Source organism: Oncorhynchus clarkii, chromosome 13 (genome assembly GCF_045791955.1).
Source record: "Oncorhynchus clarkii lewisi isolate Uvic-CL-2024 chromosome 13, UVic_Ocla_1.0, whole genome shotgun sequence".
In the NCBI taxonomy this organism is placed as follows: domain Eukaryota; kingdom Metazoa; phylum Chordata; class Actinopteri; order Salmoniformes; family Salmonidae; genus Oncorhynchus; species Oncorhynchus clarkii.
This window is the reverse complement of record NC_092159.1, coordinates 26,703,499-26,830,066: the sequence shown is the minus strand read 5'-3', so window position 1 is coordinate 26,830,066 and position 126,568 is coordinate 26,703,499. Positions and strand designations below refer to the sequence as shown.

The window sequence follows — 126,568 nt, the reverse complement described above, 5'->3', positions numbered from 1 at the left end:
GTCTGCTATTTTAATGTAAACAAGGATTAAAGTAGGTTAGGTTTTAGCATTTTTTCGACTTATCTAGGAAGTTTAGTATTTAGTATTTCATTGGGATCCCCATTAGCGGTTACTGAAGCAGCAGCTACTCTGCATGGGGTCCACAGACTGTTCCATCCAAATAGTTTGTTATAGTAAGTTTGTTGGCTGGTTATTTAGCATCCAGCATCTATTCAAAAGCATTTGAACTGCCATGAATCGACACGATAGTGCCACCGACGAAGAAGAACCACCTTAGCGTAACATTATTTTCCTCACAATGATGGGATCCATGAACTTGCGAGTTCTTGGGTAAAACAGATGCCTGTCATTAAGAAGTTGACAAAAAAATAACAAACCCTATCTCCACATTTGGCAATGGGCCCACCAGCTGATCTCCTAGTATACAACAATGCGACAGTTTTTCCTGTTACGACTAATTCAACGAGCTAACTGTTGGTTTCTTAGCCTCGTTGTCATTGACGCCCCCTGCGCTTTTAGGACAAAAATTAAAGGCAGGAAAGTGGCCATGTGATTCATTTTCCCAGCATATTGGGCAACAACTTTGACTTGAATTTAAATCATGTATTGTTGACATCAATAAGGATTTGGCAAAACAAAGTGAGGTTACTCAGAAAGAGTGACAGATGTTAAATGGAATGTTTTAGTGATTGCATGACATGCAGTATAAGAGTCCCTAGTCGACCTGGTTAAATATTTTAAACAACTTCCAATATTTGTGTATAAGGTGGATTTGATTTAGCTTGAAGCTTGCAATTTTGGGGCTATTCTATTTATTCCATACTAGGTAGATTAAATAAAGTATTGTAAAGTATTTCCATCATCAGGTTGCGGTCTTTTTTACCACTCCCATTGAACACAGATAATTTCAGATAAGGCCCTATTGGTCTTTGAACTTCAGCGGTTGAGACATCGCTTGCCGTAGAACATAGTTCTGACAGACAATTGCAAGTAAGTATTGACTCTTTTCCTTAAGTTTATTTACTTTTAAGAAAATAATTTGTCTCACTTAGAGTCATAATCTTTCCTCAGTTTGTCATTTTTAGAAAGACTGCACACTCCAACACCCATCTTAGAAAAAAAGGACAAAGTAAAGCACAACTAGACCGTTTAGCTTTTCTCACACCATGTGAACACATTTGTCAGACCAGCAATGATCAATAATATTGACAATTAGCTCCATTCTGCATGTTTCAGCAACTTTTCCTTCACTGCCATTGTTTGTTTATGTGGTGGAACATCTCTCTGATCTCAAAATGTGTCATTATTGTCACCTGTTATTGTGACTGATAGTAGACAGAAGTAAATATGCACAGCATACATTGTTGAATATCGTTTAATTGCAGCTGATATCTAGATGGATTTTTAAAAATTAATGATTGCACATTAATAGACTTTGACAGACAGCTAAAAGCAAGAATAAAAAATATGGCAACATGTTGTATACAACAAGATAAAGCTTTTCGTCCGCCATAAATTACATTTTTGCCAACAATACTTAAAACTTCTTGATGCACCCATTCCGTTAGCGGGATAATTTTCGTCAACCACCGCTGAATTGCAGAGCGCCAAATTCAATTTAAATCACAAAAAATATTTAATTTTCTTGAAATCACAAGTGCAATATAGCAAAACACAGCTTGGCTTGTTGTTAATCCACCTAGCGTGTCAGATTTCAATAAAGCTTTTCAGCGAAAGCATTCCAAGTGTTTATGTAAGGACATCTCTCTCAGTAGGCAAAATATTACAAACAGCTAGCAGCCTAGTAGATTGGTCACGAAAGTCAGAAAAGCAATAAATTAAATCGCTCACCTTTGATGATCTTTGGATGTTTGCACTCACGAGACTCCCAGTTACACAATAAATGTTCCTTTTGTTCCATAAAGATTATTTTTATATCCAAAATACCTCCATTTGGTTGGCGCGTTATGTTCAGAAATCAACAGGCTCGAGCGGTCACGACATCGCAGATGAAAATTCCATATAGTACCCGTAATGTTCGTAGAAACATTTCAAATGTTTTTTATAATCAATCCTCAGGTTGTTTTTACAATATATAATTGATAATATATCAACCTGGAATGTAGCTTCTTCAATAGGAGCGCTGTTGCGCATACAAAATGCTGCTGACACCCAGCCATACAATGACGCGATGTGATCTTTCTCGCTCATTTTTCAAAATAAAGGCCTGAAACTATGTCTAAAGACTGTTCACACCATGGGGAAGCCATTTGAAAAGGAATCTGGTTGATATCCCTTTAAATGGACCGAAGGCAGGCTATGGAACATGGAGCTTTCAAAATAGAGGCCACTTCCTGGTTTGATTTTCCTCAGGTTTTCACCTGCAATACAAGTTCTGTTATACTCACAGACAATATTTTGACAGTTTTGGAAACTTTAGAGTGTTTTCTATCCTAATCTCTATCCTAATGATATGCATATTCTAGATTCTGGGACTGAGATATAGGCAGTTTAATATGGGTACGTTTTTAATCCAAACATCAAAATACTGGAGGTTTTTAAGACTTGTCTGATCACCCTATAATGACACATATTGTTTTGTGACACAATATTGATATAGCTGATGTTTGAAAAGTCTACACTGTATTTCAGATCAATTTGATGTTATTTTAATGGACAAACAATGTGCTTTTCTTTCAAAAACAAGGACATTTCTAAGTAACCCCAAACTTTTGAACACTAGTGTATAAACAGCCATTGGAGTTCAAACAGTAAAAGAGAACAAGTGAGGAATGCCAGAGTTGGTGCCAGAGTTGGGCTCAATAATTTTTAGACTGAGGCAGGGATTCAATCTGTGGTGGAGGAGCACTATAACTGCCATCAGAGGTTGTTCAGGCAAAAATAAAGTTTAGCTTCAAAAACGGATTAAAAAAAAATACATTATATCACAGCGCCTCTCCTCTTTCTAAAGATCTCATTTAACTGTATTGTATATAAGAATATGAATAGTGTGCAAGTAGCATTTTTGTCTTTCCAATATTGAACTCTTTATTTATGAATTTTGTATTTAAGGTAATATCTTATGTTGTTCTTGTCTATAACTGTTCTGGACTTTATCATGTATTTGTATTTTTTGGGGGGTGTACCCCAGGAAGAGTAGTTGCTACTTGTGCAGTACCAGAGATGGTGGAACAATTTTTTTCACAGGGGGTAATTTAGATGTTTTTTCTGCTTATAATTTGGTAGACTATTTCTTAGTCAATTTGTCAATAATAAAATACTGTACATGCAGCATCTCTTCTGTCATATATTGTTGAGCTAGAAGACTAAATAAAGAGGTTCTCACCTAAATAATGTCAAAAATGATGTGCATCAGTAGGATCTAATTGACATTGGTAAAGTTTTCTCTTTCGTTTCTGCTTCTCTCACGGAGCGAGGAAGTTTAGGGAACGGGGAGAAAACGCAATAGAGGAAACAGAGGAAATATTTTTCCCATGCAACATTTCCAAATTACTTATTGGTTTCCTTACCCTGTAAGCCGTCAATGGACAAGGTATGGCAGCAATCCATGCTTTGGTTGAGTTTACCTGGCACTATTTCCATATGCTAGTCTTTTAGTGTTTGTGGCACAAATCCCATTCAACTTATGGGACCGATATTAGCATTTTTTTGCACAGCATGTTCAAATCATCTATAAGTGACTTTGCTGGGTTTCACAATCAATTTCATAAATATTTTAGGAGAGTTATAATATGTTCAATGTTTCTTTTGATTTTTCTTTTTTAAAGCTTAAGTTTCACAATATTACAACGAGAGTTCAGTTTATTTAACTGGGTTGACCTTAAAATGAGAGAGAGGTTGGTTTTTTTTAAACCTTAAAAGGAATCACATGAAAAAAAATATCTTCAGAAATGACTTTGTTGAAGCAACAAAATAACTAGGGCTTTACAATCATGGTGAAAACTTGGAAAGATCTTGGTGTTTAAGTAGGTTAAAATCTTCCTCGAAGTAACAGAGGGTCCACAGAGCAATATTTCAAAACTCCGAATTTTGGCACTTTAGCAAGTCTCTCTTCACATAAAGAATCTGATTTATTGACTTCTCCATGTGGTCTACAGTGCATTCGGAAAGTATTCAGACCCCTTGACTTTTTCTACATTTTGTTACGTTACAGCCTTATTCTAAAACGGATTAAATATTTTTTTGTCCCTCATCAATCTACACACAATACCCCATAATGACAAAACAAAAACAGGTTTTTATTCATTTTGCAAATGTATAAAAAAAAACTTGAATTATCACATTTACGTAAGTTTTCAGACCCTTTACTCAGTACTTTGTTGAAGCACCTTTGGTAGCGATTACAACCTTGAGCCTTCTTGGGTATGACACTACAAGCTTGGCACATCTGTATTTGGAGAGTTCCTCCCATTCTTCTCTACAGATCCTCTCAAGCTCTGTCAGGTTTGATGGGGCATGTCACTGTACAGCTATTTTCAGGTCTCTCCAGAGATGTTCGATTGGGTTCAAGTCCAGACTCTAGCAGGTCCACTCAAGGACATTCAGAGACTTGTTCCGAAGCCACTACTGCATTGTCTTGGCTGTGTGCTTAGGGTCAATGTCCTGTTGGAAGGTGAGCCTTTGCCCCAGTCTGAGGTCCTGACTACTCTGGAGCAGGGATTCATTAAGGATCTCTCTGTACTTTCCACTCTTCATCTTTCCCTCGATCCTGACAAGTCTCCCAGTCCCTGCCGCTGAAAACATCCCCACAGCATGATGCTGCCACCACCATGCTTCACCGTAGGGATGGTGCCAGGTTTCCTCCAAACGTGACACTTGGCATTCAGGCCAAAGAGTTCAAGCCTTTTTGCAAACTCCAAGTGGGAGGTCATGTGCCTTTTACTGAGGACTGGATTCCTCTGGCCACTCTACCAGAAAGGCCCGATTGGTGGAGTGCTGCAGAAATGGTTCTCCTTCTGGAATGTTCTCCCATCTCCACAGAGGAACTCTGGAGCTCTTTCAGAGTGACCATCGGGTTCTTGGTTGTTGACCAAGGCCCTTCTCCCCCGATTGCTCAGTTTGGCCAGGCAGCCAGCTCTAGGAAGAGTCTTGGTGGTTCCAAACGTCTTCTGTTCAAGAATGATGGAGGCTACTGTTTTCTTGGGGACCTTCAATGCTGCAGAATTATTTTGGCACTCTTTCCCAGATCTGTGCCTCGACACAATCCTGTCTTGGAGCTGTACGGACAATTCCTTCAACCTCATGGCTTATTTTTTGCTCTGGCATGCACTGTCAACTGTGGGACCTTATATAGACAGGCGTGTGCCTTTCCAAATCATGTCTAATCAATCGAAAAGTAGATACCTAAACCAAAGATCACCTTCAGTCACACTGTTGATATTCTACAGGAGGGATCATCAACTAGATTCAGCCGTGACACATTGTTTTTTTCTTGAGCAGATAGTCGGGGGTTGGAACATGCTTATAAATAATTTGTAGACTGCAAATTGACTGCAAGAAGCCCAAACAGATACGTTTGACTAAAGCGTAATAATTTCAAACCTTGCTGACATTTGTACAGTTGTGTCTCTTTATTATGCACGGGAATACTTGGGAACAGATTTCTTATTTTAAAATCACTTGGAGCTGATTTCCTGGTGTTCTTTTTCAGTTTTTTTATGTCTAAAAAAGACAATTCCACACAAAATTATAATTTATTTATATATGTTTTGCTCAGAAAACTTGGGGGGGGGGGCAAATTGGGGGAATCTTGTTCTACAGCTTACCCACATACTGCTCTCTATCTTTCTTCTGGGTTGAATTAACCGAGGAATGCGAGTACAATAGTGCTTGACAAGGGTATGTCTGCAGGAGAAAAGGCATCTGTGGTGGGCTCAGCTGGTCTAATGTGCTTTCTTCTGGATTTACTTTACATTTACTGTAGATCTGGGTCCTGGCTCTCTCTGTGTGTTTTGCCTCCACCATCGGCACCTTCCCGGCAGTGAATGAGAATGTCAAGTCTACCATCGCTGATGGAGGCACCTGGTGTGTGTGTGTGTGTGTGTGTGTGGTACATGTATATGTGTATGAATATCTATGATAAGAGCATGGTTTATGAGTCCATATTAGAGTATGTGACTTGTCATCTTGCAAGCCTTTACAAAAGTATCATGTTCAATAATTCACAATCAATGAAACACAAATTAACAGATGTGTTGTCTTATTATACATTTGCACTCTCCTCTCGAGCTGTACTTCCTGTCGGTGTGTTGTTTCTTGCTCTTCAACCTCCTCGGCGAATGGGTTGGGAGAAGCCTTAGTGTGTATGTGGGTAAGTTGTCAACAAAGCACTTGTAAATAGAGTGAAAGAAATTGGTCAATTTGAACTGATTCGTATTCAAACTTAGCATATTAACAGATGTGTTGTCTTATTATAATTGTCTTATTACAGGTCTGATGATGCCCTTAGAAGCCTTGGTTTGGAGAACAGTTTATATGTGACCCAACACCTTCATGTGAGATGAAGTAAAACATTGCAATTAGGTGTTATTTTTCTTCTTCTTTGTAAGTACAGAATCAGAGCTTCAAAATTGTATATCATATACACTGTAGATGGAGGAAACAAGGGCAAGTTATGCTGCTTTGAAAGTTGATAAACCTGTAAACCTACATAAGAGAAAATGCCCTTGAAAGGTTTTTGTCTCAGATTTTCACACCTGCTATGGAGCTGTCTTTGTTTGCACCCATTCAGCGTCATTCACACTCTCTCATCTTTTTAAATCCGAATGGCATTTTCCTCCAGAAAGTTGTCACTTTTTTTACTTAAGCTTTTGCCCACTTAGCTTTGTCTATAGCACCTGCTAAATTCAGGGCTGCAATGTTTTTGAGATCTGTAGAAAGAACACTTTTGCAGTTGTCCATAGCTCTATCTTTCCAAAAAAATCGGAGGTAGCAAAGATAATCTACAGTTGAAGTCGGAAGTTTACATACACTTAGGTTGGAGTCATTAAAACTCGTTTTTCAACCACTCCACAAATTTCTTGTTAACAGATTAATTAACTTGTTAATTTCTTGTTATAGTTTTCGCAAGTCGGTTGGGACATCTACTTTGTGCATGACACAAGTAAGTTTTCCAACAATTGTTTACAGACAGATTATTTCACTTATAATTCACTGTATCATAATTCCAGTGGGTCAGAAGTTTACATACACTAAGTTGAGTGTGCCTTTAAACAGCTGGGAAAATTCCAGAAAATGATGTCATGGCTTTAGAAGCTTTTGATAGGCTAATTGACATCATTTGAGTCAATTGGAGGTGTATCTGTGGATGTAATTCGAGGCCTAGCTTCAAACTCAGTGTCTCTTTGCTTGACATCATGCAAAAATCTAAAGAAATCAGCCAAGACCTCAGAAAAACAATTGTAGACCTCCACAAGTCTGGTTCATCCTTGGGAGCAATTTCCAAAAGCCTGAAGGTACCACGTTCATCTGTACAAACAATAGCACGCAAGTATAAACACCAATGGACCACACAGGCGTCATACCGCTCAGGAAGGAGATGCGTTCTGTCTCCTAGAGATGAACGTACTTTGGTGCGAAAAGTGCAAATCAATCCCAGAACAAAAGCAAAGGACCTTGTGAAGATGCTGGAGGGAACAGATACAAAAGTATCTACATCCACAGTAAAACGAGTCCTATATCGACATAACCTGAAAGGACACTCAGCAAGGAAGAAGCCACTGCTCCAAAACCGCCATAAAAAAGCCAAACTACGGTTTGCAACTGCACATGGGGACAAAGATCGTACTTTTTGGAGAAATGTCCTCGTCTGATGAAACAAAAATACACTGCTCAAAAAAATAAAGGGAACACTAAAATAACACATCCTAGATCTGAATGAATTAAATATTCTTATTAAATACTTTTTTCTTTACATAGTTGAATGTGCTGACAACAAAATCACACAAATGATCAATGGAAATCAAATGTATCAACCCATGGAGGTCGGATTTGGAGTCACACTCAAAATTAAAGTGGAAAACCACACTACAGGTTGATCCAACTTTGATGTAATGTCCTTAAAACAAGTCAAAATGAGGCTCAGTAGAGTGTGTGGCCTCCACGTGCCTGTATGACCTCCCTACAACGCCTGGGCATGCTCCTGATGAGGTGGCGGATGGTCTCCTGAGGGATCTCCTCCCAGACCTGGACTAAAGCATCCGCCAACTCCTGGACAGTCTGTGGTGCAACGTGGTGTTGGTGGATGGAGCGAGACATGATGTCCCAGATGTGCTCAATTGGATTCAGGTCTGGGGAACGGGCGGGCCAGTCCATATTATCAATGCCTTCCTCTTGCAGGAACTGCTGACACACTCCAGCCACATGAGGTCTAGCATTATCTTGCATTAGGAGGAACCCAGGGCCAACCGCACCAGCATATGGTCTTACAAGGGGTCTGAGGATCTCATCTTGGTACCTAATGGCAGTCAGGCTACCTCTGGCGAGCACATGGAGGGCTGTGCGGCCCCCCAAAGAAATGCCACCCCACATCATGACTGACCCACCGCCAAACCGGTCATGCTGGAGGATGTTGCAGGCAGCAGAACGTTCTCCACGGCGTCTCCAGACTCTGTCACGTCTGTCACATGTGCTCAGTGTGAACCTGCTTTCATCTGTGAAGAGCACAGGGCGCCAGTGGCGAATTTGCCAAGTAGTTTAAGTTTTTACTAACATAGTTTTGCACACTGAGTTGTATGCTGAACACTTGGCAACATTGCTCAAGACAGCAGTGAACACTAGTAGGATGGATGTGTCCATGATGTGGTATCTGCACATCCTAACTACAATCCTAAATCAAACCCTGCTCACTGTACCTGACACTTCGGAAGATTTGAAAAAGTTGTTGGTGTATGTGAAATGCAGCCTCCACCGCTTTTTCTAATGCACCATTGCCTAGGAGTTGATATAGAATTGGGCATCACATTTCTGACAATTTGGACATTTTGAATCTTAATTCGACCCGTATTGTCATTGGAGGAAAATAATCCTGCAGCAGGAGGATTTTGATAACTGAAGAAATATTTAGAAATGCCGCCAGGGGGCAGCTGGAAGCAGTGTTTGTGTACAATAGAGTACCATACCTACATTGTACATTAGACTGCAAGTCCACTGGGCGCCAGTTCAGGTAGCCTATGTAGGCTATGTGCAAGCCACAGAGAGTCTTGTGTGAATTCTTATGTGGATTATAATAAATTGACATTTTTGTAGGGGTTAGGTGTACTTTTCCTTAGGGAAAATCATTTTTTAAAAGCAATTGTTTTATTTTGGTTCAAGTCAAGCAATAAGCAGAATAAATTGTTGGTGGCCTCGGTGCCAGCAGTTCCAGCTGCTGATCCCAGAACACACATGCCAGAGTTGGCATGGGTTCACATCCGGTCCACTGACCTTTTTACCCTCCCCTGTCTTCCCAACACTGTTCTATCACTTCAATAAAAAAAAGTGTCCTTAGTTTTCAGGAACTCAGTCTTTGTTTTGCCAGGGTTGTCAATCTTTCTATTTCTTAGAATGCAGGCAGTGCTTCATGCCTATGGGGTCCCATGGGGTACAAGTTTGGGAAGGCACCCGATGACAGAGTTGATTTTTACATTCCCGTCCAGAGGTTTTATGTCTGCTATTTACTCTCATCTTCAATTCTAAAGCAGAAACACCTTTCAATGGTTAAAGCATGGGTAAAGGATTTGGCTGGCAATGATGAGGCTATTGATTGGGAGAATGTCTGGGAGAATATATTTCACTCATCAGATAACCCAAACCATCAGTTTATTCATTTTAAAACTTTGTCAATAGATCCTAATTGGACATCCGTTTCATGCAAAACAGGCTCCTAGCCCATACTGTGACCGATGTAACCTCGATACACTTGACACATACAAACATCTATGGGGTTGTCCGGAGAAAACTGTACCCCTTGAACCAATGCCGCTTTTGCTTAACGATGATACAGGTATGTAGCTGAATGGGAAACAGCAAACGGTTTGGCTGGTTGGGTTGACTGCTGCCCAAAACACGTTGTCCTCGCTGGGTGCCACCACGTGACCTTCATATGAGGAATTGGCTGGCATACTGTCAGGGTGTAGTTATGTAGGAGTTATTCACTGCCCGTATGAATGAAGCCAGACTTAACACTTTGGAAACGTGGGAAGTAGCTGCCTCAGAAATCTCTGAATTGCTGGAGATTATGTGGGTGTGTGATAAATGCTTTCTTGATGGTGTTGTATTGGCAAATTACTTTTCTGTGTATCATTTGTATATTATGGGTTGTCTGAGGTTGGGGATAGTAGGGTGGGGCCGCCAGGGGAATGTTTGGGATGGGTGTGTTAGTTAAAAAAAAATGTTAGATAGCCTATATTAGCCCCACAAGTTATTTGCATTTATTTAAATGTTTTCAAGAAGTAAAACGAGTAGCCTGATCATTTACGCGTCAAAGTGTCTCAGCTAAACAAAATAATTTTTGGATAGGCTGAAATGCATAAACATCTTGACAGCTTTAAGAAATTAAATATTAAAGCCACACAATAAAGGCTTTCAAGCCACAACAAGGATGTCTTCAAATGCCGGCATCAAACTGAAGGTACAGTAGGCCTGTGCATAACAGCTTAGCAGACCATAACTATACTGAACAAAAATAAACGCAACATGCAACATTTTCAACGATTTTACTAAGTTACAGTCCATAGAAGGAAATCAGTCACTTGAAATAAATACATTTGGCCCTAATCTATGGATTTAACATGGGTGGTCCTGGGAGGGCATAGGCAGGGGCGCAGACATGGGTGGACCTGGGAGGGCATAGGCCCACCCACTTGGGAGCCAGGCCCAGACAATCAGGATGAGTTTTTCCCCACAAAAGGGATTTATTACAGACAGAAATACTCCTCAGACGATCCCGCAGGTGAAGAAGCCGGACGTGGAGGTCCTGGGCTGGCATGGTTATACGTGGTCAGCGGTTGTGAGGCCGATTGGACGTTCTGCCAAATTATCTTAAACGACGTTGGAAGCGGCTTACGGTAGAAAAATAACATAGAATTCTCTGGCAACAGCTTTGTTGGACATTCCTGCAGTCAGTATGGCAATTGTATGCTCCTTCAAAACTTGAGACATCTGGCATTGTGTTATGAGACAAAATTTGAGATGTTAGTGTGTCATTTTATTGTCCCCAGCACAATGTGCACCTGTGTAATGGTCCTTGTTTACCATGGCAAATATACTGTGGCAATTTACCAGACACTATGTATGAATAGAAACAAATATTGGTGTAGTAGTCTTATTTTATTTGTTTCCTATTTATGTTATTGATTAAATACAACTGTCTTTAAAATAAGTGTCTGGTATAGGCATTTATCATCAAGATCGGGGCAAAAATATCCCTGGACTGTGCATATTTGAAATGCGTAACTAAATCAAGTCAATCAGGGGCATTGAGTTATTTGCCAGAGGGGGGTGGGCCGGAATCGAACACACACCAACAGTGGCCAATCTGTGAGCACTGAAGGCAACGGCCCTAACTGCTGGACCACCCCAGGTCACAATTTAACTACATTTTGACAGTTTTTTCGTAGGTTCACTAAAAACCTTAAGATTACCTCTTTTTCGATAAACTATAGATCAAAACAATCATGGGCTGCGTTTTTGGGGTTTTAAAAATCAGTCGCTCACTTTCATGAGCCATTGTGCTACATTACGTAGGGTACCTCGGTTTTTCTTTATTTTTACTATTTTCTACATTGTAGAACAATAGTGAAGACATCAAAACAATGAAATAACACATGGAATCATGTAGTAACCAAAAAATGTTAAACAAATCAAAATATATTTCATATTTGAGATTCCTCAAAGTAGCCACCCTTTGCCTTGACAACAGCTTTGCACACTCTTGGCATTCTCTCAACCAGCATCATGAGGTAGTCACCAAGAATGCATGTCAATTAACATGTGTGCCTTGTTAAAAGTTAATTTGTGGAATTGATTTATTTATTCATGCGTTTGAGCCAATCAGTTGTTGTGACAAGGTAGGGGTGGTATACAGAAGATAGCTCTATCTGGCAAAAGACCAGTCCACATTATGGCAAGAACAGCTCAAAAAAGCAAATTGAAATGACAGTCGATCATTACTTTAAGACATGAAGGTCAGTCAATATGGAAAATGTCAAGAACTTTGAAAGTATCTTCAAGTGCAATCGCAAAAACCATCATGAAACTGTCTCTCATGAGGATCCCCACAGGAAAGGAAGACCCAGAGTTACCTCTGCTGCAGAGGATACGTTCATTAGAGTTACCAGCCAAAGAGTTTAAGAAACAGACATCTCAACATCAACTATTCAGAGGAGACTTTGTGAATCAGGCATTCATGGTCAAATTGCTGCAAAAAAAACACTACTAAAGGACACCAATGAGAAGAAGAGACTTGCTTGGGCCAAGAAACACAAGCAATGGACATTAGACAGGTGGAAATGTGAGATTTTTTGTTCCAACCACTGTGTCTTTGTGAAATGCAGAGTAGGTGAACGGATGATCTTCGCATTTGTGGTTCCCACTGAACTATGGAGGTCTATAAAATAGCCTCTAACACTCTACTCAACAAATTGGATGTATTCTGTCACCAAAGCCCCATACACTACCCACCACTGCGACCTGTACGCTCTCGTTGGTTGGCCCTCGCTTCATACTCGTCGCCAAACCCACTGGCTACAGGTTATCTACAAGTCTCTGCTAGGTAAAGCCCCGCCTTATCTCAGCTCACTGGTCACCATAACAGCACCCACTCGTAGCACATGCTCCAGCAGGTATATCTCACTGGTCATCCCCCAAAGCCAATTCCTCCTTTGGTCGCCTTTCCTTCCAGTTCTTTGCTGCCAATAACCGGAACGAACTGCAAAAATCACTGGATCTGGAAACTCATATCTCCTTCACTAGCTTTAAGCACCAGCTGTCAGACCAGCTCACAGATCACTGCACCTGTAAACAGCCCATCTATCTACCTACCTCATCCCCATACTGTATTTATTTATCTTGCTCCATTCATCTTCTGCACATCTACCATTCAAGTGTTTAATTGCTATATTGTAATTACTTCGCCACCATGGCCAATTTTTTGCCTTACCTCCCTTATCTTACCTAATTTGCACTAACTGTATATAGACTTTTCGTTTTCTTTTGTTCTACTGTATTACTGACTATGTTTTGTTTATTCCATATGTAACTCTGTTGTTGTATGTGTCGAATTGCTATGCTTTATCTTAACTAAGTCGCAGTTGCAAATGAGAACTTGTTCTCAACTAGCCTACCTGGTTAAAATAAAGGTGAAATAAAAAAGAAATAAAAAAGGTGTGGTGGTGCTTTGCTGGTGACACTCTCAGGGATTTATTTAGAATTCAAGGCACACTTAACCAGCATGGCTACCTCAGCATTCTGAAAATGGTAAAAATTAAAGAAAAAACCTTGAATGAGTAGGTGTCCAAACTTTTGGCTGGTACTGTATATACAGTGCCTTGTGAAAGTATTCGGCCCCCTTGAACTTTGCGACCTCTTGCCACATTTCAGGCTTCAAACAAAGATATAAAACTGTATTTTTTTGTGAAGAATCAACAACAAGTGGGACACAATCATGAAGTGGAACGACATTTATTGGATATTTCAAACTTTTTTAACAAATCAAAAACTGAAAAATTGGGCGTGCAAAATTATTCAGCCCCTTTACTTTCAGTGCAGCAAACTCTCTCCAGAAGTTCAGTGACGATCTCTGAATGATCCAATGTTGACCTAAATGACTAATGATGATAAATACAATCCACCTGTGTGTAATCAAGTCTCCGTATAAATGCACCTGCACTGTGATAGTCTCAGAGGTCCGTTAAAAGCGCAGAGAGCATCATGAAGAACAAGGAACACACCAGGCAGGTCCGAGATACTGTTGTGAAGAAGTTTAAAGCCGGATTTGGATACAAAAGATTTACCAAGCTTTAAACATCCCAAGGAGCACTGTGCAAGTGATAATATTGAAATGGAAGGAGTATCAGACCACTGCAAATCTACCAAGACCTGGCCGTCCCTCTAAACTTTCAGCTCATACAAGGAGAAGACTGATCAGAGATGCAGCCAAGAGGCCCATGATCACTCTGGATGAACTGCAGAGATCTACAGCTGAGGTGGGAGACTCTGTCCATAGGACAACAATCAGTCGTATATTGCACAAATCTGGCCTTTATGGAAGAGTGGCAAGAAGAAAGCCATTTCTTAAAGATATCCATAAAAAGTGTCGTTTAAAGTTTGCCACAAGCCACCTGGGAGACACACCAAAGGTGCTCTGGTCAGATGAAACCAAAATTGAACTTTTTGGCAACAATGCAAAACGTTATGTTTGGCGTAAAAGCAACACAGCTCATCACCCTGAACACACCATCTCCACTGTCAAACATGGTGGTGGCAGCATCATGGTTTGGGCCTGCTTTTCTTCAGCAGGGACAGGGAAGATGGTTAAAATTGATGGGAAGATGGATGGAGCCAAATACAGGACCATTCTGGAAGAAAACCTGAGTCTGCAAAAGACCTGAGACTGGGACGGAGATTTGTCTTCCAACAAGACAACGATCCAAAACATAAAGCAAAATCTACAATGGAATGGTTCAAAAATAAACATATCCAGGTGTTAGAATGGCCAAGTCAAAGTCCAGACCTGAATCCAATCGAGAATCTGTGGAAAGAACTGAAAACTGCTGTTCACAAATGCTCTCCATCCAACCTCACTGAGCTCGAGCTGTTTTGCAAGGAGGAATGGGAAAAAATGTCAGTTTCTCGATGTGCAAAACTGATAGAGACATACCCCAAGCGACTTACAGCTGTAATCGCAGCAAAAGGTGTCGCTACAAAGTATTAACTTAAGGGGGCTGAATAATTTTGCACGCCCAATTTTTCAGTTTTTGATTTGTTAAAAAAAGTTTGAAATATCCAATAAATGTCGTTCCACTTCATGATTGTGTCCCACTTGTTGTTGATTCTTCACAAAAAAATACAGTTTTATATCTTTATGTTTGAAGCCTGAAATGTGGCAAAAGGTCGCAAAGTTCAAGTGGGCCGAATACTTTCGCAAGGCACTGTATTTCCTGGGCTTTCTTGTATCTCCTAGATATAGGACACCTTAAAACTTTATTCCTTATGATGCATTTTTAAATGTGTTTTTCAATGCTTTTCTACAGGCTATAGTAGTAAAGGCCAAATTAAATATTTGATCAAACATTTAAGAAATAACCAACAAATGTAATGGTTATCAGAACGTTCCCGTTGGCATTCATAAACAAGTGTCGGATCACGTCCAACTAAGTCAACGATTTTAATTTGCTGATACGGAATTTGAACCGGATATAATCACGGCCAGCTGTGTGTAGGTTAGCTCAGGACTGTCTGCAGTAGTGGTGGATGGTTAAAATCACAGGGGAAGCCATTAAAAAAAGCCATATTACAACCTGTGTGTTGTGATAATTGGGTTCTCTATAACCTGTTAGTTCATATAACTTGCACCCGAGATATGTAGGCCTAAAGGCCGAATAAATTCAACCACACCTTTGTTTCATCACAAAACCGGAGAGCAACCTCTGTCCAGTGATGTCCACAAAGCATGTTGCATGTAACAAACAGTTACATGGTCAAGCAAGTTAATGTTTCCAACATTTTCAGACCACTAGACAGCTATTGATTTAGAATCACGTAGAGTTACCGCAATTCCATAGAAAACAGGAGCTGCCTCCACTATTCCAGCACCATTTAAACATCATCAAATCACTTACGCTTAGTCAAATACAGTGACATCTAAAAGATTCCAAAAATGATTTATTCCAATCAAAATAAGATTAATATAACGTTGCTGTCCATGGTTCTGATTTCTGTGTGCATGTAGAAAAAAACATGTTGAGTCACCTAATTGTAGGGAAACGCCAATGCCATCCAGCAATATGAAAGAGACATTATTTTATAAGGATTTTTCCTGATACATTTTTTGGGGAAGCCTGGCTTCCCTTGGCATCCATGAATGCACGCCACTGTCTGCCAAGTTATCTGATGGGAACAGCTAACATATTGCGCTTGATCATGTGCAACTACTTTAAACATTTGAATTGGCAGATGCACATTTTGAGACAGAGGTCCAGGTTAAAGTACAGTGCATTCTGAAAATATTCAGATCCCTTGACGTTTTCCACATTTTCTTACGTTACAGCCTTTTTCTAAAAATGTATTAAATAAAGTTTTTCCCCTCATCAATCTACACACAATACCCCATAAAGACAAAGCAAAAACAAGGTTTTTAGACTTTTGCAAATGTATATATTTTTTAAATAGATACCTTATTGGCATACGTATTCAGACCCTTTGCTATGAGACTGGAACCTTATATAGACAGGTGTGTGCCGTTCCAAATCATGTCGAATCAATCGAATTTACCACAGGTGGACTCCAATCAAGTTGTAGAAACATCTCAAGGATGGTCAATGGAAACAGGATGCCCTTGAGGGCATGACCTTAAAATGACCTTTAAAAGGTGTCTACAAAGTGTGATCGGATTGTAAATTAGTGCCAGAGTCTGGTGTAGCGGTACCGCTCCTGACCAAACAAACGTCTCGGCCACTTTACCTTAGGTGCCCTTCCATCTCTCTCACGCTCTCCCCTACTGTTCTATCACAAAAACAAAAACATTTGTAAGGGGTTTGGAAAACCAAATCTCCTACAAAACCACTGTAACTGGAATAGCATTATGTCAAACGAGATGAAATCTCTGCTTACCACAGGGATCGCTCCTCAACGTGAGGGATGAATGACGATGTTATTGCTCGAGGAACAGATAATGACAAATGCCTCACCACACAGACCTTTGGACAAAAGTCTAAATAAATAGTACACACAACCTGGCAAATCTACCGCATCAAATGAAATTAGTTGTCTTAGTGAAGGGAACCAGCATGAATGTTAGCAGAGACTGAAAAACAAACAAACGTGGGACCATTCGCTGTATTTACGTAGCCCTACCCATATTCATGCTTTATTAGAAACTGTAGATGTACTTTATAACACTACCATAACTTAATAGTGAATTTTGATGGCTATTTACAAAAATATATATATTGAAATCTAAACAAACTTTTAGCAAACCATTCCCAATCCTTCTGAGCATTTGACATGTTTATTTTGTAGATCACATTCTTCTTTTCACAACTTCAATCCTAAGCAACAAATATACAATTAAATAAAAACTCAGATCATGATAAATAAAAAAATTACCAATAAATGTAACTGCATTGTCACAGCTATCAATATAATACATACATCGGTATCACATCTGGAATAGGCTGTGTCACTGAACACAGTTCCTTTTGCGATTTACCTGAATCTCAAAGCCTTTTTTGTCACCATAGAATAGTGTTGCTGTAAAATAACTTCATTTCCATTGAGAAATAGACTGTCTATTAGCAAGCAAGTCTCTTAAAATATGTCTTATTGTGTCAGGAAAATGTACTTTCACTGGGTAGTTGTTAGTCTTGTGTTAGAGTGCATACAATCATGAATAGAGTGTTAGTGCACACTCACTTAAAGGGAAACAGAAGTTACAGACCAGAGTAGACACAGAAAAGCGATAATATATCCAGCATGTAGCTATGGTTTTCAAACAGGTGACAAACCACCATACAATGGTCATTTCAGTGTGTCTACAGAGGAACATGTGCTGCTAATAACAAGACAACCATGGTACATGTTTTCATTTTTCCTCTGATGGAATGTTACCAATAGCCGTAGCTTTCATAGATTAGCTTCGTCAACAGATCGAAACGCTCAAAGTTGAAAACAACTAATACAATGTAAAAAAACAAACAGATGTAAACATTAAAAAAAACAAGTACACCTGAGACTGCTCTAGTTCTATTTATTTGCTGATTGTCGCACTTGTATGTTCCTGAAGCAAATTGGTAAAACATCCTTTTTTTCGTTACAAATAATTTTGCACAGAGATGAAATACAAAAACTAATGACGAATTATAGTAATACAAAAACACAGCTATACAGTGACCTCTAGCAGACCTTCACGATCACTGCACCTCATCGGTTGGACTAGTCAGTGCAGCCACACTTGGTCAATTTTTGGTCCCTAGTCTCTTCCATTTGGCCCTATCCCTATGGTGTTCGCATATCTGAAAGGACTGGCTAGGTTTATAAAGCAATACTTAGAAGAATGCTCCACTTAACAGTATTAGGGAGCTATTAGGGCGAATGAGCCATCACTACTGTATATTGATTATACTTAGCCAGTGATTTATTACTCTTGGAAAGTGACATTTATTTACGCTTTTGTTCTGTTATCCACTTTTTTTCTGTTTTGGATTATATAAATCAAATTCATGAAATTGTGGTAATTTAAGACATATATGAAATTATATACATAGTTGTGCATTAATTTATTTCTACCTAATGCCCTTTATGGAAGTATTTGATTGTATCTTCATGTGTTTTGCGCTTGATGTTCATTTAGAAAAGAAAGTGCACACTGGCTTTGAAATGTCATCACAATTTCCCAGAGTATAACTGAACACCAAATGGGGTAGTTGCTATGCAGGCTGAGAAAAGAGGCTGAGGGCCAAAATAGACTCTGGCCTTAATTCCACAGTTGTGTTCCAGAAAGTGCAAAACAAAGATGGCCGACATCTAAGCCAAAAGGGCCAGCCCATGATGTCATGTTGTTCTCAACCGGGCATCTGACTGATTGCACTTCAATCAGAGGCAACTTCATGATACTTTGCATCTAAGTGTATGAAAACACACTGCACCCAAACTGATGTGACAAAAATAAATGGAAGCATCGCTATTCATTGGTGCTGTATATCTGAAAAATGATCTTACATAAGTATGACTCCTGAGGAGCAAAATACTTTACTAAGGCTACATTTTGTTAATCTACACTTCATTACTATTCCCTCTGAGAGGAAGCATAGAAAAACAGCTAATTCATTGGGACTTGGCTCCTCCAGAGATGCATTAGCTCACCTCAGCGTACTTCTGATTGTAGGATTTTAAGGGTAGAGTGTACAACTTGAGGCAAGACCAGTTTCTTCATGTCTCCCAGTGCCCCCCCCCCCCCAGATCTAGTTTCTCTTTGAACACTTCTTGACTCAAAAGAACAGGCACCAGTAGATGACCATAGTCCACAAACACAAAGTGGGTACTCACAATTTAAACCTTGTTTTTTGTTCCCTGTGGGACAAAAGACAAGGCTTGACTACAAAAAATAAACAAACACTTTAATGCTCACGCGCATGAAAGTCATTGTAAAACAATTGTTTTCCTACTTATAGATTAAAATCTGTAGTTGACCCATCTCCAAATTTCAACTGTAAGTAAATATAAACATTGCAAGAATCAGGAATAATAAAGAATATGGGGGGGGGGGGGGGTCTGTTAATGTTTAAATCCTTAGCAACTTTGTTTGGCGTTCTCATGTTTTGATCTACTGTTAGTGCACACTTAAACACAGACAGGACCCATATAGATACCTTCTCACAGGCCTGCTGAAAACTCCAGGCTTAAAAGGTAGATCATCAAGTGCAAAAGCACTGCTTTTCCATGGATCTACAACTCAAGCTAAACTATTGAAAGATTGTGCAAATGTTCAAGATCAAGGTGAACAGAACTCACAGTAGAAGTTGACAACTGAACTATGCGCTGACAAGAACATTTGCTTCCTATTTCAGGTGTAGATGTCCATATGTTTAAGGTAGTAGAGGTAAAATAAAAAACAAAAAGACAAAATAAAATAAAAAAAACTGTACAATGTCAGTGGCTGCAAGAGTCCCCAAGCTATCCATGACTGACCCTTTGGAAACTGAGAAGGGCAGGATGGAGGGGAGCAGAGAGACTGACAAGGCATCACTGTAGACAAATGTCATGACAACAAATCACACCAGAAATACCACAATCCAACTGAGCGGAGCCTGGCAGGTTGGCTGTTTGGCATGCCATGCTCAAAGCCGTCTTTGGAATGTCTTATGACACGATAGAGGGCCGATGTCATGGCCCTGATATCCTCCAACACTGCCCATTCAGTGACGTGAGACACATGAAGTAAAAACACTTAAAAAAAAAAAAACTTGAGCGACTGCATCATCTTTTTATACGTCATGTTAAAGATGGTGTCTCCAACCACTGACTAGGATTTTCAGTGGCAGAGTGAATATCTTATGACAAACAGAAGACATCAATGAAAAAAGGGGCAAGCAAGTCATTTTGTTCATAAACTAATGAGAAAGAAGACCTAATGCAGGGTGCTTTGCACGTTGACAAGAATGAACCAAGTTTAGTTTGGGTATGAGTCTGTAGACCCATAAAAGTTAAATGGGCCCTGTGCTTGGAGCAAGATTTCATTGGAGACCTTGTAGCCTAACTTTCCTGACCTCTCCACCAGTCCTGAGCCACCCTGATGGGGATTTAGTAGTTAGACACACAAGTAAGGAAACATTGATGAAAATAAACTCAAACCAGGCACAATTTTTACCCCCCCCCTCTTCCCAATAAGAGAGACAAAAATGGGTTGGTATATTTTGGGATATGTACAAAGTCTAGGCTATTGTATGTTTTTTTCTTCCTGGGACTACATCTTTTTGGGTTTGATGAAAACCAGTGTTGGACTTGTGCTCCATAGTAGCTCCATAAAAGTGTAGGACTCCAGTAGATAAAACAAGGGGCGTCAACGCCCAGATTCATATCGCGCAGATAGGTGTTCAAAATACACCGAGGGTGACTTTGAAGAATCCGTACAGACAAGCTCCAAATTAGACAATTACACCGTGTGTGTATGTGGCATTTACTGGTAATGCCAATGTGCAGAGGCACAACCCCCAAAAAAGTGACAGAGTGGGTGAGCATGGGGGAGGAATGACTGCAGATTGTTTTAGAATACAAAGTGAAGTTGGTGGTTTGTTTGTGTCTGGCATTCATCCTCTCCAAAATCCCTCTCTCACCATCTTTCTCTCTTTCCACTTCTCAGCTGGTAGTGTTACTGGTGGACCTCGTTGGCTATGAGGCTGTCTTCACCAGACTGGAAATCGGCTTCATTGAGACTATTTCCAGTGTTGATCATCTCCTCATCCTGTGAGGACCCTCGATCTTTCTCCCCACTGCCTGTGCAAGCGTCATCCGTGATTGGGTCCCGTAAGACCTGGGCAATGTACGTTGGTTGCTAAGGAGAAAACAAACATTCAATGTTATGAAGGATCCTGCACCTCACCATTCATATGCTTATAAATGGCATCTTGAGAAGTTAAAAGGTGTTTGACATGCTACTTGCTTTGTATTGCGTCATACTTCATCATAACCCAAACACACAATGGTTGAGTTGCTGCCCGACTACATTGCAGACCATAGCCAGCTCTTACAAAGCCCTGGATAGGTATTTAATATATCAGTTAACCGCATCATATGATATAGCAAAATTATGTCTGACTGCACAGTCGGCGCAACCATTGATTGATGGAATACAACGCCTGCGCATCTAGTCGGGCAGGAACTCACCCATTCTATGCGATAAAATAAAATATATTTTTCACATGTTCAAATACCAAAAATGTGAACCAATAGTAAGTCAGCAAGACACTGCTGTTTGTTTACATTGAAGATGATCAGAATGGCCAGTGAACAAGCAACTTATGTTTTATTTGTCTCTTAAGGAATTGAATTCCTTTACTATAACAGATATTATAATTGACATTAAGCCCTATTTAAAAGTGCTGCTGACTCCAAACAACCACTGGGACAGGGAATACCCAGGGAGCAAATTATCTAAAGTTTATAATAATGGATTGGATTTGTATAGAGCCTTTCAAACAACTTTGGTACTCAAAGCGCTTTACATAATAAAGGGGGAAACTCACCTCATCCACTAGCAATGTGTGGCACTCACCTGGGTAATGTATTTCTTGCCAGAACGCTCACCACACATCAGCTAGCATGGCGGAGAGGTGAGGAATGATATATGCCAATTAGGGGATGATTAGGTGGCCATGATGGAAATAGGGCCAGGTTGGGAATTTAGCCATGACACCCCTACTCTTGTGATAAGTGCCATGGGATTTTTAAACACAGATTTAGGACACCCATTTAATGTCACATCTGGAATATGTGAGCCTAAGCAGGGCAATGTCCCCTTCACTGCCCTGGGGTACTGACATTCAATCTTAAGACCAGAGGTGAAGAGTGTCCCATACTGGCTCTCCAACACCTCTTCCAGCAGCATCTGGTCTCCCATCCAGGGACTGACCAGGGCCGACCCTGCTTAGCTTCAGAAGCAAGACGGCAGTGGAATGCTGCTGGTGAAAAGTTGACAGGGAGATGGTACATAGTTGCATTGACGGGGAGACAAACATTTATATACAGCCAAGTCGGGCATCAGAACCCGAGTCGTCAGAATTTCCACTATAACACTAGCAATTAAGCGCTTGGAGGTAGAGCTGGAAATATAACTAAATTCAACAATTTTTATATCATTTAAAATTAAATGAACATTTCATATTCATCATCTTGAGCACCACCCCAACATCAGCATATATAATAATTAAGCAATAAGGCCTGAGAAGGAGTGGTATATGGCCAATAAGGGCTGTTCTTATGTACAACACAACGCGGAGTGCCTGGACACAGCCCTTAGCCGTGGTATATTGGCCATATACCACAAACCCCCGAGGTGCCTTACTGCTATTATTAACTGGTTACCAACGTAATTAGAGCAGTAAAGATAAATGTTTTGTCATGCATGTTTTGTGGTATACGGTCTAATACACCACGGCGGTCAGCCAATCAGCATTCAGGGCTCGATCCACACAGTATATAATATATAAATATATTCCATTTAGCAGACGCTATTATCCAAAGCGACTTAGTCATTTGTGCATACATTTTACGTATGGGTGCTCTTGGGAAACAAACCCATTGTCCATGCAAACACCATGCTTTACCAACTGAGCCACAGAGAACCACATGAAAATGGTGCGCTTCTATGTTTTGTACTCAAAAAAAAAAGTATTTCCGATGACATGATCCGAAAACACTTGACATTGGCCGTGTTCGGGAGCATCAAAACCCATGATGCATCATGGGTAATTCATCATTGTGTAACTGATCTACAAATAATATTGAGTAGTTATTTATGACGCAAGGTGATTTGTAGATCAGTCATTCTCGACTTGCTTTCAAAGTCGGGCTGCAATGTCGAAGTACTGTATAGCTTAAAAAAATATTAAAGCTATCATTTTGATCTCACAGTTCTTGCACCGATAGGTCGGTCTATGAATTTGAGAGTGGTTACATTTCTCCAGCCTCATCTTTTTTCATTTTCGAAAATGGCGGGGTGACCGCTTTGTTGTTTTTTTGAATCACAGATTTGGGCCAAAGTCAGTTTGTTTGTCAAGGGAGCAAACAAACACATATTGTTGGAACACTGGACAATATTATGCATATTGTGCATTGCAATAACGTTGGGCCAATCTCAGTGTGCTATCTGGGGCAGCAGGTTACTGGGCCAGTAACCGAAAGGTTTCTGGATCTAATCCCCGAGCTGACAAGGCAAAAATCTGTCGTTCTGCTATTCCCTGGTAGGCCGTACTTGTAAATAATAACTAGTTCTTAACTGACTTGCCTAGTTAAATAAAGGTTAAATAGATATATATGTTTAATCTGGACAGTTCCATTCTAGTCCCCCACAATTCAACAGCTTGGAATACTCCAAAACCAAAAGGAATTGGCTTCTCTGCTTACCTGAGACTTAGTAGAAGGAGCGGAGAAGGTGCGGAGTGGTGGGCGGCCATTTTCAACCACGACAACATCTGTTTCCTTGGTGTCAATCTGTTTGAGACCAGAGGGGGGTAGAAAGGGTGGAAAGAAGGGGAAAAGAGCTGTCAGAGATTATCCTCTATGGGACTACTTGGCCTAAGTCTGCTACCTGAATTTAAGGACTGGACACTTGGCGTGTTGGTGAGCCGTGCCTTGAGCACAGTGACCCGTACCTTGTAGTTGTGAGCGCTGAGGTACTTGAAGTGGCCGAAGCAGACGTGCGACAGGCATACCACAATGGTGATGATTAGGACCACCAAAGTGAACATGGACGTGGGGGTCACAAAGCCTGGGTTACAACAGTGCAAAGAGACAGTAAGTTACAATGTTTGACTTCAGGGCTCACCCTCCGAATAAGGTGGTGAGTGTTAGGTACTAACACATCTTAACAATCCAATTTACCACTTTGTTTCTGGGAAGAAAAAGATCCCCCAGTGCCTTACCTGTGCGCATGGTGGAAAAGAATAGCAGCCAAAAGAGACAGAGGATGGGAGCTGCCACCACCTGATTGACAGCCCCGGAGTGGATTTTCTTGTCCAGTTTCGAGGGAAGGTAAGCGTAATACATGTTGTATCTATCCACCAGGTGCTTCAGCAGCATGTACATCAGACCTGGAAAGAGGGAGAACATGTTTTGTTTGAGAACGGTTGTTTAACCGATATAACTACTGAACATACACCTCCCATGACCTGCTCCCACCCGTTTTAAATCTTTGCTAGAGAAAACTGACATTCTGATAATAGTCTGTGCTTAATCTTTGGGGGATATTACACCTGGATTTTGTTAGTGTTCAAATACTGGAGAGTTGAGACCAAATCACGGACGCTGGACAGAGTGGATTTCAGTTGTAACAAAAGACAGTTTTAATGAGTCAGAGATATCTTGTCCCGCAGTTTTACGTGCACGGACCTAGTTCACATAACTCGGCAAGGAGCCAGGTGAAAAAGAGACCTATATAATGGTTACATACATTTTTATACATAGAATAAAGTAGGTGGAGTCTTGTCGTTTCGGTCTTCTTGACTGGTCGGAGGGTTGGAGGCGGGCCTTATTGGTGCACAGCAAAAGTTCTTTGCTCTTGGGACCGGCCAGTTAGAGGGAGATGAGATGTGTGTTTATATAAGGAAGAGGGGGTCAGTCTTATGGCTGGGTGTATGTGTTCTTACGACGGAATGTCTTTGTTTATATGAGCTATGTGTATGAATATTTATATAACAGTTGCTACAGTGGAAATTCCTGAGTTGGGGGGTTACAAGTATTTAATCAATTAACAAATGTGTGCTCACTTCTGCCCAAAAGATAAATGTTCCCATCCTTACTAAAGTAGACAAGTGTAAATTACCCATATCAAAAAACACATTTATTATAAAATACAGTACGTACATATACGTGGGGGAATTCATCTAATATTTATATACACACAGTACCAGGCAAAAGTTACAGAGTGAAGGAAAAGCAGCCAACAAGTTATCAGCATATGTGGGAACTCCTTCAAGACTGTTGGAAAAACATTCCAGGTGAGAGAATACCAAGAGTGTGCAAAGGTGTCTTCAAGACAAAGGGTGGCTACTTTGAAGAATTTCATATATAAAAGATGTACTATTTCATGTTTTTGAAGTCTCCACTATTATTCTACAATGTAGAAAATATAAAAAATAAAGAAAAACCCTTGAATGAGTAGGTGTCCCCAAACTTTTGACTCTGTACTGTATGTCCAGAAAATATTTCTGAAACATAACACATCATAGAATATGTATGTAAATATATTTTATAACATTTCTTTGTGCCACCAAAAGTATGTGGAGGGCTGCTCGTCGAACATCTCATTCAGAAATCACGGGCATTAATATGGCTGCTTTGCTACCAAAGCAGCCTCCACTCATCTGGGAAGGCTTTCCACTAGATGTTGGAACATTGCTGTAGGGACTTGCTTCCATTCACCCACAAGATCATTTGTGAGGTTGGGCACTGATGTTGGGCGATTAGACCTGGCTCGCAGTCAGCGTTCCAATTCATCCCAAAGGTGTTCGATGGGGTTGAGGTCAGGGTTCTGTGCAGGCCAGTCAAGTTCTTCCAAACCGATCTCGACAAACCCTTTTTGTATGGACCTCGCTTTGTGCACAGGGCATTGTCATGCTGAAACAGGAAAGGGCCTTCCCCAATCTGTTGCCAAAGTTGGAAGCACAGAATCGTCTAGAATGTCATTGTATGCTGTAGTGTTAAAATTTCCCTTCACTGGAATTAAGGGGCCTAGCCTGAACCATGAAAAACAGCCCGGACCATTATTCCTCCTCCACTAAACTTTACAGTTGGCACTATTCTTTGGGGCAGCGCTCTCCTGGCATCTCCCTAACTAGATTCATCCGTTGAACTACCAGATGGTGAAGTGTAATTCATCACTCCAGAGAAAGTGTTTCCACTGCTCCAGAGTCCAATGGCGGCGAGCTTTACACCACTCCTGCTGACGCTTGGCATTACGCATGGTGATCTTGTGTGGCTGCTTGGCCATGGAAACCCATTTCATGAAGCTTCTGACGAACAGTTCTTGTGCTGACGTTGCTTCCAGAGACAATTTAGAACTCGGTAATAAGTGTTGCAACCAAGGACAAACTATTTTTACGCGCTACACTCTTCAGCACTCAACAGACCCGTTCTGTGAGCTTGTGTGGCCTACCACTTCACATCTGAGCCGTTGTTGCTCCTAGACGTTTCCATTTCACAATAACAGCATTTAGAGTTGACCAGGGCAGCTCTAGCAGGGCAGGAATTTGACAAACTGACTTGTTGGAAAGGTGGCATCCCATGACGGTGCCACGTTGAAAGTCACCAAGCTCTTCAGTAAGGCCATTCTACTGCCAATGTTTGTCTATGGAGATTGCATGGCTGTAGGCTCGATTTTATACACCTGTCGGCAACGGGTGTGGCTGAAATAGCCAAATCCACTAATTTGAAGTGGTGTCCAAATACTTAAATAGATATAGTGTATGTAAATATATTTTAAACTATATGTCAATGAAATATATTTTGTGCCACATGTAGGGTTGCAAAGGGTCGGAAACTTTCTGGGAGATTTACCGGAATTTTATGGGATACACCTAAGGCAATTCTAGGTGGCATACTTGTGGCATATTTTGGTTAAACTATCCCCAATTCAATGGAATTGCAACCCTCTGCATGCACAGTGCATTATTCCATCACATGTGCAGTGCACTCTTCCATCACATGTACAGCTGATTCTTAAGATCTTGCACACCAATAAGATGCTATTGAGCCTACACTACTACACTGTCTGAGCTAAGGACCACATGCTTTCTGGTACGTTTTGATTACAATACTGGGTGGGGGGAATATATTTAACAACATATATTATTTTTTTGTTAACTAGTAAATAGTAGCCTACAGCACAGTGTGTTTAAATCATTTCTAAATGGTTAACAATTTCTGCTAGTTAGTTTTTGCTACCAGGTGGGTTTTGGCTTGCTTGAGCTTGTTAAATGAGGAGTGTTAATTGACCTGTTTCCATACATGTTTAATTTTAAAACATGTATCTTACAAAGGAGTTGTTTAATCTAACTGTATCTGTACATGGAATTGTATTTGTTGATTTTTCAAAACTCTTTTTTTTCCTAATCTTTACAGGAAAATGCCACAGGCACTATCTGATGTGTGGAGACATTTCACTGCAGCTAATGTAGAAGGAAAAGCTGTTTACATTTGCATATACTGTGCCAAGTCATATGTGAAGAATGCAACAAAGATTGCAGCTAGCTTGCAGCTATCTAGCAGCTAGCTAGCTCACAGCTTGCACTCACCGTGGCACCCAGTACCGAAGCTATCCCTGAGGCCCACCTCCTGGCCTACTCAGCTGTTCACCCAAACCCCACTCATACATGGCTAGAGCCCAATACTCCACCGGATCCTTGCTGTAAACTCTGGACCTTGGCACCGGATCACCACTGCTACCGATTGGCTATAGTGGCTAACACCACTGCCACGAAGCTAGCACCAGTTAGCCGTGAGCCAAGCGCATCTCCCGACTAGCAAACTAAATTCTACAATACCTCTTTCGCCATCTGGCTTGGATTCTCTGTCGAAACGGCGCCCCGCCGCACCACCACGACTGGCCTGCCGACAAATACTTCATCCTCTGTGCCTTCAACCCGGCCTCCGTCGGAGCAGACGCTCCTACTAGCCCCGGGCTACTAACTTTAAATGCCGTGGTAGCGTAGTGGCGGCTTCCCTGTTCCATCTACTGCTGCCCCCTGGACACTATGATCACTTGGCTACATAGATGATACCTGCTGGACTGTCCATTAATCACGGTACTTATTTATTTATTTTATCTGTCGGCCCCAGCCGCGAACTCAGCCTCTGTGTGTAGTTAATCCGACCCTCTCTGCCTAGCCATCGCCATTTTACCTGCTGTTGTTGTGTTAGCTGATTAGCTGTTGTTGTCTCACCTGTTGTTTTAGCTAGCTCTCCCAATCAACACCTGCGATTACTTTATGCCTCGCTGTATGTCTCTCTCAAATGTCAATATGCCTTGGATACTGTTGTTCAGGTTAGTTATTGTTTTAGTTTACAAATGGAGCCCCTAGTTCCACTCTTCATACCTCTGATACCTCCTTTGTCCCACCTCCCACACATGCGGTGACCTCACCCATTACAACCAGCATGTCCAGAGATACAACCTCTCTTATCATCACCCAGTGCCTGGCTTACCTCCGCTGTACCCGCACCCCACCATAGTCCTGTCTGCACATTATGCCCTGAATATATTCTACCTTGCCCAGAAATCTGCTCCTTTTATTCTTTGTCCCCAACGCTCTAGGCAACCAGTTTTGATAGCCTTTAGCCACACCCTCATCCTACTCCTCCTCTGTTCCGCGGGTGATGTGGAGGTAAACCCAGGCCCTGCACGTCCCCAAGCAACCTCATTGGTTGACTTCTGTGATCGAAAAAGCCTTGGTTTCATGCATGTCAACATCAGAAGCCTCCTCCCTAAGTTTGTTTTACTCACTGCTTTAGCACACTCTGCCAACCCTGATGTCCTTGCCGTGTCTGAATCCTGGCTTAGGAATGCCACCAAAAATTCTGAGATTTCCATACCCAACTATAACATTTTCTGTCAAGATAGAATTGCCAAAGGGGGGGGGGGGGTTGCAGTCTACTGCAGAGATAGCCTGCAAAGTAATGTCATACTTTCCAGGTCCATACCCAAACTGTTCGAACTTCTAATTTTAAAAATGAATCTCTCCAGAAATAAGTCTCTCACTGTTGCCGCCTGCTACCAACCCCCCTCAGCTCCCAGCTGTGCCCTGGACACCATTTGTGAATTGATCGCCCCCCATCTAGCTTCAGAGTTTGTTCTGTTAGGTGACCTAAACTGGGATATGCTTAACACCCCGGCAGTCCTACAATCTAAGCTAGATGTCCTCAATCTCACACAAATCATCAAGGAACCTACCAGGTACAACTCTAAATCTGTAAACATGGGCACCCTCATAGACATTATCCTGACCAACTGGCCCTCCAAATACACCTCCGCTGTCTTCAATCAGGATCTCAGCGATCACTGCCTCATTGCCTGTATCCGCTACAGGTCCGCGGTCAAACGACCACCCCTCATCAATTTCACACGCTCCCTAAAACACTTCTGCAAGCAGGCCTTTCTAATCGACCTGGCCCAGGTATCCTGGAAGGATATTGACCATCTTAGATAAGCATGTTCCGTTCAAAAAATGCAGAACTAAGAACAGATATAGCCCTTGGTTCACTCCAGAACTGACTGCCCTCGACCAGCACAAAAACATCCTGTGGCGGACTGCAATAGCATAGAATAATCCCCGCGATATGCAACTGTTCAGGGAAGTCAGGAACCAATGCACGCAGTCAGTCAGGAAAGCAAAGGCCAGCTTTTTCAAGCAGAAATTTGCATCCTGTAGCTCTAACTCCAAAAAGTTCTGGGACACTGTAAAGTCAGCTGCCCAGCTGCCCACTGCACTGAGGCTAGGCAACACGGTCACCACCGATAAATCCATGATAACAAGCATTTCTCAACGGCTGGCCATGCCTTCCTCCTGGCTACTCCAACCTCGGCCAACAGCCCCCCCCCCCCCCCCTTGACAATATGGACCCTCTATTTCTGAAATTATCTGCCGCCATTGTCGCAACCCGTATTACCAGCCTGCTCAACCGCTCTTTCGTATCGTCTGAGATCCCCAAGGATTGGAAAGCTGCAGCGGTCATCCCCCTCTTCAAAGGGGGAGACACCCTGGACTCAAACTGTTACAGACCTATATCCATCCTGCCCTGCCTATTTAAGGTCTTCGAAAGTCAACAAACAGATCACTGACCATCTCGAATCCCACCGTACCTTCTCCGCTGTGCAATCTGGTTTCAGCCACGCTCAAGGTACTAAACGATATCATAACCGCCATCGATATAAGACAGTACTGTGCAGCCGTCTTCATCGACCTGGCCAAAGCTTTCGACTCTGTCAATCATCATATTCTTATCGGCAGACTCAGTAGCCTTGGTTTTTCTAATGACTGCCTTGCCTGGTTCACCAACTACTTTGCAGACAGAGTTCAGTGTGTCAAATCGGAGGGCATGTTGTCCGGTCCTCTGGCAGTCTCTGGGGGTGCCACAGGGTTCAATTCTCGGGCCGACTCTTTTCTCTGTATATATCAACGATGTTGCTCTTGCTGTGGGCGATTCCCTGATCCACCTCTACGCAGACGACACCATTCTGTATACTTCAAATCAAATCAAATCTGTATACTTCTGGCCCTTCCTTGGACACTGTGCTATCTAACCTCCAAACGAGCTTCAATGCCATACAACACTCCTTCCGTGGCCCCCAACTGCTCTTAAACGCTAGTAAAACCAAATGCATGCTTTTCAACCGTTCCCCGCCTGCACCCGCACGCCCGAGTAGCATCACCACCCTGGCTGGTTTCGACCTAGAATACGTGGACATCTATAAGTACATAGGTGTCTGGCTAGACTGTAAACTCTCCTTCCAGACTCATATCAAACATCTACAATCTAAAATCAAATCAAGAGTCGGCTTTCTATTTCACAACAAAGCCTCCTTCACTCACGCCGCCAAACTTACCCTAATAAGCTCTGCCTTATATCAGTTCACTGAGATGGCAACACCCACCCGTAGCACGCGCTCCAGCAGGTGTATCTCACTGATCATCCCTAAAGCCAACACCTAATTTGGCCGCCTTTCCTTCCAGTTATTTGCTGCCTGTGACTGGAACAAATTGCAAAAATTGCTGAAGTTGGAGACTTATCTCCCTCACCAACTTTAAACATCTGCTATCTGAGCAGCTAACCGATCGCTGCAGCTGTACATAGTCCATCGGTAAATAGTCCACCCAATTCACCTACCTCATCCCCATACTGTTTTTATTTATTTACTTTTCTGCTCTTTTGCACACCAGTATCTCTACCTGCACATGACCATCTTTCTTTTTTTTCTACTGTGTTATTGACTTGTTTATTGTTTACTCCATGTGTAACTCTGTGTTGTCATCTGTTCACACTGCTATGCTTTATCTTGGCCAGGTTGCAGTTGTAAATGAAAACTTGTTCTCAACTAGCCTACCTGGTTAAATAAAGGTGAAAAAAAATAAAATAAAAAAGATGCTAAATCATCTGGCCAAATGCATAAAGTTCCCTCAGTGCTCAAAACAAGCAACCTCTGACAAAAATCCCTCTACTTCTATTTGAGGTGAAAATGATGAAGCAGACACCTTATCGACAGCAACAGCTCATGGTCCTCCTGGAATCAGAAGTTTTTTTGACTCAATAGAGGAACGTAGTCAGAGAAAGGCTAATGAATGTCTTGCTCAAGCTGAGTATGCAACTGAATGTTCTTCGCCCAGCATACACCCCTCCAACCAGATATGCTTTATCTACTAATTTGCTGGATGCAGAGTTCAACAGAGTTCAAGGGAAGGTCAAGCAAATCATAGAGAAAGCAGACTGCATTGCAATCATCTCTGATGGGTGGTCGAATGTTTGTGGTCAAGGAATAATTAACTATATCATCTCCAACCTTCAACCAGTATTCTACAAGAGCACAGACACAAGGGACAACAGACACACCGGTTCACCATTAAAGATGAGCTGAAGGCAGTCAATGACCTTGGACCACAGAAAGTATTTGCACTGGTGACAGACAATGCTGAGAACATGAAGGCAACTGGTGACCCTCACATCACACCCATTGGCTGTGCTGCTCATACATTGAATCTGCTCCTCAAGGACATAATGGCACTGAAAACAATGGATACACTCTACAAGAGACCCAAGTAAATGGTTAGGTTTGTGAAGGGTCATCAAGCTATAGCAGCAATCTACCTCACCAAGTAAAGTGAGAAGAATAAGAGCACCACCAGTTGGGGTGGTGTTGTCATCATTTTTGACAGTTTCCTGGAAGGGAAGAAGTCTCTCCAAGAAATGGCCACAGTCTGCTGATATGGACAGCCCCATCAAGAGGATCCTCCTGGATGATGCATTTTGGGAGAGAGTGGTAAGCAGCCCGAAACTCCTGAAACCTATAGCAGTAGGCATTGCACGGATTAAGGGAGACAATGCCATCCTGTCTGATGTTCAGACTGCTTGCATCCTGCCCACTTCACTGTTGCTCCATGCAGAGGAAACTGAAGTTCTGAAATACAGTGCCTTGCGAAAGTATTCGGCCCCCTTGAACTTTGCCACATTTCAGGCTTCAAACAAAGATATAAAACTGTATTTTTTTGTGAAGAATCAACAACAAGTGGGACACAATCATGAAGTGGAACGACATTTATTGGATATTTCAAACCTTTTTAACAAATCAAAAACTGAAAAATTGGGCGTGCAAAATTATTCAGCCCCCTTAAGTTAATACTTTGTAGCGTCACCTTTTGCTGCGATTACAGCTGTAAGTCGCTTGGGGTATGTCTCTATCAGTTTTGCACATCGAGAGACTGACATTTTTTCCCATTCCTCCTTGCAAAACAGCTCGAGCTCAGTGAGGTTGGATGGAGAGCATTTGTGAACAGCAGTTTTCAGTTCTTTCCACAGATTCTCGATTGGATTCAGGTCTGGACTTTGACTTGGCCATTCTAACACCTGGATATGTTTATTTTTGAACCATTCCATTGTAGATTTTGCTTTATGTTTTGGATCATTGTCTTATTGGAAGACAAATCTCTGTCCCAGTCTCAGGTCTTTTGCAGACTCCATCAGGTTTTCTTCCAGAATGGTCCTGTATTTGGCTCCATCCATCTTCCCATCAATTTTAACCATCTTCCCTGTCCCTGCTGAAGAAAAGCAGGCCCAAACCATGATGCTGCCACCACCATGTTTGACAGTGGGGATGGTGTGTTCAGCTGTGTTGCTTTTACGCCAAACATAACGTTTTGCATTGTTGCCAAAAAGTTCAATTTTGGTTTCATCTGACCAGAGCACCTTCTTCCACATGTTTGGTGTGTCTCCCAGGTGGCTTGTGGCAAACTTTAAACAACACTTTTTATGGATATCTTTAAGAAATGGCTTTCTTCTTGCCACTCTTCCATAAAGGCCAGATTTGTACAATATACTGATTGTTGTCCTATGGACAGAGTCTCCCACCTCAGCTGTAGATCTCTGCAGTTCATCCAGAGTGATCATGGGCCTCTTGGCTGCATCTCTGATCAGTCTTCTCCTTGTATGAGCTGAAAGTTTAGAGGGACGGCCAGGTCTTGGTAGATTTGCAGTGGTCTGATACTCCTTCCATTTCAATATTATCGCTTGCACAGTGCTCCTTGGGATGTTTAAAGCTTGGGAAATCTTTTTGTATCCAAATCCGGCTTTAAACTTCTTCACAACAGTATCTCGGACCTGCCTGGTGTGTTCCTTGTTCTTCATGATGCTCTCTGCGCTTTTAACAGACCTCTGAGACTATCACAGTGCAGGTGCATTTATACGGAGACTTGATTAAACACAGGTGGATTGTATTTATCATCATTAGTCATTTAGGTCAACATTGGATCATTCAGAGATCCTCACTGAACTTCTGGAGAGTTTGCTGCACTGAAAGTAAAGGGGCTGAATAATTTTGCACGCCCAATTTTTCAGTTTTTGATTTGTTAAAAAAGTTTGAAATATCCAATAAATGTCATTCCACTTCATGATTGTGTCCCACTTGTTGTTGATTCTTCACAAAAAAAATACAGTTTTATATCTTTATGTTTGAAGCCTGAAATGTGGCAAAAGGTCACAAAGTTCAAGGGGGCTGAATACTTTTGCAAGGCACCGTACATCAAAAAGCGTGAAGACTTCTGCCTGAAGCCCATACACACCGCAGCGTACATGTTGGACCCCAAGTATGCTGGCAAGAGCATCCTGTCTGGTGCAGAGATCAACAAGGCCTATGGTGTCATTACTACCATGTCTCGCCACTTTGGCCTGGATGAGGGCAAGGTTCTTGGCAGTCTGGTGAAGTACACTTCCAAGTAAGGGCTTTGGGATAGAGACACAATATGGCAGTTGTTCCAACATATCTCATCAGCCACCTGGTGGAAGAGCCACCTGGTCCTCAAGCGAGCCAGTTTCATCATAGTGCTTGATGTGTTTTGCGACTGCACTTGAAGAAACGTTCAAAGTTCTTGAAATGTTCCAGATTAACTGACCTTCATGTCTTAAAGTAATGATGGACTGTCATTTCTCTTTGCTTATTTGAGCTGTTCTGGCCATAATATGGACTTGGCCTTTTACCAAATAGGGCTCTTCTGTATACCACAATCTATTTTGATTTGTTTAACACTTTTTTGGTTACTACTTGATTTCATGTGTTATTTCATAGTTTGTCTTCACTATTATTCTAGAATGTAGTACAAATAAAGAAAAACCTTCAATGAATAGGTGTTCAAACATTTGACTGGTACTGTATGTAAAAACTATTTAAATGTTGAAAAACAGCCAGAATATGTAAACATATTTATGAGTGCTTTCATCCTGCTTTCATCTGTGAAGAGCACAGGGCGCCAGTGGCAAATTTGCCAATCTTGGTGTTCTCTGGCAAATGCCAAACGTCCTGCACGGTGTTGGGCTGTAACCACAACCCCCACCCGTGGAAGTTGGGCCCTCATACCACCCTCATGGAGTCTGTTTCTGACCGTTTGAGCAGACATATGCACATTTGTGGCCTGCTGGAGGTCATTTTGCAGGGCTCTGGCAGTGCTCCTCCTGCTCCTCTTTGCACAAAGGCGGAGGTAGCGGTCCTGCTGCTGGGTTGTTGCCCTCCTACTTCCTCCTCCACGTCTCCTGATGTACTGGCCTGTCTCCTGGTAGCGCATCCATGCTCTGGACACTACGCTGACAGACACAGCAAACCTTCTTGCCACAGCTCGCATTGATGTCCCATCCTGGATGAGCTGCACTACCTGAGCCACTTGTGTGGGTTGTAGACTCCGTCTCATGCTACCACTAGAGTGAAAGCACCGCCAGCATTCAAAAGTGACCAAAACATCAGCCAGGAAGCATAGGAACTGAGAAGTGGTCTGTGGTCACCACCTGCAGAACCACTCCTTTATTGGGGGTGTCTTGCTAATTGCCTATAATTTCCACCTGTTGTCTATTCCATTTGCACAACAGCATGTGAAATTTATTGTCAATCAGTGTTGCTTCCTAAGTGGACAGCTTGATTTCACAGAAGTGTGATTGACTTGGAGTTACATTGTGTTGTTTAAGTGTTCCCTTTATTTTTTTGAGCAGTGTACATGCCAATATATTAGGCTTCGGTATGGATCAATGATACAAGATAGACGACTGTGAGTGAACAGATTTCAAAATTAGATGTCAAATTCTGGGAGCGTCGGCCTCCCGGGTGGCGCAGTGGTTAAGGGCGCTGTACTGCAGCGCCAGCTGTGCCATCAGAGTCCCTGGGTTCGCGCCCAGGCTCTGTCGTAACCGGCCGCGACCGGGAGGTCCGTGGGGCGACGCACAATTGGCCTAGCGTCGCCCGGGTTAGGGAGGGCTTGGTTGGTAGGGGTGTCCTTGTCTCATCGCGCACCAGCGACTCCTGTGTCAGGCTGGGCGCAGTGTACGCTAACCAAGGTGGCCAGGTGCACGGTGTTTCCTCCAGCGCATTGGTGCGGCTGGCTTCCGGGTTGGATGTGCGCTGTGTTAAGAAGCAGTGCGGCTTGGTTGGGTTGTGTATCGGAGGACGCATGAATTTCAACCTTCGTCTCTCCCGAGCCCGTACGGGAGTTGTAGCGATGAGACAAGATAGTAGCTACTACAACAATTGGATACCACGAAATTGGGGAGAAAAAGGGGTAACATTTAAAAAAAAAAAAAAAAAAAATCTGGGAGCGTCAAATACAATATATAAAAAAAGATCATCCTGGAGGACATCAAATGCTGCCAAAGCAGGAGTAATACAGCACAATCATGGTCCAAATTCAATATGTGGAAACAGTAGTATTGTGTCACCTTCTGGGAGTAAATCAGACAACACCACATTTCTCATAAAGTAGCAGTGACCTTGCAGGGCAACACTGTGAGATGGTTATCTTCTGAACAGGAAATGTGAATGGGTGCCTTGCTGGCACTATTCTAGCAACCTCTCCCTTCCTGTTGCTCCTCTGCAACTCATGACCTGACACGGAGTTATTCAATACTACCAAGCAGACAGTAGGAGGAGGCATTTTACCAGAGGAGCAGACTTAAGGCCTCCACATCCAAACCAACACAATACATTGTCAAACACTGTATGTTTGAATATATGAAACAAATAGGAATGGGTCAAAATGTATTTGAAATATGCATCATATTTCATGCCATGTAATTACATTTAAAATAATTTTTACTACACATATTACTTATGTATCACTATGAACTTATATTTAACAAATACAATGATTTTCACTATGGACACTCCCACCTTCGCTGGTGTTGGCCTGTCTTTCCAAGTACAGTGCCGTCAGAAACTATTCACACCCCTAGACTTTTTCCACATTTTGCTGTGTTACAGCCTGAACATAAAATTGATTAAATTGAGATTTTTGTGTCACTGGTCATACCAAAAATCTGGTTACCTTCAGACCCATGCTACTTGTGGGAGTCGTGAGAATCTCCCCTTTTCACAGTGGGATCACATCAGTTTGTGTTACAGACAGAATATAACATTTATAATACTTAGATTTTGTGTTACTGGCCTACACACAATACCCCATAAGGTTTTCCAATGCCTCACAAAGAAGATGGGCACCTATTGGTAGCTGGGTAAACCCCCCAAAAAAGCAGACTTTGAATATACCTTTGAAAATTAACTACACTTTGGATGGTGTATCCTTACAAACTCAACTGCCGGAGAGGAAGGAAACCGCTCAGAGATTTCACAATGATGCAAACGGTGACTTTAAAACAGTTACTGAGTTCAAAGGCTGTGATAGGAGAAAACTGAGGAAGGATCAACAGTGTAGTTACTCAACAATACTAACCTAATTGACAGAGTGAAAAGAAGGAAGCCTGTACATAATCCAAATATTCCAAAACATGGATCCTGTTTTAAACAAGATACTAAAGTAATACTGCAAAAAATGTTGCAAACCAATTCACTTTTGGTCCTGAATACAAAGTGCCATGTTTGGGGCAAATCCGATACGACACATTACCGAGTACCAATCTCCACATTTTCAAGCATAGTGGTGGCTGCATTATGTTATGGGTATGCTTGTAATCATTAATGACTGGGGAGTTTTTCTGGATAAACAAGAAATGGAATGGAGCTAAGCACAGGCAAAATCCAAGAGGAAAAGCTGATTCAGTCTGCTTTCCACCAGACAGTAGGAGATTAATTAACTTTTAGCAAGACAATAACCTAAAACACCAAGGCCAAATCTACACTGGAGTTGTTTACCAAAAAGACACTGAATGTTCCTGAGTGGCTGAGTTACAGTGACTTAAAAATGCTTGAGAATCTATGGCAAGACCTGAAAACGGTTGTCTAGCAATGATCAACAACCAATTTGAAAGAGCTTGAAACATTTTGAATATAATAAATGGGCAAATGTTGCACAATCCAGGTATTGAAAGCTCTTAGAGACACCCAGAAAGACTGACAGTTGTAATCGCTGGCAAAGTTGCTTCTACAAAGTATTGAATCGGGTGGGAATACTTTATTTGACCATCTATTTAATTTTCCATACATTTGCTAACATTTTTGAAAACATGTTTTCACTTTGTCATTATGGTGTATTATGTGTAGATGGGTGAGACATTTAAACCATTTTGAATTCAGTCTGTAACAACAAAATGTGGAATAAGTCAAGGGGTATGAATACTTTCTGCACTTTATCTCTTAGTAAAGATACATTGTATATTGTATCTATACAGTGCTTTAACATAGAGATGCACAGTAGTGACATAAATACTATATGTACACACCAGGTGTGGGTAAGCCTGTTCTTGGCGCAATGCAGTGTTTAGTTACCCTAATTTCATTGGTGATTCATTCTGACTCATACAAAGCACTACCAGTAGGTGACCCTAGAGAGGGGAGAGTAGTCCTCTCTATCCCCAGTCACTCTTCCCATACTCCATCTCTCACCCTGTTACCCCTTTCCTCTCTGGGGAGAGGTGGGCTGACTCACCAAAGGGGACGATGATTGGACAGGTGATGCTGTATGTCATAACTACAGTGAAGACGGACATCATCCAGGCGTAGGCCGCTCCAAACTGGAATTCAAATGCTTGATGCTGAAGACACGAAAACATTCCGCATTGAAAAGTAAATTGAATTTTGAGCACAGCAGCGGCAATATTTTCCTTAATGACTCTTACCCTCTTTACGTTGCGCCTCTCTGCAGAGGAACGGGCCAGGGACAGTCGGATCATATACATGAGCAGGCCTGGAATCCGCAGCAGGTCCATGGCGTTACCAATAAACGCTGAGGCAATGACATAGTTGACGAAGAAGGCTCCGTTGTCAGGGAGGAAGACGCACCTTAAACAGGGGGAGGCACCACCAGTGTGATTAGATAGCATTTACCATAGTACTGTAATTACTTTTCACAGGTATTTACGGGTAACGGCTGGATAAATCACACAGTAATTATGCTTTGGTTTCATTGAGAGAAACGCTGTTATGTACATTAAATGTAACAGGTAATTAACAATTGTGTTGAAAGTACAGAACCAGGACGTACTATTTATTTTCCCCATAATACCAGGCAAATACAAGCTGTAACAGCAACGGATCTTAATTACATTCTTCTTTTATGAAAATAGAAATACTTACTCAAATCTGACAGTGGCGTCAGCAAGGAATTTCTTATCAAACAGCCAGCGGAAGAAGACATCCAAACTATTAAAAAAGCAACAAAAAAACGAAATCAAATGAGCTTTTCAGATGGGTCATAATTTGGTCGAAATCTGTCGGCAGACATTGGTTGAATATTCATGTGCCATTTACAGTGGGGAGAACAAGTATTTGATACACTGCCGAATTTGCAGGTTTTCCCACTTACAAAGCATGTAGAGGTCTGTCATTTTTTATCATAGGTACACTTCAACTGTGAGAGACGGAATCTAAAACAACAATTCAGAAAATCACATTGTATGATTTTTAAATAATTAATTTTCATTTTATTGCATGACATAAGTATTCGATACATCAGAAAAGCAGAACTTAATATTTGGTACAGAAACCTGTTTGCAATTACAGAGATCATACGTTTCCTATAGTTCTTGACCAGGTTTGCACACACTGCAGCAGGGATTTTGGCCCACTACTCCATACAGACCATCTCCAGATCCTTCAGGTTTCGAGGCTGTCGCTTGGCAATACGGACTTTCAGCTCCCTCCAAAGATTTTCTATTGGGTTCAGGTCTGGAGACTGGCTAGGCCACTCCAGGGCCTTGAGATGCGTCTTTCGGAGCCACTCCTTAGTTGCCCTGGCTGTGTGTTTCAGGTCGTTGTCATGCTGGAAGACCCAGCCACGACCCATCTTCAATGCTCTTACTGAGGGAAGGAGGTTGTTGGCCAAGATCTCGCGATACATGGCCCCATCCATCCTCCCCTCAATACAGTGCAGTCGTCCTGTCCCCTTTGCAGAAACGCATCCCCAAATAATGATGTTTCCACCTCCATGCTTCACGGTTGGGATGGTGTTCTTGGGGTTGTACTCATCCTTCTTCTTCCTCCAAACACAGCGAGTGGAGTTTAGACCAAAAAGCTCTATTTTTGTCTCATCAGACCACATGACCTTCTCCCATTCCTCCTCTGGATCATCCAGATGGTCATTGACAAACTTCAGACGGGCCTGGACATGCGCTGGCTTGAGCAGGGGGACCTTGCGTGCGCTGCAGGATTTTAATCCATGACGGCGTAGTGTGTTACTAATGGTTTTCTTTGAGACTGTGGTCCCTGCTCTCTTCAGGTCATTGACCAGGTCCTGCCGTGTAGTTCTGGGCTGATCCCTCACCTCCCTCATGATCTTTGATGCCCCACGAGGTGAGATCTTGCATGGAGCCGCAGACCGAGGGTGATTGACCATCCTCTTGAACTTCTTCCATTTTCTAATAATTGCGTCAACAGTTGTTGCCTTCTCACCAAGCTGCTTGCCTATTGTCCTGTAGCCCATCCCAGCCTTGTGCAGGTCTACCATTTTATCCCTGATGTCCTTACACAGCTCTCTGGTCTTGGCCATTGTGGAGAGGTTGGAGTCTGTTTGATTGAGTGTGTGGACAGGTGCAGTTAATACAGGTAATGAGTGGAGAACAGGCTTCTTAAAAAAAAAACGAACAGGTCTGTGAGAGCCGTAATTCTTGCTGGTTGGTAGGTGATCAAATACTTATGTCATGCAATAAAATGCTAATTAATTACTTAAAAAATCATACAATGTGATTTTCTGGATTTTTATTTTAGATTCCGTCTCTTACAGTTGAAGTGTACCTATGAAAGAAATTACAGACCTCTACATGCTTTGTAAGTAGATAAACCTACAAAATCAGCAGTGTATCAAATACTTGTTCTCCCCACTGTATTTGATAAAGTAATTTGGCAAAAACAGAGCAAGACCGATCTCGACAAGGCACTTGGGCCAAGGTGGACTTGCACAGCCAGGCACTGTAACTTCCTACCTAGGGCCTAGGAAAACTACTGTATTTCAACTGCAGATTTCTAAAAGTTTTGCAATTATGCTGCAGGATTTAGAGGTAATCTGTGGTTTAGTACGGTACCCTGTGTCAATACTTCATTGCTCCAGACCAGCGCAAGGGGAAGTTAGACTACTGATTATGCTTTTCGGTCCGAAGGTGCTACTGTGTCTCTGTAGTACTGCAACCTACTCCCGAACCAGTTCCATTGTACAGCACCTTAGTGGCGCAGCAGTCTAAGACACTGCATCGCAGTGCAAGCGGTGTTGCTACAGATGCTGGTTCATTACCGGTGCCGGCCTCGACTGGGAGATCCAGTCTCTCCCTCTAAAAACAGAAATAAATAATTCTAAATAAACAGGCTATATTTACAAATGAGTAACAATGTCTCACCCATTGTTCAAGAATGTCCTTTTTCCTCGCTCATTTTACGTTATTTGAAAACAAAACCTCCAAAACTTTTTTTAATTTTTAATTTATTTAAATAAAGCAATCACTTTTACTATTATTATTATATAAAAACCCCTTGGATATTCTCAGATATATTAACCCTGTTATTAGCAGGGCAATATATGTTGGTCATGGCTTCCAAGTGGCGCACAATGGGATTGCCTCGCAGTTCTCCATTTGTATCCACTGAAATAGCGGTGGGCGTGAGGGCAGGGGGCACGGGATGGGTCGGAGAGCCGCACACAGAAGACAGACCTAGCCCATGGGGAAGGGAGGAGGAGGAAGGGGGGGGGGGGTCCATCCTGCCCCACTGGGTAGCACAGAGCAACACTTTAAGGGGAATTGCACTAATAATGGTGCTGACTAGGGAAACGTTCCTGCTGTTCTTAGTGCCAGTCTTCAGGTTCAAACTAAAACGTTCAAACTAAAATGTAACAAATAATGGCGCAAAAAAATCTGATTAGATATGAATTCAGAGGGCAGATATTATTAAATATTAAAGTATTAGACCTCTCACTAAAGGCGTCACTCAAAAGTTATACTTAAATCCGAACTGAACTTAACGAAAAATGACATAAAAAGCACACATTTGTAAATCCCAAACTCTAAAAGTAATTGGAAAGGTAGATACAAATTACATTGTGACACTGTGTTTACAAAGAATGTAAACAAGATGCTGTGTTTTTATTTACAGTAGTGATGGACAGCTAGTGGAATTTTCAGGATTTCAAACACTTGTAGCCCGATTAGCAGGACAATTTACTCTTTATAGCCAGCTACTGAAGGAGTGAAAGTCATACCTTTCCAGTACTCCTCACCCCACCCAAACTCCACCCTTAACACAGTTACCATTCAAAACAAGCTGGTTATTTAAAAAAAAAAAGACATTCCGACCTAAGAGAACAGACAAAATCGACATCGTTTTCATCAAGCCAGCTTCTTTCTATGGCGCTACCCATTCCAGGGTTAGGACCATAACCACGAGAGGACTTGAAAATGAGCCGGAGCTGAGAGGATTGCCCAAATTAAAAAAGGTATTTTTTGTTTCAGTGCATTTTCTTTAAAAAAAAACAACCTATCAATGTGTAGGCATATTGTGTAAGAAAATCAATAATTAAATAAAGTCAAATACATTTTTTTTTAAATGATTGTGTACTAAAAACGTGAATGTGTTTTTGCAGAGCATACAACCATGCCGACAACCATCCTTGGAGATCAATAGACCAAGGGCTGGACAATGGGCCGCACCAAAAATAAACGCATGGTTGCCAAGAGAGCGGTTTGTTTTGCTAGATTCTTAAAATGTGTACGCAGCATGTGTGTGTTGGCTTCACTTTTAATTCTTAATTGATCTACCGTTTCTAACATTGGCCACTGTAAATATTTACTCTTTGCATCAACTTCATGTAATTGTCAATAAAAGCCTTTGACAGCGAAATGAGAAATGTTATGCCTTTAGTGTAACCTTCATATAACTTGTCAAGTCAGTTAAGAACAAATTCTTATTGACAAGGATAGCCTACTCCGCCCTCCCCGTCAGGAGTCCCATATACTAAGTTCTTAGAAAAAAAAAAGTTTTAAATTCTCAAGTACAGCCACTATTGAAGGCTATCAAATGCTTCTCAAATATGCCCTCTGGTGGTCAAACTAGCACTAACTAGCATTAATGGTAACAGTGGTTGACACAGAATTCTGCGGCACCTTGCATGCTGTGCTGCAGAACGCTGCAACTTTTAAAGGACGAACCACTGTACACGTACAGGTATATTTCAAAGTATTCTATGATGCCATAAGAAATATAAAAACAGCTTAGGTTTTGGGGTTATTATTGAGATTCTCCGGGACTTTTGTAGACTTTGAAGCCAAAAGTAGCGTTCATGAGGCAAAAGCGGCCCCTGAAAATTGCATACTACGTCACATGTGCAGATATGTGCACCATGTCATTGCGCTCTCTTTCGCTCTGCTGTGTGTGCATCTTCCGAGCCCTCACTCAAATGGCTAAGGGCTGAAGCTCATTGGCAAAACTCGAATTGCTAAGGTGCTGGCCCACATGGGTGAAAATGTATGGAAAATGGCACAACACAGCTTCTTGAAAAACAGTCTCATTCAGACTAGGGATTTCGTGGTTAATTAAGGGAAGACAGTAATTCTGCTCATAGATTATGCATGAAGGACTCATTGACACATCCAGCCCAAAGCGGTAGGTTTAAAAAATACTTAGTAGATGTCAAAGTTCCAGAGCATGTCTTGAAGGGATATTCTTAAAAAAAGGGGTATTTTACCTTAGTTGAAATAACCAATGACCTGCATGAAATGTTTTGCGCCTTAAAACAGATAGTTTAACAGGTACCTGCTAAGACCCAGTGAAGGCAGCAAGAGGACCATGAAGATGAGGAAGGTGTAGCACTTGTGCATGGTGGTCCGGTTCTCCCCTGATCTGCCCATGAAAAAAATAGAGAAAAAGGCCAATGTCACTGAAGGAGCTTACATGATGATAATTTCATTTTGTTTATTTAAAAGCTGAATTTCAGTAACACACACAAAAAAACACATTATAATTAATAAGATGAGATACAACAAATTGTACAAAATTAAAACATCTGGGAATTGAGGCAAGAAGGGAGGTAGAATGGTTTGAGCGGTGGAGGGAGGATCTTGGTCACAGTCAGGGAGGTTGGTGGTCATATCAGAGTCAGGTCCGCAGCCATCAGCACACCTCGCTGTCCCTGACATCCTCAGCCTCTCCTTATGGACTCTGTAGGTAGCTACTCCTCTTCGCTACTAATTTGTAGTACCCACTTGGATAATGCCCCGGCTGCCGCTGGCGCCAGAAAGCCATTGATAATCGTCAGAGTAGTTGTCCTCATCTCTAAAATTATACTAATTTAAGTCTGTGTGATCTTTAGAAAACCCCAAATCAAGAAAAAAAACAGTGGAAATTATAGGTCAACTGAAAGAAACCCCTGCCATATATTTTGATTCTTCCCCATTGTCAATATCACATCTGCACCAAGAGCTGTTGGAATTAACACAACATAACCTAAATAGACACAATGCAGATTTTAAAAAAAATAATTAAATCTCAGAACCAAATCAATTCTGGGTAACAATTAAGTAACTTACTGTGATTGTTTTAAATTAAAACGGTAAAAAATAAACAAAAATAGCTAATCCGCGGTCACAGACATTCTGAGCAATTATTACAAGATGAGGGGAAAGCATCCACGTGCCTGCATGGAACAATGTTCTCTTATTCAACTTACTGACTCCAAAGCTTGGGACGCAGGCCACGTAGTCTATTTTTATGCTCACTGAGGCGTGTGTGTGCGCTCCGATTACATGCTGACCACACCGCTCGCGTTACGTGTGCGAGCGTTGTAAAATAAAATGTACACATGAATGTTATTCAATCATTTAAATCAAACTGCTCACATGCGCCAACAAGCATATGCGTAGCCAGGTGCTAAAATAGAATTTGGTTCTGTTACTTACGAGCTTGCAAGTGCAGCCTCTGGGGTGATTGAAAGCCGAACTGAGGTCCACATTCCAGTCGGTGGTGGTAATGCACCTTAAAGTTGGTTGACATCCGCCATTTAAAGTCCAAAGACTGAAGAAGGAGTGATGACTAGAAACTAACTAGGTTTACCCTATTATCAGTGGATTAATTGTCGGAGTAAAATAACTTGTGTATTTCAGGTAAAATAACAAGTCAATGTTTATATCCCAGGACAAATTAGCTAGCAACAGCAAGGGTAAGGAACAACACATCCTCAACACGGGGGCCCCTCAGGGGTGTATGCTCAGTCCCCTCCAGTACTCCCTGTTCACTCATGACTGCATGGCCAGGTACGACTCAAACACCCTCCTCAAGTTTACCGACGACAACAGTGGTAGGCCTGGTCAACAATGATGAGACAGCCTATAGGGAGGAGGCCAAAGACCTGGCCGTGTGGTGCCAGGACAACAACCTCTCCCTCATTGTGATCAAGACTAAGGAGATGATTGTGGGCTACAGGAAAAGAAGGACAGAGCACGTCCCCATTCTCATCGATGGGGCAGCAGTGGAGCAGGTAGATAAGTTCCATGGTGTCCACATCACCAACAAACTATCATGGTCCAAACACACTAAGACAGTCGTGAAGAGGGCATGACAAAGCCTATTCCCCCTCAGGAGACATGGGTCATTGGCATGGGTCCTCAGATCCTCAAAATGTTCTACAGCTGCACCATCGAGAGAATGGTTGCACCGCTTCCTGGTATGGCAACTGCTCAGCCTACGACCACAAGGCACTCCAGAGGGTAGTGCGTACGGTCCAGTACATCACTGGGGCCAAGCTTCCCGCCATCCAGGACCTCTATACCAGGCGGTGTCAGAGGAAGGCCCTAAAAATTGTCATACTCCAGCCACCCTTAGTCATAGACTGTTCTCTCTGCTACCGCACAGCAAGCGGAACCGGAGAGCCAAGTCTAGGTCCAAAAGGCTTTTTAACAGCTTCTACCCCCAAGCCATAAGACTCCTGAACAGCTAATCAAAGGGTTACCCAGAACCCTCTTTTACACTGCTGTTACTCTCGGTTTATTATCTATGCAGTTACTTTAACTCTACATGTACACTACCGTTCAAAAGTTTGAGGTCACTTAGAAATTTCCTTTAAAAAAAAAGAAAAGCAAATTTTTTGTCCATTAAAGTAACATCAAATTGATCCGAAATACAGCGTAGACACTTAATGTTGTAAATGACTATTTTAGCTGGAAACGGCATATTTTTTTAATGGAATATCTACATAGTGTCATGACTGTCCTGATCAGGTCAGGTTACAGGAGACCACAACCCTACAGATTATCTCTCACCCCCAACAGGGGAGGAGAGATCTAGGGATATGAAGATGTGGGGGTTTTATGACCCCTCACGCCCCTGGTAAATCTTAGGCAACAGACAAAAATGTATATGTCCTCTCACTATGGAGAACCAGCCTCAGAACATTAAACATACAATAAATGGACTTTGGAACAATGGTTTCCGTCAGCCACAATGGTGGTAATGACGACAGATGGAATATGAAAATTAATGTCATTTGTGTTGTTATTAAAGGTTAAAGGACAATGTTACTACGAAAACATTGTAACGTTAAGAGTTTTCCTAGTATATGCTTGATATTTATACATTGTACGTTGTGTGGAAAATGTCCAAAGAGAATGTTTTGATAAAGATGAAATGTGAAGTTAGTTGTCTAAAATTGGATTTGAGTAAAATCTAGACCTTACCTTGGTACGCCCAGAGAATTGCCCTAAAGGCGGTTACGCCCTCTTCTGACCCGAGGGTATAAGACATGCGAGTTAAGAATTATCATATCAGACTAAGTGCAGCCAATGTCTAAAATGTCAACAAACCCAAAACAAGGTTGAAGACAAATAAGTATTTTTTCTACACATGCTACGGATGAGTAGCTGTGTCTGAGCGGGTGAATTCAAGCCGGAACACCTGGTCTACACTCCCCATCGAATCATGGTATCTACGCTGTTTCATTCCTACGCTGTGAGCTCTGAGATACAGAGCTGTCTGTCCTCAGAAGGCCCCTTTCAAAGCAAGGGTGAGGAATTAGACCACTAAGCCAAAGGGACACTGACATCGTGAGGACAAACAGAGAGTTGCGCCGGAGAAGTGTGTCATTGAGAAGCCTAAACAACCCACGTGGATCTTCCCATCTGAGACCTCCAACACGTAATTAAATCATTATATTCTGACCCATAAGAGCGGCAGTTCGGGGCAAGGCTAGGGTTAAAATATGCATAGCTGACAAATGCACCCAAATGTATATTTCTCTCATGTACTTTCTTTTTTTATCTATTTTTCTCTGTCTTTTAAATCCCCATTTTCGGTCACGCGCCATAGTGTGTTGGTCCATTATACTAAGTTCTAATCAATAGCCTAGACTGTGTTGTGTATCTTTTATCATCATTTTAGCTTTCTAGTAAATAAATAATCAACTAATATTGGTGTGGTACGAACTCATTGGTGGGACCCGGGTTTGTGCAGATTCCCGGATTATGCGACGTTCAGAATGAGACTGTAGAGGAAATTGATTATTTAGCGACTTTTGTAAAATCGATATTCTGATAATCTTTGAGTTAATTTGGAAAATAGAAACTCAATAAAACTAATTTTCCCATGGTGCCCAAGATTAATGAGTTAATAATTGCTTGATTCATTTAATCACGCCGTTAGAAACCTTTAATCATTCTATGAACAGTCGTCACATTAACTAATACAACGTCACGGCATAGAGACCCGCCCATTATCTGCAACCATCACTCCTGTGTTCCAATGGCATGTTGTGTTAGTTGATCATTAGAAAACCCTTTTGCAATTATGTTAGCACAGCTGAAAACTGTTGTCCTGATTAAAGAAGCAATAAAACTGGCTTTCTTTAGACTAGTTGAGTATCTGGAGCATCAGCATTTGTGGGTTCGATTACAGGCTCAATTGCCAGAAACAAAGCACTTTCTTCTGAAACTCGTCAGTCTATTCTTGTTCTGATAAATGAAGGCTATTCCATGTGAGAAATTGCCAAGAAACTGAAGATCTCGTACAACGCTGTGTACTACTCCCTTCACAGAACAGTGGAAACTGGCTCAAACCAGAATAGAAAGAGGAGTGGGAGGCTCCGGTGCACAGCTGAGCAAGAGGACAAGTACATTAGTGTCTATTTTGAAAAACAGATGCCTCACAAGTCCTCACCTGGCAGCTTCATTAAATAGTACCCGCAAAACACCAATCTCAACGTCAACAATGAAAATGCAACTCCGGGAAGCTGGCCATCTAGGCAGAGTTAAAGAAAAAGCCATATCTCAGACTGCCCAATAAAAAGAAAATAATTAAGATGGGCAAAATGACACTGGACAAAGAAACTCTGCCTAAAAGACCAGCATCCCGGTTTCGCACGCATGTTGATTTTGTCCATCAAAATCCTGCCGTCTAGGGAGTTTTTCCTAGTCTCTGTGCTTCTGCCTCTGCATTGCTTGCTCTTCAGGGGTTTAAGCTGAGTATCTATAAAGCACTTTGCTGATGTAAAAGGGCTTTATAAAATACATCTGATTGATTGATAACGCTTAACTCAGTGAAGAGCAACTCCAGTCGCCTTCTGCGTGTGACGATTTCTGTTCTTTACACCAAATCAGCAACTCATTTGGACTTGGAAAATCCCTAGGACCACTATAGCCTAACCCTCAGTGCAACTTGCAAACCGTATTGCTAAGGATAGGAAAGTGAACAGTACCTCGTCCAGTGTTTCTCCAAGAAAGCAGAGTAGTAGACGATGGTCGGCAGCAGGGCAGAGAAAGCCCACAGGAGCAAAGTGGGGAAAAACTGGGTGATGATGGGGTTCTGGAGAAAAATGACAGGAGAGAACAGAAGACATACATTTCCTCAATAGTCAACGAAGCCTTGCTCCTCAAAGGCCCTCATATTAAGCTCTGTACCAAATAGCTTTAGATTCTGTCCAACTGTAATCTATAACACCATGCTAAGAACAATGGCTGAATTCTCACTGAGCAAACTACTAAGGCAGGGCAGGGTATGACTACTAAATTACCTCAGAAGCATTGCTGGTTTTGATTCTTACCCTCTAATCAAGGACTGAATTAGACATGGGAAAGCAGGGTTGTGTTCATTAAAGGAAGGAAATTAAATGGAAAGGGACTACCTGGAATACACCAATGATAATGATAATTGTCCATTTTCCATTGCAAAACCTTTAAAACGTTATTTTGTGGTCTAGCCTAATACAGTGTTTTTTCAAACCTCTCCTCGGGGATACCCAGACATTTCAAAATCTTATAGCCCTGAACTAGCTCTCACCTAAATTGATTGTTGACAGGTTGAATCTGGTTTACTAGCGCTGGAATATATCAAATACATGGAATTGCTAGGGGTTTAACAACCACTGCCCTAATAAACACCACCCAGATGAACTCAATCAACGCCATTCAATTAACAAACAGGTGGAAAAGAACACCAGCAGTGATATGGTTTAGGGCTGGAATAAATAGCTCTGTACAAGGGTGTACTAGCAATTTCACAGTGCATCATTTTCTTTCATTATGTCAATGTAGAATCAATATGAGACGTTTGTTGACAAAGCCTTTTTTTAAATACATATTTTAGGTATTTCAGATTTTATTGAACAGATAGTGGGAGAGAATGACAGTGGCAAGAATTAGAGAAAGGTTGTATCAAAGGGCAGTAGGCCAGATTCAAACCCATGCCGATACGGAGGCTGGCAGAGGCTGCTACAGTGGTTGCTCCACTCAAAGTTTTGCGATTATGCTGTGGGACTTAGAGGTGATTTGTGGTTTAGTACGGCACCCTGGGTCACTACTTCATTGCTCCAGACCAGCGCAAGGGGGAGTTAGAGCACTGATTATGCTTTTGGGTCCCGAGGCGCGACTGTCTCTAAAAATATATATTTTTTGTTACTACTCGTCAGTATTACTTACTAAAACTGTTGTTACACTAAGGTTTTTATTCTAAGAGAAACTTAGACTATAATTAGGGTGTGGAAATGTTAGGATTATTTTGCTCTCACTGTAGTACTGTAGCCTACTCCCGACTGGTCACGCTGTACAGCGCCCGAGTGGCGCAGCGTTCTAAGACACTGCATTGCAGTGCAAACTGCGTTGCTACAGATGCTGGTTCAATACCCTTGCTGGCCGCAACTGGGAGACCCATGAGGTGATTGTAGGCTTTTGATTTCTCTCCCTCTAAATTTTTTAAATAAATAATAAATAACAAACTGGCTTTTTTACAAATGTTCAAGAATGGCATTTTTCCTTGCTCACTTTACATTTTTGAAAAGGAAATCTACAAAATATTATTTTTAAAACAAAGCTATTTTTATTATTGTTATGAATTAATTGATAATTATATTAAAGCCCCTTAGATACATGGGCTTTAATATAACACAGATATATTATCAACACTGTTTTTCACAAGCATAACCCCCACCCCGCCCACTGGGTAGAACAGAGCAACACTAAGGGGCGTTGCATAAATAAAGGCGCTGACTAGAGAAACATTCCTGCTGTTCTTAGGGCATGTCTGCACGTTCAAACTAAAACAATGTAACTAATAAAAGCGTGAAAAATGCCCTTTAGATATGAATTCGGAGGGCTGAAATGATTAAATAGAGTATTAGACCTTTCACAAAAAGCGTCAGTCAAGTTGCATTAAGGAGAAGTATATCTTTGATTCCATGCATTGCACTTGTATTTTCATCAACATTTGTGATGAGTATTTCTGTAAAGTTATGTGGTTCTCTGCAAAATCGCCGGATGTTTTGGAAGCAAAACATTACTGAACATAACGCACCAATGTAAACTGAGATTTTTGGATATAAATAGGAACTTTATCAAACAAAACATACATGTATTGTGTAACATGAAGTCCTATGAGTGTCATCTGATGAAGATCATCAAAGGTTAGTGATTAATTTTATCTCTATTTCTGTTTTTTGTGACTCCTCTCTTTAGCTGGAAAAATGGCTGTGTTGTTTTTGTGACTAGGCACTGATCTAACAATCGCATGGTATGCTTTCGTTTTAAAGCCTTTTTGAAATCGGACACTGTGGTGGGATTAACAAGTTCATCTTTAAAATGGTGTATAATACTTGTATGTTTGAGGAATTTTAATTATGAGATTTGTTTGAATTTGGCGCCCTGCACTTTCACTGGCTGCTGTCAAAGCGATCCCGTTAACGGGATTTCAGTCGTAAGAAGTTAATGGATCTACCGTTTCTAACATAGGCCACTGTAATCGATGGGGGCTCAGGGCAGTATCATTCTGCTCATCTGATGAAGGTGCACATGACGGCATCAGGCGGAGAGTCCGGCGGCAACAGGCGGAGAGTCCGGCGGCAACAGGCGGAGAGTCCGGCCGCAACAGGCGGAGAGTCCGGCGGCAACAGGCGGAGAGTCAGGCGGCAACAGGCGGAGAGTCAGGCGGCAACAGGCGGAGAGTCAGGCGGCAACAGGCGGAGAGTCAGGCGGCAACAGGCGGAGAGTCAGGCGGCAACAGGCGGAGAGTCAGGCGGCAACAGGCGGAGAGTCAGGCGGCAACAGGCGGAGAGTCAGGCGGCAACAGGCGGAGAGTAAGGAACAAGGGTGAGGAACAAGATGGGAGTCACAATCCATGCCAGGCACACCTGTGAGCTCTGGAACGTCACCTCCGACAGGCAACATACCTGGTGGGTTCCTCAGGTCGTGGGTTCACCCTGACATGTCCATTCCTCTTCTGACAACAGAACTTGACCAACTGCTCACCAGGCACAGCAAGGGCTGTCCGGACCATTATGCTATTCCAAGAATGTGTAACTGAAGAGAGACAGATTACCAACAGGGATGGATCCCGAGGCAAATGTGGCTTACCAGTGAACCTCCGGGTGTTTATCATTAATACTGTGTCTTAGAAGTTTCTGTCCATGACTGACAGTTAATGATTACTTGTCAGACTGCACAGTAGCCTAATAAACAAATGTAGGTGGCTTCTATCTTCAAAAAGCTTTAAATGCTTTATTATCCAAATGTTTAAAGTGCGTGGGCGACCTCATGCAACTGCAAAATGTCGGAAAAGCATACAGTACTGTATTTCTTCATCAGCTTCTTTTTTTTCACCTTTATTTAACCAGGTAGGCTAGTTGAGAACATTTCTCATTTACAACTGCGACCTGGCCAAGATAAAGCAAAGTAGTGGGAAAAACAAACAACACAGTGTTACAAAATAAACAAACATAGGGTCAATTATACAATAGAAAAAAGTCTACATACAGTTTGCAAATGAGGTAGGATAAGGGAAATAAGGCAACAAAAAGACCATAGTGGTGAAATAATTACAATATAGCAATTAAACACTGGTGAGTGTTGGAGGCTATTTTGTAAATGACGTCGCCGAAGTCAAGAATCGGTAGGATAGTCAGTTTGGCAGCTTAAGTGAAGGATGCTTTGCTGTGAAATAGGAAGCTGACTCTAGATTTAATTTTGGATTGGAAATGCTTAATGTGAGGCTGGAAGGAGAGTTTACAGTATAACCACACACCTTGGTATTTGTAGATGTCCACATATTCTAAGTCAGAATTGTCCAGAGTAGTGATGCAACACGGGCGGGTGGGTGTCGGCAGTGATCGGTTGAAGAACATGCATTTAGTTTTACTTGCATTTAAGAGCAGTTGGAGGCCACGGAAGGAGAGTTGTATGGTGTGGAAGCTCGTCTGGAGGGGAGTTAAAACAGTGTCCAACGAAGGGCCAGAAGTATACAGAATGGTGTTGTCTGCGCAGAGGTGGGTCAGAGAATCCCCAGCAGCAAGAGCGACGTCATTGATGTACACAGAGAAAAGAGTCAACCTGAGAATTGAACCCTGTGGCACCCCCATACAGACTGCCAGAGGTCCGGACAACAGGCCTTCCGATTTTACACACTGAACTTCCGAGAAGTAGTTGGTGAACCAGGTGAGGCAGTCATTTGAGAAACCAAGGCTGTTGAGTCTGCCGATAAACCTTGGCCAGGTCGATGAATACAGCTGCACAGTATTGTCTCTTATCGATGGCAGTTATGATATCGTTTAGGACCTTGAGGTGGCTGAGGTGCACACATGACCAGCTTGGAAACCAGATTGCATAGCGGAGAAGGTACGGTGGGATTCGAAATGGTCGGTGATCTGTTTGTTAACTTGGCTTTCGAAGACTTTAGAAAGGCAGGGTAGGATAGATATAGGTCTGCAGCAGTTTGGGTCTAGAGTGTCTCCCCCTTTGAAGAGGGGGATGACCGTGGCAGCTTTCCAATCTTTGGGGATCTCAGACGATATGAAAGAGGTTGAACAGGCTAGTAATAGGGGTTGCAACAATTGCGGTGGATAATTTTAGAAAGAGAGTTTACAGATTGTCTAGCCCAGCTGATTTGTAGGGTTCCAGAATTTGTAGCTCTTTCAGAACATCAGCTGGATTTGGCTGACGAAGAAATGGGGGAGGCTTGGGAAGTTGCTGTGGGGGGTGCAGGGTTGTTGACCGGGGTAGGGGTAACCAGGTGGAAAGCATGGCCAGCCGTAGAAAAATGCTTATTGAAATTCTCAATTATCGTGGATTTATCGGTGGTGACAGTGTTTCCTAGCCTCAGTGCAGTGGGCAGCTGGGAGGAGGTTCTCTTATTCTAGATGGACTTTACAGTGTCCAAGAACTTTTGGGAGTTTGTGCTACAGGATGCAAATTTCTGCTTGAAAAAGCTAGCCTTTGTTTTCCTAACTGCCTGTGTATATAGGTTCCTAACTCCCCTGAAAAGTTGCATATCGCAGGGGCTATTCGATGCTAATGCAGCACGCCACAGGATGTTTTTGTGCTGGTCAAGGGCAGTCAGGTCTGGAGTGAACCAAGGGCTATATCTGTTCCTGGTTAAGTTTTTTGAATGGGGCATGCTTATTTAAGATGGTGAGGAAAGCACATTTAAAGAATAACCACGCATCCTCTAATGACGGAATGAAGACAATATCCTTCCAGGATACCCGGGCCAGGTCGATTAGAAAGGCCTGCTCTCTGAAATGTTTTAGGGAGCGTTTGACAGTGATGAGGGGTGGTCGCAGACCCATTACGGATGCAGGCAATGAGGCAGTGATCGTTGAGATCCTGGTTGAAGACAGCAGAGGTGTATTTGGAGGGCAGGTTGGTTAGGATGATATCTATGAGGGTGCCCATGTTTACAGATTTGGGGTTGTACTTGGTATGCTTTCGTTAATAAAATGATAAAAAATACTCTTTCAAAATGCAGATGTTAATTTCCTTATGGATCCATAAGAAATTACTATGGGAATAAATATCACTGAATGAAATAAATATTGGAACAAAGTAGGCTAATGAAGGCAAACAAATAGTTGCTTACTGGAAAATTCTCTTTCAAACACATACTGTCATGTTGACCAGCGCCATTATGGCTATTAGCAGAGCTATTAGCAGGACAATAGAATTGCCTAGGAGGAGGGTAGGGGGAGAATTCTATCGTCAAATGTATTTCTTAGCTTGGTTGGCTGTATTGCAATTTCAGTTTAATCCACCAGAAAATGCAGAACAAATAATATAACAAATATTGTGATTAAACAGAAATATCCTAATTGATAAAAAAAACATTTATCAATTTGAACCTTTAACATGGACGGGGGGAAAGGTATTATTATTATTATTAGTATTATGTATCACATTCGACCATGGTTGGGAGTACCATAGGGCGGCGCACAATTAGCCCAGCGTTTCTCTCCCTCTAAAAACAGAATTAATTGTTTTGGCCTTTACAAATATTATTTTGGCCTTTATTCAGATTACAATCGCTCACTTTCGTTTTTTGAAAATGAAATCTCCAAAATATCGCTATATACAATCAAGTTGATGGCACAGTCATATAGCCCCGGTCACCTACATAAGGTTGAGTGACTCACTCATTCATGGCTTTGGATCAAAATAAAAAAGCACCAACATTATTTATGATAGTCTTAATAAAATAAATGTTTTGATTATCCTGACCTGTACAGTATTATAATAGCCCATTATGGGCTATTAGCAGGACAATATATCTTTACTAACACCTCTATGTATTTTGATACTTTGTGCAAGGCAATTAATCAGCATTAAAAACTTTGTGTATGGGGCCTCCCGAGTGGTGCAGCGGTCTTACTAGCTTTATTTACAAATTAGTGAGAATGTCTCACCCCATGTTCAGGAATGGCATTTTTTTGGCTCACTCAATGAAAACTAAATCTCCAAAATATTGTTAATTTTAAACAAAGCTATTATTATTATTAATTCATTCATAATTATATAAAAGCCTCTTAGATATTATCACAGATCCGATTTGCCGTAAAGAAAAATGCCCCTTAGATAAATCATTCAGAATCCTCAAATGTAATTATTGGCGGAGGGTCACGTCAATAAAACAAATATTTTTAGATCTACAGTAGACCTACAGTATGCGAAATGAGTCTCACTAGTGTTGAGTTATGTGCTGTTAACCTGTTGAGTGCAGGGGGCAGTATTTTGATGTTTGGATGAAAAACGTAACCAAATTAAACTGCCTATTTCTCAGGCCCAGAATCTAGAATATGCATATAATTGTCAGATTAGGATAGAAAAAAACTCTAAAGTTTCCAAAACTGTCAAAATATTGTCTGAGTATAACAGAACTGATATTGCAGGCGAAAACCTGAGGAAAATACAACCCGGAAGTGCTGTTTTTCCTGAAAGCTCTGTTCCATTGCCTGCCATTGCTCCATTTAACCTCTTGAAACTAGGGGGCACTATTTTCATTTTTGGAAAAATAACGTTCCCAAAGTAAACGGGCTATTTTTCAGGACTAGATAATAGAATATGCATATAATTGACAACTTAGGATAGAAAACACTCCAAACTTCCAAAACTGTAAAAATATTCTCTGTGAGTATAACAGAACTGATATTGCAGGTGAAAGCCTGAGAAAAATCCAATCAGGAAGTGACTCTTATTTAGAAACCTCTGCGTTCCTATGCATCCCTATTGAGCAGTGAAAGGGATATCAACCAGATTCTTTTTCTATGGCTTCCCTAATGTGTCTAGTGTCACAAGACAGTTTCAGGCTTTTATTTTGAAAAATGAGAGTGAGCGACAACATTGCGTCAGTGGTCAGCTGGTGGCTCTCAGAGTGATATGTGCGTAATAGACAAATGCGGCCATTGTTTCTCTCGCCCCTACTAAGAAGCCAACTGCCCCGGTTGATATATTATCGAATAGATATTTGAAAACACCTTGAGGATTGATTATAAACAACGTTTTCCATGTTTCCGTCGATATTATGGATCTAATTTGGAATATTTTTCGGCGTTGTCGTGACCTCAATTTCCGGTCAATTTCTCAACCAAACGTGAAGAACAAATAGAGCTATTTTGGCTACAAAAATAAACTTTATGGAAAAAAGGAACATTTGCTATCTAACTGGGAGTCTCGTGAGGGAAAACATCCAAAGCTCATCAAAGGTAAACGATTTAATTTGATTGCTTTTCTGATTTTCATGACCAGGTTGCCTGCTGCTAGCTAGGCATAATGCTATGCTAGGCTATCGATAAACTTATGCAAATGCTTGTCTTGCTTTGACTGTAAAGCATAACTTCAAAATCTGAGATGATAGGGTGATCTGAGATGACAAAAGGCTAAGCTGTGTTTCAATATATTTCACTTGTGATTTCATGAATATAAATATTTTCTAGTAATATTTTTTGTCCGTTGCGTTATGCTAATTAGTGTCAGTTGATGACAATTCTCCCGGATCGGTAGTTCCAAGATGTTAAAAGTGATGTAGGTTTTATTTATTTTAAAAGCATATTGAAGTTAGAAGCAATAGGATTTGAAGCAATAACTATTTCAGCATTGTTTCATGCTGCTCTGAGACAAGCATGGGGACTGGTCTTGATAAATCAATGAGATTTTTTATTTTCACTGAATATCCGTTTGGGTATTGGTTACACTACAATTAGGGTGTGGAAATGTTATGCCCCATAGATATTAATTTAGACTATTCCAATCCTCTTATGCTCTTAGTACTGTAGCCTACTCCCGACCGTCATGTTGTACAGCGCCATAGTTTTCGTACCATCCTAACGGAAACCCTGAGGGTTTAATTATTTGATTTTCTTGCAGTAGAAACACCATAATATTAATCAATTAGTTAATAAGCTACATTTCTTAAAATCAATTCCATATACTATGTTTTTACAAAAAAGGTTTTAAATGATCTAGTAATGCCAATACTGAAGACTATCAAATACTTCTCAAAGATGCCCTCTGGTGATCAAACTAGCACTAACTTGCATTAATGGTAAAAATGGCTAACAAATAACGTGCCATAGAATTCTGCAGCAGCCCACAAGGTGTGCTGCATCCAGTATAACAACTTTTAAAGGAGGAACCACTGTAGACCAGCTAGGCCACGACAAAACCTTTGATATGGGGTGAACTACATTGAGGGATATTGAAGATTTCTTACATTGAGATACTCCACAGGCTTGGTGACGTTAAACTTGTCCATCGTGGAGATAATGATGGCGGGCGTGGTGAGAAAGAAGAGCAGGAGGAAAAGGATGCAGTTGATGATGAAGCAGCGAATCCACCAGGAAATCCCCCCCAATGATAAGTGCTCCCTGTCAGAGAAGTTGACATACACAGAGATCATTTGTAAACCATCCAGCATTTAAACAGGTCATCCCGCATGCACATTAAAGTGTTACCTTCATATCAGACTTAATACAATACCTTCTGGTAATGTAACATACATAAGAAAAATAGAACACTAGTTTTAAAAGATAATACAATCCAAAGATGTGTTGATATCAAATCTATCGGGCAAAATTCACACCTGTGTGCACACGCACATACTACTATTCTGTTTTACGGGCCCTGACCAATTGTGCTATTATATTTTCATTTTTTTCCTGATCTTAACTCTTGTACATAATGTTACCACCATAGTTCCTATGACTAAAAGAGCTTCTGGATATCAGAACAACGATCCTCGATATGGAGGAGGAGGAGTTCTACTTCAATGAGTCGGTGGCGAAGGACAGGCCCAAATCCCAGCCATTCGAAAAAAGGAAGAGGCGGCGTTATAGAGGCTGGCATGTGGGATACCTGACGAGACTATGTCGGCGAGTGGATAAACCACCTCTACCCTCTGTTCTATTGGCGCATGTGCAATCACTGGAGAATAAACTGGACGAGTTCTGTTCGAGACTATCAACATGATCGGAAGAAATCGAATATCCTATGAGTCATGCCTGAACAAGGACATGGAAACTATAAATCTAGCTGGTTTATCTATACATCGGTAGGACATAACAGCAGGGTTGGGTAAACTCAAGGGGGGGGGGGGGGGGGGGGGGGTCTCTTTGTTAACAGCTGATGCGCAATCTATAATATTAAGTAAGTTGAGGTTCTGCTCGCCTGAGTGAGAATACCTAATGATAAGCTGTACACCATAACATTTCTGTCATCTATATTTTTCGTAGCTGTCCATTTACTACCACAAACAGATACTGGCTGGAACTAAAACCACACTCAACGAGCTGTATGGGGACATTAGCAAACAAGAAAATACTCATCCAGAGGCGGCGCTTCTAGTGCCCGGTGATATTAATGCAGGAAAACTGAAATCAGTCTTACATAATTTCTACCAGCATTTCACCAGTGCAACTAGAGGCGAAAGAAAATTGTAGAGCATCTTTACTCCACACACAAAGATGCATAACAAAGCTCTCCCTCACCCTCCATTTGGAAAATCTGACCATAACTATCCTCCTGATTCCTGCTTACAATCAAAAACTTAAATCAAATCAAAGTGTCACGTGAGCCAAATACAACAGGTGTAAAACAGGTGTTTCACCTTACAGTGAAATTGCCTACTTAAAAATTGCACTGTTGGTTAGGGCTTGTAAGTAAAAAAAAGAGGTATTAGGTAAACAATAGATAGGTAAAGAAATGTCTTAATTTCAATAAAATGACAATGAAAATAACAGTAGGGAGGCTAAATACAGGTGGTACCAGTACAGAGTCAATGTGTGGGGGCACCGGTTAGTCGGGCTAATTGAGGTAATATGCACATGTGGGCATAGTTAAAGTGACTATGCATAGATGATAAACAGAGAGTAGCAGCAGCGTAATAGGGGCTTGGCGGGTTGGGGGTGGCGGGACAATGCAAATAGTACGGGTAGCCATTTGATTATCTGTTCAGGAGGCTTATGGCTTAGAGGTAAAAGCTGTTGAGAAGCCTTTTGGTCCTTGACTTGGCACTCTGGTACCGCTTGCCATGAGGTAGCAGAGAGAACAGTCTAGGGTGGCTGGAGTATTTTTAAGGTCTTCCTCTTGACACCGCCTGGTGTAGAGGTCCTGGATGGCAGGCAGCTTTGCCCCAGTGACGTACTGGGCCATACGCACAACCCTCTGTAGTGTCTTGCTGCCGTAGGCCGAGCAGTTGCAGTACCAGGCAGAGATACAACCAGTCAGAATGCTCTCGATGTTTCAGCTGTAGAACCTTTTGAGGATCTGAGGACCAATGCCAAATCTTTTCAGTCTCCTGAGGGGCAATAGGTTTTGTCGTACCCTCTTCACGACTGTCTTGGTGTGCTTGGACCATTCTAGTTAGTTGGTGATGTGGACACAAGCTCTCAACAAGCTCCTCTACAGCCCAGTCGATGAGAATGGGGGCGTGCACGGTCCTCCTTTTCCTGTAGTCCACAATCATCTCCTTTGTCTTGATTACGTTGAGGGATAAGGTTGTTATTCTGGCACCACCCAGCCAGGTCTCTGACCTCCTCCCTATAGGGTGTCTGGTCGTTGTCGGCGATGAGGCTGTTGTGGTGATGAGGCTGGTACCACTGTTGTGTCGTCTGATGTTGGAGTCGTGCCTGGCCATGCAGTCGTGGGTGAACAGGAACAGTGGGTGAACTGCCTTGTTCATGGGCAGAATTACATATTTTTTACCTTGTCAGCTCGGGGATTCGATCTTGCAACCTTCCAGTTACTAGTCCAACGCTCTAACTACTAAGCTACCTGCCGCCAACATAGCCTAGTGTATGTACTGAGAAAACATACTTTGTAGCGCTACTGTCAATATTTGTCATAATATAGAGAAAATAAGATATCCACATGCCTATCTCAGGATATCTATTGAGTCAATATCCTGCCATACCATTTATTATCATAAATAATTCTGGAAAGAATCAAAAAATTATTTGTGCATGAAAGAAATATGGATTTCATATTTGTCAAATGATTGAGCAGGTGCTATAAAACTCAAAAAATGCATCAGAAATCGTGCTTTAGCATTGGATATGGACCTCCGCCAACAGAAGCATATGTGTAATCAATATATCTTAATATCTTGAATGTGCTGAGAAAACAGATATGCAATGTATGCAGTCAGTATTTGTCAACACGAAGACAGAAAATAGGATGTCACCAATCTCAGAATATTGAATGAGTCCATATCCGGCCATAGGAAATGTCCATGTGTGATTCGCGGTGTAGTCACAAAATCATATGTCTAAAAGCCACATCTGGATTCAGACTTTTTCAGGATATGGTGCATATCCACAAAACTAGAAACATGCATTGGAAATTGTCTTTATTCTCTAGAATATTAGAAAGTGTCACGTAAAGAGATCCCCTGATATGGACAGTTTACGCCCAGTGCATTGGCTATGGAAGAGCGTGATCACACAGTCATCCAGAACAGCTGGTTCTCCCATGCATCGTTCAGTGTTGCATGACTCGAAGTGAGCATAGAAGGCATTTCACTAGACTGGTAGGCTTGCGTCAATGGGCAGCTCGTGGCTTGGTTTCCCTTTGTAATCCTTGATAGTATGCAAGACCAACCACATCTGATGAGCATGGGAGCGGTTGTTGTAGGATTCGATCTTATTCCTGTATTGACAGAGTTTGATTGTTCTTCGGAAGGGTGTAGCAAGATACCTTACAAAAGTCCGGATTAGTGTTCTGCTCCTTGAAAGCGGCAGCTCTAGCCTTTAGCTCAGTGTGGATGTTGGCTGTAATCCATGGCTTCTGATTGGGATATGTACATATGATCACTCTGAGAACCAGAGGAGGCTGGTGGAAGGAGTTAAAGGAGGACAGGCTCCTTGTAATGGCTGGCATGGAATAAATGGAACGGTTTCAAACCTATGTAAAGCACGTGTTTGACGCCGTTCCAATTCATTAATTCCAGCCATTAGAATGAGCCTTCCCTCCGATTGCTCCTTCCACCAGCCTCCACTGGTGAGCATGTCATCGTAAATAAACTTATTCAATGAAGCCGATGACTGTGATAAATTCTTGAATGCCATCGGATGAATCCCGGCACCTATTCCAGTGTGTGCTAGTGAAACAGTCCTGTAGCTTAGCATCCGCTTCATCCGACCACTTCTGTATTGAGTCGGTGTCCACATCACTAAGGACCTATCATGGTCCAAACACAACAACACAGTCGTGAAGAGGGCACGACAATGCCTCTTCCCTCTCAGGAGGCTGAAAAGATTTGTCATGGGCCCTCGGATCCTCAAAAAGTTATACAGATGCACCATTGAGAGCATCTTGACTGGTTCTCTGTCATCTAGGACTCCTATACCTGGCGGTGTCAGAGGAACACCCTAAAAAGTGTCACAGACTCCAGCCACCTTAGTCATAGACTGTTCTCTCTGCTACCGCATGGCAAGTTGAACCAGAGCGCCAAGTCTGGGACCAAAAGGCTCATGAACAGATTCTACCCCCAAGCCATAAGACTGCTTAAGAGTTAATCAAATGGCTACTCTGAGTATTTTCATTGACCCTCTTTTTTCTTTGCACTCTCTTACACTGGCTGTGGACCCCAGGAACAGTACTGTCTACGCACACTTACTGGACTCATCGACACATACTACACTAAAATTCCAATACACGCATGCATATTGATGCCACACACACACACACACACACACACACACACTCTCTTCACATACGCTGCTGTTACACTGTTTATCTATCCTGATTGCCAAGTAACTTTTAACCCTACCTATATGTACAGTCGTGGCCAAACGTTGAGAATGACACAAATATTAATTTCCACAAAGTTTGCTGCTTCAGTGTCTTTAGATATTTATGTCAGATGTTTCTATGGAATACTGAAGTATAATTACAAGCATTTCATAAGTGTCAAAGGCTTTTATTGACAATTACATGAAGTTGATGCAAAGAGTCAATATTTGCAGTGTTGACCCTTATTTTTCAAGACCTCTGCAATCCACCCTGGCATGCTGTCAATTACAGTTTTTCCTCAATCGCTAAAACACTAAAACCCATTGGCTGATCAAAGTTCTCAGTTGCCTGGACTAATTTAGCTAATTATGCAGTCTTGTCAATACCTTAAACCATTTCACATGGTAAAAACACAATTTGTAGATCTCACTTAGACTTTCAGCAAAACTCTAAACACATTCTCAAAACACATTCTGTACTCTAATGCACATGTCATCCATACTGGTAAACACAAGTGGCAACAATGAAATACAAATAGAGAACACATGTCTACCCCTTCCTTTTTCGAACATTCTGTTAAAAATCGCGCAACTTTTCAGCGTCCTGCTACTCATGCCAGGAATATAGTATATGCATATGATTAGTATGTGTGGATAGAAAACACTCTGAAGTTTCTAAAACTGGTTAAATCACGGCTGTGACTATAACAGATCGTGTGTTTCATTGAAAAACGCAAGAAAAACTGCTCTCTGAAAGCTAAAAATAATTTCCATAAGTCACTTTCATGGGTTGTTAAAAGAGCACAACATTAATTATGGATCTGCATGCAATTCATACAGATTCCACACGATGTCGCCATTGTCGTCATTTTCAATGGACTTTTTTGTTGGAAAATCCAACTAACAGGATTCCGTTTCTTCCGGTCTCTACCAGGATGGTTTGAATGTGCACATTGGCAGCCATTGATTTGCAGACGAGGAGCTATTGAATATACATCGCCCTGTAATCATTTTGCTAGATTATAAACGTTTACTAATACCTAAAGTTGGATTACAAAAGTATTTCGAAGTGTTTTGTGAAAGTTTATCGTCAACTTTTTTAATTTTAAAAAATTACGCAGCGTTTAAAAACAATGTTTTTTTCTGAATGACACAGCTTCCATAGAAAGCTATTTTGGGTATATATGGACCGATTTAAACGAAAAAAAGACCCAATAGTGATGTTTATGGGGCATATAGGAGTGCCAAGAAAGAAGCTCGTCAAAGGTAATGAATGTTTTATATTTTATTTCTGCGTTTTGTGTAGCGCCGGATAAGCAAAGTCTTTGTTTACGTCGCATTCAGGCATTTTGAGGTGTTGCATGCTATCAGATAATAGCTTCTCATGCTTTCGCCGAAAAGCATTTTAAAAATCTGACTTGTTGGCTAGGTTCACAACGAGTGTAGCTTTAATTCAATACCCTGTATGTGAACTTTGATTAAGGTTTGAGTTTTAACGAGTACATTTAGCATTTAGCGTAGCGCATTTGCATTTCCAGGTGCCTAGTTGAGACATCTGCGTCTCAAGTATGATCAAGAAGTTAAACACAACCACTCAAAATTGACTTAACCTGTTTCAAATGATGGGACACAACCAATATAAGCCAGTTCAGAGAGCAAACAGGTTGTTGAAGGTGGGGAGGAGAAAGTCTGAGAATGGATAGAAGAAACAATATGAGAGGACGAGTGCGTATGCGAGGTGGGCGACGAGGAGGAAGAAGAGAGCAAGAAAGAGGAAGACGAAGAGGAAGACAAAAAGTGGAAATATCTGATGAAATTCGAGCAAGTTATAGACCATGTTCTTGTCCATGGACTGACAATGAGGGAAGCAGGACAACCCAATTTGTGCCGATTTTCTGTGTCCACCATAGTAAGGATATTCAGAGAAGAGAACAGGTACAGTATACTACTGTATTTTTGTAATTACAAATTTACTTTACTACACTATATGCAGCTGTTTCAATAGACATTTGTAAAGTTCATCACTGTATGTATTGTACTTCATGAATATGTTTTGTAACTGCACACCTACTTTTTTAGAATTGCAAGGCTGCCACATGCAGGTAGAAGGACAGCTATATTCACTAGGGAGCAAGAGGCCGTTATAGTTGGCATGGTCCTTCAAGATAATGCAATACGACTCAGAGAAATCCAGGAACGAGTGATACAAGACAATACACACTTCCAGGGAATCGACAGTGTGAGCATTTCCACAATTGACCGTGTCCTCCATCGTAACAGGATGCGAATGAAACAAGTATACAGAGTACCTTTTGAGCGCAACTCACCAAGGGTGAAAGAACTGCGAGCTCAGTATGTGCAAGTAAGTGTACATTCAGAAACATTTACTGTAATCCAGTTTGTCTACAGTACTAACACAAACTATGTGAATGACATTACTCTTCAGTTCATACAATGTATGTGAATCAGAAGCCTAATTGTACTCTACAGTATAGCACTGTCTCTGTACGACTTACAAAATCCTACATACAGTATACTGTATTTCTGCACAGACAATATTTGACTTGGAATCCTTGGACCGACCCCATGAGTTCATATTTGTCGATGAAGCAGGCTTCAATCTAACAAAGAGGAGAAGGAGAGGCCGAAACATGATTGGACAGCGGGCCATTGTTGAAGTCCCTGGTCAACGAGGTGGCAATGTCACAATCTGTGCTGCTATCAGCAACCATGGTGTTCTACATCACCATGTTACACTAGGGCCATATAACACCCAGCACCTTCTAAGATTTATTGCCAATCTAAGAGATATTTTATTTGAGCAGCAGGTTCAAGAGCAGCAGGGTTAAGAGCTAAATGAGAATCCCATTCCCACCTATGTGATAGTGTGGGACAATGTCAGTTTCCACCGAGCTGCTCAGGTAAGCGAATGGTTTAACATCAATGGGCAGTTTATGAACTTGTACCTCCCTCCATATTCGCCTTTCCTGAATCCGATTGAGGAGTTTTTCTCCTCTTGGAGATGGAAAGTGTATGATAGACAACCCTAGACCAGAGTAAATCGGCTGCAAGCCATGGATTTAGCCTGTGGTGATATAGGTGAGGAATCATGTCAGGGCTGGATAAGGCACACAAGAGGCTTCTTCCCCCGTTGCCTCAAGAGGGACAATATCGCTTGTGATGTCGACAAAGTGCTCTGGCCTGACCCAGCCCAAAGACAAGAAGAAGCACATTGATCACATGTTTACTCCTTTGATTTTTGTCCCTTTTAGTATTGTATACTGTAGTACAGTGCATTGTAGGCTGTATACTGTACAATGGACAAATTGTATGGCCCTGAACATTGTGCTTTCCATTTATTAACATTACTGACTGCTCAAAAGATTGACTGGTTGCAGGTTCATATCAACAAAGAACAAGAATTACAGTATCACAGAGACAAAAGACAAGTTTGTGAGATGCAGGGTACAGTACTGTAAAAATAGGGGTACAAGGAGGAGGAAGAACAAAAAACAAAATTGCAAAGAGCAAAGCAGAGTAATAATTTCTGATCAATTTTGATGTTTTCGTTCATCAAAAGACAATGAAAATATGAATATTTTTTTAGATTAAAAATGTAATTCTCCCTGAGAATTGTATGTTTTGAATAATGTGTTTTCTATTTTTCGGTGTATTGTTTACTGACTGCTTGAGAGTGTATATCACTTTGTTTATGATTTGAGAGCAGTGTTCGATTTTGAACACAGGTAAAACTGTTTTGAGGCGAATGTTTCATTTTGCAAGAGTCAGAGGTTATGTAACTAGTGCTTGAAGATGAGGTTTTGTGTTGAATGTTTTCAGGAAATGGTGCAAGGTTTCAGAAATTGTGTTTTAGCAATTGAGAAAAACGAACTTCTGGGCCACATCCTGACTGACGGCAGCCCATTCTTGCATAGTCAATGCTTGGAGTTTGTCAGAATTTGTGGGGTTTTGTTTGTCCACCCACCTCTTGAGGATTGACCACAAGTTCTCAATGGGATTAAGGTCTGGGGAGTTTCCTGGCCATGGACCCAAAATATCGATATCGAGCCACTTATTTATCACGTTTGCCTTATGGCAAGGTGCTCCATCATGCTGGAAAAGGCATTGTTCATCACCAAACTGTTCCTGGATGGTTGGGAGAAGTTGCTCTCGGAGGATGTGTTGGTACCATTCTATATTCATGGCTGTTTTCTTAGGCAAAAGTGTGAGTGAGTGAATGGATTCTGAGACATGAATGGTCTCAGAATGCTTTACTGGACTGAGGGTAGTGCTCACCTTGTCTTCTCCGGACAAGCTTTTTTCCGGATGCCCCAAACAATCGGAAAGAGGATTCAGAGAAATTGACTTTACCCCAGTCCTCAGCAGTCCAATCTCTGTACCTGTTGCAGAATATCAATCTGTCCCTGATGTTTTTCCTGGAGAGAAGTGGCTTCTTCGCTGCCCTTTTTGACACCAGGCCATCCTCCAAAAGTCTTCGCTTCACTATGCGTGCAGATGCACTCACACCTGTCTGCTGCAATTCCTGAGCAAGCTCTGTACTGGTGGTGCCCCAATCTCGCAGCTGAATCAACTTTAGGAGACGGTCTTGGCGCTTGCTGGACTTTCTTGGGCGCCCGGAAGCCTTCTTCACAACAATTGAACCACTCTCCTTGAAGTTCTTGATGAAGTGGTTGATTTAGGTGCAATCTTACTGGCAGCAATATCTTTGCCTGTTAAGCCCTTTTTGTGCAAAGCAATGATGACGGCACGTGTTTCCTTGCAGGTAACCATGGTTGACAGAGGAAGAACAATGATTCCAAGCACCACCCTCCGTTTGAAGCTTCCAGTCTGTTATTCAAACTCAATCAGCATGACAGCGTGATCTCCAGCCTTGTCCTCGTCAACACTCATACCTGTGTTAACGAGAGAATCACTGACATGATGTCAGCTGGTCCTTTTGTGGCAGGGCTGAAATGCAGTGGAAATGTTTTTGGGGGGTTCAGTTCATTTGCATGGCAAAGAGGGACTTTGCAATTCATCTGATCACTCTTTATAACATTCTGGAGTATGTGCAAATTGTCATCATACAAACTGAGGCAACAGACTGAAAATTAATATTTGTGTCATTCTCTCAACTTTTGGCCACAACTGTACATATTACCTCAACTACCTCGTAGCCCCTAAAACATTGACTTGGTAACGGTACTTCTTTTATATAACATTGTTCTTGTTATTTTATTGTGTTACTATTTCCTTTTTTTATTTAGCAAATTTGTCTTACTTTTTAACTCTGCAGTGTTGGAAAAGAGCTCGTAAGTAAGCATGTAGCGGTAAAGTCTACACCTGTTGTATTCGGCGCATGTGACAAAACATTTTATTTGATGTGGAGCCAGCTAAGCATGGGCGGAGACTGAGTGGGTTATTAAGTTATTGGCAAGCATTCAGTAAACCGCAAAGTTCCAAAGTCACGGTTTCAGGAAAAGAGCTGACTGGAGGTCAAGGGGGTCTGAGGATCACTAATGAGTTTTGGACAAATACCTATCATCACACCATCCCCTCCTTCCATAGCCACATTTTGTCCTTGACTGCAAAAGGTGTGGAGTGTAGTCGTTCTACAGAAAGGATTACTCAGCACTTCTAATCACGGACAAACTGAAATGGCACATCACAGACAAACTGAAATGGTCCACCCACAGAGAGTGTGGTGAAGAAGGAGTCAGGGGGCTGAAGAAATGTAGCTTGTCACCTAAAACCATCACAAACTTTTACAGATGCATAATTGAGAGCATCCTGTATGACCTCCTGGTATGGCAACTGCACCGCCCACAACCGCAAGGCTCTCCAGAGGGTGGTGCGGTCTGCACAACGTATCACCGGGGACAAACTACCTGCCCTCCAGGACACCTACACCACCCGATGTCACAGGAAGACCAAAATGATCATCAAGGACAACAACCACTCGAGCCACTGCCTGTTCACCCCGCTACCATCCAGGCGGTCAGGTCAGAATAGGTGCATCAAAGCTGGTACTGAGAGAATGAAAAACAGCTTCTAGCTCAAGGCCATCAGACTGTTAAACAGCCATCACTAACACAGAGAGGCTGCTGCCTACATACATACTTGAAATCATTGGCCACTTTAATAAATGGATCACTAGTCACTTTAGTAATGCCACTTTAATGTCCACATATCTTGCATTACTCATCTCATATGTATATACTGTATTTTATACCCTCTATTGTGCTTTGCCTATGCCGCTCTGTCATTGCTCATCCATATATTTATATGTATATATTCTTATTCCATTCCTTTACTTAGATTTGTGTGTATTAGGTAGTTGTTGTGGAATTGTTAGATTACATGTCAGACATTGCTGCACTGTCGGAACTAGAAGCACAAGCAGTTCGCTACACTCGCAATAACATCTGCTAACCATGTGTACGTGTCCAATAAAAATTGATTTGATGAGAAGAGTCCCTTTTAGCCTTTCTTGATGCCCTCCTTTGTTCTACCTCAACATCATAGTTTGTGCTAGCCCCATAGAAATAGAATGAGTATTATATTCTAAATTCTATGGCTGGCCCACCCTGTGCAGGACACTGTCTCTTACCAGCGCACGTTCTGAGGGTCAGGAGCATAGCTCACACTCCAGTTGTAGACGTGGAGACTTTCACTGAACTGGGATGACTTGGGCTCTTGGCGAAAAGTGCAGCCATGGCATTGGCAGGCATTGAAGTCCTTGAGGATTCTGTGATAAGCGGTAAATGGCAGGGAAATTGAGTAGGCTAAACAAGCTTTTATTAACATATGGCATTTGGTGACAGCACTGATCTACTGAGGCGGTTTGAAAGACCACCCTGGTCAGACGTAGCACGAATATCAAATTATGTGAAGATCGACTCACATTGCGGTCATGGCCTCATTCTGGAAAGTGACGAACGCCATGCCAAGAGGTTTGGTGTTGACCTTCGCTTTCTCCTTTCTGTAGTCCTCCTTCAGTTTGGCCTCCCGCTTAGTATAGAAGCTCACCGCCTCTTCCTGAAATATGACAGATTATAATTTACATAAAATTGCACAGTAGTCCAATTTTCATTGCCTAAAGGTACAGCCTAATACATTTGGTGGTTTTCTGGGTGTCTAACCTGCTCACAGCCTTTGATGACACAGCAGCAGAGGTGCCCACAGGGTTTGGGGTTGACCATGGTGGGCATGTGCTCTTTGGCCATGAGATCAGTGAAGAACTTTAAACTGCGCTCTGTCTTCTTCCTGTGAGGCAACACACGCACACAAAAATCATATTGTAAGCTCTACACATGGTGCACACAACACACAATTCTGCACACATGCATGGTGACATCCATTACGACCACACAATCTAATCAGAGCAGTATATACATTCGCGAACATGCATATACACGCTCACATATATAGCACCAGTCAGAAGTTAGGACAGACCTACTCATTCCAGGGATTTTGTTCATTTGGACTATTTTCTACATTGTACAATAATAGTGAAGACATCAAAACTATTAAACAACACATATGGAATCATGTGGTAACCAAACTTTTGACTGGTACAACAGACAAAGTAAGGCTCAAGACTTCGGCTGGGTGCATTCCGACACCTAACTTTGGCAATCAATTCCAGTAGCATGGAGGATTTCTCCAGCCACTGGAGATCAATAGTGTTTAGCACCAGTGGGAGAGTAGGAGGAGATCAAGATGGCCACTGCTGAGTCATCAAGGGCTACTTCAGTCATCAGAACTCACTGACCTAAAAAATAAGGCCTCTCTCCTCCGATATCTTTTAGGTCACACAGATAACATGTCTTTGCAACAGTGTCCATAACTTTGACTAACTGTGTTTAAAGTGTTTTGTCTACAGGTTATTTTCTAAGTGTAATGAATTACAGTTACCTATCCAACATTATAATCAGTAAAGTAACTTTTGGATTACCCAAACTCTATAAAGTAATCTAAGTTTAGGCATTACCTCCGAATGGTTAAGGTTTGTAATAGGCTTAGAACAAAAATATAAAAAAACAACTTTCTATCAGTGGATTCAAACATGCAACCTTTGGAACCAGAGGCAGACGCCCATCCACCATCTCCATTCATAACACCCTAGCAAAACCAAAGCCTACTTGATGGTAACAGAGCTCACTGTTGCCCCTAGTTGCTGGTTCCGACATCCTCAGACATGGATGGATGAATGTTGAATCCTGACTTGTATCCCGGGTGAACTACCTGTTCAAGATATAGGATTTTCAAGAAGCAAAGTGTAACTTGCCACATCACTGTATTAACTAAACTAAATGAAAAAAATACCCAAATATAGTTTGTGTGGATTATTCCTTGAAGAGGCATTAGAAGACAAAAATAAACCAAACACATTTGGTGTGTCGTCATAGTGGTCTCGGATTTGTGGTCAGACTCGCTCACCTGGAACAAACTTTTTCCAATGCTGAATTGAAATGTCATTGAGAAAACAAAGGAGTTAATGTATTTTTTCTCAATCATCGTTTCTGCATTTAAATGCAATCCAAGAAGTAAACATGTAACAGTTACTTTCTAAATGTAATCTGTTAGTTACCTATCCAAAATTCTAATCAGTAAATGGTATTTATGGATTACCCAAACTCAGTAAAGTAATCTAAGTTTAGGCATTAAATCCACATTCTTAAGGTTAGGCATTAACCAGTGATGGAAAAAGTACCCAATTGTCATACTTGAGTCATTTTCTGTTAAGGTATCTTTACTAAAAAGTCACACAGTAAAATACTACTTGAGTAAAAGTCGAAAAGTATTTGATTTTAAATATACTTAAATATCACAAGTAAAAGTATAAATAATTTCAAAATCCTCATATTAGGCAAACCAGAAGGCGTGATTTTCTTCGTTATTTACGGATAGGCCTGGGGCACACCTTCAGACTTAATTTACAAATAAAGCATTTGTATTTAGTGAGTCTGCCAGATCAGAGGCAATAGGGATGAGCAGGGATGTTGTCTTGATAAGTGTGTAAATTGGACCATTTTCCTGTCCTGTTAAGCATTCAAAATGTAGCGGGGTACTTTTGGGTGTCAAGGAAAATGTATGGTGTAAAAAGTACATTATTTTCTTTAGGAATGGAGTGAAGTAAACACTGTCAAAAATATAAATAATAAAGTAAAATACAGATACCAAAAAAACTACTTAAGTAGTACTTTAAAGTATTTCTACACCACAGGCACCAACTCTGAATGGTTAATATAAGAGTTAAGGATTAGTTACTCCCCGTGTAGTTACTCCTCAACCCTGTGTCTCCATATACAATTCAAACACTATTTTATGAACATTACACTTGCCTTGGCCCATTTGTTGAGAGTGAGGAGGTAATGAATTAAATGTATATCTCCAACAATCTTTTTGCTTTTGAGCCCTTTTTTTCCTTCAAAAAGGCAGGAATAAATTCCACTTGGAGTTCTTCTACAGTAACTACAGATGTAGGATCTTAATTAGACCGGTATTGTCGGAGGAAGATAATCCTGAAGAAACAGGATTTGTACGTTTAGTCCATCATGTAGCTTGATCGCGGGTCAAAATGAGGCTACATGAAGTGGAATACTGATAATGTGTTAGCGTGGGTTTCAGTGAAAATATGTTAAATCACTCATCTGCATTGCAGCGCAGGAAAATCAAAGCAACAAAAGAGTGATCAAATGAAATGGGAAGTCATATTTATAATATAGGCTATAGAATATACCTCACGTGACAAGACTATTTAATTATCCTATTAAAAATGTTTGACTCCATAAAGATTATTTAGCAAAATGCAAGAAACTATAGTTGACTTACAGTAATAGGCTATCAAGAAAGTTGTCTTTCAAAAGGCAAAAAACTGTAATATTATTGTCAAATAAATGAAAAACTTGTACAAGGCACAAGCTTAAGTTACAAAGCCTTATTGTAGGTATGATCAGGCAGGGAACAAGAGAGAAGTCATGGCTTGTGCCATAGCTCTTGGGGGAGAGAGAGGTAGAAAGACTGTATATTTCACCAACGCAGGTCAAGAACAAAGAGAAAGAGACAATGAATCTAGGAGCTTTTTTTATAAGAATCTGACTTGTTTCGATTCAAAATCTGAGTTGTTGACCAATGGCATTACTGTTGAGTTAACTTCCAATCATATCAGACCCGTAGGAGATAAAGACAACAGAACCTCTGCTTTACAGAGGTGTGACAGAATGGGGGATGTGGAGAGCAACACAGAGAAGGCTAAATTCTTAAGACAAAATAAAATCTTTGCATACGGTGTAGAGTCACTTCAGGGGCTGGGCCGCCCTATAATCCTTCATCTGTACAATTTTGTCAAGAAAACCATTTTATGTAGTGAGGGTTGGATATGTTAGGGGCTGAAATTGTGAAGAAGCAGTCAGAATGAACACAACAGCAGGTAAAGGTCTCACCTCTCAGCATTCAGGGACATGAGTTTGGCTACGTTGTAGCAGATTCGAGCATCCAGAACAGTGCAGTTCTCATAGGCTTGTCTGTGGGACAAATGGAGAGAAAACAAAACAGAACAACGACCATACTATAATGAGTTGATAAAGTCAGTGATCTTAAAATGCAGTGACATGTTTTTACATTAAGCAAACCAGATGGCACAACTTTGTTTTTTAAAGTTACAGATAGCCAGGGGAACACTCCAACACTCAAGACATCATTTACAAATGAAGCATGTGTGTTTAGTGAATCTGCCAGATCAAAGGCATGGCGATGACCAGGGATGTTCACTTGATAAGTGTGTGAATTATACAACTTTCCTGTGTTATGTTCTAAATAACAAGTAGCAGCCTGACAGACAACAAGGAAAATCTCAAACCAAGTTTATTCACCCAATGGGTCAGACAGCTGAACAGACAAAGACATTCACACAAGCAATTTAACTATTCCTCCTATGCCGAGTGTCCTTCTTACACATCTGAACAGCCAATACACCTCTATTGCTAGACAAAACATTAGTGATCTATTCTTCCTCACTTCATCAGACCTGACCTCAGCCCAAATTCCTCACTCCTCCCCAACTCACGGCTGTCCTGTTGACTTGTACCAGACTGTGGCCCTTCTCCTTTCCATAGGATCCCTGATGTCTAATAATAACATATTCTGACAGAATGTACAATTTCTACATTCCCCTCTCTCCTTCAGTGACATGAATAAGGATATTAAAAGTGAGAACCAATGAACTGTCTTTGCGAAGCATTGAAATTGTAACAAGTACTTTTGGGTGTCAGGGAAAATGTATAGAGTGAAAAGTACATTATTTTCTTTATGAATGTAATGGAGTAAAAGTAGTAAAACATATAAATAGTAAAGTACATATACCCCCAAAAACAACTTACGTAGTACTTTAAAGTATTTTTACTTAAGTACTTTACACCACTGATCTTCACCCTCTTCCTACATACAGCGCCTTCAGAAAGTATTCAAAATGGACAGCCTGAATTCAAAATGGATTAAATGTTGTTTTTAATTGTTTTTTTAATGATCACCCATCTACCTACACACAACAACCCAACGACAAAATGAAAACATGTTTTTAGACATGTTTGCTAATGTATTGAAAAATAAATGCAGCAATATCTAATTTCCATAAGTATTCACACCTTTGTCCAAAATTACAGCTTTGAGTCATCTTGTATCAGCTTTGCACATCTGGATTTGGGGATTTCCTCCAATTCTCAGATTCTCTCAAACTCAAGTGCTGTTAAATTATATGGGGAGCAGCACTGAACAGTAATCTTAAAGTATTTCCACAGATTTTCAATAGTATTCAAGTCTGGGCTTTGCCTGGGCCACTCAAGGACGTTCACATTTTTCTTCGAAAGCCATTCCAGCATTGCTTGGTGTCATTGTCCAGTTGGAAAGTAAATCTTTACACTGGTTTAAGGTCTTTTGCACTGTGAAGCAGGTTCTCATCAAGGATTTGCCTGCATTTGGATACATTCATTGTTCCCTCTATCCTTACCAGGCTCACAGTACCTGCCACTGAAAAGCATCCCCAAAGCATGCTGCCACCACCATGCGTCACAGTAGGGTGGTGTTAGACAGGTGATGAGCTGTGCCTGATTTTCTCCAGATATAGTGCTTTGCATTCAGGCCAAAGAGTTCAATTTTGGTCTCATCAGACCACAGAATATTTTGCCTTATGCGTATGGACAGCCAGCTGGGTAGTTACACATTTTTTTCAATTTCCCAATGATGGAAACCACCGTACTCTTGGAAACTTTCAATACCTCTAGAAATTGTTTTATATCCCTAAGTAGTGGAAATGTTTAGTGTCCTCTGTGTGTCTGCAAATGCGTGACTACATGTAGCATATTGTTTCTTGTTATTGTGTTAGGATGGGAACACATTGTTACTTTGGCCCAAAGCCTAGAAACTGCGTGTGAAAGGTCATGGTCAGCCTATTGCACCCCGAGAGCAGAGACGCCTAGTTTGTGCATGAGCATAAAAAGTGCTGAAGGAAGAGCATCCCTTCACAGCTTCTGACAGACTTGTACTTTGAGTATTACGTTTGTTGTAACCTCTCCGATCATGATAATACATCTGTTCATTAACTTTGAGTCCTTAATGTTGAATTTCCACGACACCTTCCCCAGCGGTACCGGAGTGCCAAGTCGAGATCCAAAAGGCTTCTTAACAGCTTCTACCAACTAGCCATAATACTCCTGAACAGCGAATCAAAGGGCTAGCCTGAAAAGCTAATCAAAGGGCTAGCCTGAACAGCTAATCAAAGGGCTAGCCTGAACAGCTAATCAAAGGGCTAGCCTGAACAGCTAATCAAAGGGCTAGCCTGAACAGCTAATCAAAGGGCTAGCCTGAAAAGCTAATCAAAGGGCTAGCCTGAACAGCTAATCAAAGGGCTAGCCTGAACAGCTAATCAAAGGGCTAGCCTGAACAGCTAATCAAAGGGCTAGCCTGAACAGCTAATCAAAGGGCTAGCCTGAACAGCTAATCAAAGGGCTAGCCTGAAAAGCTAATCAAAGGGCTAGCCTGAACAGCTAATCAAAGGGCTAGCCTGAAAAGCTAATCAAAGGGCAACCCAGACCGCTCTTTTACGCTGCTGCTACTCTGTTTATAATCTATGCATAGTCACTTTAACTCTACCTACATGTACATTATTAACTCAATTACCTCGACTAACCAGTGCCCCCACACATTGACTCTGTACCAGTATCCCCTATATTATAGCCTCCCTTGTTATTTTACTGCTGCTGTTTAATTATTTGTTACTTTTACCGGCTTGTAAGTAAACATTTCACTGTAAGGTCTACTACACCTGTTGTATTCGGTGCATGTGACAAATAGAATTGGATTTCATATACTGTACGCCTCATCACAGTTCAATTGCAGATATCTACAGACAGTTTCTTGGACTTCATGTTATGATTTATACTCTGACAAGAATTGTCAATTGTGTTTCTTTCTAAATTATGTCCAAACAATTGAATACTTAAAATCAGGTTGTAGTAACAGCTCAAGGATGACCAAAGGAAATTGGAGTGTCATAGCAAAGGGGTGTGAATACTTACGTTAATGAGATATTTCTGTATTTCATTTTCAATACATTTGCAAATCTTTCTAAAGACATGTTCTCACTTTGTCATTATGGGGTATTGTGTGTGGTTGGGTGAGATGTTATATTTTAATCCATTTTGAGCTCATACTGTAACAAAGAAATATGGAAAAAGTCAAGGGGTATGAATACTTTCTTTGGCACATACAGTGGGGTCGGAAATGATTGACACCCTTGATTAAGATGAGCAATAATGACTGTATAAAATTCAAAGACAGAGCTTTCTATTATGCACAAAAAAAAATTGGGATTGGTATTTATTAAGGATCCCCATTAGCTGCTGCCAAGGCGCCAGCTACTCTTCCTGGGGTCCAGCAACATTAATGCCATTTTATACCATTTCAAATATTACATGACATTACATTTCGTAACACTTTACCCAATACATTAAGTGTGTTCCCTCAGGCCACTATCACATATTTACAATACAACATCCATGTGTACGTGTGTAGAGTGTGTGTCTTATGTGCCTGTGTGTGTCTTCAGTCCCCGCTGTTCCATAAGGTGTATTTATCATTTTTTTTAAAAATCAGATTCTACTGCTTGCATCAGTTACCTTATGTGCAATAGAGTTCCATGTAGCCATGGCTCTATGTAGTACTGTGCGCCTCCCATAGTCTGTTCTTGACTTGGGGATTGTGAAGAGACCTTTGGTGGCATGTCTTGCGGGGTATGCATGGGTGTCTGAGCTGTGTGCTAGTAGTTTAAAAACATACACCTCAGTGTATTCAGCTGGTCAACACTTCTTACAAAAACAAGTGGTGATGAAGTCAATCTCTCTTCCACTTTGAGCCATGAGAGATGTACATGTATATCATTAATGTTAGCTCTCCGTGCACATTTAAGGGCTAGCCGTGCTGCCTTGTTCTGAGTCAATGTAATTTTCTGAAGTCTCTGTGTTTCACCTGACCACACAACTGAACAGTGGTCCCGGTGCAAAAAAAGTAGAGCCTGTAGGACCTGCCTTGTTGATAGTGTTGTTAAAAAGGCTTTACTCAAAGCCAGTGGTATTTCGTTAGTAAAGATTGAAAAAAAGTAAGGGGTCTAGACAGCCAACCTCGGAAATTCCTGATGCTACCTGGATTATGTTGGAGAGGCTTCCATTAAGTTAACACACTGTGTTCTGTTAGACAGTTAACTCCTTATCCACAATATAGCAGGGGGTGTAAAGCCATAACTCATATGTTTTTCCATCAGCAGACTATGATCAATAATGTCAAAAGCCGTACTAAAGTCTAACAAAACAGCTCCCACAATCTCTTTAACATAATTTCTCTCAGCCAATCATCAGTCATTTGTGTAAGTGCAGTGCATGTTGAATGTCCTTCTCTATAAGCATGCGGAAAGTCTTGTTCATTTGTTTACAGTAAAATAGCACTGTATCTGGTCTTAAACAATTTTTTCCAAATGTTTATCAAGAGTTGGTAATAGGCTGATTGGTCAGCTATTTGAGCCAGTAAAGGGGGCTTTACTATTCTTGGGCAGCGGAATGACTTTTGCTTCCCTCCAGGCCTGGGGGCACACACTTTCTAGTAGGCTTAGACTGAATATATGGCAAATAGGAGTGTCAATATCATCCACTATTATCCTCAGTAATTTTCCATCCAAGTTGTGAGACCCCCGTGGCTTGTCATTGTTGACATAAAACAAAAATATTGTCTAACAATACAATTGTTCAGAGAAATACATTTAGTTAAACAAGTAATATTTTTTTTCTCTAAAAAGGGTCAAAATGATTTACACCCATACGTATTCTTTTGAATAAAGTAGTAAAATGTGTAGTATTTGGTCCCTTATTCCAAGCATGAAATGACTACATCAAGCATGTGACTCTACAAACTTGTTGGACGCATTTAGTTATTTTTTTGTGTTTAAGATTATTTTATGCCCAATATAAATGAAATGGAAAATAATGTACTGTGTCATTTGAGTCACTTTTACTGTAAATAAGAATATAACATTTTTCTAAACACTTAAGCTACCATGTTACAGATAATCCTGAATAATGAGTGAGATCATACCCCCAAGACATGCTAACCTCCCCTGTCACTGGTAATGTTTAGAAACATATGTTTTGAATGTGTTTAGAAACATTCTGTTCTTATTTACAATAAAATTGACTACAAAATGACAATACATTACTTACCATTAATTTATATTGGGCACAACATAATCGGAAACACAACCAAAAGGAACTGCAAATGCATTTGTAGGGTCACAAGCTCGATGTAGTCACTGCATGCTAGGAATATAGGACCAAGCACTACCTTATTTATAAGTCTTTGGGGGTGTGAATAATTTTGACCCCTTTCCCTTTTGAGAAAATAAATATTGCTTGTAAAACAAAATCTCTTTCTCGGAACAATTGTATTAGTATGAAATATAATTTCCCTTTTTTTTTTGCATACAATATAGCTCAGTATTTGGATTATTTACTTTACACAGTCATTATTGATCATCTTTATCAATGACGTCAATAAATTCTGACCGTACTGTAGAATTTACCACACATGCAGGTGCAAGCCAATACCTTGCTGATGCCTGACAGGAAATGAAACCAGAGAAATGCTTACTCAAAGTGTTGTTTTATGTGGACCTCTTCGGCATATTTGGAGATCCCATTGATAAATAAAGTGCGTTTCACCTGGAAAAAAAGAGCATATGCCTTGATTTATGACTGCTGAAAATAACACATCTGTTAATCAGATGTTGACATTTACTGTACATCAGAACAATTACATTCCAAATGTTCCTATAGTGGCCCCACTGATTAAGTGGACTTTGCATTCATCTGATTTTGACTAAGCTGGATAAATAAATTAAATAAATAAACTTTACCAGGTCGTCCTCCTTGTAATGCATCTTGGAAGTGTGTCGTCTCATGCTGTACACAGTCAGAAGCAGGTATATGAATGCAAACGAAGTGTGGAGCCACAAGAGGTTAGTCCTGAGAAAAATGCAGAAGAGGTTTTAAACATGTGTTGGTTAAAATATGTCTAAAAACATTACAATTAGCATATAATCATCTGATCATGATGTCACAAAATATTGCAACCAGTTTTGCCTGCTGGGATTGTCCGTAACTACCAATCATTCTTTATTTTCAAATAATGCCATTGGTTTAATAACCAACCAAATAAAAGCATGTTATAAAATATGTACCAACCCAGACTTCAGGTTTGCTATAGTGGTCCGCCCAAAGCTGTATGCATTATTTTCTGCTGACAAAAAGAGAACAATGTATATAGACGTTTCCTTGTGAAATTACCTTTAAGTATTTATATTGTCTGTAGTTAGTTATCCGTTTGTCAATTTAAATAAGACTTTCTTGTAGTTTAGTTATGATAGTCAACCTAAACAAAGTAGTCTGCCAAAGAATAAAACCGAGGAGCCGAGATACACTACGTGACCAAAAATATGCAGACACCTGCTCGTTGAATATCTCATTCCAAAATCAAGGACATTAACATGAAGTTGGTCCCCTCTTTGCTGCGATAACAGCCTACACTCTTCTGGGAAGGCTTTCCGCTAGATGTTGGAACACTGCTACGTGTACTTGCTTCCATTCAGCCACTAATGTTGAACGATTACGCCTGGCTCGCAGTCGGCATTCCAATTCATCCCAAAGGTGTTTGATGGGATTGAGGTCAGGGTTCTATGCAGACCTGTCAAGTTCTTCCACAGTGATTTTGACAACATTTCTGTATAGGCCTTGCTTTGTGCACAGGGGCATTGTCATGCTGAAACAGGACAGGGCCTTTCCCAAACTAAACAATGAAAAACCGCCCCAGACCATTATTCCTCCTCCACCAAACTTTACAGTTGCCACTAGGAATTGGGACAGGTAGCATTCTCCTGGCATCCGCCAAACCCAGATTAGTCCATCGGACTGCCAGAAGGTGAAGTGTGATTCATCACTCCAGAGAAAGCATTTCCACAGCTCCAGAGTCCAGTGGCGGCGAGCTTTACGCCACTCCAGCCGACGCTTGGCATTGCGCATGGTGATCTTAGGCTTGTGTGCGGCTGCTCGGCCATTGAAACCCATTTCATGATACTCCCAATAAACAGTTATTATACTGACGTTGCTTCCAGAGGCAGTTTGGAACTCGGTAGTGATGACAAGGAAGCCTGTACAGAATAAAAATATTCCAAAATATGCATCTTGTTTGCAATAAGGCACTAAAGTAAAACAGCAAAAATGTGGCAAAGAAATTAACTTTCTCAGTGTCGAGGTGTCACTACAGCCTCGGGTTCGATCCCGTGACCGGGAGACCCATGAGGCGGCGCACAAATGGCCCAGCGCCATCCTGGTTTTGCCAGCCGGGAATTCCTTTTCTCATCTTGTCTCTAGTGACTCCTTGTGGCCGGCCGGGCGCCTGCAAGCTGACTTCGGTTATCAGTTAGGGTAAAAGTAAAAAATGGTTTTATAACTTTATGTCCTGAATACAAAGTGTTATGTTTGGGGCAAATTCGACAACACATCACCGAGTACCACTTCATATTTTCAAGCATTGTGGTAGCTGCATCATGTTATGGGAATGCTTTTCATCAGCAAGGAGTAGGGAGTGTTTAGGAAAAAAATAAATGTAATAGAGCTAAGCATCGATAAAATCCTAGAGGAAAACCTGGTTCAGTGCAACAGACACTTGGAGATAAATTCACAGTACAGTAGGCCAATATCCTAAAACACAAGGCCAAATATATGATGGAATTGCTTACCAAGATGATGTTGAATGTTCCTGTAGTTACAGTTTTGACTTAAATTGGCTTAAAAATCTATGGCAGTGCTTGAAGAACTTTAAAAAAGAATAATGTGCAAATATTGTACAATACAAGTGTGCAAAGTTCTTAGAGACGTACCCAGTAAAGACTCACAGCTGTAATGGATGCCAACGTGATTCTAACATGTATTGACTGAGTGTTGTGTTCAATATATTAGCAAAACAATTCTACAAGTATGTTTTCACTTTTTCATTATGGTGTATTGTGTGTAGATGGGATTCCATTTTGAATTCAGGCTGTAACAACAAAATGTGAAATAAGTCAAGGGGTTTGAATAATTTTTGAAGGCACTACAAATGCCTTAATGGGCTGTTTTGCCATATCATAAACCCAAACAAGGACCCATTGGACCATTTGTGTTTTTGTTGTCATATGAGATTTTGTAAACTTTTAACTGTACAATGGAGAGCAGATATGCTACTTCTATGTGCATATCTGATGGAATATGCCTTCCTTCATCTTGTTCCATTGTTTATTTCTTTGTTGAAGTCACATTATTTATGTACAGTCTCATATGACAACAAAAACAATGTAGTGTGTCTTTAGCTTAAGGTGATCTCATTAATATGGGATTTATAAGGTAAACAAGAGGTATATATCATTAATAGAAATCTAGCACACTCACCCAAAAGGTCTCCAGAAAAGTTGACCGGCAGGACGATGCCCACAGACAGAACCCCAACAACCACGAGCTGGCCGATGATGTGGCGCTGGAAGGAAAGGTAGTGCACAGCATCCTCACCACACTTCTCCCGGATCTCCTCATCCCTAGGTGGGGTGAGGGCAGGAGAAGTGGGTTCACTTTTGGAGTATAAGCTGAGCCCCATTTTCACAGAGACAAGAAAGTTGCTTTTGGTGAAAGGGGTAGGGGGTAACATTTTTTACATTCTAACCACAATAAACCCAGCATGAGACCTAGTCATGTGCAGACCTGGGATAACTAGTTTAACTATGCTTTGTGCAAAGTAACAATTTTTTAGGAGGAACAAATGGTTTGCTTGGAGATGACTACAATAAATGGCATGGCTGTATCTGGAACTGCATGTTGCAGATAGAAATATAATTAATAGAGCACAAACAATTTCCTATACTATTCCAATCTATCCGACAGCAGATCAACTGAAAGCTGCAATTGATTTTATGATAGCTGAAAATACTGCAGAGACATTCAAAGCCATTTGCAAACATCAAGTTGGATGCTTAGAAAAAACAATTTAACATATTTTTTCATCTGGAGGGTAAGTGCTCGTTTCAAACACACACTATACCATCTTTAAAGGGACAGTTTACACAGAATACAAACTAAAAATTATTTTCAACCTACCTTGGCTGTAGTTAATTCCGTTTTTTCCCTTTTGACATTTAATAGTCATATTTAGTTAACATTGAACTGTTCTTATGCCTGTGTAATAAAACAAATTACTTTTGGCGCAACATTTTATTAGCATGTTGTTAAATAACGTTTTGATAATTTCATAGCAATGAGTTGAGTATTTATAACGATTACTATTATGCAAATTATTTGAAAAAGAAAGTCCTATGTAACACCAATGTTGCTATTGTAATAATCAGTAACTACACATGTATACGAACTTGATGTCAAGTGTTATTATATTACCTTATGTCTCACTCATTATGAAAATACATGTGTTAGACATTTAGAAATGGCAAAAGTGGTCTACTCTAATATTGAGATGATTCTCTGTCCCCCACATATTAATTTCTGGGATATATATTAAAATTCATGTATAAGAGCCTTCCAAACCATGTGCTAATGATCATACACTGAACAAAAATAAACACAACATGCAACAACTTCAAAGATTTTACAGAGTTGCAGTTCATAAGGAAATCCGTCAATTGAAATAAACAAAATGTAAGAAATAAGTATTTTGTGCTTATGGAACATTTCTTGGGTGTTTTAATTCAGCTCATGAAACCAATACGTTACATGTTTATATTTTTGTTCAGTATATATTTAGTATACTAATTCAACTAGCTGTTGTAGTTTTTGGTTCTTCAAATATTTGGCAGCCATCAAATAAACACGTTGGTGTTTTCAAATGACTTGAATTCAGTGCCTTCAGAAAGTATTCAGCTCCCTCGATTTTTACCACTTTTTTTTGTTAGACTAAATTTAAAATGGATTACATTGAATGGCTGTGATTGCAGTTACTCCACAATTCTAACCTAATTGACTGAGTGAAAAGCCTGTACAGAATACAAATATTGCAAAACATGCATCCTGTTTGCAACACGCCACTAAAGTAATACTGCAAAAGAAATAGGCAACGCAATTAACTCTTTGTCCTGAATATGTTATGTTTTGGGTAAATTCAATACAACATTACTGAGTACCACTGTCTATATTTGCAAGGATAGTGATGACTGCATCATGTTATGTGTTTGCTTGTAATCGTGATGGACTGGGGAGTTTTTCAGGATACATTTTTTTTTTTACTGAATGGAGCTAAGCACAGACAAAATTCTAGAGGAAAACCTGGTTCAGTCTGCTTTCCAACATACACTGGGAGACACTGCCAAAACTACACTGGAATTGCTTACCAAGACGACTGTGAATGTTACAGTTGACTCTTGCTTGACAATCTACGGCAAGACCAAAAAAAATGGTTGTCTAGCAATGATCAACAACCAGTTTAACAGAGCTTGAAGAATTTTGAAAAGAATAATGGTTAAATGTTGCGCAATTCGGGTGTGGAAAGCTCTGAGACGTACCCAGAAATACTCACAGCCCACAACTCTCAAGTGATTCTAACATGTATCGACTCAGGGGGTTTTAAAACCTATCTAATCAAGATACATTAGTGTTCATTTTTATTTTTTTATTTTACAAATATTAGAATTTCTCTTCCACTTCCAATTTGACTTGAATATTTTGTGTAGATCGTTGACCAAAAAAATGACAATTAAATCCATCCACATCTGGAAAAAGGGATGTGAATACTTTCTGAAGGTACTTCCAATATTATTTGATTTTCTGAAAGATATGCAAAATACTTTGAAACCTAATTTGCTTTTTTGTGACCTATATATGAATAACAAAGGAAATAATTGCCTTTGAAAACTCAATTTTTAAAACTCTATATTCAACTACCTAGAGTCTTTGAAAAGTTGGTATTTAAAATAAACAAAATACAACTATTTCTGCCCAGGTCTGTGACCAGGTAAATTCATTAACACTTGCATTGTTAAAGACCATTATAATTTGAAATTCAAACAGCCCTTGTGGTTTAACAACCCAGCCCTTCCAAATTGCCGGTTGCACATTGATACTTACAAAAGGGGACACACCTAAAACGTTTTTTTTTTTCAAGAGGCTGTTTAAACAAAGGCCATTCACACTCTTAAATTTGTGTATGAGCATTTCTAGTTTGTGGGGAATGTATAAAACTGTTAGATTACAGTATTCGATTTTAATTTTATTTAGGCAGGGGAGTCCCATTGATAACAAAGGTATATTTTTCAAGGGAGCACTACATGACAAGACCAAGTAATTACACAATCAAGGAAGGACCAGAGGAAACAAAGAAAAATACAAAAAAAAATTATCATAAAAAATAAAAAACACATTCCCCAGTGAAGAGGTCAACCAACAATCTGAATTGTCTGAATGGGACCAACGCGTACAACTGTAGGGCTTTCTGAAAATTTTTCGCACATCACTAAGAACACACTAAAAGCAGTTTCACCTAAATCTGTAGTGACAGAATAATTGTCAAGAGTTACCATATCCTGTCGCAGGGATGGCTCTCTCATACTTCAATAGGTTAGTTACAATGTTAGGTAATGTGGGTGTTTTAGCAAAAGGGCTTTATAAACAAACAGAATGCAATGTTTTGACCTACGCAACGTCAAAGAGGGACAGCCTATTTTCTGATGGGGAATGCAGTGATGAGTGCAAAACCTGTTGCCTGTGATAAAACAAAGTGTACTGCATCTAATGGCTATAATTAATGAAGTGGCAGCTGGAACAATGTAGAAGATGTCGCCATAGTCTAGGACTGATAGGAACGTTGACGGAAAGATCAGCTTTCTACAATTAAGCAAGAGGCATGACCTATTTATATAATGCATAGTTTTATTCTCAACTTCTTAGTTATCCAAATGCCCAGATATTTGTAAACAGGGACGCAATCAATTTGGGCACCATCCAAGGAGTCATTGTTGAGCGCTCTAGAAAACAACATATACTTTGTTTTTACCCTATTTAATACAAATGTTGGGTGAATTTGTGTTTTTTGTAAGACAATGAAAGCAGTCTGTAGGTCAGATAGAGCCTGGTCCATGGAGGAGGGGAATAAAATAGACAACAGTATTATCCCCATACAGGTGCAGTTTACAGTTATTCACAGACAAACCAATATTGTTCATGTAGATAGTAAAAACTACTGCACCAATAATAGGCCCATCAATAGATACACATTGTGTTAGATCTGTCAAGTAGTTTTTAAAGGAAAGGTTAATATATTTTGAATGTTATATTGTTTCTGTGCATTTCTGTTCTATCGATTTCCTGAGTTTCATGTGTACAGTTGAAGTCAGAAGTTTACATACACTTAGGTTGGAGTCATTAAAACCCGTTTTTCAACCACTCCACAAATTTCTTGTTAACAAACTAGTTTTGGCAGGTCGGTTAGGACATCTACTTTGTCATTTGTAAGTAATTTGTCCCAAAATTGTTTACAGACAGATTATATCACTTATAATTCACTGTATCACAATTCCAGTGGGTCAGAGGTTCACATACACTAAGTTGACTGTGCCTTTCAACAGCTTGGAAAATTCCAGAAAATTATGTCATGGCTTTAGAAGATACTGATAGGCTAATTGACATCATTTGATTCAATTGTAGTTGTACCTGTGGATGTATCTCAAGGTAAACCTTCAAACTCACTGCCTCTTTGCTTGACAAAAATCAAAAGAAATCAGCCAAGAACTAAAAAAAAATAATTGTAGAGCAATTTCCAAATGCATGAAGGTACCACGTTCATCTGTACAAACAATAGTACGCAAGTATAAACACCATGGGAACACGCAGCCGTCATACCGCTCAGGAAGGAAACTTGTTCTGTTTCCTAGAGAGGAACGTACTTTGGTGCGAAAAGTGCAAATCAATCCCAGAACAACAGCGAAGGACCTTGTGAAGACGCTGGAAGAAACCGGTACAAAATATCTATATCCACAATAAAACGAGTCCTATATCAACAAAACCTGAAAGGCCGCTCAGCAAGGAAGAAGCCACTGCTCCAAAACCGCCATAAAATAGCCCGACACGGTTTGCAACTGCACATGGGGACAAAGATTGTACTTTTTGGAGAAATGCCCTCTGGTCTGATGAAACAAAAATAGAACTGTTTGGCCATAATGTCCATTGTTATGTTTGGAGGAAAAAGGGGGGGGGGGCTTGCAAGCCAAAGAACACGATCCCAACCGTGAAGCAAGGGGGTGGCAGCATCATGTTGTGGGGGTGCTTTGCTGCAGGAGGGACTGGTGCACTTCACAAAATAGATTGCATCATGAGGAAAGAAAATTACGTGAATATATTGAAGCAACATCTCAAGACATCAGTCAGGAAGTTAAAGCTTGGTCACAAATGGGTCTTCCAAATGGACAATGACCCCAAGCATACTTCCAAAGTTGTGGCAAAATGGCTTAAGGACAACAAAGTCAAGGTATTGGAGTGGCCATCACAAAGCCCTGACCTCAATCCCATAGGAAATTTGTGGGCAGAACTGAAAAAGCGTGTGCGAGCAGGGAGGCCTACAAACGTGACTCAGTTACACAAGCTCTGTCAGGAGGCATGGGACAAAGTTCACCCAACTTATTGTGATGGTTGATAATATGTTTTGCTTGCTATTCAGATTTTGTTTAAGCTGAAGCTATAATAAAAGTGTGCAACATATTGTGTGACTAGCTGAAGGCTGTGGCTAACCTTGGGTGTGGGCAGTTATCACGAGTTGTTGTGGACACATACAGAACATAGTGTAGCAAACAACAGACTGTCTTTTGTTAGAACTCAAACTTGGCAATAATGGGAAAGAGGTGTGGCTTCATAAGATATTCTGCCCAGCAACAACTGCACCTGCCAACGGGAGTGCCTGGGGGCTGGGACCAGCCTGTGCACCAACGATAGGCTGAGTGAGTCTAAACCACGCTCAGCCTCTACTCTGACAGGCCAGCTCAGAAGCGGGAACTACTTCTGTCAGAGTATATTAGAAGAACTTTGTCAGGAACTAGTCAGTTCTCTGTTCTGCCCTGCGTGGTGTTACAGTGAACCCGTATATACGAAAATTGCATTTACCATTTATTGCTTGACTAATAATAAAAAACATAGAAGATTCTCAGTGACTCCGTTTCACCTTCTATCCTGATGCCAGATTCGATTGACGCAACTCTAACAAATCTATTGTGGGAAGCTTGTGGAAGGCTCCCCGAAACATTTGACCCAAGTTAAACAATTTAAAGGCAATGCAACAAAATACTAATTGAGTGCATGTAAACTTCTGACCCACTGGGAAGGTGATGAAAGAAATAAAAGCTGAAATAAATAATTCTCTCTACTACTTTTCTGACATTTCACATTCTAAAAATAAAGTGGTGATCCTAACTGACATAAGACAGTGACGTTTTATGAGGATTAAATGTCAGGAATTGTTAAAAACAGTTTAAATGTACATGGCTAAGATGTATGTAAACTTCCGACTTCAACTGTATCTGAGTTATTGGCGTTCAAGCAGACAGAAATCCATCCGATATGACGTAGCACTGTGATTAAGTCGCTCTCACTACACTGGAAGTTAATAGGGATATGATATTTAGATTGCAAAAATGTCTATCGTACATGTCAGATTTCAATAATGGCCGATGTCATAACTCGGGAGGATGTTTCCTCTCGAATGAGCCATTGATTATATTTTTGTGATATTCCTACCTCGAGAAATGTGTAATTTAACAGTGGGTCTAGCACATTTTTCCTGTTCGTCTTCCTCTTAAGTTCAGGGTGCATTGCATGGTTCTGTAGCTAGAGATATTTACAGAAAGGACATAGGAACCCAATGAATGAAGAACGTATAAAACCCCACCTAGCAGACTGTCCACAAATCGCATTCACGATGTCATGCTGCTGCTAAACTAATCATCACGCAATCCCTTCTCAAAGTCAGTGTATATGTCTATTTTCAACGAAAGCACGCAACGCCACAATTCCAAAAGGTATACGATGTTACAGATAGCAAGTTAATTATCGCATATCTCAGATTTTTTTTTGTAATATTGTACTTATCTTTGACGAAATTGGTGCTAATGTTGGGTTTGAGCTAGCGCGCAACAGACTCACATTCACTCCTTACAGGAGAGCGCTCCTTCTCCCAGAATCGCGAAGAATGCACCGCGCTGCCCATTGACGTAGCATGGGCAACGTTTTCCATCTCCTCAAAAGTACACTGCTCAAAAAAATAAAGGGAACACTTAAACAACACAATGTAACTCCAAGTCAATCACACTTCTGTGAAATCAAACTGTCCACTTAGGAAGCAACACTGATTGACAATACATTTCACATGCTGTTGTGCAAATGGAATAGACAACAGGTGAAAATTATAGGCAATTAGCAAGACACCCCCAATAAAGGAGTGGTTCTGCAGGTGGTGACCACAGACCACTTCTCAGTTCCTATGCTTTCTGGCTGATGTTTTGGTCACTTTTGAATGCTGCCGGTGCTTTCACTCTAGTGGTAGCATGAGACGGAGTCTACAACCCACACAAGTGGCTCAGGTAGTGCAGCTCATCCAGGATGGGACATCAATGCGAGCTGTGGCAAGAAGGTTTGCTGTGTCTGTCAGTGTAGTATCCAGAGCATGGAGGCGCTACCAGGAGACAGGCCAGTACATCAGGAGACGTGGAGGAGGCCGTAGGAGGGCAACAACCCAGCAGCAGGACCGCTACCTCCGCCTTTGTGCAAGGAGGAGCAGGAGGAGCACTGCCAGAGCCCTGCAAAATTACCCCCAGCAGGCCACAAATGTGCATGTGTCTGCTCAAACTCCATGAGGGTGGTATGAGGGCCCGACGTCCACAGGTGGGGGTTGTGCTTATAGCCCAACACCGTGCAGGATGTTTGGCATTCGCCAGAGAACACCAAGTTTGGCAAATTCGCCACTGCCGCCCTGTGCTCTTCACAGATGAAAGCAGGTTCACACTGAGCACATGTGACAGACGTGACAGAGTCTGGAGACGTCATGGAGAGGGTTCTGCTGCCTGCAACATCCTCCAGTATGACCGGTTTGTCGGTGGGTCAGTCATGGTGTGGGGTGGCATTTCTTTGGGGGGACGCACAGCCCTCCATGTACTCGCCAGAGGTAGCCTGACTGCCATTAGGTACCGAGATGAGATCCTCAGACCCCTTGTGAGACCACATGCTGGTGTGGTTGGCCCTGGGTTCCTCCTAATGCAAGACAATGCTAGACCTTACGTGGCTGGAGTGTGTCAGCAGTTCCTGCAAGAGGAAGGCATTGAGGCTATGGACTGGCCCGCCCGTTCCCCAGACCTGAATCCAATTGAGCACATCTGGGACATCATGTCTCGCTCCATCCACCAACGCCACGTTGCACCACAGACTGTCCAGGAGTTGGCAGATGCTTTAGTCCAGGTCTCGGAGGAGATCCCTCAGGAGACCATCCGCCACCTCAACATGAGAGTGCCCAGGCGTTGTAGGGAGGTCATACAGGCAAGTGGAGGCCACACACACACTACTGAGCCTCATTTTGACTTGTTTTAAGGACATTACATCAAAGTTGGATCAGCCTGTAGTGTGGTTTTCCACTTTAATTTAATTTGATTTCCATTGATAATTTTTGCGTGATTTTGTTGTCAGCACATTCAACTATGTAAAAAAAAGTATTTAATAAGAATATTTCATTAATTCAGATCTAGGATGTGTTATTTTAGTGTTCACTTAATTTTTTTGAGCAGTGTATATCAGCCGTTGCGAATGTCAACCCCCACTCTGATCTACATTGATCTGCAGGTTGAACATGGTGAGATTGTAGACTCCTAAATTGATAGTGCAATTTGTTTAGGCGATTTTACAGTGAACTAGCTACGTTACATGCTGATATCGTCTTTGGTTTCATTGCGTGTAGCTATGTTTGCTAGCTAGCTACCTAGCCCGCCAGCCAACCATAGAGTCGACTTGAGCTGCAACAGATTTCCACAACAACGTTCCATGTTGCTACCAACCTTACAGATAACGCCAAAATGAAACATTTGTTCACAAAAATATGTTGTTCTCACATAGTGTTATTTAACACTGTAAATTAAAGGAATGAGTGGTTTTGGCTGGATTTGTTATTTAAACCAATTGCAAGTGGCATGACCTAAGCCAATTGAAGTTAGCCTCTGAATCAGCAGGCAATGATCAACAGTGTAAAATGCTTTGGAAAGGTCTAGAAAGGCGGCAGCACAATGTCTCTTGTCCATACAATTTACTACATGAGATGCAGCAGAGATGGTGCCATGTCCTGGTCTAAAACCAGACTGATGAGCAATCTGGATATTTTTCATAGATAAGAAAGATTGTAGCTGAGAATTAAATCGAGGATCCAATACTTTTGCTAGGCAAGAATGTTTTGAAATAGGAACAAACCGTGATAAATAACTATCGCCCTATCAGAGGTGGCCTTTAGCACAGTAGCAGAACTATTAATTTGGTTGCACATTTTGTGGCAACATTGACGTGCATCATCTCTGGCTTTTTCCCAATCAAGCATTTACATAGAATGTTGAAAACAGACCCACTTACTTTATTCTGAAGATGGCAGTTAACCAGGAACAGAAGCCCTGCAGTGTAGACATTGTAGGCACAATGAAAATCAGACATTTGAAAAATATGCAGTTGAAAACATTAGTCACCAGTCACATTTTCAACACATGAAGATAAAAAAAATAATAATAATAAATATAATTCCACACAATCAAATAACTTGACAGTGTGATGCGTTATAAAAATGTTTTAGTTTTTAGGCCCTAATTCAATCAATTGCAGATAAATAAAAAACACAATGCTGGTTTATACTGTATCAGAGGTGTTTAAATCCAACATAGCAACATGCTATTCTCATGGTCATTGACATTGAATGTTAATGTGAAACCTAAATTCAAAACACAGTGTAAACATTCTGAATTAAACTATGGTGTTACATTATCTGCAATTTATTTCACTGGGGCCCAAGTACTGTATGACCAGAGAGGGCAATAAAGAAGGGACTGTCTGGGGTAAAGCCAACCTGATCTGGACGGCTATAGCGGTAGCCCAATCGTGATGTGAGTTTTAGTGAACAGACAGGGAGAGAGGAGCAAGAGCCTTAGCCTACCAGCTGGGATTAAAAGGCTAGGAGATAGAAAGATAACATGGACCTGAATTGACCTACTAGGGTGATTACAGTGCTACGTATGACTCGGGGATATGGTATGGAGTTGCATAGAATGTTCTTGGGGGACATTGGCGTGTGGATAACTGACCGGTTTAGCTTATATTTCTGTAGTAGTCACAAGTTGTTTGGACTAAAGGAAAACGTCTGTTCCACACACTGGGGCATTTCGCCTGAAGGATATTAATTTAAACTATCACCATATATGAATCACCATATCTAATATTGTGTGGCATTAGTTGGAAGTCAAGAGTGATGGAGATAAGTCTCCCTTATTATAAAACATCTATGTACTGTATCTATAAGGGGTGGGTGGGTAGTCTTCATCAGGAGTCACTAAGTGGAAATCTGTCTGGTGGACAGGACCCACACTATACACTCCCCCACCTGACTCCACCCACATCCAAGGCTGGCAGCCAACGGCTTTACAGTCCTTTGCTTGTCCTGCATTATTTAACAGGGATGGGAGGCAAAGCCAATGGAGTTGTTTAAAGAGCTGCACGTGTGACTAGTAGGAGACAACCTCAGTGGTGGGGAGACATTCAGAGGTGGGGAGACATTCGGAGGGAGGGATTTCTCACTTTATCCCGTTGATCGAAGTCGACAGAGCTGGAGACTGAAGTGAGACGTTCATAGCGGTCTGGCGCTTCAGAATGCAGAGCTGAGGCATCACTGGAAACAGAGGACAAGTGTCAGGCTTTGACGGAGGCACAAAGAACACCGCAGGACCGGGTTCTGCAACTGTTACGTTTGTTAATTTATGGTTTGAAACAGAATGGAAATGAGGCTAGACGGATTTCCTCACAATTAAAATGAACAGTAGTCACAGCTAATGGGGTCGATTCCATTTAAATTCCATCAATTCAGAAAGTAAACAGAAAATTGGAATTGGAATGTCAGTTTACAACATTTAAATGGAATTGACCCCAACCCACATCTTTCACTACTGCACATTTATCATAAAAAATGCCCTTTTATTAAATTAACCCATAATAGTTCCTCAACAATGTCCATAGAACCATGCCATTCTGTGTTTATTTTATAGTCAGTTTGATAAACTCCATCTCTCTGAGGGTCTAACATGATACATTCAAGATCCCATCATCCTAGGCGGAATTACTGGCCAATCAAGCATTGCGGAGTTGGCACGCATGTAATCCTATATTTTTTTACTGTAGATACTATGCACTAACAAAATCACAGAACATTTCACTTGAACTCCCCACTCCAAGGCAAACATCAAGAAGGCTTCTACGTGAATGACATAATAGATGCCCAGCTCCACGAGTTCAACATAGCTACAAACGTCAAACTCGTGGGGCTGGATAGATGTCTAGATAATGGTTTGTGCCATGACTGTAAAGACATCTGCCTTTTCAGGGAGGTATCAAGTAAAGGGTTACCCCTCACTCTATAGGACAAGGGACAAACACAGTGTGTAACTCAGACCAACACAACTCTGGCTGAGGTTGCCCCAAGTATGCCAAACATCTCAAAAATAAGGTAGGCATCATTGAGGAAACCCTCGAGCCAAATAATGGTTAAACACCAAGGGCCCTATTCAATTATCTTATTTTTTTAATGCCAGGCACTACGGGCTAATGACTAACAGTTTCCAGAAAAAGAGAGACAGACAGAGAGACAGACAGAGAGAGAGAGAGAGAAGAGGTCAAACAGGGAAATGGTTCCAATCATTTGTCCATCATAGATTTCTCATAGGGGATATGACACTTAAGATAAGAGCTGTGTTTCGTGTAGGCTTACCATGGCGTGACGTTTTGATAACCATGTAACTCTTTCTAGGACAAGGTGACTGGTCAATATATCTGTTTGTATTTACCCCCCCCCCCCCCCACAAAATGAAATGCTAATTGGCTGCTAATGTGGCTATCATAAAGAACTACAAATCCCATGATGATCTGGACAAGACTGCCGAATCCTGGCAAAGGTCATCTCTGGATGAACCATCTAATGTTAGCTAAATATGGTAATAAACAAATTGGGTCTGTGAACAGTCTTGTGCAAGTTTTAAATTGACACAATTACCTTTTAGCAAAGGTGTCAACTAGAGATGACGTGCAGGAGCTTGCAGGGATTTGTAGTTCTGCATGACGTCTACTGATATTAAGTAGCATTTTCAAATCAGAGTAAATAGAGCCGAATATATTGATAAGTCACCTTGTCTGAGAGAGATTTGCATGGCTCTCAAAACGTCACACCAGGGTAAGCCTGTACGAAACACATGCCTTATTTTAAGTGTTTCTAAAAATCCCCTATGGAAAAAAATGAATGGTGAAAAATATGATTGGAACCATTTCCCTGTCTGACTGCTAGGTTTTATGGGTATTATGACACCTCCACTATGGGGTTCTACAGCCTAGGTGATTGTGATTAAGGGGGGGAAAAATACACTATTAGTGTGGTGCCTGCCCTCAACAACAACAGTTTTACTCCATCATTTCTTGAAGGGTAGGATTTGTTTTGACATATTCCGGAAAGCCAGTTAGCGATTTTGAATAGGGCCCAAAGTCTACAAATAGATTGTGTTTTAGCTGCAGCACTGGGTGTGTATTGTAATCTCCCACCCTTATATCCTACAACAGAAGATCTACCACAGTCCAACAGTACACTTAGTCCAATGACAACATGTACAGATATGGGGGCAGTATACATTTCTCTGTCAGGGCAGAAGACCACATTCCACTTTCTAGCTGGATTCCAATCTGAAAACACTCCTGTCCTCTGCCTTTATTGAGGGGGAAGGGATGATTTTTTGGACTGAGAACCCAGCCCGTTGAGAACTTTGCTTCTTGTGGTCTAATAAAAAGGGTTCACCCTGGAGGCGCTATCATCACAGCTAATGTCACAGGGATTCACAAAGACGCCACAGCAAGAGGGCCTAGGGAAGTTAACATCCACACTGATGCACCTTTTACCTTGTATTATTTGCTCTCAGTGTGTCATAGTTACCCTTTTCTCTTCTCCGACTATGTTATATTCAAAACGTGTAAAAAGGAAGCATGCATGTCAAAAGATTCATATGTTAGGTGACAGTCAAAAGCACCAGAAGCCATGGCAGATACACTGGTGGAAGTCAACAGTATGGTTAATGACACACAAGGCCCTTATGGTGGGTTAACCAAAGTCAGAGTCGACACCCAATAAAAACCACAGCAAAAAACAGTGATGGAGCCCTCACACCAAACCATCTTGCTTGTTAATTAGACACACATACACCTTTCTCACACACACACACACACACCAACCCACAGCACACCCCAATTGGGGTGGATTCCAGTCCATTCTGGAATTGGATTGCAAGCATGCGCACACACGCGCACCTATCCGAAATGGAAAAAGAGAGAAAGTGTTAGTGCACCAGTTAGCAGGACAACAAGTACAGTTAGGGCTGTAAAAGCAAACAGGGAAGAGAGAAGACAACATTGGAAAACCAGGACATAAACAAAAACGTGTTAAAAAAACAGCATACTATTCCCGCTCCTCCAATCCGCTGAAACACTTCTTCGATCTTCACAGTGAAACAAAAAGAGAAGAAATTAGCATAATTGTCATGAATTGGAGTACACATTTACTTCATTAAGGTTAGTCCTGGATAGAAATCCTGAAGTATCAACAAATTGGATGTTACAATATATCGAGGCAGGAGAGGTTTATTAGAGCCATAGGAAGATGTGGTGTCGTCGCCCCCCCCCCCCCCCCCCCATCCCCTCACCGCACAAGGACATACAACCACTGGTGACACCTGCCTCGTCGCAGCTCTGAAAGAGAGCCCATGAAAGCAAGAAAACAGCTGTGTGTGTTGAGCGATTAACAAATGTGTGGAAAGTTACTACAGCGCTGAGCAGTATGCAACCATACGGCCGATGCACAGGCGTCGACTCCACTTCTGTCGGCAGCGTACATTTTTTGGAAAGCTGGGAAACTTATTTTGGCTATGATCTGGCAGAAATTCACCCATAGGTTGATGCAATTCATCGACTGACCAGGGGAACAAGACCACACACAGACCACATGAGAGGAAGTAAAGTTGTGAATGAATTAATTGATAGGCAGTAAAATGGGCAGTCACTGCCATCATGGGGCTTTTATTAGCTAATTGTTTTATTATGGGTAGTTACATTTTTTTTTAAATCTAACCAATTTTTCGAAAACCGAACAGAAACCAACTTCAAAAAGCATGAATGACTCAGCACTAGTGTGTGTGTGTGTGTGTGTGTGTAGGGAGTGACAAGGGAGAAGGAGAGCAAGCGGGACAGACAAGAAAACAGGAAGTATGTGGCGCAAAAGAGATTGTCTAGTCAGTTGTGGGACTACAGCAGGAAACGGTTTGCCCATATCTCTCTGTCCTTTAAATGAATGGGAGGACAGAACTATTTCAGAAAGGCAAAAGACACATAGCACTTAGAATCATATCCATAAGTAGACCCAGGTCACTTTAAAATAACCAAATAAGTCTTCAACTATTATTGTACTTAAAAGGGGCCATCCAGGATTGGTACACAGTAAATCAAGGAGACTTTAAATCACAGTGTTAAAATAATTTGGGTTAAATTAACTCTACTTGAGTTACCTTAACTGGCAGAGTGATACGCTCTCTGGAGTTAGTTGGGACAGAGTACTTTTAACTCAATTAAGAGTTACCAGAGAGAGGGAGTTAAATCTATGGAATATCCACAAATGTGGGAGGGGCCTCTGTCATATTTCCCAGCATGCTCTGTTGAGGGAAGATTTTTTTTTTTTAATTGTTTATTTTAATATCTGTCATTTTGCATGTACATTGATTGTTTACGATCATATTCTTCTAACTTTCTGCTCGGACAGGCTTTCTGAATGCAAGTCCTGAGTGAAATTGCTGGATATCTTCCCTTGAGTTGGATTTACAACAGGGATTGGATATCACTTTGCTAGTTACCATAATGTGACACATTGTTGCAATTAAGGCATCACCCTTACACTTCAGTAGTAGTAGTAAACTGATAGAGAAATGTACACTGGTGGAGTTCTGTGTTTTGAATTAACAGTCAAGTGTAAAATTGCAAGAGTTGACTAAAATCACACTAAAAAAAGAGTAATCAACTCTGAGTTGGATTTTTACTCTATTAGTTTAATACATTATAATGAAAAACAGCCTGGCATCAAAGACTAGACGTAACATAGTAAATGTAAAGCGGAGACACTCATTAGTATACGTTACATTGGGTACGATTACAAAAAGACAGATGGTTACTTAAAACCCTTTACACACGTGAGAATTGGCCTATTTGGATAGGGTGTAAATAAAATGTTTCTTGCTGAAGAAATATGAAAAGAATATATATATAAGCAATTGAAATGGAACAGTTTGGATATTATGGGGAAATGATTAGGTCAAAATTGAGGACACAGCAGTTCACCTGTTGTTGCAGTGTTAATTGTAAGTCCATTTTACATTCACTGTACTTTTCACTGTATTTGTTGAAATTAAATCTGAAAATACTCCAGATACATTCAGTAACAACATATTATTCGTGGAAAATGTGGGGTAGGTGCAACACATTACAAAACAATGACAAGGGTTTGAGTGAGAGGACTAACTGTGGCCACAAACCTCTCCAAAATGTGCAAAGTTCCTAAGTCATTTCGATGCAGTTTTATGACTCAAAGAAGAGTCTTCGACTATAATGTTTGTTTTTTTTTGGGGGGGGGGGGTTCTCCTAGCTGTGCCAGTGAGGAACTAGAGAAAGGACACTTGTAGTTGCTTGGTTTGGCACACAACCCTGCATCCTCCATCACAATTACTGTTGTGATGGTTACTGTACAGTCACTGTATTCCAATTTAGGCGCTTATCAGTGCCAAAATCGGCTATTTTCAACCTATACGAGTGCGAGTGTAAAGGGCTACAGGTAGACACAGTGATATGACCTAGGTGCACAAAGTCAACAGCATAGTGGGTCAATTTCCGCAACAACCTAAGAGCATTGAAGCGCAAGGCTAAACTCCCTCACTGTTTTGGTCCCATACATGCGCAGCTACTGTGTGGGAGCAAAGTCTTGCATCTCACTTACCGCAACATCTGCGGATCTGCTCTTGGCAATGTCATTTCAGAGTCTACCTTTAAGCCAAATATGAAAGGTTGGTCGGAGAGGATGGGTGGGCGTATATCGCAAAAGTCAAGCTACCCCAAAGGTTGCATGTTTGAATCACATCACAGACAACTTTAGCTAATTAGCAACTTTGCAACTAATTACTACTTTTTAGCTACTTTGCAACTGCAGAGAGTTGCAAAGTACACTGCTCAAAAAAATAAAGGGAACACTAAAATAACACATCCTAGATCTGAATTAATGAAATATTCTTATTAAATACTTTTTTCTTTACATAGTTGAATGTGCTGACAACAAAATCACACAAAAATTATCAATGGAAATCAAATTTATCAACCCATGGAGATCTGGATTTGGAGTGACACTCAAAATTAAAGTGGAAAACCACACTACAGGCTGATCCAACTTTGATGTAATGTCCTTAAAACAAGTCAAAATGAGGTTCAGTAGTGTGTGTGGCCTCCACGTGCCTGTATGACCACCCTACAACGCCTGGGCATGCTCCTGATGAGGTGGCGGATGGTCTCCTGAGGGATCTCCTCCCAGACCTGGACTAAAGCATCTGCCAACTCCTGGACAGTCTGTGGTGCAACGTGGCGTTGGTGGATTGAGCGAGACATGATGTCCCAGGTGTGTTCAATTGGATTCAGGTCTGGGGAACGGGCGGGCCAGTCCATAGCATCAATGCCTTCCACTTGCAGGAACTGCTGACACACTCCAGCCACATGAGGTCTAGCATTGTCTTGCATTAGGAGGAACCCAGGACCAACCGCACCAGCATATAGTCTCACAAGGGGTCTGAGGATCTCATCTCGGTACCTAATGGCAGTCAGGCTACCTCTGGCGAGCACATGGAGGGCTGTGCGGCCCCCCAAAGAAATGCCACCCCACACCATGACTGACCCACCGCCAAACCGGTCATGCTGGACGATGTTGGAGGCAGCAGAACGTTCTCCACGGCGTCTCCAGACTCTGTGACGTCTGTCACGTGCTCAGTGTGAACCTGCTTTCATCTGTGAAGAGCACAGGGTGCCAGTGGCGAATTTGCCAATCTTGGTGTTCTCTGGCAAATGCCAAACGTCCTGCACGGTGTTGGGCTGTAAGCACAACCCCCACCTGTGGACGTCGGGCCCTCATTACCTACGGCCTCCTCCACATCTCCTGATGTACTGGCCTGTCTCCTGGTAGCGCCTCCATGCTCTGGACACTACGCTGACAGACACAGCAAACCTTCTTGCCACAGCTCGCATTGATGTGGCATCCTGGATGAGCTGCACTACCTGAGCCACTTGTGTGGGTTGTAGACTCCGTCTCATGCTACCACTAGAGTGAAAGCACCGCCAGCATTCAAAAGTGACCAAAACATCAGCCAGGAATCATAGGAACTGAGAAGTGGTCTGTGGTTACAGAACCACTCCTTATTGGGGGTGTCTTGCTAATTGCCTATGATTTCCACCTGTTGTCTATTCCATTTGCACAAGAGCATGTAAAATGTATTGTTAATCAGTGTTGCTTCCTAAGTGGACAGTTTGATTTCACAGAAGTGTGATTGACTTGGAGTTACATTGTGTTGTTTAAGTGTTCCCTTTATTTTTTTGAGCAGTGTAGTTGATCAAATTACACGAGATTAGACTGATCTAAGGAGTGACCCCAAACCACAATTTGGTTTTCATAGAAAAGTCACTGCCAAGAAATGCTTATGTTAGCATGACACATTTTTTTGTTTTTTTATTTACTCCGCAAAGAGTGTGTTTGAATTTGCCTCTTTGCTTGACATCATGGTAAAATCAAAAGAATTCAGCCAAGACCTCATAAAAAAAATTGTAGACCTCCACAGGTCTGGTTCATCCTTGGGAGCAATTTCCAAATGCCTGAAGGTACCACATTCATCTGAACAAACAATAGTACGCAAGTATAAACACCATGGGACCACAGAGCCGTCATACCACACAGGAAGGAGACGCATTCTGTCTCCTAGAGAGGAACGTACATTGGTGCGAAAAGTGCAAATCAATCCCAGAACAACAAAAGTATCTATATCCACAGTAAAACGAGTCCTATATCAACATAACCTGAAAGGCCGCTCAGCAAGGAAGAAGCCACTGCTCCAAAGCCGCCATAAAAAAGCCAAACTACCGTTTGCAACTGCACATGGGGACAAATATCGTACTTTTTGGAGAAATGTCTTCTGGTCTGATGAAACAAAAATAGAAGAAAAAAAAATCCTACAATGTGATTTTCTGGATTTTCTTTTCTCATTGTGTCTGTCATAGTTGAAGTGTACCTATGATGAAAATTACAGGCCTCTCATCTTTTTAAGTGGGAGAACTTGCACAATTGGTGGCTGACTAAATACTTTTTTGCCCCACTGTAAGTGACAGTGAAACAAGTCTCCCTGAATGACTTGCAAACCAATAATCCTGAAGGAAGAGGTAGGAAGGAATGGTGATGGGGTTACTAAAGGCACACGGTCATAATAGGCAAGTAATTCTCACAATTCAACAGACAAGAGCCAATGATCAGTAGGACTACACCAGGGCAGTGCGTGTGTACTCATGCGAGTGTGATGTAACACCTCAGAGTCATTTGTTAGGCCTACCTGTCAGCGTCTGTCACCAATGCCAAGCGTCCATAATCCCAGGCCACTTTCCGCAATATTGAGAAGATAAATAGAAGCACCTGAAAGCACAGAGGAAAGTAATGCTATATGATTTACATCTTCATTGGTGTTTTTCAGGTGAAGCCGCAAGAACATATGGTGTATCACTCAAATGTTGAAATTGATTTTATAGCAATGTCACTGCTGTTCTAAAACCATGTTCTAAGACCAGTAAGTAAGCACTTACCGGGCTCCAAAATGATGGACACCCTTGATAAAGATTAACAATAATGACGGGAAAACATGTACAAATACCAAGCAATATTGTACGCTCCAAAAATTGGAAAGATTTCAAAATGTCTTGGGGTTATGATCTTTGACCCTCAAACTTTCTTACTCACATTCATGTAGAAGTGTTCAGAAACATTTTCTATTCTTACTTACAATAAAAGTGACTCCAAAATGAAATGATTTACCTTTTATTTCTACTGAGCACTAAATAATCTGAAACACAACCAAAACAAAAAAAAAACGTAATTAATTTATTTAAAATCAAATCTTATTTGTCACATGCTCCGATCTGAATACACACAGGTTACTGTGAAATGCTTACTTACAAGCCCTTAACTCTTTCTTGAACTGCATTGCTGGTTAAGAAAATAAAAATAAAAAAGTAGCACAAAAATAAAGAGGCTGAGTCAATGTGCGGGGGTACAGGTTAGTCGAGGTATTTTGAACATGTAAGTAGGGGTGAAGTGACTATGCATAGATAATAAATAGGGAGTAGCTGCAGTGTAAAAACAAAGGGAGAGGGGGTGTCAATGTAAATAGTCCGGGTGGCCATTTGATTAATTGTTCCGCATTCTTCTGGCTTGGGGGTAGAAGCTGTTAAGGAGCCTTTTGGTCCGAGATTTAAGAATATTTAGGAGTGTCAACCCTACCTTCTTGAGGAAAAAAAAAATATTAAATGTTAAACAAAATCTTTGAGTAATTCTATAAAATATAATTTAACATTTTTTTTGCATAGCTCAGTATTTGAATGATGTATTTTATACAGTCATTATTGCTCATCTTTCTCAAGGGTGTCAATCATTCAGACCCCACTTCATATTGAGGTAAATGTAGTATGATTAGAGGATGACAATAAAAAGAAGCAACATTGGTGCTTAATTCTAAAGGATAAAAAAAAGTAAAAGTATAAAAAAGGCCAGCACTCACATTACTCAGATTCCAAAAATGCATATTTATTTCACACTTTCCTTACGCTGACAAATACTGAGTAATGACATGAAATAAATTGACTAAACTATCTAGCCTTTTCATCCGTTCATCATGTTATGATGTCATGTCCATGTTAGTATATTTTATTTAACCAGGAATAGACAAGACTTGAGGTCAGAAACCTGTTTTGGGAAGGGGACCTGCTATATGCTACTTTATGAGCATCAACGTGACATTGTCCTGAGAAACAAAATCCGTGAGAGACAGGGATCTTTGAGTGCACAGGCACACATTATGAAATTTGTGACCCTGTCATTTTGAATGAAAACGCATTCTGGACACATCTATTTCATAGATGTACAGTTATTGACTTAAATTAGTCTGTCCACAACACTTTTTTCCCCCCAATCTTCCTCTGTCCAGTGTCAATGTTCTTTTGCCCATCTTAATCTTTTCTATGTATTGGCCAGTCTGAGATATGGATTTTTCTTTGCAACTCTGTCTAGAAGGCCAGCATTCCAGAGTCGCCTCTTCACTGTTGAGTTGAGAATGGTGTTCGCGGGTATTATTTAATGAAGCTGCCAGTTGAGGACTTGTGAGGTATCTGTTTCTCAAACTAGACACTAATGTACTTGTCCTCTTGCTCAGTTATGCACCGGGACCTCCCACTCTTTCTATTCTGGTTAGTGCCAGTTTGCGCTGTTCTGTGAAGGGAGTAGTACACAGCGTTGTACGAGATCTTCAGTTTCTTGGCAATTTCTCGCATGGAATAGCCTTCATTTCTCAGACCAAGAAGAGACTGATGAGTTTCAGAAGAAAGTGCTTTGTTTCTGGCCATTTTGTGCCTGTAATCAAACCCACAAATGCTGATGCTCCAGATACTCAACTAGGCCAGGTGTATTGCTTCTTCAAATCAGAACAGTTTTCAACTGTGCTAACATAATTGCAAAATGGTTTTCTAATGATCAATTAGCCTTTTAAAATCATAAACTTGGATAAGCTAACACAACATGCCATTGGAACACAGGAATGATGGTTTCTGATAATAGGCCTCTTTATGCATATGTAGATATTCCATTTTTTTTAAATGAAGTCAGCTGTTTCCAGCTACAGTCATTTACAACATTAATGTCTACACTGTATTTCTGATCAATTGGATGTGATTTTAAAAGGACAAAAAAAAATGTCCTTGTTTTTAAAAAAAAAAGCCCATTTCTACTTCTGATCTGTACTTTATATTTGTGTTTTTTGTTTTCCTCAGCAGATAACCATATCTTTCAAATTCTGTGCACGTTACTAAGTTGTTTAGACAAATATATAGAATATTTAACAAAATCTCCCTGTGTTTTAATGCGCAGGATGTTGAAAGACAATCGCAACAAATATGACCGTACCCTTGTTGCCTGGCTACATAAAGTACATAATACACTAATCAGGGTTGGGGTCATTCCATTCAATTCGATTCAGTCAGTGGCATGAGACTTATAAAATTATTTAATTGGAATGTAAAATAAAATGTATGTTATATTTTTTAAGTTAAAGTTATATTTGCTTTTTGAATTGACTGTAAGTTAACACTGCTTGAGACACCTTGACATTTTGGAGAAAAAAAAAGTTAAAAAGTAAACATTGCTGGAGACAAGGTCTCCAAAACGGCAAGGTATCTCAAGCAGTGTTAACTTCCAGTCAATTCAAAAAATAATAAATACAGTATAATGACAAAGCAAGAACTGTTTTTTAGAAATGTTTGCTAACCTAAAATAATAACTGAAACATTACATTTACATAATTATTCAGACACTTTACTCAGTACTTTGTTGAAGAACATTTGGCAGTGATTAGTCTTCTTGGGTAGGAAGCTACAAGCTTGGCACACCTGTATTTAGGGAGTTCTCCCATTCTTCTCTGAAGTTCTGTCAGGTTGGATTGGGAGCGCTGCTGCACAGCCATTTGCAGGTCTCCCCAGAGATGTTCGATCAGGTTCAAGCTGGGACATTGAGACTTGTCCCAAAGCCACTCCTGCATTGTCTGTGTGTTTAGGGTCATTGTCCTGTTGAAAGGAGAACCTTTACCCCAGTCTGAGGTCCTGAGAGCTCTAGAGCAGGTTTTCATCAAGGATCTTTCTGTATGTTGCTCCGTTCATCTTTTCCTCGATCACGACTAGTCTTCCAGTCCCTGCCACTGAAAAACATCACCACAGCCTGATGCTGCCACCACCATGCTTCACTGTAGGGATGGTGCCAGGTTTCCTCTAGGAGGGACGCTTGGCATTCAGGCCAAAGAGTTCAATCTTGCTTTCATCAGACCGGAGAATCTTGTTTCTCATGATCCGAGAGTCTTTAGGTGCCTTTTGTCAGACTCAAAGCGGGCTATCATGTGCCTTTTCCTGAGGAGTGGCTTCCGTCTGGCCACTCTACCATAAAGGCCTGATTGGTGGAGTGCTGCAGAGATGGTTGTCCTTCTGGAAGATTATCCCATCTCCACAGAGGAACTTCAGAGCTCTTTCAGAGTGACCATCGGGTTCTTGGTCACCTCCCTGACCAAGGCCCTTCTCCTACGAATGCTCAGTTTGACAGGGTGGCCAGCTCTAGGAAGAGTCTTGGTGGTTCAAAACTTCTTCCATTTAAGAATGATGGAGGCCACTGTGTTCTTGGGAACCTTCAATATTGCAGACTCTTTTTGGTGCCGTTCCCCAGATCTGTGCCTTAACACAATCCTGTCTCAGAGGTTTATGGACAATTCTTTCGACCTCATGGCTTGGTTTGTGCTCTGACATGCACTGTCAACTGTGGGGATCTTATATATACACACAGGTGTGTGCCTTTCCAAATCATGCCCAATCAATTTTATTTACCATAGATGGACTCCAAGTTGTAGAAACATCTCAAGGATGATCAATGGAAACAGGATGCACCGGAGCTCAAATTGTCAATTTGAGTCTCATAGCAAAGGGTCTGAATACTTCTGTAAATAATATATATATTTTAGATATATATTCATTTGCAAAGAATTCTAAAAACCTGTTTTCGCTTTGTCATTATGGGGTATTGTGTGTAGATTGCTGAATAATTTAAAAAAATCTATTTTAGAGTAAGGCCGTAATGTAACAAAATGTGGAAAAGGGGTCTGAATACTTTCAGAAGGCACTGTAAACACACACACACACAGATATGTACACATGTGATTGTTGTAGGTTCACATAAAGTCATAAGGACACCTTTTCTCAAATATGGACCTTCAGGTTAGAAGTATTGCTGTACACAGACCTGGGATCCCAGGTAAGTAGAATCTCTGGCCAATGAATCAGTGACATAAGTCAATAAATTAACTACGGGGGAGAGCTAAAAGATCCTGCAGCACTGGAATGGGTCTAGGAATCTATTTGAAATTCAGGCAAGACTGATCTCTAGGCAGACTCACCAGGAAGCACATAAAGTCCAGCGCAAGGACTGTGGGGACGCCTCCAAAGGGTAGGCCCTGAAGCACGGTGCTGCGGATTCGGGCAGAGTAACAGTAGTCCTTGGATTCATTGTTGGCAGAGCAGTTCTCCTGGCCTGCAATGCAGGCCCGGACACCCCCCGGCCATATCCCCATGGTCACGATCAGGTGAAGACCCACAGGATCAGCACTCTGAGCAAGCTCACAGCCGCATCTTCCTGGGAACCTATCGTGGAAGGAAGGAGGGAAAAGGAAAGTGAAACCACCTATTTCAGATATCTAGATAAACCACACAGAAATCTGAAAATATCTGAAACCTCAGATCTTTGTAAATTACTGTTTCTAAAACTAGAACATGTTGTGAACACAATTCCATAAATAGAGCAAGTGCCGTGCCGCTAAGGACCATTTCACAAAGCAGAATAAGCTTGTTAAGGGCACTTCACAGTAACAGAATTGTCACTTTACAAGTATGCCAAACAAAAACCATTGATTGCAAAGTTAAACCATACAACTCTATGTGGCCATTATGGTATTGATATGATATACTATATTCTAGTGCCAAAATGTACTACAAAGTGTAAATAGGATAATTTTGGTCATAAAGTAAGTCTTGTCCAAAAGGTTTTGAGAGTTCATCCCAACTTACATGAGGGTTGGTTTGGATTACAATTACATCAACATACATGCCCCCTTTTTGCCCAATAACATGTGGTGGCAAAGCCTAGGGAGAATTGCCACTACTCTTGCTCAAGTCAAAATGTAACCCGTCTCATCACAATTGAAGTCACTCTAAAAAAAAAAGTTATGAGGTAGGGTGGTGTTTTACATCAAATCTCTCTGCAATTGACCCGTGTTTTATTTAGCTCCACTCACCCCTGTGCACTCATGGCGAATTTCGGAGCGGTAAAATGCTTAACAATACCACTACTAAAAACTAAAAGTTTAAAAAAAGGTGGAGTTTGCGCATATTCAGGAGTTGAGAAATAAATAGAATGGGAATGGACAGCTTTTAACAAAGCCCATTAAAACTGCTGTTTTCCCACTATTGCACTCATAATTGAATGCGCCTCGAGAGGAATATTTCCCTTGCATTGAACACAAAACAACAAGCCGACTAGGTAAATGGATGAACTATTCTACTATGGAGTAGTCTGGCTTTTCTATTAATTACTTGTTTTGTTTGCAGAGCAAAATTAAAATGTGGACTGTTTGACCATCTTCAAAAACACACCGCAGATATTTTTCCGACGTTGCGGCAATGATTTTGCCTTGGCACGTAGCCACAAACTAGTCTAAAGAAGGCCAGTTTTATTGCTTCCTTAGAACAACAATTTTCAGCTGTGCTAACAATTGCAACAGGGTTTAAAATGCTAAACTTGGATTAGCTAACACAACATGCCATTGGAACACAGGAGTGATGGTTGTTGATAATGGGCTTCTTTACACCCATGTAGATATTCCAGATACAATAGTCATTTACAACATTAACAATGTCTACACTGTATTTCTGATCAATTTGATGTTATTTTAAAATGGTCCCAAATTTTTTTTTTTCAAAAACAAGGACATTTCTAAGTGACCCCAAACTTTTGAATGGTAGTGTAGGGTAGCAGGGTAGCCTAGTGGTTAGAGCGTTGGACTAGTAACCGAAAGGTTGCAAGTTCAAATCCCCGAGCTGACAAGGTACAAATCTGTCGTTCTGCCCCTGAACAGGCAGTTAACCCACTGTTCCTAGACCGTCATTGAAAATAAGAATTTGTTCTTAACTGACTTGCCTAGTTAAATAAAAGGTAAAATAAATAAATAAACTCTGCAAATAAAGAAACGGCCTCACTGTCAACTGCGTTTATTTTCAGCAAACTTAACGTGTAAATATTTGTATGAACATAAGATTCAACAACAGAAACTGTACAAGTTCCACAGACATGTGACTAACCAAAATGGTGTGTGTCCCTGAACAAAGGGACACAGTCAGTATCTGGTGTGGCTACCAGATGCATTAAGTACTGCAGTGAATCTCCTGCTCTTGGACTGCACCAGATTTGCCAATTCTTGCTGTGAGATGTTACCTCACTCTTCCACCAAGGCACCTGCAAGTTCCCAGACATTTCTGGGGGGGTGAAATGGCCCTAGCCCTCACCCTCTAATCCAACAGGTCCCAGACGTGCTCAATGGGATTGAGATCCGGGCTCGTCCCTGGACATGGCAGAACACTGACACCCGTCTTGCAGGAAATCACGCACAGAATGAGCAGTATGGCTGGTGGCATTGTCATCCTGGAGGGTCATGTCAGGATGAGCCTGCAGGAAGGGTACCACATGAGGGAGGAGGATGTCTTCCCTGTAACGCACAGCGTTGAGATTGCCTGCAATGACAACAAGCTCAGTCCGATGATGCTGACACACAGCCCCAGAACCTGATGGACCCTCCACCTCCAAATAAATCCCTCTCCAGAGTACAGGCCTCTGTGAAACGCTCATTCCTTTGACGATAAACAAGAATCAGACCATCACCCCTGGTGAGACAAAACCATGACTCATCAGTGATGAGCACTTGTCTGGTCTTTAGACGGTGGGTTTGTGTCCATAGGTGACGTTGTTGCCAGTGATGTAAGGCAAGTCCTCACCAGACAACAGGCCTACAAGCCCTCAGTCCAGCCTCAGCCTATTGCGGACAGTGAGCACTGATGGAGGGACTGTGCGTTCCTGGTGTAACTTGGGCAGTTGTTGTTGCCATCCTGTACCTGTCCCGCAGGTGTGATGTTCGAATGTACCGATCCTGTGCAGGTGTTGTTACACGTGGTCTGCCACCGCGAGGACGATCAGCTGTCCGTCCTGTCTCCCTGTAGCGCCGTCTTAGGCGTCTTACAGTACAGACATTGCAATTTATTGCCCTGGCCACATCTGCAATCCTCATGCCTCCTTGCAGCATGCCTAAGGCACGTTCACACAGATGAGCAGGGACCCTGGGCATCTTTCTTTTGGTGTTTTTCAGAGTCAGTAGAAAGGCCTCTTTAGTGTCCTAAATTTTCATAACTGTCTTAACGACAGTTCCACATGTGCATGTTCATGAATTGTTTATGGTTCATTGAACAAGCATGGAAAACCGTGTTTAAACCCTTTATAATGAAGATCTGTGAAGTTCATTTGGATTTTTACGAATAATCTTTAAAGGACAGGGTCCTGAAAAAGGGATGTTTATTTTTTTGCTGAGTTTACATACTGTATGCTACAGTAGAAACAACACGATATACAGAAAATAAGGCACTTACTTTGATAGGAACGCACATGTCCAAAATTATTATTGTAAGGAAAAAAACAATGTGAACGCCAGCCCCCAAAAAGTGCCAGTTCGTGTAAGACTGCGCAAATGTCTGCATACTTCATGTGCGGAAAAAATGGGGAAGAGCTCTCCTCGAAGAGGGAAGTTTGAGGCTTTACTGAGTTGGACAAACATAAATTGTCTGCAACACTGAAATGGGCTACTTCTACGTGAATTAATGAGGCGGCAGAACACAACTCAATTCAAACCGTTAGAAAATAATTTGAAATGGACAGGTTGAAACATACCCTACACATAATTAGCAGACAGCATGTGTGAACTGTCCTATTGTGTAACAATCACATTTTGGAACAGTGAGTGCATTCTGACATCACGTGTATAAAACTTAAGCTGTGGCGACCATTAGAGATATTTGGAACTCACATGTGAAAAAGTTAAGACCTAGACACCCAAGTGAGGGGAATTCCGAACCAATCAGTGACCAATCAAGTACAAGGGAGGAGCAAAAACCTGCAGACACTTGGCCCACCCTCCATGGAATGAGTTTGACACATACGGAAGTCTTCCGACTAGCTTGGAAAGACAGTACCGTGCAGTACCGAAGAGCCCTTACTGCTGCTTGATCATCCTATTTTTCTAACTTAATTGAGGAAATTAAGAACAATCCAAAATTCCTTTTTGATACTGTTGCAAAGCTAACTAAAAAGCAGCATTCCCCAATAGAGGATGGATTTCATTTTAGCAGTGATAAATTCATGAACTTCTTTGAGGAAAAGATCATGATTATTAGAAAGCAAATTACGGACTCCTCTTTAAATCTGTGTATTCCTTCAAAGCTCAGTTGTCCTGAGTCTGCACAACTCTGCCAGGACCTAGGATCAAGAGAGACGCTCAAGTGTTTTAGTACTATATCTCTTGACACAATGATGAAAATAATCATGGCCTCTAAACCTTCAAGCTGCATACTGGACCATATTCCAACTAAACTACTGAAAGAGCTGCTTCCTGTGCTTGGCCCTCCTATGTTGAACATAATAAACGGCTCTCTATCCACCGGATGTGTACCAAACTCACTAAAAGTGGCAGTAATAAAGCCTCCCTTGAAAAAGCCAAACCTTGACCCAGAAAATATAAAAAAACGAATCGGCCTATATCGAATCTTCCATTCCTCTCAAAAATCTTAGAAAAGGCTGTTGCGCAGCAACTCACTGCCTTCCTGAAGACAAACAATGTATACGAAATGATTCAGTCTGGTTTTAGACCCCATCATAGCACTGAGACTGCACTTGTGAAGGTGGTAAATTACCCTTTAATGGCATCAGACCGAGGCTCTGCATCTGTCCTCGTGCTCCTAGACCTTAGTGCTGCTTTTGATACCATCGATCACCACATTCTTTTGGAGAGATTGGAAACCCAAATTGGTCTACACGGACAAGTTCTGGCCTGGTTTAGATCTTATCTGTCGGAAAGATAACAGTTTGTCTCTGTGAATGGTTTGTCCTCTGATAAATCAACTGTAAATTTCGGTGTTCCTCAAGGTTCCGTTTTAGGACCACTATTGTTTTCACTATATATTTGACCTCTTGGGGATGTCATTCGAAAACATCATGTTAACTTTCACTGCTATGCGGATGACACACAGCTGTACATTTCAATGAAACATGGTGAAGCCCCAAAATTGCCCTCGCTAGTAGCATGTGTTTCAGACATAAGGAAGTGGATGGCTGCAAACGTTCTACTTTTAAACTCGGACAAAACAGAGATGCTTGTTCTAGGTCCCAAGAAACAAAGAGATCTTCTGTTGAATCTGAGAATGAATCTTAATGGTTGTACAGTCGTCTCAAATAAAACTGAAGGACCTCGGCGTTACTCTGGATCCTGATCTCTCTTTTGAAGAACATATCAAGACCATTTCAAGGACAGCTTTTTCCATCTACGTAACATTGCAAAAATCAGAAACTTTCTGTCCATCAATGATGCAGAAAAATTAATCCATGCTTTTGTCACTTCTAGGTTAGACTACTGCAATACTCTACTTTCCGGCTACAAGGATAAAGCACTAAATAAACTTCAGTTAGTGCTAAATAAGGCTGCTAGAATCCTGACTAGAACCAAAAAAATGTATCATATTACTCCAGTGCTAGCCTCCCTACACTGGCTTCCTGTCAAAGCAAGGGCTGATTTCAAGGTTTTACTGCTAACCTACAAAGCATTACATGGGCATGCTCCTACCTAGCTCTCCGATTTGGTCCTGCCGTACATACCTACACGTACGCTACGGTCACAAGACGCAGGCCTCCTAATTGTCCCTAGAATTTCTAAGCAAACAGCTGGAGGCAGGGCTTTCTCCTATAGAGCTCCATTTTTATGGAACAGTCTGCCTACTCAAGTCAGAGACGCAAACTCGGTCTCAACCTTTAAGTCTTTACTGAAGACTCATCTCTTCAGTGGGTCATATGATTGAGTGTAGTCTGGCCCAGGAGTGGGAAGGTGAACGGAAAGGCTCTGGAGGAACGAACCACCCTTGCTGTCTCTGCCTGGCCGGTTCCCCTCTTTCCACTGGGATACTCTGCCTCTAACCCTATTACAGGGGCTGAGTCACTGGCTTACTGGGGCTCTCTCATACTGTCCCTGGGAGGGGTGCGTCACCTGAGTGGTTGAGTCACTGATGTGATCATCCTGCCTGGCGCCCCCCCTTTGGGTTGTGCCGTGGCGGAGATCTTTGTGGGCTGTACTCAGCCTTGTCTCAGGATGGTAAGTTGGTGGTTGAAAATATCCCTCTAGTGGTGTGGGGGCTGTGCTTTGGCAAAGTGGGTGGGGTTATATCCTTCCTGTTTGGCCCTGTCCGGGGGTGTCCTCGGATGGGGCCACAGTGTCTCCTGACCCCTCCTGTCTCAGCCTCCAGTATTTATGCTGCAGTAGTTTATGTGTCGGGGGGCTAGGGTAAGTTTGTTATATCTGGAGTGCTTCTCCTGTCCTATTCAGTGTCCTGTGTGAATTTAAGTATGCTCTCTCTAATTCTCTCTTTCTTTCTCTCTCTCAGAGGACCTGAGCCCTAGGACCATGCCTCAGGACTACCTGACATGATGACTCCTTGCTGTCCCCGGTCCACCTGGCCATGCTGCTGCTCCAGTTTCAACTGTTCTGCCTTATTATTATTATTGGACCATGCTGGTAATTTAGGAACATTTGAACATCTTGGCCATGTTCTGTTATAATCTCCACCCGGCACAGCCAGAAGAGGACTGGCCACTCCACATAGCCTGGTTCCTCTCTAGGTTTCTTCCTAGGTTTTGGCCTTTCTAGGGAGTTTTTCCTAGCCACCGTGCTTCTACACCTGCATTGCTTGCTGTTTGGGGTTTTAGGCTGGGTTTCTGTACAGCACTTTGAGATATCAGCTGATGTACGAAGGGCTATATAAATAAATTTGATTTGATACTCTAACCATTGTCCCGGTTTCCAAGAACTCCAAGGTAACCTCACAGCTGTAATTATGAAGTGTTTTGAAAGACTGGTCATGACACACATCAACATCACAGACACACTGGACCCATTTCAATTCACATACCGTCCAAAAAGATCCACAGATGACTCAATCTCAACTGCACTTCACAATGCCCTCTTCCACCTGGACAAGAGGGGAAATATTTGTGAGAATGCTGTTCATAGACTACAGCTCAGCGTTCAACACCATAGTCCCCTCCAAGCTCATCACCAAGCTGGGGACCTTGGGACTGAACACCTCCCTCTGTAACGAGATCCTGGACTTCCTGACGGGACAGACCCAGGTGGTGAATGTAGGCAACAACAACCTGTGTGTGCTTAATCCCCTCCTGTACTCCCTGTTCACTCACGACTGAGGTTTGATTAATCTCGCCCGGGCAGGCGTGTTTTGCATCGGCTAAAAGTTGATTGCATTCAATTTGGAAACGGGCTGCCTCCCGGGCATGAGCCAGGTGCCCCGCTCTGTCCGATGGCGATGTCCGCTCAAGACAAAAGTGACATAATTAAGCACCTGTAGCAATTACTAGGGATGTGTGTTTTCCCATGCAAAAGTGAATTGTATCGATAAAAATCTAACATTAATTTGATGGAAAAACAATGTGTGTTTCTGGACGATGTACCATGCTGCATCTTTGACAACATGGACGAGCAGATTACTGTTCAATTTGCGCCCCTCCCTCCACACTTTCCCCTGATGACGTGAGGGACCAAAGAGTTCTAAAAACAGAAGTTCTGTAACTAAAACAAGTTTTATTAGACAAATGCAGGTAGGTCCCTCGCAGTTTAATTCAGTTTGCTTCCATGTAGCCCTTTCGACTCACAGGCTGTCATCCAATATACTCAAAAGGAGTCAGTGTTCTGAAAGATGAGACATTGTTATAATCCTCAAAGTCCGCTTTGATGTCATATACAAGCAAACCACACACCCATGAGTCCAAATGTGCACTTCACCATTTCCATATTTGAAAATGTAAAATTACAATCCGTTTGTCTGACGTGTCTTTGAAAGCCTAACACTAAGATAGTATTTTATAATTCAGCTAGCTGTGCTGGCAATAGAATAAGCTTTTGTGAAGCCCACCTGACTCAGATTGTGATTCATAATGGAAGGTTTTTGGATTGCATAAACAGTAATTTTGTTTCAAACAAAAAGCGTGTTTGCTTCAGTTCCTCAATGGCAAAGCTAGGAGAGCTAAAAACAAATGTTTAAAAAAAAGCACCTTACAGTTGAAGGCTCCTTCCTTTCCTCTTTCCATAAAAGTGCATTGAGATGACTTCGGAATGACCTGGAGACACCAGTTAGACCTCTCACTCAAACCCTTGTAATCATTTTTTCTTATCTTGCAACTACTCCAACATTTTTATGAATGTTCTTATGTTACTGAATGTATTTTCAGATTTAGTTATTGAAAAGTACAGTAAACAAAAAATGCACATAAAATCAACAGTGTAATGTTTGGATTCCTGTGTCAGGTGAACGGTTGTGCCCTCACATTTGGTCTGATAATTTCCCCATAATCTCCAGTGTCCTTTCAATTGCTACCAAGGTCATGCATTCGGAAAGTATTCAGACCTCTTGACTTCTTCAGCCGTATTCTAAAATGTGAGCTCTAGAGTTCTTCTGTGGAGATGGGAAAACCTTCCAGAAGGACAACTATCTCTGCAGCACCCCACCAGACGGAAGCCACTCCTCAGTAAAAGGCACATGACAGCCCGCTTGGAGTTTGCCAAAAGGCACCTAAATAATCCCAGACCATGAGAAACAAGATTCTCTGGTCAGATGAAACCAAGATTGAACTCTTTGGCCTGAATTCCAAGCGTCACATCTGGAAGACTCCTGGCATCATCACTACGGTGAAGCATGGTGGTGGCAGCATCATGCTGTGCATATGTTTTTCAGCAGCAGGGACTGGGAGACTATTCAGGACTGAGGGAAAGATGAACGGAGCAAAGTACAGAGAGATCCTTGATAAAAACCTGCTCCAGAGCACTCAGGACCTCAGACTGGGGCCAAGGTTCACCTTCCAACAGGGCAACGAACCTAAGCACACAGCCAAGACAACGCAGGAGTGGCTTCGGGACAAGTCTCAATGTGGCAAGGCCCAGCCAGAGCCCGGACTTGAACATCTCTGGAGAGACCTGATAATAGCTGTGCAGCAACACTCCCCATCCAACCTGAAGGAGTTTGAGAGGATCTGCAGAGAAGAAATGGGAGAAACTCCCCAATTACAGGTGTACCAAGCTTGTAGAGTCATACCCATGTAGACTCAAGGCTGTAATCGCTACCAAAGGTGCTTCAACAAAGTACTGAGAAAAGGTTCTGAAAACTTATGCACATGTGACATTTCAGTTGACATTTTTTAGCAAAGATTTCTAAAAACCTGTTTTTGCTTTGTCATTATGGGGTATTATGGAGGGGGGAAAAAACAATAACACATTTTAGAATAAGGCTGAAAAAGTCTAGGGGTCTGAATACTTTACGAATGCACACACACACACATACTGTTCAAAAAATGTCCTTGTTTTTGAAAGAAAAGCACATTTTGTCCATTAAAACATTAAATTGATCATAAACAGTGTAGACATTGTTAATGTTGTAAATGACTACTGTAGCTGGAAACGGCTGACTTTTAATGGAATATCTACATAGGCGTACAGAGGCCCATTATCAACAATCATCACTTCTGTGTTCCAATGGCACGTTGTGATAGCCAATCCAAGTTTATGATTTTAAAAGGCTAATTGATCATTAGTAAAACCCTTTTGCAATTATGTTAGCACAGCTGTAAACTGTTGTTCTAATTTAAGAAGCAATAAAACTTGTCTTCTATAAACAAGTTGAGTATCTGAAGCGTCAGCATTTGTGGGTTCATTTACAGGCTCAAAATGGCCAGAAACAAAGACCATTCTTCTGAAGCTCACCAGTCTTTTCTTGTTCTGAGAAAGGAAGGCTATTCCATGCGAGAAATTGACAAGTAACTGATGATCGTGTACAATGCTGTGTACTACTCCCTTCACAGAACAGCGCAAACTGGCTCTAACCAGAATAGAAAGAGTGGGAGGCCCCGGTGCACAACTGAGCAAGAGGACAGGTACATTAGAGCGTCTATTTTGAGAAACAAATGCCTCACAAGTCCTCAACTGGCAGCTTCATTAAATAGTACCGGCAAAACACCAGTCTCAACGTCAGCAGTGAAGAGGCAACTCCGGGATGCTGGCCTTCTAGGCAGAGTTGCAAAGAAAAATCCATATCTCAGACTGGCCAATAAAAAGAAAAGATTAAGATGGGCAAAAGAACACAGACACTGGACATAGGAACATTGCCTAGAAGGCCAGCATCCCGGAGTCTCCTCTTCACTGTTGTCGTTGAGACTGGTGTTTTGAAGGTACTACTTAAATGAAGCTGACAGTTGAGGACTTGTGAAGCGTTAAACAGTGGGGCAAAAAAGTATTTAGTCAGCCACCAATTGCGCAAGTTCTACCACTTAAAAAGATAAGAGAGGCCTGTAATTGTCATCATAGGTACACTTCAACTATGACAGACAAAATGAGAAAAAAAAATCTAGAAAATCACATTGTAGGATTTTCATTGAATTTATTTGCAAATTATGGTGGAAAATAAGTGCGACCTGGCCAAGATAAAGCAAAGCAGTGTGACAAACAATACAGAATTACATGGAATAAACAAGCATACAGTCAATAACACAACAGAAAAAAGTAGAGTCTACATAGTGTGTGCAAATGGCATGAGAAGGTATGGCAAAAAATAGGCCATAGTAGCAAAGTAATTACAATTTAGCAGATTAACACAGAAGTGATAGATGAGCCGATGATGAGCAGATGGTGTGCAAGTAGTGATATTGGTGTGCAAAAGAGCAGCAAAATAAATAAAACAATATGGGGATGAGGTAGGTAGATTGGGTGGGCTATTTACCGATGGACTATGTACAGCTGCAGCGATCGGTTAGCTGCTCAGATAGCCGATGTTTAAAGTTAATGAGGGAAATATTAGTCTCCAGCTTCAGAGATTTTTGCAATTCGTTCCAGTCACTGGCAGCAGAGAACTGGAAGGCGGCCAAAGAGGTGTTGGCTATGGGGATGACCAGTGAGATATACCTGCTGGAGCGCATGCTAAGGGTGGTTGTTGTTATCGTGACCAATGAGCTGAGATAAGGTGGAGCTTTACCTAGTATAGACTTGTAGATGACCTGGAGCCAGTGTGTCTGGCGACGAATATGTAGCGAGGGCCAGCCGACTAGAGCATACAGGTCGCAGTGGTGGGTGGTATAAGGGGGTTTGGTAACAAAACAGATGGCACTGTGAAAAACTGCATCCAATTTGCTGAGTAAAGTACTGGAAGCTATTTTGTAGATGACATCGCCGAAGTCGAGGATCGGTAGGGTAGTCAGTTTTACTAGGGTAAGTTTGGCGGCGTGAGTGAAGGAGGCTTTGTTACGAAATAGAAAGCCAATTCTAGATTTGATTTTGGATTGGAGATAATTGATAGGAGTCTGGAAGGAGCGTTTACAGTCTAACCAGACACCTAGGTATTTGTAGTTGGTCACACATTCTAGGTCAGAACCGTCCAGAGTAGTGATGCTAGTCAGGCGGGCGGGTAGCGAGCTGTTGAAAAGCTTGCATTTGGTTTTGCCAGCGTTTAAGAGCAGTTGGAGGCCACGGAAGGAGTGTTGTATGTCATTGAAGCTCGTTTGGAGGTTAGTTAAGTGTCCAAAGAAGGGCCAGATGTATACAGAATGGTGTCGTCTGCATAGAGGTGGATCAGGGAATAATCTGCAGCAAGAGCAACATCGTTGATATATACAGAAAAAAAAGAGTCGCCTGAGAATTGAACCCTGTGGTACACCCATAGACTGCCAGAGGTCCGGACAACAGGCCCTCCGATTTTACACACTGAACTCTGTCTGAGAAGTAGTTGGTGAACCAGGCGAGGCAGTCATTTGAGAAACCAAGGCTATTGAGTCTGACGATAAGAATACGGTGATTGACAGAGTCGAAAACCTTGGCCAGGTCGATGAAGACGGCTGCACAGTACTGTCTTTTATCGATGGCGGTTACGATATCGTTTATTACCTTGAGCGTGGCTGAGGTGCACTCGTTACCGGCTCGGAAACCGGATTGCACAGCGGTGAAGGTACGGTGGGATTCGAAATGGTCAGTGATCTGTTTATTAATTTGGCTTTCAAAGACTTTAGAAAGGCAAGGCAAGGTGGATATAGGTCTGTGACAGTTTGGGTCTAGAGTGGCACCCCCTTTGAAGAGGGAGATGACCGTGGCAGCTTTCCAATCTTTAGGGTTCTCAGACAAAATGAAAGAGAGGTTGAACAGACTGGTAATAGGGGTTGCAACAATGGCAGCGGATAATTTTACAAAGAGTGTCCAGATTGTCGTGCCCAGCTGATTTGTACGGTTCCAGGTTTTGCAGCTCTTTCAGAACATCTGTGATCTGTATTTGGGTGAAGAAGAAGCTGGGGAGGCTCGGGCAAGTAGCTGCGAGGAGTGTGGAGCTGTTGGCCGGGGTTAGTGTAAGCCAGGAGGAAAGCATGGCCAGCCGTAGAGAAATGCTTATTGAAATGTTCGATTATCATGGATTTATCAGTGGTGACTGTGTTACCTAGCCTCAGTGCAGTGGGCAGCTGGGAGGAGGTTCTCTTATTCTTCATGGACTTTAGTGTCCCAAAACTTTTTGGAGTTAGAGCTAAAGGGTGCAAATTTCTGTTTGAAAAAGCTAGCCTTTGCTTTCCTGACTGACTGTGTATATAGGTTCCTGACTTCCCTGAACAGTTGCATATCGCTGGGACTATTCGATGCTATTGCAGTCCGCCACAGGATGTTTTTGTGCTGGTCAAGGGCAGTGGAGTGAACCATGGCCTAGATCTGTTCTTAGTTCTACATTTTTGAAAGGGGCATGCTTATTTAAGATGGTGAGGAAATTACTTTTAAAGAACGACTAGGCATCCTTGACTGACGGGATGAGGTCATTATCCTTCCAGGATACCTGGGCCAGGTCGATTAGAAAGGCCTGCTCGCAGAAGTGTTTTAGGGAGCGTTTGACAGTGATGAGGGGTGGTCGTTTGACCGCGGACCCATAGCGGATGCAGAAAATGAGGCAGTGATCGCTGAGATCCTGATTGAAAACAGGATCTCAAGACCTGGAGAATAAAACCTCCTCCTCACAGCTGCCCATGTCCCTTAATGTGGATGATGTGGTTGTTACTGACAAGAAGCACATGGCTGAGCTCTTTAATCACCACTTCATTAAGTCAGGATTCCTATTTCACTCAGCCATGCCTCCTTTCCTGTCCAACATTTCCTCATCTCCCACCCCTTCCAAATCGACTAGCCCCGATGCTCCTTCCTCTTTTTTCCCTGCCCCGCTACAAAGTTTCTCCCTGCAGGGGTCACTGAGTCCAAGCTGCAGAAGGAGCTCCTTAAAACTAGACCCAAAAAAAACATCTGGGCCGTGTTTATCAAAAATGTTGGGAAAACAACATGTCAATAATCAACTGACTGGCTTTCCTGATGTCTATAGTATTCTATCTGGTATGCAATCTGGTTTCCGCTCAGGTTATGGATGTGTCACTGCAACCTTAAAAAAGGTCCTCAACAATGTCCCCTTTGCCCTTGATTCTAAGCAATGTGGTGCTGCTCTTTATATTGACTTGGCCAAAGCTTTTGATACGGTAGACCATTTCATTCTCGTTGGCCAGCTAAGGAGTATTGGTTTCTCTGAGGGGTCTTTGGCCTGGTTTGCTAACTACCGCTCAAATCAAAGTTTATTTGTCACGTGCGCTGAATACAACAGGTATTTGGCGCACGTGAATACCTGTACAGTGAAATGCTTACTTACAGGCTCTAACCAATAGTGTGGAGACAAAAAAGTGTGTGTGTAGGTAAGTAAAGAAATAAAACAGTAAAAAGAGTAGCAAGGCTATATCCAGACACCGGTTAGTCAGGCTTATTGAGGTAGTATGTACATGTGGGTATGGTTAAAGTGACTATGCATATATGATGAACAGAGAGTAGCAGTAGAGTAAAAAGAGGGGTTGGCAGGTGGCGGGACACAATGCAGATAGCCCAGTTAACCAATGTGCGGGAGCACTGGTTGGTCAGGCCAACTGAGGTAGTATGTACATGAATGTATAGTTAAAGTGACTATGCATATAAGATAAACAGAGTAGCAGCAGCGTAAAAGAGGGGTTGGGGGAGGTACACAATGCAAATAGTCCGGGTAACCATTTGGTTACCTGTTCAGGAGTCTTATGGCTTGGGGGTAAAAACTGTTGAGAAGCCTTTTTGTCCTAGACTTGGCACTCCGGTACCGCTTGCCATGCAGAACAGTCTATGACTGGGATCTTTGACAATTTTCAGGGCCTTCCTCTGACACCACCTGGTGTAGAGGTCCTGGATGGCAGACAGCTTTGCCCCAGTGATGTACTGGGCCCTACGCACTACCCTCTGAAGTGCCTTGCGGTCGGAGGCCGAGCAATTGCCGTACCAGGCAGTGATGCAACCGGTCAGGATGCTCTCGATGTTGCAGCTGTAGGATGTGCTCTCATCCATTTATATGCAGATGATACGGTCTTCTACTCAGCTGGCCTCTCCCAGGATTTTGTGTTAAACGCTCTACAACAAAGTACTCTTAGTGTCCAACAAGCTGTGTCTGCCCTTAACCCGGTTCTGAACACCTCCAAAGGTCATGTGGTTTGGTAAGAAGAATGCCCCTCTCCCCACAGGTGTGATTACTACCTCTGAGGGTTTAGAGCTTGAGGTAGTCACCTCATACAAGTACTTGGGAGTATGGCTAGGCGGTACACTGTCCTTTTCTCAGCACATATCAAAGCTGCAGGGTAAAGTTAAATCTAGACTTGGTTTCCTCTATCGTAATCGATTCTCTTTCACCCCAGCTGCCAAACTAACCCTGATTCAGATGACCATCCTAACCATGTTAGATTACGGCGACGTCATTTATAGATCGGCAGGTAAGAGTGCTCTCGAGCGGCTAGATGTTCTTTACCATTCGGCCATCAGATTTGCCACCATTGCTCCTTATAGGGCACATCACTGCACTATACTTGTGTAAACTGGTCATCTCTGTATACCCATCGCAAGACCCACTGGTTGATGCTTATTTATAAAACCGTCTAAGGCCTCACTCCCCCCTATCTGAGATATCTACTGCAGCCCTCATCGTCCACATACAACACCCGTTCTGCCAGTCACACAAAGCACACACATCCCTGGGTCGCTTGTCTTTTCAGTTCACTGCAGCTAGCAACTTAAATGAGCTGCAAACACTCAAACTGGACAGTTTTATCTCAATTTCTTCATTCAAAGACTCAATCGTGGACACTCTTACTGACAGGTGCTGCTGCCATGTTGTTACCATGCTGTGTTGTCATGTGCTGCTGCCATGCTTTTGTTGTCTTAGGTATCTCTTCATGTAGTGTTGTCTCTATGTAGTGTTGTCTCTCATGTCCTATATATTTTATTTTATTTATTTTTAATCCCAGCCCCGTTCCCGCAGGAGGCGTTTTAGTAGGCCGTCATTGTAAATACGAATTTGTTCTTAACTGACTTGCCTAGTTAAATAAAAAAATAATTTTAAAAAACTCAACTAGTCTATGGGCGTGACGAGCCCAGATCAAATTAGTGCGAATGCCATTCTGCATGATTGCTGCGTCAACATTTTTAAACACGTGAACCCTCACAATAGTCTATATTGTATGTAGGCCTTTAACTTCAGGCCATATGACAAAACAAATGAAATGAAGCCGCAGCGTCTTTTACCTGGCAATCCAATTTGATGTTCCGTTTGAGTCTTCTCTTTCTCCAATGGCAATACCCCAAACGCGATAGGCTAAATATATCGTTACAACTCCACCACCAAGGTGACGAGGTCTAGAAACCAAGCAATCAGCCTCACGAGAGTAAGCTATTGAGAAGCGTCAGAAACATATTTGAAATCCATTATGGGCTTTTTGTTGCAAAAGTTTAAAAAGCGGCGAATTGCTTCACAGTCCCATTGAACGACCCCGAAAATGGATGCGGACGCTCCAGGAATAATTACAGGCAATTGGAAGCCCGACATATTCCATTATGAGCCTCTCTTCCAAAAACAAACACGAGGTGGCGACAAATTAACACTTCCGTTTGGTTTTCAGAATAAAAGTCCCCTTATCCAACAACACATGCAAAGTCATTTTGCAAACTGTGACTTTCAGTGTCCACAGGCATTTTGTAAAGTGTTATTTTATTTATTTCCTATTAGTTACACCTCATTGGAATCATTGGAACACATCTGTTTTAGTAACTTGAAATCTTAAGGACAAAAATATATATTATCTCAACTAAAAACGAGTCCAGTAAGCTCACCAAAAACAAATGTTATTTGTATGGAAGTTGCAAATTACAAAGTGGCAACTGCAGATCATACTGCTTACTTAGGGAGTGCCACTTCCACCCGCTTTGGCTTCTACCCAGTTCAAACTCAAGACCTCTGCCTCGCAAGCACACATGACCGCCCTCCTAGAGCGTTCAGGCTGAGAAGTGAGTTTCACAGATCCCCATCTGCTACGTATGCACAGATAGATCAGTATATCAGTAACCATAACCAAAAAATAAAATTACGACTAATGATAATGTAAATTAACCACTATGATCATTTTTACACTCATCCATATTAGGCTACCAGAAGACTGCTGTTTTTGATCATTAATGTAGCAAATTCAAGGGTAAGCCCAATTCGGGACTTTGACTATTACACCTCTCGATGAGGTCACTAGTTGTTGTACAAAGATCTCTACATGCTTACTGAATGCTACTGCCATCCCTATGTTTCGATGGCCTCACCATCGCACTTCCAGTTCTAACACCATTGTAGCGAATATGGGGAGTAGCCCGACCAGGACACAAACCCAGGTTACTGCTACTGTAGTAGTCCAAAACTTTAATTGTTACACCAAGAGGTCCGAACTTTCTGATGAGATATTTAATCATTTTTTTTGGTGTGTCCCTTTCGGGAAATTTGTCTTGCATCTCAACAAACAACAGCACAGCATCACCAATAAGTGCAATAAATACATAAATACATACATAAATCACAACCAACTACAGCAGACATGTGGACACAGTTCGGAATTCAGTTCGTCAGTTCTGGTGGGGGGGGGAGCAGTTATTTATTCAATTGATTTTTACTGGTGGGAATGAATGATTTCTGGGCTCTGGTGGTTTTGTAAAGATCGACTCTGCATCGGCGGCATGATGGTATGAGCTGGTACTCCTGGTTGAGTGGGTGTGTCCGGTCGGTGGCAATTCTCGCTCCTGCCCTTTAGTACTCTCTCCAAGAACAGCGTTTCCATGTTCTTGATATTAACATATTTACTATTTTGTATATAAATATATATATTTTTAAAGGATAGCTGATTGTACCAAGCTTGGAAACAGAAAGTGGCAACACTAAGCAAAGGTTGTGTAGAATATGGTTGTTATTCTTTTATTGACCCGATATTTAATTAATCTCCTCATGAAATACAGTCGTTGTTGTCCCTTTTTGTACATCTGTTCTGTGTTTGCAGTCCAGGAAAGTTTTGAGTCAATTGTAAACTCAGCAACCCTTAAACACTGTTTCCCATGCTTGTTCAATGAACCATAAACAATTAATGAACATGCACCTGTGGAACGGTCGTTAAGACACTAACAGCTTACAGAAGATAGGCAGTTAAGGACACAGTTATGAAAACTTAGGACACTAAAGAGGCCTTTCTACTGACTCTGAAAAACACCAAAATAAAGATGCCCAGGGTCCCTGCTCATCTCTGTGAACGTGCCTTAAGGCATGCTGCAAGGAGGCATGAGAACTGCCGATGTGGCCAGGGCAATAAATTGCAATGCCTGAAACGCCGAAGACAGCGTTACAGGGAGACAGGACGGACAGCTGATCATCCTCGCAGTGGCAGACCACGTGCAACAACACCTGCACATCCGAACATCACACCTGCGGGACACGTACAGGATGGCAACAACAACTGCCCGAGTTACACCAACTTGATAGGAGTCCATCTGTGGTAAATTCGATTGATTGGACATAATTGGGAAAGGCACACACCTGTCTATGTAAGGTCCCACAGTTGACAGTGCATGTCAGAGCAAAAACCAAGCCATGAGGTCGAAGAAATTGTCTGTAGATCTGGGGAAGGGAAGGGTACCTAAACATTCCTGCAGCACTGAAAGTCCCCAAGAGCACAGTGGCCTCCATCATTCTTAAAAGGAAGAAGTTTGGAACCACCAAGACTCTTCCTAGAGCTGTACGCCCGGCCAAACTGAGCAATCGGGGGAGAAGGGCCTTGATCAGTGAGGTGACCAAGAACCCCATGGTCACTCTGAAAGAGCTCCAGAGTTCCTCTGTGGAGATGGGAGAACCTTCCAGAAGGACAACCATCTTTGCAGCACTCCACCAATCAGACTTTTATGATAAAGTGGCCAGACGCAAACCAGTCCTCAGTAAAAGGCACATGACAGCCGCTTGGAGTTTGCCAAAATACACCTAAAGGATTCTCAGACCATGAGAAACAAGATTCTCTGGTCTGATGAAACCAAGATTGAACTCTTGCGTCACGTCTGGAGGAAACCTGGCCCCATCCCTACGGTGAAGCATGGTGGTGGCAGCATCAGGCTGTGGTGATGTTTTTCAGCGGCAGGGACTGGGAGACTAGTCAGGATCGAGGGAAAGATGAATGGAGCAAAGTACAGAGAGATCCTTGATGAAAACCTGTTCCAGAGTTCTCAGGACCTCAGACTGGGGTGAAGTTTCACCTTCCAACAGAACAACGATCCTAAGCACACAGCCAAGACTACACAGGAGTGGCTTCGGGACAAGTCTCTGAATGTCCTTGAGTGGCCCAGCCAGAGCTTGGAATTGAACCCAAATACAGTTGTGACAACCTTGTAGTGTCATACCCAAGAAGACTCAAGGCTGTAATCGCTGACAAAGGGTCTGAATATATATGTAATATTTTCATTTGTATTTTTAATACATTTGCACACATAAAAAAAAAACACTGTTATTGGTTTGTCGTTATGGGGTATTGTGTGTAGATTGATGAAGGAAAAAAACGATTTAATCAATTTTATAATAAGGCTGTAACGTAACAAAATGTGGAAAAGGTCAAGGGGTCTGACTACTTTCCGAATGCACTGTAATTGGCAAAAGATCAGAATTGGGCTGTGTAAGGCAGCTTTAGTAACAAAGGAAGTAAGCTCAATTGTTCATGATTTTATTCACCCTGAAATAAGACTTTATTATTATACTGATAAGTGATAAACCACTCACTGCCAAGAATTCTACAATCTGTGAAGAGCAATTATAAATATAAAATTGTAAAAAAAAAAATTGTCCCAATTTGGTGTAACTACTGTACATGATATGTCAGATTTTGCCTGTCTTTCAATCTCTAGAACACTTTGTAAAATACATGTTTTAACATTTTCTTTAGAAAGTCACCTGATCAAAACAGTAGTTTGATGGCCCATGTACTCTACTTATTATTGTTGTGTTTTATTTATTTTACATTGACGTAGAAAATTGCACTGAGAAAATCGACATTGAAGTCTTCAGCCTACCCTGGAAGCCTGTGTTTCAGACATAAGGAAGTGGATTGCGGCAATGTTTTACTTTTAAACTCGAACAAAACAGAGACGCTAGTTCTAGGCCCCAAGAAACAAAGAGATCTGCTGTTTGATCTGATAATTCATCTCAATGGTTGTACAGTCCTCTCAAATAAAACTGTGAACAAGAGGTTGGTGGTACCTTAATTGAGGATGACAGGCAATGGTAATGGTTGGAGCAGAATGGGTGGAATGTTATCAAATATATCAAACACGTGGTTTGCATGTGTTTGATGGCATTCAATTTGCTCTGTTCCAGCCATTAGTATGAGTCGTCCTCCCCTCAGCAGCCTCCACTGCTGTGAAGGACCTCGTCGTTACTCTGGACCCCTTTCTCTTTTTTTGACGGACATATACAAAATGTTTTATGAACAGCATTTTTCCAACTTCGTCATTTTTTTAATCCAAACTTTTTGTCCAAAACATGATGCTGAAAAACGAATCCATGCTTTTGTCACTTCAAGATTAGAATACTGCAAGGTTCTACTCTCTGGTTACCCGGATAAAGCACAAAATAAACTTTAGCTAGTGATAAATACCGTTGATAAAATTTTGACTGGAGCCCAACATTTTATCATATTACTCTACCTGTTAGGGCTAAGGCTGATTTCAAGGTTTTACTGCTAACTTACAAAGCCTTACGTGGACTTGCTCCTACCTATCTCTCTCATTTGGTGCTGCCATACAGTACATACCTATGGTCACAAGACTCATGCCTCCTTATTGTTCCTAGAATTTCTAAGCAAACATCTGGTGGCAGGGCTTTCCCCAATTTTTATGGAATGGCCATGTCTTGACCTTTAAGTCTTTACTGAAGACTCATCGCTTCAGTAGGTCTTACGATTGAGTTTAGTCTTGACCAGGGGTGTGAAGGGGAATGGCAAGGCACTGGAGTAACAAACCGCCATTGCTGTCTCTGCCTGACAGGCTCCCCTCTCTCCACTCTGACCCTATTACGGGGGCTGTGTCACTGGCTTGGTAGTGCTCTCCTATGCCGTCCCTAGGAGGGGTGCATCACATCGTGCCAGGCTTCTATCCGCTATGCTCAATTTGAGTGGGTTGAGTTACTGACGTCGTCTTCCTGTCTAGTTTTGACCTGTCTCAGTCTCCAGGATCTACAGTTCAAGTTGGAAGTTTATATACATCTTAGCCAAATACATTTAAACTCAGTTTTTCCCAATTCCTGATCCTAGTAAAAGTTAAACAATTTAAAGGCAATGCTACCAAATACTAATTGAGTGTATGTAAACTTCTGACCCACTGGGAATGTGATGAAAGAAATAAAAGCTGAAAGAAATCATTCTCTCTACTATTATTCTAACATTTCACATTCTTAAAATAAAGTGGTGATCCTAACTGACCTAAGACAGGGAATGTCTACTATTTAATAACAGGAATTGTGAAAAAACTGAGTTTAAATGTATTTGGCTAAGGTGTATGTAAACTTCCGACTTCAACTGTATGTCTATCAGTGGTATGAATACTTGGTTGAACTTTGAGGATTTCGTCCTGCTTTTTGGAAGCATCCTGCCATAGGCCCTACCACTCCCAGTGTTTTCACTAACAGAGATGCTAATGCTGGCTGTGGGGTTGTAAAAAAAACATATATATATATACATTCTTGGTCATTGTCTCTAAAGATCATGGGTTCTCTTTTGGGCTGCTCCAATGATGTAAGGGTGTTTTTTGATGAGTCATCTGTCAATACATAATGTTCCAGTTGTACATTACAAGAACCAAGAAATATAATGCTCCCAAGATCCTGGTTAAATAAAGGAGAAATATATATATTATTATTTTATTTTTTATTATTATTATTTTTTTTACAGATGGACTATGTACAGCTGCAGCGATCGTTGTTGCAGCTGCAGGTTGTTGCAAAACACACATCAATTAACTTCATGCATCATGATCCGTTGTCTAAAATACTTATTTTTTAAATGATCTGTGTCATGTGTCATAATATGACATAGTACTAATAATATGTCACTTAGAATACTACTAATAGTATCATAGTCTTTTTTTATGACATTGTTACAGAGACAACTTTAAGTTTACTGTTACCAAAACAGTCATTCGGAAGCTCAACATGGAACTAATGTAACTGCTTTTAAAGGGTGAACACATGATATGAACTTATTTACTTCTCCGTGGTAGTTTTATGCATGGAGAAAAGGTTTATTCTTACTTCTTCTGCTGCAGCGTATGTATGCCCATTCACCAGCTGCTGACGAGTAACTGCCTCTGTCTCGTAATGCATTTGTTATCTACAGAACCCGAGAACACGACATATCAAAAGTTTTTACCTCTACTGCACACAGTCATTTATTAATGTAAATGTAAATGAATGTAAATTAATTGTAAATGAGAACTTGTTCTCAACTTGCCTACCTGGTTAAATAAAGGTGAAATAAATAAATAAATAAACATGTAGGACAGATCCAAACAGATTAATAATTGTATACTTGTCTTTGCACGTCAATAAGAGATGTATGTAGTTACACGTGCACTTCAGAAAACTGAAACTACACGGGATTCCAGCAAAGGCTCTTCCAAAGCGCCAGATTTCAGCTGTAATTAAAGAAAAATGGCTTCTCTCTGTTTGTTAGCTTAGCTTCTAATGCAAAGCTAGCCGTTCTTGTACAAGAATGTTCACTTCAAGCATTAAAAAAGGTCCTCTTCAATTGGAGAATGGGGGTTTACTAACGACGTCTCATGTTCAACCCGATCTGCATTTCTTGCGAGCAATGTTACTGGAACACACAGTAACATAAATAAATACTCGCCATGTCTACTCATGCGCCCGAAGCCAAAAAGA

At 41.4% G+C, this 126,568-nt stretch overlaps 1 protein-coding gene across 1 annotated transcript; it reads right to left on the bottom strand.

Moving 5' to 3' along the window:
• Positions 1 to 20,767: 20,767 nt before the first annotated feature.
• On the bottom strand, positions 20,768 to 104,463 carry LOC139423871 (CSC1-like protein 2). The gene is made up of 23 exons (XM_071175513.1): positions 104,260 to 104,463; positions 99,619 to 99,698; positions 94,405 to 94,443; positions 91,496 to 91,586; positions 90,287 to 90,324; positions 81,095 to 81,237; positions 78,854 to 78,905; positions 78,526 to 78,634; positions 78,261 to 78,331; positions 72,515 to 72,595; positions 69,209 to 69,332; positions 68,971 to 69,104; positions 68,677 to 68,814; positions 57,551 to 57,704; positions 48,786 to 48,892; positions 43,859 to 43,945; positions 39,200 to 39,265; positions 38,743 to 38,905; positions 38,553 to 38,658; positions 24,357 to 24,524; positions 24,087 to 24,202; positions 23,839 to 23,925; positions 20,768 to 21,268 (listed from the first exon to the last, which is right to left on the bottom strand). Exons 1-23 carry the CDS (start codon positions 104,431 to 104,433, stop codon positions 21,086 to 21,088), a joined length of 2,511 nt encoding a protein of 836 aa, XP_071031614.1. The 5' UTR covers positions 104,434 to 104,463; the 3' UTR covers positions 20,768 to 21,085.
• Between the last annotated feature and the right edge of the window lie 22,105 nt (positions 104,464 to 126,568).

Bases quoted from the DNA above. Each gene is read 5' to 3' on its own strand.
- LOC139423871 (XM_071175513.1), bottom strand. From the start codon at position 104,433: ATGGGGATATGGCCGGGGGGTGTCCGGGCCTGCATTGCAGGCCAGGAG. The intron at 72,596-78,260 runs GTAAGCATTTCT...TTTGTCCCACAG, and splicing joins CACATAAAACAACACTTTGA to ACAAGCCTATGAGAACTGCA. The intron at 23,926-24,086 runs GTACGGGTCACT...GGTCTCAAACAG, and splicing joins TCAGCGCTCACAACTACAAG to ATTGACACCAAGGAAACAGA.